This window comes from Mus caroli, unplaced genomic scaffold (assembly GCF_978045245.1).
Source record: "Mus caroli unplaced genomic scaffold, Mus_caroli_1 scaffold_11, whole genome shotgun sequence".
NCBI lineage: Eukaryota > Metazoa > Chordata > Mammalia > Rodentia > Muridae > Mus > Mus caroli.
Window position 1 is genome coordinate 93,325,489 of NW_028227266.1, and position 144,179 is coordinate 93,469,667.

The 144,179-nt window shown below is 41.0% G+C and overlaps 1 protein-coding gene, 1 long non-coding RNA gene and 1 pseudogene across 3 annotated transcripts; 2 read left to right on the forward strand and 1 right to left on the reverse strand.

Annotated features, from left to right (window-relative positions):
• Window positions 1–5,882: 5,882 nt before the first annotated feature.
• Window positions 5,883–25,070, reverse strand: Dipk2a (divergent protein kinase domain 2A). Its single transcript, XM_085827897.1, has 3 exons — window positions 24,187–25,070; window positions 11,475–11,778; window positions 5,883–8,196 (listed from the first exon to the last, which is right to left on the reverse strand). Exons 1-3 carry the CDS (start codon window positions 24,841–24,843, stop codon window positions 7,865–7,867), a joined length of 1,293 nt encoding a protein of 430 aa, XP_085684023.1. The 5' UTR covers window positions 24,844–25,070; the 3' UTR covers window positions 5,883–7,864.
• A 6,243-nt stretch (window positions 25,071–31,313) lies between these two features.
• Window positions 31,314–63,223, forward strand: LOC147002119 (uncharacterized). Of its 2 annotated transcripts, none has more exons than XR_015044553.1 (5): window positions 31,314–31,740; window positions 41,267–41,394; window positions 44,412–44,525; window positions 47,125–47,280; window positions 61,386–63,223. It is a non-coding gene; the product is annotated as an uncharacterized LOC147002119 (long non-coding RNA). The 2 variants fall into 2 exon arrangements; XR_015044554.1 differs by lacking the exon at window positions 61,386–63,223 and adding an exon at window positions 47,827–49,586.
• A 70,625-nt stretch (window positions 63,224–133,848) lies between these two features.
• LOC115031986 (U6 spliceosomal RNA) lies at window positions 133,849–133,944 on the forward strand (annotated as a pseudogene).
• The last annotated feature ends 10,235 nt before the right edge of the window (window positions 133,945–144,179 follow it).

The following is a 144,179-nucleotide window of genomic DNA, read 5'->3' on the forward strand; positions in this document are numbered from 1 at the left end:
CCTTTCTCTGTGATAACTCCAGCTGTGTCAAGTTGACAGAAAACTAGCCAGTACAATTGACCCCTTGTCAACTTGACACACAAACACATCTCTAGTAAGCCTCAACCCTTACATTCTTATTCATCCCCAAGATCTAAATAACTTTAAACGGTCCACAGTCTTTACATATTCTTAAATTTTCAATCTCTTTAAAATATACATCTCCTTTAAAATCCAAAGTCTTTTTACAATTAAAAGTTTCTTAACTGTGGGCTCCACTAAATAGCTTCTTCCTTCAAGAGGGAAAATATCAGGGCACAGTCACAATCAAAAGCAAAAATCAATCTCCAACCATCCAATGTCTGGGATCCAACTCACGATCTTCTGGGCTCCTCCAAGGGTTTGGGTCACTTCTCCAGCCATGCCCTTTGTAGCACAGGAGTAATCCTCTAGGCTCCAGATGCCTGTACTCCACTGCTGCTGCTCTTGGTGATCATCTCATGGTACTGGCATCTCCAAAACACTGCATGACCCCTTCAGTCCTGGGCCATCAATTGCAACTGAGGCTGCACCTTCACCAATGGCCTTCCATGGCCTCTCACAGTGCCGAGCCATAGCTACTCTGCATGACCCCTTCAATGCCTTCAAAACCAGTACCACCTGTGTGGCCCTTACACATTACCAAGTCCTGCTGCAGCAGGAGTACAACCTTGGCTATCTCTGGAACACTTCCCAGAAGATGTCACCTCAATGATGCTGGTCCCTTCTTTTTTGTTTTTTATTTTTTAATTTTTTATTAGGTATTTTCCTCATTTACATTTCCAATGCTATCCAAAAAGTCCCCCATACCCTCCCCACCCCACCCCCCTACCCACCCACTCCCACTTTTTGGCCCTGGTGTTCCCCTGTACTGGGGCATATAAAGTTTGCATGTCCAATGAACCTCTCTTTCCAGTGATGGCCGACTAGGCCATCTTCTGATTCATATGCAGCTAGAGTCAAGAGCTCCAGGGTACTGGTTAGTTCATAATGTTGTTCCACCTATAGGGTTGCAGATCCCTTTAGCTCCTTGGGTACTTTCTCTAGCTCCTCCATTGGGGGCCCTGTGATCCATCCAATAGCTGACTGTGAGCATCCACTTATGTGTTTACTAGGCCCCGGCATAGTCTCACAAGAGACAGCTGTATCAGGGTCCTTTCAGCAAAATCTTGCTAGTGTATGCAATGGTGTCAGTGTTTGGCAGCTGATTATGGGATGGATCCCTGGATATGGCAGTCTCTAGATGGTCCATCCTTTTGTCTCAGCTCCAAACTTTGTTTCTGTAACTCCTTCCATGGGTGTTTTGTTCCCAATTCTAAGAAGGGGCAAAGTTTCCACACTTTGGTCTTTGTTCTTCTTCAGTTTCATGTGTTAATAACCGCTAATTTCTTAGCTCCAGCTAACCAGCATCAATAGTCCCAGTAATGCAAAGTTTTTGCTTTAGTAGTTCTTGTATCTTGTTAATCACAGCTGATTCTTTAGCCCCAGCTAACCAGAACTACAGAATCTCCACAATCAAAACAGCAATGGCCCTGAAAAGAGTCTTTAATTTTCCCTCTGAAATTTTACAAGCCAGACCTCCATCTTCTGCACTGTTCTCAACATTATCTTCCAAGCTCCTACACAACATCTGACAGAGCTCTTAAAAATGAATGGATCTTTAAGCGCAAAGTCCCAAAGTCCTTCTATAGTCCTCCCCCAAAACATGGTCAGGTTGTCACAGGAATACCCCACTATGCTGGTACCAATTTGTCTTAGGGTTTCTATTCCTGCACAAACATCATGACCAAGAAGCAAGTTGGGGAGGAAAGGGTTTATTTGGCTTACACTTCCATGCTGCTGTTCATCACCAAGAAAGTCAGGACTGGAACTCAAGCAGGTCAGGAAGCAGGAGCTGATGCAGAGGCTATGGAGGGATGTTCCTTACTGGCTTGCTTCTCCTGGCTTGCTCAGCCTACTCTCTTATAGAACCAAGACTACCAGCCCAGAGATGGTCCCATCCACCAGGGGCCTTTCCCCCTTGATCACTAATTGAGAAAATGCCTTACAGTTGGATCTCATGGAGGCATTTCCTCAACTGAAGCTCCTTTCTCTGTGATAACTCCAGCTGTGACAAGTTGACACAAAACTAGCCAGTACAGATATTATCTTTAAAAGTTGTCTTTTCTCCAATGGCAGAGAAGTATCTTTCCCTTGGGAGCAAATGGCTATCAAGTGCTTGTGATTTCTATTTATAGTTTTAACAACAGGAAAAGATTGGGGGGGGGGGGAATTGAGGAATGTGTGTGGAGACCACAAGGCTGATCTTGGGTGTCATTCCTAACTCTGGGGTGTCATTCTACTCTCTGGTGCTCTATTTTTTTCAGACTGGGTCCCTCACTGATCTGGAATTTGCTCATAAGCTAGGCTGCCTGTCCAGGGAGCCCCCAGGAATCCACCCAACTGTGCCTCCCCGGCACTGGGAACACGGACCTGCCACCATGCCTGGCTTTTTGACACATGGGATCAAACTTTGATTCTGATGCTTGTTTGTCAACTTCTTTACCAACAGAACTCTCTCCCCTGTCCTGATCCCTGTGGCTTTTTCAATGATGTCTCTTGTTTCCTAAGACAAAGCTGCCTACAACTTCTGATCCTAACTTTATTCAACTTCTCAAAATATTTGAAAATACCTGAAAAAAATAACCATACAAGGGCCACAATGTTTCCTAGTTAATAATGGGGAAATCAAAGAAACCCAAATCTGCTATATTAGTAGAAAAACATAAGCACTTTTTAAAATTCTAAAAGGTATCCTTCAAGGATTGGTACTGAGACAATGGGAAACATACATTATAGGCCAAATCTTAGGAAATAAACTATTGTGAGTGTGTACTTTCATTGTTTTTCACTCCCTATCCACCCATGATTACTAAGTCATTCTTCCCAAATGGAAAGATAACCCAAATCCACAGGACTCTGAGTATAATCACCTAGTTACAATAGCCTGACAGTCTATGGGTGGAGCTAAGAGCACTTGTTGCTCTGCAGAGGGCCTACGTTCAGTTCCTAGCAGCCCACAATCATTTAGAACACCAGTTCCAGAGAATCTAACCCCCCTTTCTGGAATGCATGTGGCACCCATGAGCACATGTTAAGCAAAAAATCCATTAAAAAAACCCCATAAAATACAATTTAAAAATATGGGGAAAAAAAGCCCTAAAAATATATATATAGGTTAAGGCATGTTATAAGAAACTACACCTAATAACAGTGCCTTGGATACAAAGACATTAGCACACTCCTTAGTGATATTGCAGTTGCCATTAATTTTGTTCCTTTTATAATCCTAAAATGCACAAAGACTGATTGATTGACTATGTAGAATTTGCAACGTATTCCCTAAAGGGCAGCCTTTCTTAAGTCTATACTGTTTAGACTGTTGTCAAAACTAAGCCTACAGTTGCAACATATGAAAGGAAAATCATTCTAGAGATAGGCTTCTGGTAAACACTTGAGCAAACACCTACTTAGAAATCTGAGATACTCCAAGTTTGGAGGTCAAAGGGAACAAAACCCCACCCACTCTTTCAGAATTGACGGCTCTCCTTTTCCATCTTCTCCCTTCACTTTTCCCGGAGTCTTTTGTTACCTTGTCTGAAGGGACCCTTCTTCTTCTACTTGTCCTAATAAATGTTCCCTTCCTCAAATTTATAATTGGGAAAATGCACACAATTTGTCCTTTTCTGATGATTTTTTCATTATGCTACATGCTTCTTGTAAGTTGCAGAGTATGGAAAGATAGGAAGAAAAAAAATGTATTCAGGCCAATCATTCAGAGGTCAGCCAGAAAACTGGGTCTGGCTCTTCTCCTACCTATTTTTATAACCTAGGTAAGTGATCTTAGGAAAGGAAAATATCCTTGTTTAAATCTCGGACTGACTGACAGTTTAGCACTATATATTAGTAATTTATAGCTTGCTTAGCATAAATTACCATAGTGGGTATTTTTGGGCTCTTCCATGTGTTCAAGTGGGAAAGTGAAGTTGCTGAGGTTACTCAGGTCGTCCACTGGTTCACATTTCCAATTTTTAAAGAAAGCGACTTTCTTAACCTGCAGAGGTGATGTTTCCTTCACCAAACTTTCTTCCGATGCTGTTGCTTTGCCCTGCAGCTTGTGAAAGAAAACCACGTATGAGACTCAGAATCTGAATTTTGACCATAGCTAATGCTATGCTTTAGGAAGTTTCCTCTCTTCTGTGTACTTTCCACTAATAGATTACAGGTGTGACAGCCATATTACTGGTTGGTTTGTGGCAAGACATTTCGTAGGTGGTACTGGGGACTTCCTTCTCGTCCAGATGACCAGATCTGTCAGCCTGAGGCTGACTGCAGCTCTGGTTGCCATCCTGATCCATGAATATGTCCCTGTCAGCTTTTCAATGAACAGCTTCGCTGTGACCACTACTTAGAATTGTTACTGCATCAGGAATTGCAACCTTGTGCTAACACTTCTATATTTATTAATTAAAATACTAGGTGTTCTGTAATTGTTCCTGGTATCATTTAAATTTTCCAGAGATAAAGCAGGGTGCTTCATTTTATTCTACCAGTTTTCCCAGTAAGTCTTTAATATCCTCCCAAAGGTGGCATAACTCATGTGCTGGCTTGGCTGCTGATCTCAGTGTCACGTGAATTCAGAGATTTACATGTAGAGCGTGTCTCCATCCACTCTGGTTACCATCCTGCTTGGTTATGAAGTTGTTCCATCGCCGCGCAGTGGTGGCGCACACCTTTAATCCCAGAACTTGGGAGGCAGAAGCAGGCAGATTTCTGAGTTCGAGGCCAGCCTAGTCTACAGAGTGAGTTCCAGGACAGCCAGGGCTCCACAGAGAAACCCTATCCCGGGGTGGGGGGTGGGGGTGTGGGGGGAGTTGCTCCACCTAGTCACCCTGTGGTTCAGAATGCTTGAAGTTGGAAGGTTTATGAGAAGCTTTCTGCTTTGGCCATTACTATTCATTTTTGACTAGTTACACTGTAGGTTTTGTTGGAAGAGAACACACCTAATGTATACTCCTGAATCAAATGACACAGTTAACTATGTAAGGTAAGCTGAGGAAAGCAGATATTACAGCTTAAACATGCTTGGTAACTCTGGAAGGTACTGCAATAGCTGTGAACATCATATAATTCTTTTATATATATTTGAAATTTCCTAAGCTCTTTTTAACAGTTATTAGTAAATTTAAAAAATCACTATCACAGCAAAACAAAACATATTCCTTAAACTCAGCTTATATCCAACTGAAACAATTTCCAAAAACTGTAACAAAAGTGAAATAAATAATAATAATAATTATTTTTTTTTTGAGTCAAGAAAAACTTGCATGGTTGAAGACAGAGTAGCCAAAGTATGGTTCTTAAAGTATTCTTTATTAAGATCATTAAAAGTTGCAGAAACAACTTTATATTATAAAGGCACAGGGAGACAGTTCTGATAAAATATTCAAATTAAACAGTAACATACAGTACAAAAGACAATTTAAATGCACATACAAACCCCAAATGTTTTGATTCAAAAATATTTTACTGCGTCTATTAATGGGCAATGATTAAAAATATAAATTGCTGCTGTATAATAAATATCTGAGTGTGAACATCTTGATAGCAAAGAGAACAAAATATTTATTGCTTTTCACATACATATTTTTCCCTGTAATTTTAAATTCCTAATTCTTTGACTATCTTCTCAAAACTTCCCCAAAGATAAAAGAAATCCCACATCATCTCTAATGGTAGTTATACCTGAAATAGCCATCACTGCCTGGAGGGCTTCTTGACTTCTTGCTCTGTAACCACAACCACAGTCACTCACCAAAAATATGATGATGTTTGTGGAACCACAGACGGCTCTCCTGTGAGTTCCAACCTCCATGTTATGAGTAGGTGGAAAATAGAATGCTGTTCTGTTTTGAAATTCTATACTTTAGTGTTAGCTCTAAGGATGCAAAAGACTTGGATGACTTTTTTCCTACTCCCTTCAAAATTTGTTGGAATTTGTAAAAAGTTAGCTTAGCAAGCTCTTCAATGTTTCATTGAGAACTATGCAATGTACGGATGTATAAGAAGAAATACAATGTAATAATCTGTTTTATAATAGACATCCCTTACCCTCCGTCTTCCCAGTTTTAAACTTGCATTAACTTTATTGCTGTCTTCCTCCACTTTGGATTAACAAACTAATTTAAGATGGTACAAAGAGAATTCCCATCACAATAATCAAACAACATGAAATTTTATCCTAAATAATGGCATTTCAACTTAAGAAGTACCTATGCTAACATATTCGATACGTTTCTTGACCATGTCATGTTCAGATGGTGTATAGCAGCTACAAGTGCACCTGGCTTGAGGAACAATAAATAGTTGCTAAATGAATGAGAAGGACAAGCTTGGCTTTGGTTGTGCATGTTTTAATCGCTTTCTGATTTCAGTAAGTCAGGCTGGAACCCACTACCCCAAACTTTACTGCAAACAAAAGAAACAACTTCAAACAGAAAAATATTACCTGTGCTAGTTAGAGCCAACTTTTACAAAGAACAGTTTTTAAATAGACAAAAATTTTACACGTTATTTGTTAATTTTTCTACTCACACATTTAAATTTGATGTTCTGATATTTAGCAACTGAGTAAAGAAGATCACAATGGGCACACAAGCTTTACAGTAAAAATTATTAGTGTATCAGTCAGTAAAAGGTTCTGATGCCTAATTGAATTCCAACAATGGTTACCATGTTCATTTTGGAGAAACTACCAATGAATAAAAGGTAGAAGGTCTTTACGATATACAGTTTTTTAATAAGCAGTAGCTCAACTGTCAGCATTAAAGGGACAGGTAGATCTTAATTTACGAGTGACAGCTAAAATACTGAAGTGGGATACGAAGGTGACCAATTCTATTTTCAGTTCTAAACATAGAAATGTGTCTAATATTTCTTTGGCATATGCATTACTATCTTGGACTAGTTAGCATTTAGAAACCTTGACTTTTATTGTTTCTTCAATCAAAGTGATCAAAGTGTAGACTGCTAGTGTATTATTCTCGAAGCCTTTTAGCAAAGGATGCAGTGACGTCTTGTAGCATATGCTGAACATCATGTTCAGTGTATACTTGTAATTACTGGCATTGAGGGAGTTAACTCTTAAATAACCTGAAATGATGTTATCATGCAGTGGTAAAGCATAGAAGGTTGGGGAGAGGTAAATTATTTACATAATGAAATACTAAGATCTCTGTAAAAACAGTAAACCTGGGAGTCCTGCCCTAACAGTTAAGTATGTACCGCATAGCACGGAATGAAAACTACTTATATTAAAATTTAAATGAACACCTATAGTAACCTGGGTACGTAAAACTTTTAAAAAATGGAAAATGATTTTACACATCAGAAGGAAAATGTGGCCTATAAAACAGGCCAATCTAATTTGACATTCAAAGTAAATGCAAGAGATTCACAAAATCATGGTAGAAATGCAAACTAAGTACCAAGTACCCTTTGATACACAAGCCATGTAACTATCAGACTCCTTTCCAATAGCTTAACAATGCCATCCACTCGGGTATGGGAAGGGGAAAGCAGTCAATGGTATCTCAATCTCCAAAGTGAAGAACAGACTTGCAGAAGCATCGTGAGAACGCTGATGTACAGTAATGTCTGATTTGATGGGTGTTAACGTAAGATCTATCAGAAGAAGTTCACCATTCTCGAGGCCATACTTCCACACTTTGTTTATTCTAGGCAGTTTTTTGGTGGTTTAGTTTTGCCAGTGCTTTTTCAGCAAAGAAAAGTTAAAGATCACTGCTGACTACCTCACGTTGTGACTTAACTGTGCCAGATAGCCACGCAGTTCTTTCGCGGCCTGGAACCGGCCATAGCGCTTCTTGGGGTTGGTGCACTCATCCAGCAAGGCCTCCAGTCGGCCATCTTTGGCAATTTCACTTGGTGGATCATGGAGGAGTCCTCCAGAAGTGCCACGCCAGGTGGCATGTCTGGATAAGAGGTTTTGACAAACGGCATAGTAATTGTGGTCCACAGTGACACGAGCACAGAGGATTTCTTTTGAAAATGATAAGCAAGCTTCCTTGTCACAATCGTCAAACTTGCTTTCATACCATACGTCCCAATTCTCAGGCTTATCTGTGAAAGAAAAATCAGAAATGTTTATTTGAAAAACAACTTCCTAAGGTTCTCATACAGAGCAATCCATTAATTAACAAACCTTTGTTTTCTACTCTTATGTATAAAACATACACGGTAAAACTTAAGTGTTTCAATATACTAATTCACAAAAACATCATTTATCGGGATCTCAGGTAAAAGGGTCAAACGAGGCCCAGTTTTTCAGGTTCATCTAGGATTTCCCCTACCATAGGGAGGATCCTAAAGCATCCTCACACCTAATGCTACAGGACTGGAGAGATCTAGGTTTCTCCCTGGAGTGTCAGGCAGCTACCTGCGAACAACTTATTTTAGATCTTAAAAGATAGCAAGTCAGGGCTGGAGAGATGGCTCAGTGGTTAAGAACACGGACTGCTCTTCTGAAGGTCCTGAGTTCAGTTCTCAGCAACCACATGGTGCCTCACAACCATCCGTAATGAGATCTGACGCCCTCTTCTGGTGCATCTGAAAACAGCTACAGTGTACTTAGATATAATAATAAATACATCTTTAAAAAAAAAAGATAGCAAGTCAAGAAATAAGAGAAACCAGCATTGTCGCCCATAAGACAGTATCCTCAAAAGGATGCACACAGGGACACTGGTCCACCCAGCTGAGGAAATAGAGTGTGAGACACATACCAAGGAATAGGAACAAGTGAAGCTAAAACAAAACAACACATAACATAACAACAACAAATTGTAACTTGCATGGAGCATTTACTGCTTAGAAAGGTAGCTTTGGGTTACAGCCAGGAGGGGGCAGGATGATGATGGCAGGCCCGTGAGATGGCTTAGCAGATAAAGCTGAGCCTGATGACCCACATGGTGGAGGATGACACAAGAGTCTCCTAAGTTATCCTCTGGCTCCACACATACACCTGCATACCCACATCCACATACATATACCCGCAAACACACAAATAAATAGAACTTAAAAAAAGTTACCTCAGCAACTAGAGAAGGTCAAGAAAGGAAAGCCAAATCAAAGAAACATTTGAAACAAAAGCAAAATTTAAGGTGTAACTGGATGGCAAGGCAGGAAATATTAACATAATATCGAGAATATTTTATAAAAAAAATAGCTATAAGACATTTAGGTGGGCCAGTCATATATGTGAACAGAATTAGATTTGAAGTCCTAAGTTTAAAATCAGAAGACTAACACCCATATTGAGAACACCAAAGCCTATACACATGTGCTTGACGGAGTCAAGGCTTTATGAGCAAGTATAGTGTGCACAAAACAGATGAGACAGACCCCTTATGCAGAGAAAAAATACACTCGGGAAAGCCCAGAAGCACAAGAATCGTCCAGGAAAACAAAAGACCATTATTCCTGAGGCATCAAGGATAATGGATGGACGGATACTGAAAATAAAGCAGAATAAGTCAAGTCACACACACACTGTACCCAGTAAGAAATCTGGATTCTACCAGAACAATGAGAGGTCATCAGAACCGTTTAAGCAAGGGAAACTGTTGGCATTAGCTAAGAGAAAGAAAGCTGCAACTTTTAAGATGGGAAGCATGACATATAATCCTACAATAGCCACCAATATACAGGAAGGAAGAAGGGAGCAGACCCTCAAGCAGTACCCTCCCTGTGGGAGGATCTATAACAAATCAAGAAATCAGAAAAGTGCTTGGTGGGCACAGGATCTGAACACAGTGTTAAGAAAAAATAAGCAAAATTGTAATGATCATAGATAGAGAATGCAGTGACTATATGTCGACCACGTGGACCAGACACAATTTGGAAATGCTTGAAGGTAAGCTAAAATTGCTCCTATCCCTTATGTCCGGGGGTGAGGTAAGCAAGGAGCAACAATTCTTAGGTTTATTTGGTTTACCAGATAAGTCTTATAGCACAGCCCAGGCTGGCCTCTAACTCAACATGTACTCTAAACTGGCTTAAAACTCATGCTGCTCCTGTGTTACCTGCTTGAGTGTTGAGATTCGGGTGAGAGCGTGGTTTCCCTAACATTTCTTTTTCTAGCCAAATTACTTCTAGAATATAGCTTATTTATCCTTGACACTTTGAAGTTCCTATGATACTTGAGTTTCAAAACATTTCCCATACTTGCCTACCAATCATGCAGAGAGCTCACAAATAAACAGACAGCAAAGTCTGGATGAAGATATAATCATTACTGCTAAGCTAAAGTCAGATCTGCAGTACTAGAAATCATCCAAATTAAAATAAGATAAAAAACCACCACAATGGGGACCCCAGGAGAGAACAGAACACCCCTTAAAGACCCTGCAGAGAAATGAACCCTCCACAAGAGCAGCTCCACTTTGATGACCGGCAACAAACAGCATGAACTTCCTTTTTCATTAAGTTAAACAAGGGTGTCTCAACTTCTTCCATACACATCTTCCTTCTGCTCAAGAAAGGCTTCTATGACTCTGAATATATATATATATATATATATATATATATATATATATATATATATACATATATATATATGTATATATATATATGAATGAATATAAGTCAAATATTTGATAACAAGAAACCATAAAACAATTTAAAAACAATTTGATATATAGTTGCATCATTTATTAAAGAAAGGAAAAACTCATACCAAAGAGATGAACATGTATTTAATTTTATGCAAGAATTAACTCTCAGTTAAGTACCTAATAATACTGCAAGACAAAGAACATCTCTTCGTTTTTCAGAGCTGGATATTGTGAATTTGTAATAGTCAATGCTGAGAACGCTACTGTGTAGAGGTACCTACCAGATATTGGCAAAATTATCTTTAGAGCCATTTCAGAAATTACTAGTCAGCCTGTCCTAATCCCAAACAAAAAGTGATTTTTTTTTAAAAAAACTGAAAACTTAAGCCAGCAACTAAAATAGTAATTTTTAATATCAAATATTCTAACATAATACAATCTAAAACACCACTATTTGATATTTACATGCCAAGGAATGACTGTAAGAAAATATAAAACTTTCTATGGTCCAACATTTCTATAGCTTATATAAATTGTTTGCAATTCATGAGACACAGCAGTCTCCAATCTGTGTCAAGGTGATCCAGGGAATGGGTGGGCTGTATTCATTTAAACACAGATATTTTACTAAATATAGAGAAGATTCTAATTGCTGATCCTGGTCATACAAAATTTAAAAAAAAAAATACAAGGTTCTCATCTTTAAAAAGAGTGCAATTTTATTAGAAATATAACATTTAAACATAGAAAATATACAAAAGATAAATCTGAAAATTATATACTTACTTTGTCTAATTAATCTTTTGTCGGCAACTAAAACATTTTCGGCATCCACAATGATTACTTTCCCATCTCTTGGACCAACTGCAAAGTTGTCAAAGCTGACGTCCAGGAGGTAGAGTGCAAATTCAAAGTCATTGTTTGTAAGCTGCTCTGCTATCTCCATTAACTGCCAAGCAAGGTCAACTCTTTTCTCCCATGGTGCATTAAAATAACTCCACAGTTCTTCTCCAACATAATTTACAGCCACCATTCTTCCACAAGCTCCAAGATATTTTGCAAATGGCCAACCTTCATCAGATGGAAAACTCTACAAAAGAATTATCTTAATATTATAATACAGTCTGATGAAGTTACCTTGGGTGTCTCTCCCCCCAGAAGCTGGCAGGGGATTCCTCCTAGGTACAGTTCACTAGTATAAATTTCATCTTCCCTCCTCACTCAAACCATTACCATAGACCTGAAAGAATGTGAAAAACGTTGTATTTGAAATCTGTGACAAGTACTACTTTTCAATATCTCAGAAACAAACTTACCAATACAAGGCAAGAGTCACTGTCTCTGTACCAATTCGAAAAACATTTATACCTTTCTATATCTTTTTGACTTCTACACATACAAGCAATCAATGGTTTTCTTTGAATAAATAGTCTTGAAAAATACACCAACTAGTAATTATTTACCTGGTTAAGTACCTTGCTATGTAGGCAATAAAGATGAACTATAGAAGCTTTGTTTAGCTACAGGCTTTTATTTTAGAAGAACAGACACTGAACAAATCCTATGGTGTTAGTAACTACACTAAAGTTTGTACACTTCTAGAGCCCTAACCAATCCAGAAGCAGTCAAGACAATGCTGGGGAGGATTATTGGATGCTTAACAATATGCAGGCCTGGGGAGAACACTCTAGTCTCAACATGGCCTCCATTCTGAGCATCCATGGACTTCAGTTCATCTTCTTCAACCTTTTCCCCTTGCTCCAGCCTCAAAATTATTTTTTTTCACATTAGTGCAGTTTTCTAATGGACTTTTTAACCTACTAGGAAGATTCTAGTTCTAAATCAAAAGTAATGTCTTTAAAACCATAAACAAGTCATTTTAAACTTAATTATCACCTAGATCTGCCCGTGATCCCATGCTGGGAATCTAACTCAAGGCCCTGTGCATGCCAGGCTTTACAAATGAGCAATATCCCTGGCCCCATCAAAGATACTTTCTACCACTAAATATGCTGTAACCAAAATGAATACTGGAGAAAAACAAAAGATGGTTAGAAGTTAATTATTACTTTCATGTGTAAGGTTGCAAGGCCAGGTTTGTGTCAGTCTTGTTCTTAGCTGGAAAAAAAAATATATGAAATGATACTTAAACCAGCGTTAAAGGAGTGAGATAAACCAGGAAGTCAGCAAATGCGACCTTAAAGCCCTCCAGAGACCGAGCTTCCATTTTCAACTCTGGATAATCTACATACACCTGAGGAGCCAGAGGTATGGCCTTTCTTCTTTAAACAAACAAACAAACAAACAACAACAGCAAAACCCAAAAAGCAATGCTAATTTTGCCTCAACTTTTAATTGTAGAGATTATCTTTAAAGTCCTCATGCTAGAAGAGAAACATCTTTAGAACTACATTCTCGCTTTGTACCCCCTTTAAGTCTAAGTATGCACAACAACCATACTTTGCACATATAACTTTTACTTTTAAGTATTCTATGACAAAATACTACTTATATGAAAAGAGGTCATGGATCTTAAATATAGTAAATTAATAAATTCACTTTGGGGTCAGAGACAAGAGCTACTTAGTCTTTAGAAATTAGAGGTAAATGTGTTTTTAATCCTTAACAATATTTTTATTTCTCTTGGGAGCTGAGAAAAGTGACAGACAGATCACTCATGTGAAACGTGCGGTGCAAAAACTGTTCACAAACCACACAGTTTCAACTTTCCTCTCTATTTAAAATATCTCATGACCTTGACATTTTTTGTTAGACAAACGGCTACAACAGACTTGCCTATTTATAAGAAGTGTGAATGTATCCTGACATAAAAATGGAACACTATAAGTTTAATAAGCATGTGGGATCACATTATTTTATCATGTAAAAAGGAAAACAAAACCACCTCCATACAGCGTACTATTCACACGCCATACTGTAGAACAGACACAAGCACATCTTTGTGAAAATAAAATGGTCTTTGACAACAAGAGAAAGGGGATCCCTGCCAACATCTGCACATGTACAAATGCCTCCTTGTTTTTGGAGCCTTTCCAACTGGCAAAGGACAGTCAAATGTACACTTCATTACCCACCCCTCATAGAGGAGGGCAAAATAGATGAACAAATGTCATATTGAGCAACTTTTATATTAGCATTGTGGCTGCTCATGATTTCTAACTGACATCTTATGCCTCGCTTTAAGAGACAATTCTTTCATGTAGCTTGCTACCTACTCTTTTAGAAGAGCTTTCATCACTGAAGTTAGACCATTTGCTTATAAGACAGCACTATTTCACTATATAATCAAAGCACTATTCATTAATGAGAACTGATTTTTATTAAACACACTGTAGTACAAAAGAACAAAAAAATTTAAAAAAAATGGCTCAGGGTTGGAAGCCAAGTTTAAAACAACCCTGGCGTACAACCAAAATACCATAGCCAAGCAGAATTTGAAAGACATTTTGAATTCATTAGAGCTTGGATTTGTTAAATATAAAGTAATATTGAAAACAAGGGTTTTTTTTTTTTTCTGATTAGCAAACTCTTACAGATATAAAACACAGTAGCTTGGATTAAAAAGTTCCTTACTTAAAACAAAAATCTGAAGGCCAGATATTCAAATTATCTAAAACCAAAGAGTTTCATTTAATCTGAAATATGCAATTATTTAATTATTTACTATGTACAATTGAAAAATATGCAAGTGCTTCCCAAATGAAGGCAAATTTTCAGACTTAGAACAGTACGACAGATGTAGCAGGTCCTCTCAACTTTTTATAAATGTTTGTAAATTATTACATGTATAAAATATAGACTATCGATGTTATAAAAGTAAAGACTGCATAAAGGTACAAGATAGTTGTAAACCTATATATTTGTTTTTATATTAATGTACTTTAAAAATTAAATTAGTGACAGCACAAAGACAATGCTAGAATATTAATGTAAACATAAAAATTATTTGTATGTAGCATATGGTGCAATGATAGAACACTTATACATTATGTGTGAGGCCCTGGAAATGACTAAGATGCAGAATTTTACTAAGGTCATCCTCTATTATACAAAAACAAAATAAAACAAGAGGGAAAAAAAAACCATGGAGCTCATACATGATTCACACACAAAGATTATGGGAATTGGCTGTAATGCAGGTATGTAATACTTTCTATATATAACATACAGTCTTCAACAGAACTCCTACACTAAACGGAAAATATTACATAGCATATGAGAATAAGGAGTTTGAAATTATAAGGCAAGACTCAGATGCCCACCTCAATCTCTACCTCTCAATACCTGAACATAATTCTTCCCCCAACTCCATACTCCCAGTCAAGCTACTACTCCCATGCACTACAGTTTCATGGGCATTTGTTTTCACTAAAAAATACAGTTTCATACCTTAGCATACACCTGGAATGCTCTTACCACATTGACAGTCAGCCAGTCTAATAAACACACTTAGGGTTGGCTTAAATAGAGACCATGGAGGGGGTCTAACCCTACATTAGTCTGTATCATAACACCTGCTTGAGGAATGCTGCTATGTGTTAACAACACAGGTTATGCAGTTACCTTTATAAAATCAGAGAAAATTCTTAAACAGTGGAACACTGGATTGAAAATTGATAGCAGTATGCTTTGAATTTATCTTGACTATTGCAAAAGAACTATAGTTGGCCCGAGTTTGCCTTTTATTACCTCTGAACTTTCTGGCAATTAATACTATGCTAATAAGTTAGATTTATAATCCACATAACCAACTCAACATATTTGAATCCTTTTTTCTTTCTATTGAGCACAGTGATTTTGTTTTTGATTTCTGGTAGTAAGTGGTTAATGAAGCATTTGGAATTTTTTTGGTATGCATTACCACATTTTTTAAGTTTTGTATTATTGTACTTATGAATACATATACATTTTAATAACATACTTTAATTAGATCACATATTTTTAGGATAATTGCTAACAAACGCGCCCACTAGGAATTGAGAGCTCCTAGAGAACAGTGAATAAATTGAGTGATTCTTAATCATATTTCTTTCTATCAAGAAAATAAGTACATTTCTGGATGAGTATGTAGATTTGGAGAAGCAGATCTTTAAAAAGTTCATTAAGCTCACAGAGTGCATATAGGCTTTCCCTTTGGTTCTGGACCTGCCTGATGAAAACAATGGTATACATATCACTCCAGTTTTACAGAGGAAGAAAACAGATCTCAAAGGACTTACTATTCTCCTATATATGGCATATAACTAACAGATTTAAAATACAGCCAACTTATAAAGGCTAGTGCTCTGTCTTTTATTCCTATGTAACCAATATTAGTTTTATATACTAAAATTTAAGTACACAAATATTTTTCATAGAAGAATACTAGCATTCTATTGAAAAGTATAGAACTTCAATTCATGAGAAAATATCAAATAAACACATGAGAAATGTGTTACCATTTAGAATTGTTTTTCTTTTTTCAAGAAGGCAATTCCTAATAAACTAACTTCAAAAGGCTTATCAAAATATACAACCTAAAATGTCCATCAGTTTTTCTATACTAGCATTTCTGCACAAAAATACACAAACTTTGAACTTGAGAACATTTGAAGAAAGCAAGTGTTATAAGGAGTACAGAAATGTTTAAAGGTTTAATTTCAATCTTAGAATTATTTTAAAAGCCCCTATCTGAATGAAATCCCAGTGTGGCAATACATGTTGTAACAGCTGTTCATACAGATTAGTCAACTGTGTTGTACTGGTGACAGACTAATGTGTTCACAGTTTTGTGAACTGTCTAGAGGGGAATACAGGAAAGTTACTGGGAAGACTTAATAGTTACTTCATCTTTATTAGAATTTCTATGAGATCTTAGCTTCATTTAAATCGGGAAGTAGCTAGTGGCCAAAAATTTATCACAAATATAGCAGACACCTAAAAACTCAAGATATTTTAAGTCTCAGGATATGCCTCATTTATCATGAAATCATCTGAATGTCATTTCCACCCGCCTCAAATTCCAACATTAACCAATGCTTTGAAAATAGAAAGGTTGTGTTAACTGAACATCACGTCAAATGGCTGTATACAAAATTGGAAACCAATGTCACATACATTAATACAAACCTACCTAAATTAAATAGAAATAAGTCGTCTTGTAGAACAGCTTTTACACACACACAAATACACACACACACAGAGCGAGAGAGAGAGAGAGAGAGAGAGAGAGAGAGAGAGAGAGAGAGAGAGAGTGCCAAAACTCACTTGGCAAAGCTTTACACAAGGATGTACTAATCTCAACAGATCCTTTCTTACCTACTCTACAAACAGCAACTGTTACCCACATTTCTAACTTGGATGTGTAAGTACAAACATTTGTTACCAATTAAAAAAAACATTAAAAGAAACAAGAGCACACTCTTAGGACCTGATAACCTAAAAATGTTATCTTACTTTCTTCAGTCAACATAAGTTTCCTTGGTTCCAAACACCACCCTTCTTAAGAACAGTAAAACATCTGCCAACAGCAGGGTCGTCCACACCATTAAATAAATGCCAGTTACTGGCTTACAGAGATTAGTATTCTGATTGCCTTAAATTTAAGATGAAAAGAAACCCAACTTCCCCCACCCATTACTTGTGTGCTTTCTTACAATGGAGTCTAACAGTAGACTCTAAGATTTCTTTTACTTCTCCTTACATCTTAACCCAACAAGTCTTAGCAGTTAATTTCCTTAAATTCATTCTCCAAAATTTCCTTAAATTTAATTCTCCACTGCTTTGAAAATAAACTCTGAGCTCACCCAGTCTGAGTACTTCTATCTTATGCTCAACTACTAGCCTTCCCTACTCCCATGCAAGAGGCCTCCCACGGAGGCCCTCCCTGATTTTTTACCACCAGAGAGCTTCCTTGTCCTCTTCATTGAATGTTAAAACTCAAACTTAGCTTGTTCTGTGTGCCACCTAATCTTAAAGCTGAAGCTATGCAAACTGTGTCCTGAACGTCACCTCTGCTGGAACCCAAAGGTGGATACAACAGTGGCTGGCAGCATTCAGCAATGGCATCGTAACTCTGATGTCTCCTCTATTTTACATCATTCAGCAACGCCAATGTACTGAATAAAATTATAACTAATGATTTACCAAGAAAAATAAATATTTTTTGTATTTATAGTACTTATTCTATTTCATTTACTTCATATGGGACAAATGTCTAACCCCCTTTAAATGATTACCCCCAGTAAACTAAAACCTGAAGTAACAACTATGTAGATATGTAGGGTGTGTGCATGTGTTTGTACATGTGTCTGTGTGTGTGTGTGTAAAGGAGGTGGCATATGAATATCTGTCATGCAAAGTGTGGAGGAGAGACTGAAGGAATGACCATCCAGAGACTGACTCACCTAGGGTTCCATCCCATTTACAATCACCAAACCCAGACACTATTGTGGATGCCAACAAAGTGCTTGCTGACAGGAGCCTGATATAGCTGTCTCCTGAGAGGCTCTGCCAGTGCCTGACAAATACAGAGGTGGATGGTCACAGCCATCCACTGAACTAAGCATAGGGTCCCCAATGAAGGAGCTAGAGAAAAGACCTAAGGAGCTGAAGGGGTTTGCAGCCCCATAGGAGGAACAACAATATGAACTAACCAGTACCCCCCTGCCAAAGCTTCCTGGGACTAAACCACCAACCAAAGAGCACACTTGGTGGGACTCATGGCTCCAGCTGCATATGCAGCAGAGGATGGCCTAGTCAGACATCAATGGGAGGAGAGGCCCTTTGTCCTATGAAGACTCTATGCCTCCGTGTGGGGGAATGCCAGGGCCAGGAAGCAGGAGTGGGCAGGAGTGGGTGGACTGGTGAGCAGGGAGGGGGAGGGTGCTTTTTGGAGGGGAAACTAGGAAAGGGAATAATATTTGAAATGTAAATAAAGAAAATATCCAATAAAAAATGAATATCTGTCATGGTAAAACCTATGTATTCTGACATATATATCAGCATAATACACTAAAGGTAAAGAGTCTTGCAACCACTATTGCTATCTGAAAACTAAAAAGCTTACAAAGAATATTTGTAAAGATTTCTTGTTTATAAACCCGGATGCTTCATACACAATACTTGAGTATGTTCCATCTCCTCTCATCTTTAAAGCAATCCTGTTTGGTAAGCACTAACATCCTCATTCCATTCACGGAACCTGAGTGCTGAAACATTAGTGATTTGCCTACATGGCACTGAATAACTTCATGTTATTACAGAATGTAAATGGGCCCAATTTGAGGAAAGACCCCACCTTTATACCTCCAACCAGCAAAATCTCAGCCCTTCAGTACTCAATCCCCTTTGCTCGCCCCCAACCCTCAAATGAGACATCTAATGTGTGTAACTGCTGTGTGGATGTGTGTGTGTGTGTGTGTGTGTGTGTGGGCATGTGTGTCCTGTTTCCTGTTTCCTGTGGCCCAGGGTAGTCTCTGTAATATTTTAGTTCAAATGCCTTACAAGACAATTTGCCAAATGAACAAACAAAATTCATTTATTTTGACTGCAAGTCTAATAATAAGCTCTTTAGTATTTCATAGATAATTTTTTCTTTGCAACTTGTGAATTGGATGATTTTAATATATAATTTTTAAAACTTCTCAGAGGCTAGGCTTGGTGACACATGCCTGTAGCCCTGGGACTTGAGAAGTGAGGCAGAAAGATCAACAGTTCACAGACCAAACCAAAACTTTCCAGGCTTTATAATTAGGATGGATAATTACCCCCGGCTTAGACTCACTTCACAATGGTTCAACATTCACTGCACATATAAGAAATGTAAGTCTTTACATCCTCAGGGCCATTATTAGTTTTCTATAGTTGAATGGAAGGTCCAGGAATCAAAGTCAGAAATCTGTGGAAACTCAGTAGCAATCAATGACAGTAGTAGGCCAGAGCAGCCACAAGGTTTTAAAAAAAAAAAAAAATTGAACAAAAACCAATCTTACAATCTTCTGGATAACTAACTAGCCACTCAAGCCTAGCCCACAGGAAACAGAATAACCAGCAACAAAGACAAAAAGATCACTATTTCCAGCAACAAGTGTAAGGACCAAGTGTAAGGCAGGATAACTAACTACCCCCACAACCCCATGCAGTACAGATATGGAGGCATGCTTCTTTAAGGGTGTCTGTTTCACTGGTTTTCCCAAATAAATAAATAAATAAATAAATAAATAAATAAATAAATAAATAAAATGTCCCTTTATTTTTGGACCTGAGATATACAAAATTGTTTTTGTTATGTCCATTTGTATTTTTATGAGGTTTAGTCAAGTGTCAAACGTGTTCATGAAACCTCAAATGCAAACACACACACACAACATATGAATTTAAGATTACAAAGTGCTCTCCTCGGCACTGCAGGGAGTGGAATGCACAGCTGCAGCCCTAGCACTGGAGGCTGAAGCAGGAAGACGAGTGCTGAGCACCAAAAGAAAACAAAGCAACAACCTCTAGTGTGTTTTGAGCCTAAACACAGGAATGCAGTTATTAAATCAGCTGCCAGAGGGAGAAAAGGAAGGAGCCACAGCCCACTGCCTAAAACTTCCAAGGTGAAAACATCCATTCTGAAACTAATGCTAAACAAGATGCTTGGCCCCTTATTTTTCTCTTCCTTACAGGACTTTTGTTTTGAAGTCTGAGCACACATGTGTAAAATTTAGATATTAGAAAAGCTTGAAAGATTGTTTGATCTGGCCTCAAATTCACACCCCAGCAGAGACCTAGCACCCCAGTCTAGTTCTCTTTTAGAAGAGATTAATTAAATCCATTGGTTAAAGCTAAACTTAGAAAACAAAACACCAACAAAGAAAAACAGATTTCTCAAATCAAGAATTTGAGAGTCCCCCAATAGGGCTGAATCAAAGGAACGGATTCAATAGACCTATTTAGGAGAAAATAGTTACTTCATTAAACAAACAAACAAACAAAATGTTTGTCAACTTATCCCAACATTTCTCTCAATGGCCATAATCCTCTTTGTCTATTTCAAAAAGTTCTTTTTAGCAAGGCACCAAGAGGTACATCGTCCTGAACTCAGGCTGCTGCTAAGGGAAAGCTCTACTCTGTGCTCTCTGCGACCGACCTTCCAGTGGCTGTCAGAGCGGATGAGATCAGCAGAGCTGTGGTTCAGTTCAGCCTGTCAGCAGCCACACTCTGACCGAATATACCAGGTGATTACAGTCACCCTCTATCCCTACACTAGCATTTACTCTCTGCTGGTCACGCAAACCCCACACAAACGCCCTGTGTATAATATTTTGCCTTTTACAAGTACAAGGAAAGCTTAAAAGCCACAGCAAACAATGATAATTGCATACTATAAAAATTAAGTCTTATTAAATCTATGATTCGGAAAATGGAAGGCAAATATAGTTCAACCAATATATAATACAGTTAAACAAATTCTTGGCTCTTCCCCCTAAAACAACCAAGGGCTTTCTTGCCAGCGCTCCTTGGTCAGTCACAGATAGTGGCTGACATTCACAATCTCCAGACGCTCCCATTCTGACCTGTTTAGGAACAGGCAGCAAGGACAAACACCAGCAGAGAAGTTACCTGCCAATGTCTACCTTCCATTTTTAATGACCTAAGATTGTTATCACACACACACACAAACCAACAAACCCCACTCTGGGTACTCCTCCTTCCACAGGATGAGGGCCTGCTAGGCATGAGGAATACACCTCTTGATGAGTAAAACTGTAAAGGAAAAAGGTTTCTGACATGATAAAGGTTCTGAGAACTGTCTTGTCCCTTGCAGAACAACTTTTCCTAGAAGCCAGACACAGCCACGCTCCATAACTGTTAAGACCATTAAGTGCAACAGGAAGGGCTGCACTCTCTTTCAGTTTCACACTGCAACACTGACAGCACAACTGCAGTTTTACACAGGTGTGTGTGTGTAACAGACAGCACCTCCCACTTCCCTGTTCAGGCCATCACAGAGACTTCATTTTTTGCTGTTTCTTAACATCTAAGAGTTAATGAATTAAACTGATGTACATTTTCATCTGTTTTACCTTAGACAAAGGGGGATTTTTAAAAAGGAATTAATTACTTAAAAGCACCATTACTCTGTTACTTTTGTGAAGAGCTGTTTGATAATGCAAGTTCTCAGGGGGTTTCCCCCCTAAAATTTTAGACAATAGAAAATGTAAAAATCTAGTTTGTCATCATCCAGCATCCAAAAATTCATTAGGTGGCTCCCTCTCCTGGAAAAACGTGAAAGGTGAGTTCAGCTTTAAGTTGTAAAGCACTGGCTCCTTAAAAACACTTTAAAACAATATGAAGCAAAAGTAAAGAAGCAAATGTGAGTGGCTTTTCTATTAGTGCCAAGACAGCCGGCTTTATAGAAACTGTACCACTAAATGTACAGTTTGCATAGCTAACAAGTAGCGTACATGATGATCTGATTTACCATACAAAAAACGGTATTCTTGGTTACAAATCTGGATATACTTTTAACTTACTGATTCACAATCACACCACACATACTTTCAAAATCACTACCAAAGATCAAGTGTTTTTGTAAGGGAAGCATCTACTCAGGAGAATTTTAGGTTAAGCTCCACCTCCTCGGGTTAAAAAAAAAAGAAAGGCACTGTTCCACTGGTAGTAAAAACTCCAAAGTGTGTCTTTAACAAGTACGAAGCATAATGAAGCATCAGGACTACCCCTGGGAACTAAACTACTGATGCAGTTTATGAATGCCACAATCTAGTAGACATTTTCTCACATTTATCCTGTACTCTACGCAATCATCCACTCAGAGAAATTTAGGCATTAGGCTTCAAATAAAGTGAGAAAAATGTAAAGTCACAAACACATTTGACTATCTCAACTGCACAACAGGCTGAAAACGCCAAGAATGTGAAGACATAAAAACTCCCAGTAAGAGACAGCTTTGCGGTGTGGAAATGACATACCAGTTTCTCAAGTTCAGATGCCTATGTTTTTAAAGAAGCAAACACAATGTTTAATCTTAATATTAGTTGTTCCTAATGCATCCATACCTAGAATCAACCCTATAAAAATCGGTCAATAGGCACTCAGTATTTAAAATGCAAAAACTGTATATACCTTAAGTTCAGTGCTAAATTTTGGGACCTCAGAGATTTTGACTATCGACTACAGTCAATTGCACTACTAAGTGCTGTCAGTACCTGCTAACATAAATACAGCTTGCAGAGGTGGGGGCTTGTGTGGGGGGTCATACTTAGAGACTCGCTAATCTAAACTAATGCAAAGAATAATCCTCCAAAGTATGCTTCCCTGAATTTACACTGATCAGAGATAAAACAGTACTTATTAAACCATCTGAACGTTAAAATTAACCTATCACATACATCTTAACAGCAACTTGAAATTTTATTAAGGCTCACATTAGAACTTCAGCTGATCAAATATTCGTGTTAAGGATGCTTGGCTGAACTAATCAAGACTGATTTCTCTGGACTAAGAAGCAGAAAACTTGAAAGAAAAAAAAAAAGCCACCAATAGAGTACATTCCTATTCATACTTTAATCAACAACAGAAACAAGGCTCAAACCCTGTAGCCATTAGTGACATTCTTAGCGGAGAAAGGGCGTGAACTATACAATCAATTACTTGTGGTTAATTTAAAATCACTTTCCCTAGCACTTGACGTTTAGAACTGGTAACTTTTCTTGTAGCCAAGAGAGATCACACACCTACTGGACAATGGCTGCCCAAGGGCATAGCACTTTAGCAGGAGGGGAGGAGGGGGGGTGGAGTGTAGAAACAAATTACTCCAAAAATAAACCGGATTCCTTTCTCTTATCTATTTTCTTCTTGCTGCCACCAGTAAAACGATTCCATTCTATCCTCCTAAAAGGCACGTTTATTTTCGAAATGAAGTCAAGAAAGAGCAAATAAGTCAGTTGGGCTAGAGGCCAAAACCCTTTTCCTTAGATCCTAGCTCCAACCTAAAAAAAAAAAAAAAACACTTTAATTCCTTCCTTAACCGGATTACCATATGACTAGGGCAGGTCACAGGATCAGGATGCAAAAGTCCATCTTGGCCTTTAGCCTTCCCAGCCCAAGTCTAACTCTTTCCCCCATTTCCTAGCTTCTAATTCCACGCAAAGCACGAGTCACGAATTAGCTCCCTACACTTACCACCACCCCACTCTCTGATCTCATCTTTCCCACCTGGTCCCAGAACTAGCTGATTGACTAACAGGGAGATGATCTAAGAAATAAAACAAAGACAGACTCGGGGAAGTTAGGCTAGCCAGGCGGGACAGCAAAGGACGTGTGCCCAGGGTGCCCATGCCCTCGGAAAGAGGTACAAGGGCTCGCTATCGCACTGACACCGGCATCCAGACTGGGACGAGCGGGAGGGCGGAAGGAAACTCGCGAAGAGGCATTTTGGGAGAGTTGGGGACGCACTCCCTCTGGCGTCGAAGAGCCCCGAGCCCGCGCCTACCTGTAGCACCAGCGGCTCGGGGTTGAAGGCCAGGGTGAGCAGCAGCTGCATGCGCTCCGAGTCCTTGAGGTTACGCAGCAGGAAACTGCCCGAGTCCTTGGTCTCGGCGTAGCGGCGCACCAGGCGGTCCAGCAGGCGCTGCGAGGGGCAGTGCACCAGGTCCGACCAACCCTCCACCGCCTCCGGCGTGAGCAGCCGCACGTCGCCGTTGAGACGCGCGAACTCGGTGCGGGGCATGGCCTGGAGCAGGTCGCAGCGCGGCCGGCCGGTGGCCCGCTTGCAGATGCTCTGGTCCAGCTGCGCCAGCTCGCGCTGCGAACCCAGGCGCTTGAGCACCACGCGCCGGCGGCCGCCCTCGCGGGGCTCGCCGTACTGCGCGAAGTACACGTTCTTCACGTTGAGGAAGTCCAGCAGGCGCAGGCGGCCCCACGTCTCGAAGCCCACCTGGCCGTTGAGGAAACGGCGGCACCAGCTCGTGCCGAAGCACGCCGGGCACTTATTGAGCTGCAGGAAGCGCCGGTCGGCGAGCTCGTTGCGCTGCCAGGAGGCGAGCAGCGACGGCGAGTGCAGCAGCATCAGCACCAACAGGCTGCCGAGCGCCGCCAGCTTCAGTGCACGGGACAGGCGGCCCAGCTTCAGGGGCACCAGGCGCCACATCCCGCCCGCGCGCGGCAGCGGCCGGGGCCGGGGCGGGCGAGCGCACCCCGCCGGGCCGCCCCACGGCGCCGAGGCCCGCGGCGCAGACGGAGGGCGGCAGCGAAGGAACCCGAGGACGGGCTGCGCCGGCCGAGCGCGGCGACTTCCCGATCGGCTGTCTCCACAACTCCCGGTGCCCTCCTCGGAGCTCCCCGCCCTCCGACTCCGCGGGCGCCGCCTCCTTGCCCGCCAAGTTATAGAGGCGCGGGGAGGGGAGGGGAGGAGGGAGAGCGGGAGCCGCGGTCGCGCGCACGCGCACTCCCGCCCGGGACGCTGGAGCTGCGCCTTGCTGGGTCCCGGGCGAGCAGCGCGCGCGGGGGCGAGTGAGGAGTCCCGGACGCCTCACACTCGAGAAGCTACGGTGCGAGGAGGGGAGGAGAGGATGCGGCGGGGCCCCCCCACGCGCGGGCACGCCCGAGAGCGAGGGGCGGGGCCGGGGGCGGGGCGAGCGCGCCCCCGGGAAGCGTCAGCGCGAGCTCGCGGGGAGGCGGTGGAGAGAGTGGGTGGAGGGCGCGCCCGGGAGGGCGGAGCTCGCCAGCTCCGCCACCAGGGACCTTCAGTAACGGCTACTCTGGGGTGACCGTCGGGCTACACGGGCGCCCCAGAGGCCTTTGTGGGAAGGTCATCCGAAGGGAGAGGGCGGAGGAAAGCGGGAGCAGAGCGGCCCATCCTGGGAGCGGGAGGAGGTGGGGCCGAAGCCTGGGGGCGGGGCTGGAGTGGGGCCGGGCCTGGCCCTGGGGGCGGGGCCGGGCCACCGGCTCCGGGCCTTATATGGTGTGGCGCGCGCTTGTTCTTTTGACTGGCGGGACCTCCAGGTCGCGCGCTTTGTGCCGCTGTAGGGCCTGCGGGCAGACGTGGGCCAGCGGTTAGGGACCCGGAATGCCGCTGCAGGGCTGGCGTTGTATCTGCGGAGGCTGAGTTACGGTTTCGCTGAGTGAGCACTGGCGGGATGAGGTCCTTCCTCACCGGCGCCGCCCGGCGGGTCCCCGAGGAGCCCGGTTCCCCCATGCTTCACAGGCTGGGCCCAGGCCTGCCTTGCGGCCAGGACGCGTTGCTGTGGCGATGACCCCAGGGAGCCAGGCCGTCAGGTGCCGCACCTGTGCGGTCTAGACAGCTCCTTCTGACAGCAGACTGCGGAAATAACCTGACCTAAGGCGCGTGGGTTTAAGTTTTAGAAGGGCTGGGATCCTCAGCAGTAACTTCAAAATATGTTCTATTAGAATACTTTTTTTTCTTTAACTTTTAGCACTCCTGTGATTGTTGGTCTAGTGGATAGCTAGCTAATTCCTGGTCGCTGTTAAATATACTTTTACTGCGTTGATTTTTAGAGGTCAAACAGGAAAATCATAGTAACTAGTAACGGGTATGCAAAGAATAACTACTGAGACAATGAGACTTATCTATACGAGATTGTGAATCACTTTCCCGAATTTTTTGTATTTGATTGTAGCATGAGGACTCGCTTCTGGAAGAATACTGGTAAGGTCAACGTTTTGTGTTTGGTGATGTAGGAGTTCAGACTTTGGAAGAAATTTTCAACGTGGTGGTGATTTTTACAGGCTACTACAGAATACGAATTTTAAGATGTTAGCCTTCAAAGGCTTATACAAAGTGGCTGAGAAATTTGGCTGATAGAAAGAGAGCATCCCATGTTTCCTTTGGCAGAAATTTGATTTAACTTGCTCATCAAGCATCCCCCAAATCCATACAATCAGGTTATGTAAGCAAAGGCTCAAATGAAGTTCCCTCTGAAGTGTCTGGAGCGACTGGAGACTAGAACTGCATGGTTCATTTGTGCTGCTGAGGCAGAGTTGTAAACGAAGCGAATAATTACTAACCTGTGTGCTGTCTTCAACACCCCCGTCTACATGCTAGACAATGTGTGGAATCACTTTAAAAACAAAATCAAAATATTCTATCTGCATTTTATCACTGTAAACAAACAAGTTTATTTTACTCAATACAAATTGCTTTGCTTAAAACTAGTTTATATTTTAACAGCTCTGAATTTAGGGAGTCAGTGGCCTTTCTACCTTAGTCCCTCTCCTAAGAGTGAAGTGAGGATTTAGATACATGACACATCAAACTCAGTTGTTGCAATTAAAACTTCTAGATATTAAGATAGTCTTTAAGAATTTAATAGCTTTTGCAAAAGAAAAAAGTTTTGGAGACACATAAGATAAACTCGGAGATTGGAAAAGATCAGTAAGTATTAATGTATTTTTCTCCACTTTCCAGTAAACCACAGGATGCTTTTAGCTAATGGATCGTAAACTGCAAGCCGAAGTTCTTGATCATTATTTTAAATAAGAACAGTGTAATTTCCAGTGTGATTGCCATTATTACAAATGTATCTAGTACAATTAAAGACCACAGTGGTTTAAATAATTTTTTCATTTATGTATGTGTGCTCACACACACACACACAGGGGTGTTAGTCAGTTGAGGTAGAGGTCAGAAGACGATTTACAGATATCTGCTTTCTCCCTCTACAGTGTGGGTTCATGGCTACTAGGAATTTAGATCGCAAGGCTTGGCTGCAAAAACTTGCTGAGTCATCGCACCAGTCCAAAGCCACAGTGCTTTGATAGCAGTCGTCTAATTTGAAAATATTTAATACTATGCGTGTGTGTATGCATGTCAGTGGATGTATATGAACCACGTGTGATCTGGAAGATCAGAAGAGTCATCAGAGCTCCCTGCAACTGAAGTTACAGAACTTTATGAGAGCACCCACGGGGTGCTTAGAACCAAGCCCTAGTCCTTTGCCAAGGAGGAGCCTCAGCATGGAGGCGGGTTCTGAGAACAGGGGTGGGGGGTGGCGGGGGGACAAACAACTCGAAGTCAAATCATGAGTCCGAAGAACTGGTGGCCTATGCTCTGCTGGAGCCAGCTTTCCAGCCAGCTTTCTCTGTGATCTGCTTTCTCTGGAGATCTCCAATCAGTGCACAGCCCCCGCCCCCTCCTCTGTGTGTGTGTGTGTGTGTGTGTGTGTGTGTGTGTGTTTTGCTGGCTATTCTAAAAAATTTCTGAATAGCTCTACTCTTGCGGACCATGAGCCTAGTCTTTTATTTTACATATCAATCTAGTCATTTACTCCAGGTTCCCTTTTCATTATCCTATGAATCAGCATCCTGTGCTCCCCCCCCCCCCCCCAGCCCCTTAATTCTTAGGAGACTGCAAGCACACATTTTCTTTCAAAATTGCCAGAGAATTCAGAGATCCCCCTGCTTCTGTTTAGCACTGTTGATAAACTAGCTGGGTGGGACCTGATCCTGCAGTTACCATCTATCTCTACCATACCTGGGCCTAACTTTACTGACCTAGGCTAACCTTGAACTAAGGAATCAACCTGCCTTTGTATCTTTCTGAGAAGCTGGCTCTTTACTGCGGCTGCTGTTGTTTTTTGGATTCGTGAAGCCCCTCATATAACTCATATCGCATCCTTATTTTTTTTCATGTTGAGAAATTACATATTTTTGAACTCATGTTTTTAGAGTTCTTTTCCACAGCCCTAAGGGCTGACCTAAAGGGTCCAGTGTTTACCATTCTGCTAAAACACTAGCCACACCTTTGCCTCTCAGACTCTTATAGGCCCAGATTGTTGTGGAGTCATTAACATTAATGGGAAATACATTCCTCGGAGAAATGCAAAAAATAATTATTATATTACATTATTATACCAACAAGCCTTGTGCTGGCAGCAGCCAACTACACTCCTGGAGGCCCACTTCCACTGGCCCTGGCTCAGGCAGGAACCATGTCATTCTGTCCCCTCCAAGGCCATGCCGGACTAGCAGTTCTCCTCAAGAGCAGTAACAGCTCTGAACCGCAGCTCCACCTCCCAGTCATCTATCTTTGTGATCAGTGTTTTCTATTGCATTGTCTTGAGACATTTTTTGCTGTCACAATTGGCAGTTAAATGCTGTTGCTTTCTAGAAGGATAATGTATTACACAAAACTTTCCACCAGAGAATTAACCCACCCCAAAAGGAACTGGGCAGTTAAAAAGTACCTGCAGAGTTCTATTATGTAGTGTGGCTTTAAGCATGAACACTTGTAATTTATAATATCAATGGAGAAAGTATAAATTTAAATCTATTCATATCTTCTGGCTGTGATGTTCAAAATGTGAAGTAAATTTGGAGTAATATGGCTGCTTTACAATATAACTACCCAATTTGGAATACTAGAAATATATTATTGAATATATTTTCTTAATAAAATTGGGAAAATTCTTCCTTACCTAATAATCAGAATTATTTCCTCATTATTTTTCTATTAAGTGCCCTGGCATTTATATCTTAGGACAGTGTACCCATCATGATTCAATGTAGGTTAAGGATATTCCTGTTATAAAAACTATAAAGTCAATTTGTGTATTTGTACCCAGAACAGTAACTGATACAAGTAATTTTCCTGTTAGTGGTTGTTCAATGAGCAACTAAAGAAACCCTTTTTTAAAAAAATAATTATTTATTTATTTTATAAATATATGAGTGCACTGTAGCTGTGTCTTCAGACACACCAGAAAAGGGCATCGACTTCTATTACAGATGGTGGGAGCCACCATGTAGTTGCTGGGACTTGAACTTAGGACCTCTGGAAGAGCAGTCAGTGCTCTTACCTGCTGAGCCATCTCTCCAGCCCCCAGGAATAAACTCTTTAGAATAGAAATAATGTAATAGTTCAAGGTAGAAATGGTGCTAACAGTGAAGCTGAGATGTATAACCAGAATATGCCGGTTCTCTGAATGTGAAAGACAAACATCAGAGATTGTGTCTCTTAGTGATATCAGAAATTACTCCCAGTGAGTCACACTCACCAATGTGACTGCCCAAACCTGAGCTGAACAAGACCAATACCAATAGACATGGCAGAGTGGATGGGGAAGAGCCCACAAGGGCTCAACACTGTGATAGAGACAACTAAGGAAAGCTGAGAGCAGGCCAGGTGGTTTCCTCAGGGAAGAACACACCAACTGCTTGTCCAGTGCCAGATGATCAACCCTGAAAACATCCACCCAAGTAACATTATATAGACTGAAGAGATTACATTTTGAAATATGTCTGTACATATGCAATCAATAACAATTAGTAAGAAAATAGGCCATAAATTTGAGTGAGAATGGGGAAGGCTGTGTGGGAGGGTTTGAGGGAAGGGAGTAATATTGTAATTATAGTTTAAACTAAAAAAAAAAGGAAAGGAAAGAAAAGACAAGACAAGAAAGACAAGCATCAAGGGTACCTACATGGGAAGTAGTTTCTCTCATTGTGTCAGGATCACTAACAAAAGTGTCACAAACTAGGTGACTTCTAAATCAAATATATTTGTTAGAGTTCTGGAGGCTGGAGAGTCTGTTCTGAAAGTGCTTACAAGTTTGATATCTGGACTCTTTGGATCATGAATGTGTATATTCCATTACCCAAAATAATGCTTTTGTTATAACATTTACATACATACACACACACACACACACATACACACATTTCTGTCATATCTTGACATGGCTGAAAGTGAAGACGTTTTTCTGAAATCTCTAAAGACAACATTCACTCCCCCAAAATGCCTTCTACAGAGGCCATTACATTGGGGATTAGGCGTCAGAGTATGAATTCTGGGGACACATCAGGGCATAGTGTCAGTTAATGAGTTGGGGGACACCTTGATGAGGAAAGTACAAGTGTGACTGCATTTTCTTCAGCACTGTATTTCCATTCCTAAACGTGGCAGTTGAAACCTGTACTTACCAATCAAAATAAATTATACTATATTATTTTTAGTCTAAAAGATCTACACAGTCATTTTTATTAACAAAATAGCAAATGGTTCTCTTGTTTCTACCCAAGTACCTAAGATTCAAAACTTTTAACACTATAACTGTTCTACCAAGCATTATTAATTATATGATTTTTATCTATTAGACTTACCTTAAGAATGGGTTCTGTTGAAGTCTTTTAAGTTCAATATTTTAACAGAATTTTAAATACATTTTAAATTGACAACTACATACACAAATATTTTCTGGTACCCCACAGTTGACTGTTGGGTGTAAAGATAAGATTGCTGTGCTCATAACAAAACATTCATGAGTTGGCTTGAACTAACTGAGTCATATTGCTTTCCAGTCAAGTAAAAATAAAGCAAATGAGTTGAAATGCAAATGCACAGTTATAATCCACGCAATGTTACCTAATTCCACACTTTGACTAAGTTAATCCGGGGAGGCACACTACTTTTGCTGAGTGATTTTTAATTAGTTTTTCTAGTTTGTGTTGCAGAGAAAATAATGCGTGTAAAACTGGCATCTCACTGAGCAGTGGCTGATGCACCTACTTCTTAAGACCTTGTGAGAAGTTCCCCTAAAACATGCTTACCTGCATAAATTAACATCATTATCACTATCTGTTTTACAGGTTGGCATACATACTGAAAAGGCCCCTTACTTCAAACCAAGCAAAAGAATGTGAGGGTGTGGCTTCTCAGAGTCACAAAAGCAGTGAAAATATATATAAGCAAATATTAAATGAGCATAAGCCAATCATTTCTACAGTTACAGACACCTTTGTATCAGTAGGACTCCACGTACGAGAGAAGATGGTGTACACCAGGAAAATAGTGTTTCACACTCTCTGCCAGTTGTGTTTTCCTTTTAAGGCTCCTCCTAATTGTCCTACCTCTTGTTATTCTCTGGCTTGTAAGGGTGGCGTTCTTGCCATCTCTCTTGGGTGATAGCAAAAATAGACTACAGTGCTCCTTTGAGGAAGTATACCAGAAAGCTGGGAGAAGAGCTCCCTGCTGAGCAGCTGACACCTGTCTATGGTGTCTCTAGAAGGATCATGGAAACCACATGAGCAGGTAAGGGATATACTGTCTTCAACCTGATGTCAGCCAGTGTCGGAGATCAGCTACTGCTGGGGTAGCAAGGTGACTTTTCTACTTGAGTATCAAGTACCTATTTACTGCTCAAAAATACTCTGGAAATACCACACATAGACTCTCTCACACATGGAAGTACTTCTCAGAAATAAAGATTCCTTAGTAGCCAAGGTATCCTGAGTAATTAAGAATCTTTATGGAGAACAGCTAAAGATCTGAATAATGATAAGATTGTCATGTTCATGATAAGATGAGATGATGGTTCACAATAAGATATGCAATGTTTGAGGATTTTCACACTTAATAGTGTAAAGATGTCACACATAAAGATACTAGTTTAGAGTTAACCCCATCCAAATCTTAGGAAGGCTTTGACTAAGTTTACAAACTGAAAATGCAAACAGCCATACTAAGAGTCAAAAGCATCCAAGCCAATTCTGAAGGAAAAACAAAGCTAGAGGAGATAAAGTAATAAATTTGGAAATGTAATAAACATTAATTAAAACAGATATTTATACAAAGTAGGAAGATAAACCAGGGAAACAGAATAACCATAAAATCATCAAAATATATGGCCCCAATTATATCATAGCAGTACAGTGAGTAAGGCAATTTTTAAGGACTGATAACAGTCACATGGATGTCATATATAGATGTATGGTATGCATGGTGCTCTGATGGGAGTGGAATGTTAACAGACTATTGAGCAACTGATGTCATGTTTCACATTCTTTCCTTTCCAAAGACATTAAGTACAGAGAGTTATGGGAGTATGCTGTGAGTGTCAGGAGAAACTAGGTTTCACCCAAGAGCATATTGGTTAAAGCACTCTTGACAAAAGGAAAGTTTATTCCTAATTCTCCAGGAATTTAAAACACACAAGAACAAGATGAATGAGGGAACATAGGTGATTTGGGAGAAAATGACCTATATTGAAGATAAGATTTAATATAGAGGACTTTCTAAAAGGGAAATTTGGGAAATAGAATAAATATGTAAAACCAGACAAAAACACTCTGAAATGCACATTAAAAGTACACTGTAACCTGAGAATATCAACCTGAAGTAACTAAAACAAAATCTTGTAACTTTACTGAACTTAAAAAGTAGCTTTTGGGAATCCAGGAATAAAGAGCATATGCTTTAATGATGCCACCAGAATCTTCACAGAATGATCTACTTTCTTAAGAAACTTAGGGGAAGAAATGTAAGCTAAAGATTTTATACCCAGCAAAGCTAATCTCAAGTTTATAAAAGGCAGTTCCAAACTGTTATTAATACTTGTGTCATAAAATGAAATAAAACAAGTGAGTAATTATCTTGAGCTCTGACTGTAGTTTCCTGTGTCCTTGAGAGCTAAGATTCCTGATTCCTGTTTGTTGTTGTTGTTGTTGTTTGTTTGTTTGTTTGTTTTTGTTTTTTTAAGTGTAGAATAGAGTTTATTCAGGGAATGGGGAGGGAAGTTGAGGGAGTAGAGACAGAGAAAGGTAGAGAGAGTAGAGGAGTAGAGAGACTGGCCATGATGGGGGGGGGGGAGAAGAGAAGGGGAGCAGGAGCAAGAGGACAGGAAGAGCAAGAAAGCAAGAGTGAGAGCTAAGATTCTTAGTGTAGATGACAAAGATAGAGGTATTAAAAGAAGGTAAAGGACACTGTGGTTCTAAATTTCTAATATCTATCTTAAAATAAGCAGCTAGCCTCAAACAGTTACCATTTCTCCCAACACTGCAGTAAAAATATATCTTTGGGATGCGAGGAATGGATCCATGGATGAGAGGGCTTTCTGCTCTAGGAGAAGACTAGGGTTGGGTGCCAGAACCCATGTTAGCTCACAACTGCCTATAACTCTAGCTCTAAGATATCTGATACCTTTTTCTAGGCTCTGCAGGAATCCACACATCATATATATATATATATATATATATATATATATATATATATGAATGAATCTTTGTATTTAGCTCCAGTCTACATGTTAGAGGTAATGTACCCACACCTAGGCTTGCCTATAAAATGTCCCTTCTTGTTTCCCTACTTTTTTGTCAGGCTAAATACGAAGGACCAAAATACTGTAAAAGATGTCTTGAATTAATATATTTTCACAACACCAATATATCTATTTGGTAGCTTATATTTCTACATTTATAAGAAATGATATTTTCACTAGAAAATAGTGTGTTCAATGGCTATTTCCTGCATAGACTCAAATACCGCATATCAGAAACTTTTAAGCTTCAAGTGAAAAGTTCTCCTTTCAGTGGTGTCTCCTGGGTAGTGCAAAATAGAAATCATTTTTAGTCACCCCCGTCCCTCATTTACTTCAGATTCAATTCTTTCCAACCATTAATATTTTGGGGTCCACCCAGACATTTAGTGAGAATAATCATATTCTAATTATTTCTTTGGCACCCTCTGCCCCATCCCACATCTCTTGATATAACACTTCTGGTTCTGGTAACCCTAGCTAATCTCTGCCTGGTTACACTTTAGGTCCAAGCTTATTGCTACCTCCTGGAATCATTTCTACCATTTTTGTTACTAAATGTATCTTACTTGCAATTCTCTCTTGAAACCACTTTTCAAATAATTTCTTTAACCCAAATGACAAGTTGTAGGTTTCTTTCTTGTAGAATAGGATGGAAGTATTTGTTGTTTCCTCTCTTAAAGGTCTAAAGAATTTGTGATAATGGCATTCATAGATTTTTTTTTTTTTTTGGTGATAGTGACTATTGATAACCAAACTATATCAACGTACTATAATGTCATATCATTGCACTACAATGTCGTTGTGTCAGTGTACTACAATGATATTGAGTAGTAAAGTAACACATTTTGTATATCAAAGTTCAATTGAGCTGCTCTAAAAATCTCAGCCTTAACCAAATCACTGTTGACAAAATGATGGATGTTGTACTTCCCTAAGAGTTTCCTTATGGGATTATTTAAAATTTTCCCTCCCCCATCCATTTGGAGTGTCTCTACTGCCTTGGCCCAGATCAAATATTACTTTAGGCATTTGGACAACGTAATGACCTACCTTGTCTTTTAGGCTTTGGCTCTGGCAAAGTTTGAAGAGACCTTGTTAAATGTTAAGTCATCACCCATTATTATAACCCTGGCTCATATTCTCCAGGTCTTCTTGCCAGTTTGATTCCATATCCAGGCTCACTCAATCATTCCCTTACAAGGGAAAGAAAAATGTTTTCCTGGCGAAAGCATTTTTTTTTATCTTAAAGATTATACAACTTATCTGTGCCATATAACTCTTCTGTGTTTCCTTAACAGTTTGTGGGAAATGGAAGACACGGCCCCTTACAGTATAGAAAGCAGCACCTTTTCCTTAAATCCTCTGGCTTTTTATATGAGGAAAGTTAATCAAAATAGTGACTGAGGTTGTCTTAAGATGCCATACCACGAATTAAATGGCTTTAAAAATACCCTGAAATCTGTTGTCTCACAGTTCTAGAGCTTACAAGTCTAAAGTTAATGTGCTAACAGTTTCATCCCTCCCCGATTTGAAATCTGGGCAAATCATCCCTTGCATCTTTCAGCCTTCTGGTGTTGGCCAGCAATCTTTTTCACTCTTTGTAGATTGATTTTGTGACTCTTTGGCTTCACATGGTGTTCCCCTTATACCTGTTGAAAGCATTTCTCATTTTGAAAATCAGAACTCTAGACTAGTATACAGTAACAGCAAGGATTTCATTGTGTGCTCTCAATTACAGATACTGGCAATAGGACAATATTAAGAGAAGGGGCCTTTAAAGGAAAATTTGGATATAAATCCCCTTCTTTGTGAATGGGATTATGAGCTAACTGAAAACAACTGATAGGAAGAATCCATCCCTTGCTTTTCTGTGTCTTACTCTATGAAGAACTAGCATCTCTATCCCATGGCATAGAGCAAGGAACAAGCTTGACTGCTAAACCTGAGTGTGATTTGGCCTTACAGTCTCTAGCCTCCAGAATAGTGATGAAATTTGTTTCCATTGTTTATGAACTGCCCAGTGTGTGGTATGCTATGGAAGCACAGAAACATACTGGAAGAGATGGAAGCAAACCTTTACTAGTAGATCACTAGACTTACTAGTGAAAGATGTAATTCCCATGTTCTCTATAAAGTTGAGATTTAGATTACATATAAATCAATATACAATATATGGTTACGAGATTCATAGATCCAGGAAACAAAGAGTAGAGAGATAGAAATGGCAAGGAATCCTATTATGCTTAGTTATTTCTTTATCCTGAAGCTTGTCTAATCATACTGTTTTCCAACAAGTTAAAAGTAACTCTCCTGTATTACTTACCTATTGCTGTGAAGAGACACTAAGACCACAGCAACTCTTATAAAGGATAATATTTCATCGGGTTTGGCTTACAGTTCAGAGGCTCACTCCATCATCGTTATGGTAGGAAGCATGGTAGCACACAGGCAGACATGGTACTGGAGAGGTAGCTGAGAGTTCTGCATCTGAATCTACAGGCAACAGGAAGAGAGTGTGTCACTGGCAAGGTTAAGCATCCTATCTCCAGTGACACACTTTCTCCAACAAGGTCACACCTATTCCAACAAGGTCACACCTATTCCAACAAGGCACACCTCCTATGAACCTATGGGGTTCATTTTTATTCAGACTACTACATCTCCTTATACAATAAATATAAGGTGACCCAAGATGGGATGCAGGTGCAGTCTGCTAGGATCTCTGGGGAATAATCTTGGGAAATCTGTGTAATAGCTATTAGAAAAGCTAGAATTGTTCAATACTATTCTCAGGGAGCAAATGTTTACTCATACCAGATAGGGAATATATATATATATATATATATATAGTTGGAAAGGAGTTGCCCTATGTTATAGTCAGTTTTTTGTCAACTTGATTCAAGTTGGGAAGATACATCTGGGAAGAGGTAATCTCAATTGAGAAAATGCATCCATCATATTGTCCTGCAGGCAAGTGTGTGGGAGCATTTCCTTGATTGATGATTAAGATGTGGTACCACCAGCTCATTGTGGTGGTACCATCCCACATCATGAGTTTTATACAAAGGCAATCTGAGAGAGCCATGGAGAGCAAGCCTATAAGCAGCACTTTGTGGTTCTGCTTCAGTTCCTGCCTCCAAGTTCCATCCTGAGTTGCTGCCTTGGCTTCCCTAATGATGAACTGTGATTAGGATATGTGAGCCTAATAAACCTTTTCCTCTCCAAGTTTCCTCTAGTCATAAACTTTATCACAGTAACAGAAAACAAACTGAAATAGAAATTGATACCCGAATCCCTAGGTTATTGCTATAACCAACCTGACCATGTTGTGTGTTGGGGAGGATTGTAGAAGGGTTAGGAACTTTGGGGTGGAAAATTAGTGTTCAAAGCATAATGAGGTTTTCTGTGGGAGCTTGGAAGAAAAGAATGCTGAGAGCAATAGAGATTATGGAATCTTGACCTGGAATACCTCAGAAGAAAGTTTGAGACTTCCTCAAAGAAGCTACTGGGGATGTTTGTGTGCTATATTTAAATGACAAATTTGTGGTTTCTGGTCAGGGCAGAGAAATGAGCTGTGATTAAGAAGAAAACAGCATCACTGAGTTGAAATCTCCTGAGAACTATTTTCTCAAGATCAGTACAGAGAAGCTATGGTTCAGAGTGACACGATTCAGCATCTCATGTTGGCAGCCAAACTTGGTAATGTGTGAGAATCCCCCAGATGGCACTTGGTTGGGTAGCATGAGAGATGTAGGATTGAAATGGTAATGAGGAGAAGCTGAGGCTTGGCACTAGAAGAGGCCATTGGTGAATTGGGCAACCTTAGTTGCAGTGGAAACCCCCAGGATTGAAAAAGTCATGGAGAGAAGCCAAGGCTTGGCACCCTGTGGCAGGGTTATAGTCCCTGAAGAGAGGCCAGGAAGCCATTAGTGAATGTAAAGCCTGTGGGGACCTCAGCATATTGGAAATGCCAGGATTGTGATATGACCACCAAGGACAGTGGCAGGTGTGGCACAGAGCAGGCCTGAGCCTAGAGGACAAGCTGTTTGGTTACAGAGAGCAAAGTCAGAGAGATGGAGCTGCACCGGCCCTTTGGAGCTCAGAAGATTGAATGAATTCCAGATGCAGGACATTGAGCTGGAGGGCAACTTACACTGATGGGTTTGGGCTATGCCCATTTGATTATGACAGTGCCCTGGGTCTTGCCTCTCGGAATAAGACATATGTAACTTATTTTTTAATTTAAATAAGCCTACAGTTAAGGAGCTTCAAACTTTTAGATAAGAAACTTTTAAAGGCTGTGGGACCTTTAAAGTATACTGTGTTTTATTAATATGAAATCTTGGGTAGAAGCATGAAAAATAAAGTTGTGGAATAGTAATGTATCGGTGTATCGCGTTAATTGGCCAGATACCCTAGTTAGTATTTTGTCAACTAGATTCAAACAAAAGTTAATCAGGCCCATTGGACATGCAAACTTTATATGTCCCAGTACAGGGGAACGCCAGGGCCAAAAAAATGGGAATGGGTGGGTTGGGAAGTGGGGGGGAGGGTATGGGGGATTTTTGGGATAGCATTGGAAATGTAATTGAGGAAAATACGTAATAAAAAAATATTAAAAAAAAAAAGTTAATCAGGAAGGGGGAACCTCAGCTGAGAAAGTCCTTCATGGCATTGCATGTAAGCAAGTCTACTGGGCATTGTCTTATTAATAATTAACATGAGAGGTCACAGCCCACTGAGGAAAGGGCCATTCCCAAATAGGTGGTCCTGGGTAGTATTAGCAATCATACAGAGCAAGCTATGTACTCAAGCCACTAAGCAGTATTCCTCCATGGCCTCTGCTTTGGTTCCTGCCTCTGGGTTCTGCCTCCAAGTTCTTGCTTTGAGTTACTGCCCTGACTCCTCCTCATGATGGACTACATCTGTAAGCTGAAATAAACTGTTTCCTCACCAAGTCTCTTTTGGATATGATTTTTATCACAGCAGTAAAAAACAACTTAGAATAATCATGGTCTTCATCACAGCAACAAAAAGCAAACTAGAATACCCTATAGTGGAAGTACAGTGTCCTTACTGTATAGCACAGGCTAAAACAATTTGTAAAAGCCATTCCACAAAGAGGTTACCTCTTTGGGAGTTGTTAGCCAGTGATGTCTCAGAGACCCCCAAGCATTACAGACTCTTGCCAGTGTTCATACCCAGAACATGACTGTAAGATCCAGAACACAGACATTAAACAGGTATTAACTGGACTTTCATGTCTTCTGGCTAGCTTTCATACTGCTGGAAGAAGCCATGCACAAAAATGGAGGAGAAAAGGAACCATCAGAGAAAGGGAATAAACTGAAGCACACCGCCAGCTGCAGGAAGATATTACAGAGGAAACCAGGGAGAAAAGGCACCCTTAGACGTTAGGTTCTTTTGTGTAATATGCTTTTCCCACTAGTCTTCCATAGTGAAGTTGGCTCGTTGTGGTTTCCTTTGGGTCCTTGATTACTTGGGAGTAATCTTTGCTGATACAAAAGATCCTCAGACCTGTGATTCGCCTCTCATTCACAAATGAATGTATCACTCACCAAACACTTGTGCACATGTTATTTCTCACATCATAAAGACCTTGGAAGTAGATTTACCACCTTTACAAATAAGGTAACTGGGATTTGGGGGGGCTACATGATTTATTTTTAGTCACACAACTAATTTAATGAAAAATTTCAAAACCAAACTTCTGATACTACTCTACAGCCTTATAAACTAACTATAGTGACAACTAGTTCTTGTGTGACCAAATGAGTCTAATTAGATTGCTTAAAGGAACATCAGTAAAGGGTTATTTACAAGAACCTGGCCAAGTTACCAATGGATACCCAATGAAAAATTACTCTCCTTCCCCTAAGGACAAACCAGAAATTGCCTATAGATCCTCAGGATGGCCAGGGACTCATGAGCCTCTCCTCCTCAAACCAAAGTGTATTTTTATTTTATTCATTCTAAAGGAAATGCACTCATAGATAAATAAATCATTTTTAGTCATAACAAGCTTATTTGGGTAATGGTCTTAAGATGCCTTCTATATAAGGATGAGTCTCCTTTATAAGATGCTTCCTATATAGGATATATATCATCCTATATAATTTTCGCAATTACTTCTTCAGTACATCCCATAGACATTTTAAAATCATGAAGGGAACAGTTCCTCTTCTGTGTTTCTGTAGTGGAGAATTCTAAACTGTCAGGTGCTGGAGTAGTTTACAAGGTTACAAGTTGAACTCCAAGCAACTCACCTTGAAAAAAAAATGACTATCCTTACTTTATTTAAAAACAATCCAGTATGTTAAACTTTAGAGAGAGAGAGAGAGAGAGAGAGAGAGAGAGAGAGTCCTGCTGCAAATAGCTAATTAGCTCAATAGATTTCTGCAGCCCTGATTGCTTCTGTAAGCTCCAGGCTTACACATCAGCCACATTGACTTGTTTATAGGATGAATATTAGGCATTTCAAGGTTAGCGGGGCCCTGTTAGAACTCTGGTGACACCTCCCGGTCCCCATTAAGTTCCAAAGCACTCTTGTCTACTCTTTCCTTCTGTTAGCAAGTACTGCTGGGTTTGTTTTCTGAATCTATCTCTTAAAACCATGACAATTACCATCATAGTACAAAATCACCATATCACCTCTAGTAGTTTATGTTTGCCTAATTCTACTCCACCATTATAGTACCAATCTATTTGGAAACTGGAATCATACTTTTTATAATATAATAAACCAGCCCTGTGTACTGCCCTGCAGCCTAAAGCTTTTGAATGGTTAATTATACACACTTTGCATCTGGAATATGGACCAGTGTCTTTAGCTTGCTCTTCGTTTGTCACACCCTATGTTTGTCACGTGTAATATGACTGTCCCTCCAGCATTACCCTACCCATGTGATGCTTCCAGCTCTGAGTAAGAATGCACTGATCTTACTGCTTTAGCTCCAAAGACTTGCAATTTGCTCTCTGTTTTGGCTTCTTCTGGAGAGCATTGCACAGTTCTGAACTTCATTCAGGAATATGATCAGATGTGCCAAAGGAGGTCTCTGTGATTATGACACCTCAAACAAATGGCTCCCTACTATCTAATTCATTTTCAAGCCATTGACTTATTTCTTTATATCAACTGTTATCAATTGTCCATATTAATTGCCCCTTTTAGAGGACTAGGAGTTTTGTCTTTTCAGTGGGTCCATCCCTAGTGTCTGGTACAGTTTCCAGCAAAGGCAGAAATAAGCCTTTTTATAGTTATTCGATGAATGTATTTATTCATTTGATTAAATATTCACCATTCTAAAATTTAGCAAAACAGTTTAATATGTCTAATGCTAGCTTAATGAAGTTATTTTGCTTTGTAAAAAAAAATCAGTTGGCTATTATGCCAATTTAAGATCTGCTGAGAAAGTAATTAATAGGTTTGAAAGACATAAAACCTAAGAAAGCTGAATTCATTTTCATCTGTGCTGTGGTTTTCAACCTTGGCAACACTAGAATCACCTGGAGGAGTTATAAATGTCTGAACTACAGAACCTTTGGGGATTGAATTTGGAACTCAACATTATTTAAAATCTTTCCCTGCCAAATATGTCAGCAAAGGTTTGGATCTACTGAGCCATAAGGTAGGTGTTTTGTTTGTTTGTTTATTTGTTTGTTTGTATATGTGTGGGGGTGTTGTTTGTTTTAAAAAATAAACCACAATGCTAAACAGTTCAAAATGAAAATATTAGATGAACTAGTAGGTAAATGAATGAATGGGCATTGAGCCCATGGGTAGAGAGCTCACCTAACACTTGTAAGATCCTGAGTTCAATCCACAACACTGAATATAAAAGAGTGTACTAGTAGCAATTGAAAACTATTTGAAAATCATTTTAAAAGTGTAGTTTACTAATGAGGTTGCCAAATTTAGTGAATAAAATGACAGATTCCCAGCTAAACTTGAGATGTAGAAACACAGCATATTCAGTTAAAAAAGAGAAGTATCAAATATTGCATGGGACATAATTATACTAAAATATATTCATTTTCTGTGTTTAATTCAAATTTAACTAAGCGACCTGTATTTTATCTGGCATCACTAACTAGTGATGAGGGGGACTGTTAAGATTCCTTTATAAAAATCAGCATGTTATTAAATATGTTAAACAATTCACTGTGAAATGGTAATTTAATCTCTTCTATCTTCTGCTATGCAAAGCTACCATAAAACAGTCTATTATCCTTAGGAATGAAATTAATTTTTCCTTTTTAAGCTCTTAATAAAGGAATCATAAAAATGAAATGATTTCTTACCTGGTATAGGTGTTCCAAGTGAATATAGAATATTAAATCTTCAGTATCTGTTTTTTAGCCATCAAATTATATTCTCTAGGACAGTAGTTCTCAACTTGTTTGTCATGAACCCCCTTGGGTCATATCAGATATCCTCCATATCAGATATTTACATTCTAATTCATAACAGTAGCAAAATACCAGTTATAAAGCAGCAATGAAAATTATTTTGTGGTTGGGGGTCACCAAAACATGAGGGACTGTATTAAAGGGTCACAGCATTGGGAAGACTAGGAGCCATGGATGTAGAGTATGCTATATGGACAGATGTCAGACTGCCATTAAAGATGTATCTTTGTACCCATAGATTAATGCAGCCCACAGCCCTCTTTAGAGAAGCTTTTTGCAGTAGACAAATTAATACAGAGATTCCCAACTGGCTGGCATACACAGAATATCTGATTATGGTATGCTTAGCCTCCAAAGGAATATCTCTGTTACCCCAACATGACCATCAAGGCTTGGGCATCATCAAGGCTTAGGGACCATCAAGGAAGCAGGGGTGGAAATGGTACTAAACAGAGGTTGAGGAGGACTACAGTGAAAATGTCTTGTAGACATACCTAGGCTGATGCACTCATGACTCCCTGAAACTATTGTTGCTTGCACAATTACCACGTACGATTGAGCCTGTCAATAGTTACTGCGAAAGGGGGAAAGGGCTCATGAGTTCTCATCCTTCCCTGAAGGATTACTGACAGTTAATGGTCCCTGAGGGATAGAGTGTCACTTTCTTCAATAGTGTGGCTACAGATAAGCTGATCATGGTCCAATATATAAACTCCCAGCCATGCTCAGGCAAGCAACCTGCATTAAAAATTTGAAAGTAGAAAGGGGACTTGGTAAGAAGAAGGGGCTCAGTGGGAGAAGGTGGGGGTGGGGTGGGGGTGGGGGAATAGATGGCGATGAGAGGTAGAGAAAACTAAAATTCAGAATATGCATGTATGAAACTGTCAAAGAATGAAAAACCAACAACTATTTTGTAAAAGATTTAAAAACATTGTAATCCTGGCCTTTGGATCAGAAACTATATCTTTTGAATTCTCACTCCATCCCTAGGAAGTATGTGTGCAAAAGATTACAGACCTTCAGACTATGAGGCTTTCTTTCCCTTTAGCTATTTTCTACCCATATTGGCCAGATAAAACAAAATTTCTGTAGCTGTAATGAATATGCCCTATCATTAATGCCCAATAAAAATATTGAACAAGTCAGTCAGATAGCTGATTATGTGTCCTAATTGTCATTAACTGTCAAGTTGACACAGCCTAGAATCACATGAAAAGGCATGATGGACTGTATTCTTCAGTTTGAGCTGTGGGCATGTCTGTAAGGAGTTGTTGATGTAGGAAGGCCTAGCCCACTGTGGGTGGTACTATTGCCTGGGTAGATGGTCCTGGGCTATATAAGGAAGTTAGCTGAGGGAACCCAAAACTGCTCTCCCAAGCCCTTCCTCCAAGGTTCATATCTCCTAGATCCTGCTCTGACTTTGCTCAGTGATAAATTATGGCCTGCATTCATAAGCCAAGAAAAATATTTCCTCCTCAAGTCACTTTTCAGCAGGGTTTTTAATCACAGCAGCAGGGCAATACTGGAATAGCATGCAAGAGGAAGCTTTCTGGATCTGGACCCATACAAAGTGTTAAAGATCCCATACAAGTGTTCCTCACACCTTTGCAAACACCAAGCAAACATCCTTCCATAGCTAGGTGGGGAGTTTGTGTGTTCTGAAATTCAGCAGTGGGCAGGAGGGATCCAAGGATGAATCAATTATAGCTATTGCATAAAGAATGGAATATTCAAAATGCAAACCAGAGAAAACTAGTCATTGACTTCACATTTCTAATTTCTCAGTCTAATTTCTCAGACTAATCTGCCAAGTAAGGTTATTCTCAGATACTGGCTTATAGGAACAGTGTCTTCTGTCACTTAAAGATAATGGTTTTCTTCAAAACTTGTCTAAATATTGTAACAAAAAATTATTCTCTGCTAAGTAAGGTTATTCTCAGATACTGGCTTATAGGAACAGTGCCTTTTGTCACTTAAAGATAATGGTTTTCTTCAAAACATGTCTAAATAGTATAACAAAAAATTACTAAAGGTGTGTATATTTTTTTCTTGTTAAATGTATTTTTTGCAAGTTTTAGCCATGTCTAATTTTGATGATTGATAAGCAAGGAAAAAGAAGTCTAGTCAAATAGAGCTGTCTGATGTATCCCATTATACTGAAACTATCTGAGCAAAGGCATAGTTGCACAAACCATAGCGATAGGCTGACAGGGTCATTTTTTTTTTCTGACAAAAGGTTTATTTGGCACCACACTGTTTTATAAGCACTACATGTCCAGCATTGTCAGAGCCTGAGACGACACTTCGAGGCACTGAGAATTCTCAGTACACCATGACATCAGAGGCAACTGTGAGTATGACTATGGAATACAATTCATATTTTTTTCCTCTGGTGAGGGAGTGGTTTGTCTGCAGCACTTGACTCTCTTTGGACTGGCAGGAGCTATATTCATTTACTTTTAAGTTTAGAACAAGAGGGGACACCCTTGCGATTGGGCTTATGATTACTTGTACCCTAATTATAGGTCACGTTTAAAAGGTGTTTTTAGTGTATTCATCTTCTATTTTTATTAGTGCCCATAGTAGTTACACATATTCTTTGATAAGGCAGTATAGTAAATGTCACAGCATAGTAGAGGCAAAGGCTTTCAGGTTTGTCTTCCTGAATTCTGACCCTTAGCTTTGGCTCTTATTAGCTGCATAACACTTAGCAAACTCTTTAACCCTCTGCTTTAGTCCCCTTGTTTGTAAATAGGAAATAATATTTTCCTCCTGAAGCCATCATTCCAGTGTTGACATGTTCTAGGCCAGCAGCCTGGCATTTGCCCTACAACAGCCACAGCTGGCTGCTGAGAGGACCCTGGGCTAGGGGAACACTTTTCACCCCCTGCCTGCTTTCTTGCAGGAGAGAATGTTAATAGCCTACTTGAGGGCACTGCCTGCCTGCTCCTAGGACAAGCTCAGTCTTTTTTTTTTTTTTTTTTTTCTTGAACTATTTTATCGTTTTTGTCTTCTGTGATCTGTGGCATGGGCTTTAAAGCCTTTTAGAAGCTTGCTAGCATCACATTCAGCTTTCTCCTAATTTTCTCTCTGGGAACTTTAGCTCAGCGTAAATATTGTCACATATGCCTTCAAGTGGCTCAGATCTCCTTGACTGGTTTCTTACTCCCTCTTGATTGCATCAGCATGTCACAAACACAATCTACATGCCCTTCTAACCCATGTTGATTTACCAAAGCCTCTCCTGTCTCACACACATCATGTCCCACCACAGGGTTCAGCAAAACTGCCAAAGCCCCATTTCTTGTGGCATCTCCTTGATCAACTGTTTCCTTAAATCTTCTGTGAACATAAGCCTATGTGCCCAGTGAACTGGGTATCATATGCTATCTCTCAGGCCCACTTTCTTCTATTAATGTCTGTTCTTTCTCTCTTGTCTTCCAGACCCTTAAAAAGTACCTCAGCTACTGATGAGCAAGTGACCCCAATGGTCCCCATGAGTCATGCCATCAGGAGCTCTCTAACTTACCTTCTATCATTTTAGACTATGATCCCTTCATCTCAATGAGAGATAGGCAGTTAGATTACTCAGTTCTTCTGCTTTCATGGCACTCAGACTGATCATATCCACCCCTATGCCCCACCACTGCAGGAGCCAGGTTTTGAGAGGCTCCTCTGTTCCCTGTTTAAAATTCTTCCTCAGTTTGGGCAGGTAAGATGCAGAATATTTCTGGATTACCAGAGCTTCCTGTACAGGTCATTAGGAAGGGCTTTATCTGCATGCTGAATCATTGATTTCCCCTTCCTCTCTGTAAATGGTCAAACCTCATTTCTCTCACATTATTGCCACAGTTTCCACACTATCCAATCTTCTCATGAGTCCCAAGGGATCCTAAGAAAGGGCCCTTAGCAAGACCTAAGCTGCACTCTTTCTCTTGTATCCTGCCAGCTCTAGGAAACAGCAAGCCAACACTGCAATTTCATCTTCTTTACCCGAGTTTCCTGCCAAATCATAAAGTAGCCACAACAGAAAATCTAGCATCTGCATGTCTTCTTCTCATTGAAATTCCTGTTACGTTCTTTCTGGATAGCTAGTTGAGCTTCATTTACATGTCCTATTGACCACAACCATGGCACACCCTGAAGCCACAACCTGTTTATTATCATATCTTGCATGGCTGCTTCTAGAGATTTCAATACATTCTATAATCCATCAGCAGTGTGGGGAGTAGCTGCCTACCTGCATAGTAGGCAGCACTATTCCCCAGTGAGGTATGCCACTGGATGCCATAATTCAGTAAGATGCTCATCTTGGGATTCCTCTGAAATCCACTCTAGTCTCAGATCGTTTGGTCTTGGTTGCCTGTCATATCACCAATTGCAGGAGCATGTAATCATCACTATAGGAAATAGCTACACTATGAGGAAAAGTACCAATTTCTATATTGCTCCCATGGATACTCCACTCTCATATGAATATGCCTTAGTTGAATGTGTCAGCATCCACCATAGGAGCCATGCATCCACTCTTCCCAAACTTGTGGTAGGTTATCAGTCCATGTTTGTGTTATGTGGCTTTTCCTAGGTGTGAGGGAGACATTAACTGTGTATTCAACTCCAGATAGGGTACCAACAATAGACCAGAGTAATAATCCCACCCAAGTCTGTTAATGAACCAGTTAGTTTATTGTAGTTTCCTAGAGGAGTACAGATGAGTGGTTGCTTACAGGAGCATGGGTGATTCAAGGTAACTGCATCACAGAACACTTGGCCCTCAGTATCGTTGGTGAATCTAGAGAGCTGCATCCCTGGAGGTTGGTGTCCAATTGCAGGCCAATCAGTAGACTTGTCAAAGGCTTTCTCTCCCAAGGAGAAGCCCAAGATTACCCCGGGAGAAGAGACACATGAGTCTTTGTAACTTTCTCTACTTGGAAATTTTCTCATCTCAGGAGTCTAGGCTAGGATCCTTTATCTATGAAGAAATATCTACACAACAAAGAAGTCAATCTGGTAGCTACTCCCATGGAGATAAGTGACCACAAGTGCAACCTTGATGCTGGTAATGAACAGATTTGGGGTACATATTTCAAGCATCACCTCATCAGGTTAGTGGTATCTATTTATTTTGGATGGCATCGTAGCATTCTAGAGAAGGATCTATTCGGTATTACACTGCTCATGACATAGTAGTAATGATAAATTAGATTTCAAGAATGGTGGATCTATTTTCGTGTTGTCTTTATGACAAGAATACTACTACTTTGACTATCCGTGCCTTTGCAGAGAGTCTACTATTTCTGGAAGGACCCTTTGAAAACTCTTGGTGAGCGATTTGTGCTTTTTGGATTTCCAGAAATGTGCTTCTTGTAAAACTAACTCTAAAAGTCTCTAGAATCGCACTGGATATAGCATAGCCTGCTTGAAAACATGCCCCAAGGCACAGGAGTTGATTAAAATTTCTAAGAAGAGCTACAGCAAGTATTTTTAGGTCTCTTAACCATGAAATCTTACTCTGAACATGAATTAGCACCATTTATGGAGTACAATGTAGACTTTGGTCACCAGTAACATTGCTACTATTTCACATAGTTATCATTGACATCTATTTGTTGATTTGAAATTTTGCTGCTTAAAATTCTTGTCTTTACAAGTGTTTAGAAAGAAAAGAGTAATTGCAAGACATTTCCTAGCGTCTGTGTGCAGCTTTCATCTGACCCTACCTGTGAGACCAGCTGAAGGCAGATCTCTAATACCTTTGGGAATAAGTGCTTCTAGTCCTGACTGACACTAAACTCAACTTGTAGCAGCAATCCATTCTCTGGTTACTTCATCATCCCGTATGGATTTTTATAACCTCTGTGAATAATATTCAAAATCAGTTATTTACTTATCTAGTTTCCCTCCTACTTGTAAAATCCTAGAGAAGTGACACCATAGTTAATCGTCTTCTTGTTCCTAATATCTAATATCTGACTTTTAGTAGCAACTTGATAAAGAGGGTTCTTTCGTGAATTATACACAATTAAGTTGCACTCTCCCTAGGTATTCCAGCAGGGAAGTTCTGGAAGTTGTGAGCAGACACTCATAAGAATAGGTTGATTACATTTCAGGAATTGAAACCAGTTGATTTTGTCATAGTACTTGACATTGTGTTATGATGGAAATGTTTGCCCTAAGGAAATTGATGAGTGCTATAGTTGAGGCTACTTGATCCTAGAGAACCAGTTGTTAAACATCACCAACACAATACCAGATATGGTTAGAATGTATATGTATCTACCCACTCTACATGTGTGTATACATACACACACCTGTAATCTGGAAATCTCATATGGAGTACCTACTCTTCTTAGCATATATTAAATGGACAGATTAATGGGTTTCACTTGACACTGTTATACATGTGTATAACGTAATTTGATCTGTTCAACTCCATTACCTTTTAATAGGATGAAATAATTTTTAGATGTTTAAAATAATTTGTAAATGTTTGAAAATAATTTCTAAACGAGCAGTCTTATCTCCCCATTTAGATCGCAAAGTATATAGAAAGAGCAGGTTTTTCATTTACTGTCTGAGTGTCTCAAAATTTATAGGCACTCAGTAATTGCATGGGTGGTGGGGAAAAATCAATGCCCTAAACAGCCTGAGTCTTTTAAGCAGTGGACCTTAGAATGGGAGGTAGCCATTGAAAAGAAATGAATGAGAATTAGAGTAAAGGGTTTAACGATAAATCTAACAGTGAGTTTCGCATTCATAAATTTGATTAAATCAGTATTTTTGATTCTGATTTTGTATTCTCAAAATACAAATTTATAGAAAAAAAGTGCCATTCAAAACAAGGACATAATCACCGCTTAAAAATATATGATTTAGGGATATGCAACCTGGGAATCCTGGATGGCAAAAATAAACTTGCCCTGCTTCAAAACTGCAGGAAAGTGAGCTAGACTTGAGAAAGTCCACTACCTTCTCATTCTAAACATCTTACATTCAAAGTTATCCATTTTTAAGAGCACCGGTTGCCCTAAGCAGTCTACTGATCTATGAAATGTGAAGTGACTGCAGAATGTCAGTGAATGATGTTGTTGTTGCTTCCTTGCTTGCTTGCTTGCTTGTTTTGGACAAGGTTATCCTGTAGGTTTGCCCTTGAACTATGCACTGTTTGGCTGAGGATGACCTTGAACTTCAAGTCTGCGATTACAGATGTGTGCCCTTATACTCACTCTAGGGACTAAACCCTGGGCTCTGTGCATGCTGTACAAACCAAGCTCAGTCCCTCAATGCAAAATTTGACCACACATAAAATATTACCTGCAAGATGTTCCAAGCAGTCTGCTCCTATTGTTACAAACAAAATGAATTTTTGAAATCGAGTGCTAAAATCTAATACTGCTAGGTGTAATATAATGTTTATTTTAAATTATTTTCAATTAAGATACAGTACAATAAACAGAATTGAAGAGTATTGTTTCGAGGATTTTTTGTACATGTAAACTTCTATAAACAAACCTCTTTTCTGCCCTTCTTTCTCAGTCCTGTTCTCATTATCATGAGTCTTACACCTCCTACGTTTGATTAATTTGTTTGTAAAAGATATATTTTAGCCCACTTTAAAATGGTTCATTGACAAGCCTCTTCCGGTCAGAAAAGCACCGGGGTAGCTAGGGCACAGGGTCGGCTGACACTCACCAGCTACCCACAACACCGTCCACAGGATCTTAAGACTTCTGGTGAGTGGAACACAGCTTCTGCTCCAATCCAATTGCGCGCAGGACCTGAGACTGCATTACTTAGGGAAGCAGAAACCGGCCAGAGTAGGGCCACAGGCCTCATCCGGTCGGATCACCACCAGGGTAGCTAGAGCACAGGGTCGGCTGACACCCGCCAGCTACCCACGAACCCCGCCACAGGATTTTGAGACTGCTGGTGAGTGGAACACAGCTTCTGCTCCAGTCCAATCACGAGGGACCTGAGACTGCTTTGGTTGGGGAGGCAGAAATCCGGCCTACATAGGGCCACAAGCCTCTTCCGGTCAGAAAAGCACCAGGGTAGCTAGGGCGCAGTGTCGGCTGACACTCGCCAGCTACCCACAACACCCGCCACAGGATCTTAAGACTTCTGGTGAGTGGAACACAGCTTCTGCTCCAATCCAATTGCGCGCGGGACCTGAGACTGCATTAGTTAGGGAAGCAGAAAACCGGCCTGAGTAGGACCACAGGCCTCTTCCGGCTGGACCAGCACCGGGGTACCTCCAGCTACCCACGACCCCCGCCACAGGATTTTGAGACTGATGGTGAGTGGAACACAGCTTCTGCTCCAATCTTTAAACAGTGACAACGACAACAACTAACCCCAGAGATTACCAGATGGCGAAAGGTAAACGTAATAATCATACTAACAGAAACCAAGACCACTCACCATCATCAGAACCCAGCACCCCCACTTCGCCCAGTCCAGGGCACCCCAATACACCGGAAAAGCTAGACATGGATCTAAAAGCATATCTCCTGATGATGGTAGAGGACTTTAAGAAGGACTTTAATAACACACTTAAAGAAATACAAAGGAACACTGGTAAACAGGTAGAAGACACTAAAGAGGAAGCACAAAAATCCCTTAAAGAATTGCAGGAGAACACTGCTAAAGAGTTACAAATCCTTAAAGAAAAACAGGATAACCTAATCAAACAGGTAGAAGTCCTTAATGAAAAACAGGAAAACACATCCAAACAGATGATGGAAATGAACAAAACCATACTAGACCTAAAAAGGGAAGTAGACACAATAAAGAAAACCCAAAATGAGGCAACACTGGAGATAGAAACCCTAGGAAAGAAATCTGGAACCATAGATACCAGCATCAGCAACAGAATAAAAGAGATGGAAGAGAGAATTTCAGGTGCAGAAGATTCCATAGAGAACATCGGCACAACAATCAAGGAAAATGTAAAATGCAAAAAGATCCTAACTCAAAACATCCAAGAAATACAGGACACAATGAGAAGACCAAACCTACGGATAATAGGAGTGGATGAGAATGAAGATTTTCAACTCAAAGGACCAGCAAACATCTTCAACAAAATTATAGAAGAAAACTTCCCAAATCTAAAGAAAGAGATGCCCATGAACATACAAGAAGCCTACAGAACTCCAAATAGACTGGACCAGAAAAGAAATACCTCCCGACACATAATAATCAGAACAACAAATGCTCTAAATAAAGATAGAATACTAAAAGCAGTAAGAGAAAAAGGCCAAGTAACATATAAAGGCAAGCCTATCAGAATTACACCAGATTTTTCACCAGAGACTATGAAAGCCAGAAGATCCTGGACGGATGTTATACAGACACTAAAAGAACACAAATTCCAGCCCAGGCTACTATACCCAGCCAAACTCTCAATTAACATAGATGGAGAAACCAAAGTATTCCACGACAAAACCAAATTCACACATTATCTCTCCACGAATCCAGCCCTTCAAAGGATAATAACAGAAAAAAACCAATACAAGGACAGGAACCACGCCCTAGAAACAACAAGAAGGTAACCCCTCAACAAACCTAAAAGAAGACAGCCACAAGAACAGAATGCCAACTTTAACAACAAAAATAACAGGAAACAACAATTACTTTTCCTTAATATCTCTTAATATCAATGGACTCAACTCCCCGATAAAAAGACATAGACTAACAAACTGGCTACACAAACAAGACCCAACATTTTGCTGCTTACAGGAAACTCATCTCAGAGAAATGGATAGACACTACCTCAGAATGAAAGGCTGGAAAACAATTTTCCAAGCAAATGGTATGAAGAAACAAGCTGGAGTAGCCATTCTAATATCTGATAAGATTGACTTCCAACCCAAAGTCATTAAAAAAGACAGGGAGGGACACTTCATACTCATCAAAGGTAAAATCCTCCAAGAGGAACTATCAATCCTGAATATCTATGCTCCAAATACAAAGGCAGCCACATTCATTAAAGAAACTTTAGTAAATCTCAAAGCACACATTGCACCTCATACAATAATAGTGGGAGACTTCAACACACCACTTTCACCAATGGACAGATCATGGAAACAGAAACTAAACAGGGACACAGAGAAACTAAGAGAAATTATGAATCAAATGGATCTGGCAGATATCTACAGAACATTCTATCCTAAAACAAAAGGATATACCTTCTTCTCAGCACCTCATGGTACCTTCTCCAAAATTGACCACATAATTGGTCACAAAACAGGCCTCAACAGATACAAAAATATTGAAATTGTCCCATGCATCCTATCAGATCACCATGGACTAAGGCTGATATTCAATAACAAAATAAATAATAGAAAGCCAACCTTCACGTGGAAACTGAACAACACTCTTCTCAATGATACCTTGGTCAAGGAAGGAATAAAGAAAGAAATTAAGGACTTTTTAGAGTTCAATGAAAATGAAGCCACAACATACCCAAACTTATGGGACGCAATGAAAGCATTTCTAAGAGGAAAACTCATAGCTCTGAGTGCCTCCAAAAGGAAACTAGAGAGAGCACACATTAGCAGCTTGACAACATACCTAAAAGCACTAGAACAAAAGGAAGCAAATTCACCCAAGAGGAGTAGACGGCAGGAAATAATCAAACTCAGGGGCGAAATCAACCAAGTGGAAACAAGAAGAACTATTCAAAGAATCACCCAATCAAGGAGCTGGTTCTTTGAGAAAATCAACACGATAGATAAACCCTTAGCCAGACTCACTAGAGGGCACAGGGAAAGCATCCTAATTAACAAAATCAGAAATGAAAAAGGAGATATAACAACAGATCCTGAAGACATCCAAAACACCATCAGATCCTTCTACCAAAGGCTATACTCAACAAAACTGGAGAACCTGGATGAAATGGAGAAGTTCCTAGACAGATACCAGGTACCAAAGTTGAATCAAGATCAGGTTAATGATCTAAACAGCCATATATCCCCCAAAGAAATAGAAGCAGTCATTAATAGTCTCCCAACTAAAAAAAGCCCAGGACCAGATGGGTTTAGTGCAGAGTTCTATCAGACCTTCAAAGAAGATCTAATCCCAGTTCTTCACAAACTATTCCACAAAATAGAAACAGAAGGTACTCTACCCAACTCATTCTATGAAGCCACAATTACTCTGATACCTAAACCACAAAAAGACCCAACAAAGATAGAAAACTTCAGACCAATATCCCTTATGAATATTGATGCAAAAATCCTCAATAAAGTTCTTGCTAACCGAATCCAAGAACACATCAAAACAATCATCCATCCTGACCAAGTAGGTTTCATCCCAGGGATGCAGGGATGGTTCAATATACGGAAATCCATCAACGTAATACAGTATATAAACAAACTCAAAGACAAAAACCACATGGTCATCTCGTTAGATGCGGAAAAAGCATTTGACAAGATCCAATACCCATTCATGATAAAAGTCTTGGAAAGATCAGGAATTCAAGGCCCATACCTAAACATGATAAAAGCAATCTACAGCAAACCAGTAGCCAACATCAAAGTAAATGGTGAGAAGCTTGAAGCAATCCCTCTAAAATCAGGGACTAGACAAGGCTGTCCACTTTCTCCATACCTATTCAACATTGTACTTGAAGTCCTAGCCAGAGCAATTCGACAAGAAAAGGAGATCAAGGGGATACAAATTGGAAAAGATGAAGTCAAAATATCACTTTTTGCAGATGATATGATAGTATATATAAGTGACCCTAAAAATTCCACCAGAGAACTCCTAAGCCTGATAAACAGCTTCGGTGAAGTAGCTGGATATAAAATTAACTCAAACAAATCAATGGCCTTTCTCTACACAAAGAATAAACAGGCTGAGAAAGAAATTAGGGAAACAACACCCTTCTCAATAGTCACAAATAATATTAAATATCTTGGCGTGACTCTAACTAAGGAAGTGAAAGATCTGTATAATAAAAACTTCAAGTCTCTGAAGAAAGAAATTATAGAAGATCTCAGAAGATGGAAAGATCTCCCATGCTCATGGATTGGCAGGATCAACATTGTAAAAATGGCTATCTTGCGCAATCCCCATCAAAATTCCAACTCAATTCTTCAACGAATTAGAAAGTGCAATCTGCAAATTCATCTGGAATAACAAAAAACCTAGGATAGCAAAAACTCTTCTCAAGGATAAAAGAACCTCTGGTGGAATCACCATGCCGGACATAAAGCTCTACTACAGAGCAATTGTGATAAAAACTGCATGGTACTGGTATAGTGACAGACAAATAGACCAATGGAATAGAATTGAAGACCCAGAAATGAACCCACACACCTACGGTCACTTGATCTTCGACAAAGGAGCTAAAAACATCCAGTGGAACAAAGACAGCATTTTCAACAAATGGTGCTGGCACAACTGGTTGTTAACATGTAGAAGAATGCGAATCGATCCATTCCTATCTCCTTGTACTAAGGTCAAGTCTAAGTGGATCAAGGAACTTCACATAAAACCAGAGACACTGAAACTTATAGAGGAGAAAGTGGGGAAAAGCCTTGAAGATATGGGCACAGGGGGAAAATTCCTGAATAGAACAGTAATGGCTTGTGCTGTAAGATCGAGAATTGACAAGTGGGACCTCATGAAACTACAAAGCTTCTGCAAGGCTAAAGACACCATCAATAAGACAAAAAAACCACCAACAGATTGGGAAAGGATCTTCACCTATCCTAAATCAGATAAGGGACTAATATCCAATATATATAAAGAACTCAAGAAGGTGGACTCCAGAAAGTCAAATAACCCCATTAAAAAATGGGGCTCAGAACTGAACAAAGAATTCTCACCTGAGGAATACCGAATGGCAGAGAAGCACCTGAAAAAATGTTCAACATCCTTAATCATCAGGGAAATGCAAATCAAAACAACCCTGAGATTCCACCTCACACCAGTCAGAATAGCTAAGATCAAAAATTCAGGTGACAGCAGATGCTGGCGAGGATGTGGAGAAAGAGGAACACTCCTCCATTGTTGGTGGGATTGCAAGCTTGTACAACCACTCTGGAAATCAGTCTGGCGGTTCCTCAGATAATTGGACATAGTACTACCGGAGGATCCAGCAATACCTCTCCTGGGCATATATCCAGAAGATGTCCCAACCGGTAAAAAGGACACATGCTCCACTATGTTCATAGCAGCCCTATTTATAATAGCCAGAAGCTGGAAAGAACCCAGATGTCCCTCAACAGAGGAATGGATACAGAAATTATGGTACATTTACACAATGGAGTACTACTCAGCTATTAAAAAGAATGAATTTATGAAATTCCTAGCCAAATGGATGGACCTGGAGGGCATCATCTTGAGTGAAGTAACACAATCACAAAAGAACTCACACAATATGTATTCACTGATAAGTGGATATTAGCCCAAAACTTAGGATACCCAAGATATAAGATACAATTTGCTAAACGCATGAAACTCAAGAAGAATGAAGACCAAAGTGTGGACACTGTGCACCTTCTTAGAATTGGGAACAAAACACCCAGGGAAGGAGTTACAGAGACAAAGTTCGTAGCTGTGATGAAAGGATGGACCATTTAGAGACTGCCGTATCCAGGGATCCATCCCATAATCAGCTTCTAAACGCTGACACCATCGCATACACTAGCAAGATTTTGCTGAAAGGACCCAAATATAGCTGTCTCTTGTGAGAAGATGCCGGGGCCTAGCAAACACAGGAGTGGATGTTCACAGTCAGCTATTGGATGTATCACAGGTCTCCCAATGGAGAAGCTAGAGAAAGTACCCAAGGAGCTAAAGGGATCTGCAACCCTATTGTTGGAACAACATGATGTACTAACCAGAACCCCGGAGCTCTTGTCTCTAGCTGCATATGTATCGAAAGATGACCTAGTCGGCCATCAATGGAAAGAGAGGCCCATTGGACTTGCAAACTTTATATGCCCCAATATAGGGGAATGCCAGGGCCAAAAGAATGGGAATGTGTGGGTAGGGAAGTGGGGGGCGCTATGGGGGACTTTTGGGATAGCATTGGAAATGTAATTGAGGAAAATATGTAATAAAAATATTAAAAATTAAAAAAAAATAAAAAAATAAAATAAAATGGTTCATTAAAAAATGACCATGTTAATGGGGGTAATTCCAACACCTGTATACACTGTGTAATATTCAAACAGGTTGAACATGTCCGTCTTCTCAAACTTTTATTATTTTTTCATAGTAAAACTCCTCAGAAGCCCTGCTTTTAGCCTTTTAGAATGCATGGCTGTCATCCAGGGCCACACTAGTGTGCTCCAAACATGAGGACTTCCTGACTGCCTTCCCAGCAGCGGCTCAGTCCCACTCCACCTCCCACCTCTCTCCTGCATCTCGGCCTCCAGTAACCCTCATTCTTCTCAGCATCTAGGAGATCAACTTGTAAAGAATGGATTGTTGACAATGTGCCTTTTTTCCTTATTTAAAACAAACAAGATACAATTTCTATTCGGAGACTGAGATAAATATAAATTTATTTATATTATACTTAATTAAAATAACAGGTGTTTGTTTTTCAGCACCTGGCAATATATTCTAATCCTTAAGGGATAATCAGCAGCCATTTGACATTATTTACCCTTTACCTACAGTAAAGCTATAAATAAAACACTATTCTCTGGAGGCACTCACAGACTAAGAGCTATGGGGTACTGTGCCTTTCATCTTTCATACGGTGTGCTTTGCTGTGTATGCTTCGGTCCTGAACACAGTGTGGAAAGCCAGTCTACAATTAGAAAGTAGTACTTCATAACCCTTAAAACATCGTTAGCTCAACCTAGTTTAAAAAAAAAAAAAGTTTTCTTTCACCGTGGGCCATAAAGATGTAACCACAAAGCCAAATGTTTTGTTCAAATGGGACTTTGTAGGTTTTGAACAGAGGGTTTCTGGGAAAGACCTGAAAGGCTCTGTTTTTCTGCAGTATATCTGTGCAGATGAGATAGACTTCAGAGGCAGAAATGAGAGAGGTTCTCCTCTGACAGAATAGGGTGCTCTGGTTTCCAAAGTTGTTTTTCAGATAAGAAGGAAATTTTAATGAAATAAGCTCCCCAAGAGAGAACTCTCAGAGTGCTGCCTTCCAGGTTTACTCCCCAACTCTGTGAATGCCTCAGTCTGTAATGCATACAAGGGTTGCTACTAGTGAGCAACCTAGATACATAATGAAGAGTAGCAGCAAAGGGCAGACTGTAGGCTCACTTAGGAAGCAAGCACGATTTTCCATCTGGTAATTCAACATAACAAAATTCTAAACACAATCACAAACATAAATGTGAGCATTATGTGTAATGTGTATTCTATAAACACCCTGGTTTGGAGTGGATTAAGATTGTTTCTCTTGGCATTACTGGCTTTTCTTTTAGGCCATCAGTAAGAAAGCAAAACAATGTATGCCCTGCCAGCCACAGTTTCATGGAGGCCCAGGACGTGGTTAGGAATCAAGCACTCCATGTCAATGTAAGACATTGCCCAGTGTAAGAGAAGAGGAATGGGAAGAAGGCTTTGGAGAGCCTTTTTCCAGGCCTAAGGGACTTGAATTAATACAAATCAAACCAGAAACCAAAGCTTCAGCTTTCCACAGGGCTGTTTCTGGATGGCTTGTTGTCTAGTCTCCTTCCTTTTTTGCCTAACCTCTCTGCCTTGCCTAGCTTAATACCCAGCTACACCTGTCCGCTTGCTCCCTGCTTTCTTGTCCCAGCATAGATGACATCACACTGGTTCATGGTTTATGACATTTGAACTATAATCCTGTTGCCCCATACTGCATACTGTCTGGTCCTCTTGGCTGTCAACATCCCTTCCTGACCTCACTCTCCCTGTCCCTTAATGGAATGTACAAAACCTTCACAGATGAAAGCCTCAATGACTTCAGTATCTTATTCTTAATAATTTTGTTTAATAAATTACTCCATCCTCTTTAAAAAAAAAAAGGTTTTCTTTCAAAGACATTTTGTTCAATGCATTCCTCCCAAAATTCTAAGCTTAACATTGAAGTAAAAGTTTTACAGCTGAAAATTTGCATAAGTATGATCTTTCTTCTCTGCTGTTGTTTTGATATTTGGTTTAAATGAACTCAATTCAATGTTTTATGGTGCCCATGTGCCTGGAACACATCACAAAGAATAAGTGTCACCCAAAAAGGAGCTCACAGTCTACCATATGGAGGTTTCCCAAGAGTTACAAGTCACCAGGATGCAGTTTGCATTTTGTTTGCTATGGGGTAATTCAGGAACCATATGTATTGTTCTAGTTTGCTTTCCCTTGTGATAAATACCATGACCAAAAGCAGAATGGAGAGAACAGGACTTAATTTACTTTACACTTTCATATCAAAGTCATCACCGAAGGAAGCCAGTGTAAGAATTCAAACAAGAACCTGGAGGCAGGAACTGAAGCAGCAACCATAGAGGGAAGCTGCTTACTGGTGTACTTTCTGTGGTTTGTTCTGTTTGCTTTACCCAGTTTACCCAGGGCTGGCACCATCCACAGTGTGATGGGCCCTCCCACGTCATTCATCAATCAAGAAAATGAGCTCTCAGACATCCTCACAGGCCATTTTAATGGAGGTACCCTCTTCCCAGGTGACTCTAGCTTTTGTCAAATTGACAGAAACTAACCAGAATTATTGACCCCTTGTCAACATGACACACAAACATACTACTATTAAATTATAACCTTTCCTGTTTATCCAAGATCTCATGTTAACATCACAATATAAACTATAATATAACTTTAAAATACCAATCTTTAAAAACTTTGAATACTTTACAAGTTCAAAAGCTCTAAAATAGCCAAAGATTCTTAACACAGATACATGTAAAATAAAGACAAACAACAAAAACTGTGTTAAACATTGTCTTACTCTGAAAGGGGGAAAATGGGGCATAAAAAAAAAGTCACATTTAAGCCAAACCAAAATCTAGCACTGTAGCCCCAAACCTTGTAGCTCAGTGACTGGTGTCTGGGACTCTTTTCTGTGCTCCAAAGAGCTTGGGCAGCCCCACTTTTCTTACCTCTACCATTGCCAACATACACAGCCCAAAGTTCCAAATGCTTTACAATTCTACCCAAAATAGCATGATCGAGTCCATTATAGTAACGCTCACTCTCAGGTACCACCTTCGGTCCTAGTTTGATTTCTATTCCTACAGTGAAACAATAACCATTTGGAAAGGAATGAGTTTATTTTCGCTTACAAGTCACAGTCCATCAATGACCAAAAACACCTTGTAGAGAAACAGATTCATCTTACATTACACATAGTGCTTACATCACAGCGCTTGGAACCTGGAGGCAGGAACTGAAGCAGAAACCATGCCTGAATACTGCTTACTGGCTTGTTTCCATGGCTTTCTTAGCCTACTTTCTTATACACCCCAGGGACACCACCCCAGGGGTGGCACTGCCTGCAGTGGGCTAGACCTTCTCACATGAATCCTTAATCATGAAAGTGCCTCCACAGACATGCACCCAAGCCAATCTGATGATGCAGTTCCTCAACTGAGGTTCTCTCGTCCCAGATGACTTGAGTTTTTCTTGAGTTGACATAAACTATCCAGAATAATCTTCCTAACCTACAAAGTTACTTTCTATCCTGGAAAGTCATGCTGAAACCAACAGTCCTCTGTCTTGTTCCTCTGCTAGTACAGCAGTGTCTGTACCTCACCTACAGGAAATTGGGGAAGAGAGATGTGAGAAGAGATCATCCCAGTGTTTTCAGACCAATTGAGTGATGTAAGGCATTACGTTTATTTAGATGTCATTGGCTTAAATTTCCTCCTCCTCCTCCTCCTCCTCCTCCTCCTCCTCCTCCTCCTCCTCCTCTTCTTCTTCTTCTTCTTCTTCTTCTTCTTCTTCTTCTTCTTCTTCTTCTTCTTCTTCTTCTTCTTCTTCTTCTTCTTCTTCCTCTTCTCTATTACTCTGAGCATCAGATGCTGTTTGAAAGGGAGGCATTTATACTGGGGTACAGATGAACTCAGTAAATAAATAAATAAATAAATAAATAAATAGAATTTTAGAACCATTAAATAAGAGGAGATATCCACACTAACATTTGTATGTAATAACAGTGAAAGAGTGAGGCATTTCCCCCTGACACACTTACTTCAAGAGTTGAACATGCATCTCAGAACACTACTTCATCATTGGTAGGCATCTCTGAGCCATTCACAGGGTCCTGAGGATGCTAGTAGCTTCCTTTCACCCATTATCACCCCTTGAACTCTACCTACTATCTAATTTTCATTCCATTTCCTGCTCTTCTCCAAGGGATGCCCCCCAAATGGTCTTTTATTGAATATGTTGAATCATTAATTTTCACAGCACATGCAGAACTAAAACATATCCCAGTTAATGTTTACTTGAACTTGTTCAAATAAGGGTGCCGGAGCAGGCAGTGGCATTTACAGAAAAGGCCCTCAAACAACCAACACTTGGTCAATATTTATTATGCTCACTGGGTGATCTAGCTGTAAGTAGCTCATTTTAGCCATATGGTTCCTGTGCAAACTTACAATGATGAAATGTTTTAGTTAAAACCTGAGAAAGCACTCTTAAAATTTTAAGATAAAACTATTCATTACATATGTTTTATGTAAATATTTAGAGCTCAAATTCATTGCCAATAAGAAAACCAAATAGTATAGGTATGGACAGGCCATTCCCTGAACCTAACTGTCTCATCTTGCAAACTCCCAACCCAGGACAGACAGACATGAAACACTGGATTGATCGAAAAAATATTCCGATACAGTTCAAACACAGGAAAAACAAGCAAGTGTTCTATGGCCCTAGCTGTTCTAAGTAAGCTCTCTGTCCTGAGAATTCTTGATCCTCCAAGTAATTAAACATCTGTATGATAGATTCATCTGCAGAAATGCCTGTGTTCTTACTTATTAAATCTGAGAATAAGACCCTGGAAAGAGCATGTTTATCAGAGGCCTAGGAAGGTCTATGCTACTGTCCCCAGTATGAATTCATGAGAAATGCTTCAGTTGACAGAAACCTAGTTCAGATCACCATCATCCATGCCTAGCACTGCTGTGTGTGCTCTAATATACCTAAGCACAAATCCCAGGACAATACAGCCACAGAGACCTCAAGAATGAGTGAGACAGCTGCTACCCAATGCCCTGTGACTCATCCTTTGTCTTTGTGCCTGTCCTCATAGAATGCCCAGCTGCTGAGGAAGTCCCATATCACACATCTCAGCATCAATCAGAAGGACACCCTAATGTGGTCAGGAAGACACGGTTATCTTGGAACATAGAAGCATTTGTCAGAACTATAGGACTAACTGATGGATGAGGAGCAGTTATTCGAAGTTGCTCGAAGAGAGCGGCAGCTGACTTGGTACAGACAGCCACAGGTGCTCACGACAACTGCATATAAAAATTGACTTTTAGCCAACTCTTCCAAATTTATTGTGTCCACAAGCCACTAACAGCCCACACAGTCACTTTCAAACATCACCCTCAAGTCTAAAACAAAGCATTTCTAGAAATGGAAATATATTATCAGATTAAATAAAAAAATAAAAAATAAATAAATAAAAAGCCAAGGACAGACAGTATGATAGGCAACACTCACGGACAAAGGCAGAGACTCTAGTTGCCAAGCAACAATTGGTTCTCCAACTTCTGATTCTATTGTGATTTACACTGCCTGAAGTCCTTTCATAAAAACATGCTGTGGCTAGGACAGCAGGGTGGAAAAGGGAAGGAACCAAAACGGTATTCTGAATTTGCTCATCTATCAAGTGGCTAACTGCACACATAGAAAGTATCAGGGATTTGGAACATGTCAGCCAGAGCTTGTCATTGAGACAGTCTGGACCAGGGATGGGTCCATAACAGAACTTTAACTTCTTAGACTTGGTTAGTTTTCTTTGGTTCAATCCCTCCAGAAGCAAAGGACAGTCTTTTTCTTCATCGAAGTTTTTTCTTCATCTGTGATTGAGGGCCAGTCAACAGGGTGCATCCTTCCCTGGGGAGGTTGGTGGTTGAAGTGGGGAAACAGGAAGGGATAGTGGAGGGAAGGAAGACAGAGACAGAGTCTAGTGGGGGATTAAAAAAAAGTTTTCTGGTTGGTAATGATACAAATAGCTTGCTGGAAAAGCTTCATAGAAATGTCAACCCCTTCTGATTGGGACCATGATCATATACATAAGCATCAAAGAGCCGCCCCTTTATAGCATTTCTCTTCCTTCATAAAAATGAGACCAGCACTCTCATTAAGAGATCTCAAATATAGCCAGCAATCTCTCTGTTTAAAATATAGTCCAGCTGATGATTTTTGCTTGGGATAATTTCCTCTTTTCTGTTTAAAATATTCTTGTTCTGCATAAGATCTAAAGTGCAGCCTTTGAAGGCTCTGGGGAGTGACACCAGAAGTTCCTCAAGTAGCTGCTGTCTCTTCTAGCTCAAATGTTTTCTATCCATCATTAAAGATTTGTTCTCCTACTTGGGGACTGTGCAGCCTGACTCCTGTTTCCAAACCTTGAGGTTTGCAGTTACAAGCATATACACAACATACGTATTTATTTACGAATATACAATTCTTGAGTCCTTAAAATGTTGGATCATTTCCTTTAATCCAGTACTCCTTTAGCAACCATGTCTGCTATTGATACCTTCTTATTTGCTGTCCAGAAGGCTTTTTGTAAAGAGCTATTATTTTGTCAATAAGATGGATTGTAACAATAAACAACAATGCTTCCTTCATTAAAAAAAAAAAGTAATCACAGTCATTTGATGTTCTTCCATGTGGGCAACAGACACTATTTAATGACACACACCCTATCACTAAGTTATATTGATTCGTACAAAGGAAAAGATCTAGAAGTAGTAGCTAAATTGTTTATATCCTCTATTAGAATTCCAAGTATATGTACGAATTGCATACTATATATTATTTAACTTACCAATAATGTAATAACTGTATTGCTGGGTAGTTGTGGAAGTTTATGTATGTGCATAAACACATAAACACAGCACACACACACACACACACACACACACACACACACACCCTCTAAGTTGTTTTTATACATTGACAAGGAATTCCTAAATTAGGATACACTTTGAAAAAAAAATTGTTCATCAGCAAAGTAGATCAATGAACACTTCCAACTTTGAATTTACTGTTTAAATACTGTTAATTGCATTAAACTTTGGCCAACAGGCTCAGCAGCCGTTGGTGTCTGTGCAATTGGAGCCAGTGGAGTGTGAGAAGAAAATATGAGAATCTTTTAAGCCTATTAACTTCATACACTTCTGTTCATTTGAAATGACTGTCTTTGTAAACTCCTATAGCATATAAGGTGATAGTATAGGAATACCATGTACTGATTTTATAAATAAACCTATTTCTTGGGTGTTCTGGTGCATATTTTCATTTTCTGTAGCATCGCATAATTTGCAATGTTTATGAGCTGTGATGACGATTTTGAAGTTCCCCTATGCTCATTTACATTAGAGTTGCACTGCTCTGATTTACATTCCTACCAGCAGTGTGCAAGGACCCCTTTCACCTGACACTTGTTTTCTTTTGTTTCTGACACTAGCCTTTCAGTATCATGAGGGTTTTCATTTGAATTCCCTGGTGGCTGGTAGGTTAGACACATTTTCAGACACATATCTATTAGCCACTTGAACACCTTTTAAAATGTCTTTTTAGGACCTTTGTCCATGTTTAATCTTCTCATTGGGCCCTTTTTGGTTTGCCTTGCTATTGAACTGCCGGAGTTCCTTGTGCATTTAGGATACAGATAGAACACCCCTGCCCCTTCTCTCTCCCTTTCCACCCCCTGTCCCTTTTCACTCTGTTGATTGCTTTGGGCAGTGGAAGATGATTTCCAGTTTGCTACAAGGCCACTCGTCTAATTTTTTTCTACATGTGTGTGCCTTTGTTTGCATGTGTGCCATCTCTCCACACATTCTCTTGCTGGACCTGGAGCTCACAGCTTGCTCCAGGGATCTGGTCTCTGCCTTCAGTATGCTAGGATTACACAGCCCCCAAACCCTTCTCTGGCTTGTATGTGGGTGCTGGGGATTAGAATACTTGTTCTTATGTTTTATCCAGTGTGGCATCTCCTCAGCAACCCACTTGTCTATTTTTGTTTTGTAGTTTGTTTATGGTGTCAGAGCTGAAAAAGAAAGTCATTGCAGAGACTAATCCTTCAGTCTTCTATATTATTTTAGGTCTTACATCTAAATTTTTAATTGGTTTTGAAATGAGTTTATATAGGGTGAGAAACCAATGTTTTAAACATTTGGATATTTAGATTTCCTGGAGCCATTTAGAAGACACACTGTCCTTTCTAATTATGTATTCTTGTCACCCGTATCAAAGATTAGTTCATCTGAACTTCTGACTTTATATTTGAGTTCTTTTGTATTATACTGAACTTTCTTTCTCTCTGTCTCTCTCTGTCTCTCTCTGTCTCTCTGTCTCTGTCTCTGCCCCCACCCCGAGTGTGTGTGTTTGTGTGTGTGTGTGTATGTAGTATGTGTGTGTTTATGTAGGTATGTGTGTATGTGTGTTTATGTAGGTATGTGTGTGTTTAAATAGCATGTGTGTGTATTTATGTAGGCATGTGTGTATGTGTGTGTGTGTTTATGTAGCCATGTGTATATATGTACATTTATGTAGCTGTGTGTGTGTGTGTGTGTATGTGTGTGCAGATGTGGATGTGAGTATACATGGAAGACAGAAGTTGACATTGGGCATGTTCCTTAATCATTCTCCACCTAATTTTAAATTATTTATTTACTCACTTTACATCCTGGTTATAGCCCCCTCTCTCCTCTCCTCCCAGTCCTACTCTTTACAAATTCCTCCCCCATTACTTTCTCCCCTCTCCTCAGAGAAGGGGAAGCATCACCCCCCTTTGGGTACTACTGGCTCCTTTGTCTGGCTACCTCTCCACCTGCCTTCCCCAGGCCTGCAGGACCAGGAACATACAGGTTAGACCCTCCTTATTTCCCTTCCTGACTAGTTCCCTGGGGAACACTCAGCTGCCCTGAGTGGCATGGTATCCCTCCAAGAACATACAGGTGATATCCCTCCCCTCTCCTCATTCCTCTGCCTGCTGATTCCCCAGGACAAGTCCAACTTCCTCCATTGTCCAACCCAAGGCTGTCCACAGGAAGCCTGCTGCACCAGAAACATTCAGGGACAAACAGATGGCTAAAGGCCAGCAAAGGAACACAATCAACAAAAGCAGGGACAATTATGGCACCTTCAGTACACAGCTATCCTACTACAGCAAGCCCTGGATATCCTAACACAAATGAAGCACAAGAAAATGAGCTTAAATCCAATCTTATAACATGATAGAGGCCTTTAAAGAGGAAATGAATACATCCTTAAAAGAAATACAGGATACCATAGAAATAACAACAGTATCAACTAACCCAGACCCCTCAGAGCTACCAGAGACTAATCCAACAACCAAAGAGCATACATGGGCTGCTCCATGGCCCCTGGCACATATGTAGAAGAGGAATGCCTTGTCTGGACTCAGTGGGAGAGGGTATGCCTAATCCTGTAGAGACTTTATGCCCTAGAGAAGGGGGATGCCAGGGTGAGGGAGCACCTTCTCAGAGGCAAAAGGGAGGTGGGATTTGTGAAGAACTCTGGGAGTTGTGGCCAGGAAGGGTGACAACATTTGGAATGTAAATGAATAAAATAATTTAATAATAATAAACAAGAAATACAGGGAAAATACAATTAAACAGGTGAAGAAAATGAATAAAATTCTTCAAGAACTGAAAATGAAAATAGGAGGAAAAAAAAAAACTGAGACAATCCTGTAGATGGAAATCCTAGGGAAGAGAACAAGTACAGCAGATGCACGCAAACAGAATACAAGAAATGGAAGAGAGAATCTCAGCCATATGATACAATAGAAGGAATTGATACGTCAGTCAAAGAAAATAGTAAATCTAAAGATTTCTGACACAAAACATGCAGAAAAGCTGGGATTCTATGAAAAAGACTAACCTAAGAATAATAGGAATAGAAGAGGGTTAAGTGACCCAGCTCCAAGAACAAGAAAATATTTTCAACAAAATCACAGAAGAAAATTTTCCCAACCTAAAGAAAGAGATGCTTATAAATGTTTATAAGAAGCTTAGAGAACACCAATTAGATTGGAATAGGAAAGAAAATCCTCCTGCCACATAATAATCAAAACACTAATTCTACTGAATGAAGAAAGAATATTAAAAACTACAAGGGGAAACGGCCAAGTAACATACAAAGGCAGAACTATCAGAATTACACACAACTTCTCAACTGAAAGTCTTAAAGGTAGAAGGCCCTGGACAAATGTCTTGCAGCCTCTAAGAAACCACAGTAGTATACCTAGACTATTATACTAAGCAAAACTTGCAATCACAATATATGGAGAAAGCAAGATAATCCAGGAAAAAAAAACCCTAAATTTAAACAATATGCATCCACAAATCCAGCCCTACAAAAACACTAAACAGAAATCTCCAACCCAAGGAGGTTAACTATACCCAATAAATTACAGGAAATAAATAATTCCATACCAGCAAAAATAAAATAAGGGAAGCACACACATACTCACACCACCAGCATCAGAAAAATAGGAATTAACAATCATTGGTCATTAATATCTCTCAACATCAATGATCTCAATTCCCCAATCAACAGACACAGGCCAACAGAATGGACATGAAAACAGGATCCATCATTCTGCTGCATATAAGAAACACACCTCAACAACAAAGATAAACATTATCTCATAGTAAAGGGCTGGAAAAACAAACAGTCCCAAGAGACAAGCTGGAATGCCCATTCTAATATCCAATAAAAGACATTCAGTGAAAATTAATCAAAAGGGATGGGAGAGGATACTTCATACTTAACAAAGGTAAAATCCACCAAGTAGTTTTTTTTCACTTATTTTGATGTTAACTGGGTGCTGTGTAAGTCATATATCTTTCATTAACAGTCTGTTTCTGAATGGATGCTACATTTTGGTAAAAGTTGCATCCCCTGGGTCCTCCTCTCCTTCTGGCTTACTTGGGCACCACATCCACTGATAAGCATATTTTGAACCATCCTGACCTACTGGAGATAAATTGTTCTTGACCATGGGGTATCATTTTTTGATGCGCTCTCAATTTCAGTTTTGTTAGCGTTATATTGGTTCTTTATATCTGTGTCACTGGAGATGCTCTGTTTCCTGTGATGTCACTGCTATCTTGGAAACATTGCTTTCACAGAGTACACTAATATCCTTCTGCCTTCCATTTTCCAAAGGAGTTGGTGATTTTAGTAAAGATTGATACTGTTTCTTCCTTAAATATTTGGTAAAATTCCGTTCGGTTCTGAAAGTTCTTTTATTGCAAATGTTGAAGGCTGTTTGCTTGTTTTGGGAAAATATCTTATTAACTAGCCCACACTGCCTTCAAACTCATAATTCTTCCACACCAACTTCCCAAGTACTGGGGCTGTGGGCATGTGCCCTATTCCCAGACTTAAAAGGAGCTTTGTGATTATTGATCCAATCTCTTTATTTATTATTGGTCTGTTTGGGATATCTCTTTATCTTTTGTGAGAAGCTGTATACTTCTAGAAATTTAATCAATTTCTTTGCATTGTAAGTTTGTTTACTTCTTAAGTCTTTTAATCAGGTGAGAGAATACACATTAGTGGTATATGTTCATGTATGAGAGAGGGTGCATGTACCCATGCATGGTCATGGAAACCAGGGGAGGGGGGCTGGTGTTCTATCATTTTCCTCATTATTGCCATGAGACGGGGCCTCTTCCTGAGCATGGAGCTAGGTTGGACTCCAGGAAGCCCCAGCAGCCCTCCTGTCTCTATCAATCATAGTTCTGAGGTTACAGCCACACCTTGCTTTTTACCTGGGTTCTAGGGATTTGAATTCATGTTTGAGCAGCAAGGACTCTTAGCCACTGAGACATCTCTCCAACCTTTAATTATTCAGTTCTTAGGTTACTCAAACTGTTAGCATGTAAATGTTCAAGTAGTTCTTACAATCCTCTTAAAAGTTTACCTCAAATTTTATTTATGTTTATTAATTTGTAATTAATATTTAAGCTAGCATAGACAATGATGAATTGCATTATGTATTTTATACATAGGCCCTTGTATTCTGTTCCTCTTTACCTCTCTCCTGTACTTCCTCCTCCAACCTATGTATCAACTTTAGTATTGTTTTCTGAGCAATTAGACTTCCTCTCTAGTCCTTGTCTGCATCTTGGTGTATCTTGCCTATGTTTCCAGTCTTACTTTAAAGTCTTCCATCTATTTTGAATTGACATTTTGAGTGGCATGAGAGACAGATAGAACCCTTTGCTAATCCTGAGGTATGTGCTGTCTTGTCTCCTCTTTCATGCCTGTATTTATTCGCCTCTCCTCTCTATTTTTAGTTAAGCCAGCTAAATTGTGTTACCAGTATTTGAAGCAGGAGAGTTGTTATTCTGCCTGACTGATGGTCACTTACCGATGTACCCATCTATCCATTCACCACATTGTGTGCCTCAGTACAGCTGGGAAATTAAAGCAATAGCAAGGCTTATTAGAATTTATAGAAACTTTTGGAAGCAATGTAGCAGCTTGGGGAGAATTAACATCTTCTCATTAATGATAAGCATCTCTTCTGTTTCTATGTTTTTAAGTGATTTATTTTTTAAGAGAGTGGGTTGTGGGACAAACACATGTGCCACCATGTGCATTCAGAGGTCAGAGAAAAAATTATAGAAGTTTTCTCCTCTACCAGAGGATCAAACAGACTGGGGTGGTCTGCCTGGGGCCAAGTGTCCTTATCCACTCGGCCATCTCACTACTACCATCTCTCTATCTTTAAATAAAGATTGATATTTTTTTCTTCAAAAAAGTTACACACGTTTAGACTGTCCATTTACTTCACCTTGGCTTACAGCTTCCTGTCTTTTCCTTGAGGGCATGGATTGTTTATTTCTCTCAAACAGCATTTTAGTTACTGCTCAGCACCTCATAAACACTAATGAATCCTTTGCTGTAGAAATTCAAAGAAACAAGGTTCTGGCATTGACCAGGAAGTGATGAACTATTTATTTATAGAAAATAATTGGTAACTATTATAAGACATAAAATAATATGTTTAAAAGTATGAACAATAGTTTATTCCTTTACCTTCTGACTACAGTAACCTTGATTATCATGTCAAGAAAAACATTTGTAGACCTATAGTCACAAGCTCTAACTACAAACTTCATTGTTCTCTCTGTATGGCTGTTCCTGTGACAGTGTTTGACACTGAGTAGAGATGCTCAGTAAAATTTCTGGATGAAAATTTAATGAGAATGGATGGAGAAGGGCTTATGCATTATTTAGATCCTGGGATGCTGGAGAAATGGGCCCAGTTCACAAGTAGGCAGAGTAAGTGATTCCTGGGACTCCTTTTCTGCTGAGTTTTGTTTTGTTTCTCTCAGGCCCCGGGCTTCATGGTTTAGTGACTTTTGGGGCTCTGACCTTTCCAAGGAAGCACAGAGTTTTCTGAAATACATCCCTCAATTAAATTCATCTGTGTATTGCTTTGCTTCAATGCAAACTGTAAAACAACAAACTGAAAATGTATAAAGTTATATGTGACAGCAAATGCCTATAATCACAATGTGATGTCATAACTTTGAGGCTAGCCTGGGCTACACAGTTTCAAAAAGCCAAAGATGGGAGAAAGTAACCGTGCTAGAGCATTTGCTAAGCAGGTACAACGTAAAATGAATAAGCATAAAGCAGAGGTAAGGGATACTTGGGGTTCCATAAACTAGCTGGAAAGAAGAGACTAGAGAGGAAAATTCCCTACTAGTCAATCATGTTGGCATACACAGGGCGCTAACAAGAATGCTCCTCAAAATTCAACACAGAATTTTAAACAATTTTACAAAAAAAATTACAAACTATTTATATATTACATTTATTCAGAATTTTTTTGTAAAGATTTTCAAATTAGGTCATAATAATAACGAGGTTTACGGAAGAATTTAACCAGTTTTAAACATTTTTAATTATGTGTATGTATGTATGTATGTCTCGTGTGACTTTATGTATGTCATTTGCATGCAAGAGCCCACAGAAGGTGGGAGAGAGTGCCCCATCCAGTCACACTGGAGGTATAAGTGGATGTCAGTTTTCTGATGTAGATGCTGAGGACTGAACCCTTGACTCCTGCAAGGGTAGTAAGGATATTAAACAGCTGAGTCATCTCCGGGGCCAGAATTATTATTACTATTATTATTATCATTATTATTATTTTAAGAGTAAATGATTATATGAATTCTTTTATAGAAATTATAGCTATTTTGGAGTATAGGATTCTTTCTAAGGAACCTTTAATGTGAGTCTTACCAAGTTGTAAGAAATAATATTCCTGTTATAACCAAGTTGCAGATCAGAGACAAAGGTCTAAAGTTGCAGATCAGAGACAAAGGTCTACTTATGGGTCAGCAAAGTCACTGGGGAGAATGTCATCTGATAGCGTTCTGACTGATTGACTGACTGACTGACTGACTGACTGACTGACTGACTGACTGACTGAATCAGCCCCTTGCTGAGTCTGGCCACAGAAGAACCCTGCTTCCCCTCTGGTGACAACCACTAGACTGGGCTTTGCCACTGCCGCCATTATCGTTTGTTGCTATGTAAGATTAGATTGCCACAGAGCTGCCACCTCTGATGAATCATCTGGACTTAGGAAGTTTTGTTTAGTTAAATAATTAATTTAATTAAATCAATGCTACCACAACCCAGAAGTTCAGTTAAGCTTTCTGCTGAGAAGTCTTCTGATGATTTTTTTTTTCAAAGCAGCAATTGGATCATTTATTACCAAGCTCAAGGGTTTAGATACTTATTTCTCACAGTGTGTATGTAATGTCTTACATTTTTAAGGATTTGGGCTTATGCTAAAACAAGAAAAGCCCTATCTGACATTGGATTATTTTCACACTAAAAATGATGTATCATTAAGTTAAATAAGAAGCTGTCTGATCTGGTCTCATGTGAACTCATCTACAGCACAATCTAAACCCACTAGACAGCCCACACTGGCCTTGAAGTTATAGAAAGCCTCCTGCCTCAGCCTCCAAGAGCCTGGGTTCCTAGTATCCCAGACCTCCTTAGCTACCAGTGGCCTCTTACAGCATCTGGACCCTGATCAGGTTCAGCTCAGCTGTGGCATTGCAAAGCCTAAGACAGAGTTCTTGTTACATCTGAACAAGCTGGCATTTTGGTAACTTTCTCCCTGCAGCTCAGATTTATTTTAGGATCCAAGCACCAAGCTACATCTTACCACTCATGAATGAAGTACAAAGCAAAGTCATGATCATTTTTTTTCCAAGGTTAAAATCTGGCCTAAATCCAAGATCTTGCTGCAGTTCGGGGAACTCCAGCCTACTTCCATTTAAAGATCTTAGTTCTAAGCCTATCCCCTCTGTACTGTTTTACTCCAAAAGAGACATTTACATAAAGCATGAATTCTTAAAGGACACCGTGAAGGTTGTTACGTTTTCCTAAGGGGACAGCACAGCCATTTGGAGCTGTGTATGACCGAGCTAAGCTCCCCACCTCTCCATTAGCCTCTCCCTTTGAGTTTTCATTCCCAGAGCAGCTGGTCTAAACCAGTCTCTCATATGAGCCAGGCTCTTAAGTGTCCTCCCAATCGATCTCTAGCTCAAACACCCCCCACCACAGCCACCCCACGCCTCCAACCCCAACCTGGATCAAGTGTCTCTGAGTGGTCACTTGCTGACTAGTCCTCAAGGTTCTGGAAAATAAAATCTTCTTTCTTCTAGAAGCAATGGGAACAAAAACTGCCTTGTTAAGACAGCCTTTGAGAGGATACATCATTTTTATTCTGAAAATAAGCCAGTGTCAAATGGGCTGTTTCTTATTTTTAGCATAAGCACAAATCCTTTTAAAATGTAAAAAATTACGTACTGTCAGAAAATGAGTATCTGAACCCCTGAGCTTGGTAATAAATGACCGTCTCACAGGTAAAAGGGGAAGGGCTTTCAGCTGGTGATGTAAGGAAAGGATGTGACAAGAATTTCAAGAGATTTCGTTTGAACTGACCTTTGCTGACGAAAGCATGTTTAGAGCTGTGTTGTTAATACTATCAAGCCAAGTGTTAAAATTACCCTCCCCCTAGTTTCTGTCCTGGTCTACACTAATGTGTTTGACTGAATTATAGCTTAAGGAAAATCTCTTGGCTTAACTTGACCAGTTTTCTTACCTGTTGGTGATCTGATGCTAAGAAAACTTATTTCATTTCTTGGAACTTCAGTTTTTATCTGTAACCTAGGATTAATATTTGTAATAAAGATTAAGTGATGTAGACTCATCACTCAGTACTCATGGAGACTGGTTTCAGAATACCCATAGATGCCTGGTTCCTTTCATAAAACAGCTTAGTATTTGCATACAACCAGTACACCACTCTATAAATCACTAGATTAATTATAATAGCAAATACGACTTAAGTAGATGGTAGATAAAACATATTTCTTTTTTTGCTTGAATCTCATAAAATCATTTAAGAACAATGACCCAAAAATGTATTTTCAGTGAGGTTTTTGGTTTTTTGTTTGTTTGTGTTTTAGGATCATTTTAGTGATGAAAACCTCAAAGTCTCTGGGCCATGCTCTAAACTCTGTGAAGCTTGGCAAGAATCATAGTTACACACCTTGCCACCAAGCAGTGGTTCTTTCAGTGAGAGCAAAAGTTCTCTAGATGTTTCTGCATAATTTTATACTGTGTGCCCCCTGCCTTAGAAGGTTGGGTTGGAGGATTGTTTTGTTTGTTTGTTTTTTAAGACAGAGTCTCTCTCTACATAGCCCTGGCTGTCCTGGAATATACTATGTAAACTGGGCTGGACATCCACCTGCCTCTGCCTCTGTCTCCCAAATGCTGGGATTGAAGGTGTGTGCTGCCACATCTGGATCCATGGAAATATTTCCTGAAAAAACACTGAGGTGCAGAGGTAAAGGGACTAGTGAGGGTCAGTGCCTTTTTTTCCTTAAATATTTTTGATCCTTAGTTATTTGAACCTGAGGACACACAGATCTAGATGTAAATTATAGATGTGTAATAAGACTGTTAACCTCCATAGTCTTTCTAGGGAGAAAGCTAAGTGACACTCACCTGTGTAAGAAAATATAAAGCAAGAGCTTGTTTTTTCTCCAGTTATTATAGCAGCTTTCAATTCAACTGTCACATGGTAAGACTTTTTTTTTTTTTTTTTAGTAGCTTCATGTTGGGAAACAGAAAATTGTTTGGGAACGATTCCTAAGGAAACCCTAAACAATGCTAATCTTGGCTGTGTATAAAAGGCACTCAAAAGAATTAGACATTAAAAAAAATGGAGAGAAAGGGATTTATCCCAGCTGTAGTCTTCATTCCCCAGTATAAACTCAAAATTGCAACAGTTGAATGCCATCATAAATAAGGCTTAGTTCACTATAAAATTAGTGAACTTAATGGGTGTCGAACAGAGAACAAATAACAAATGTTTGCGTGCTCTGGAATAAAATATTGATAAAAATAGCCTGATTGGTTTAAAAATGCTATGCCCCAAGTAAGTTACAAAGGAAGGATGGGAGGAAAACAATGCCCTTGAGTAACAATCACCATGGTTACCTGTATACTGCAATGTAAGCCCCTCGCAGGTCTTCCATCTGCAAAGCTCCATAGAAGATTTGCTGGAAGAGATGATATGCATCTTAGACATTAAAAATGAGGCAGAAATTAAAAAAAAAAGGCAGAAAGATGTGAGACACCAAAATGGCATTAGCAATGTAGTATTTTCCCATCCACTCTGTTCATGTGGAAAATTAGAGAATAGCTTGTAGCTTTCACAAAGCACAGTCCTGGCCAGTCTCTCCCAAATTCCTCTAGGAAGGGATGAGATGATCAGTGGGCAGACAGGGTGGGAATTGCTGAGCACTCAGAGAAACTAGGATACTTCTACTCTTTCTCTAATAATTTGGCGATCCATCTAGTATAAGTTCCATGGTGCATTCTGTATCTATCTCTATTCTATGACATTTAAAAGTTTGTTTTTGATCCCTGTGTATTTGTGACTCAGATTAATCCATGTGTAATTGTAGATTACACATCTATAATTTACATCTAGATCTGTTTGTCCTCAGGTTCAAATAACTAAGGATCAAAAATATTTAAGGAAAAAAGGCCCTTTACCTCTGCATCTCAGTGTTCTTTCAGGAAATACTTCCATGGATCCAGATGTGGCAGCACACACCTTCAATCCCAGCATTTGGGAGGCAGAGGCAGAGGCAGAGGCAGAGGCAGAGGCAGAGGCAGAGGCAGAGGCAGAGGCAGAGGCAGAGGCAGAGGCAGAGGCAGAGGCAGAGGCAGAGGCAGAGGCAGAGGCAGAGGCAGAGGCAGAGGCAGAGGCAGAGGCAGAGGCAGAGGCAGAGGCAGAGGCAGGTGGATATAAATCCATGGGATATAGATAGTCCCTTGAGCTCTATTTCCTTTTTAAAATTTTTATTTATTGTATGTACATGAGTACACTATAGCTGTTCTCAAACGCACCTGAAGATCCCATTACAGAGAGTTGTGAGCCACCATGTGGTTGCTGGGAATTGAACTCAGGACCTCTGGTAGAGCAGTCAGTGCTCTTAACCATTGAGCCATCTCTCCAGCCTAGAGCTCTCTTTTCACAAGAAGATGTGTGAATAACTAACTGGTTGCTGCTTTGGAAATGAGCGCTTTGTAAAACTAAGATATGCAGCCGTATTTTGATTAAAAACAAACTTTTCCCTGATTTTACAGTGAGTTTGCATCTATCTTGTGTGCTTCTCACAGGGACAACAAATGCTTTGCTGAAGACACAGTTACTTGGTTATCTGTGTACCACCGATAATGTAGTCATGCCCCACCCTTTACAAAAAGCCATACCAAAAAAAAAAAATGTAACTGAATTGTGTGTTTAATCAGCGAGCCTTTCTCTGCAATATGAACACAGAAATGGAGGACACCTGGCTCCTAGACTCGGTCAAAGGAGAATCAGGTGAAATCTTTAAGAAAATCATTTTCGAAGTTAATGGAGGGGGCACTGACTTTAGGACATCGTATTTTCTTAAAAACCACAGAATAGTAGAGCATTTTCTGATTTCATTTTTTAAATAGCATCTTTTATTTACTTACGGTGTCCAAGACAAAATGTGTTCATCATTTTTGGTAAATGGTGCTCACATTCTAAGTTTTAGGCAAGACAGGCAACTCTAAGAAGTATGTATTTGCATTGATTAGTCAGCAAGTATCATGTGGTCCTTTCTTTGTTTTAAAATTTTTTTAACATGTGTATGCTCTGAAGGAATGCATCTAGTTTACATGGGAATGGATGAGAAAGAAGAAAAATTATACAATACTTTGCAGTTTGCTGTCCCGGGCAGTAAGGGTTTAATTTGAGAGAGTTTAGCAGTGGAGGACTGGAGGAGGGCACAGTGCCACTTCCTTAGTCACAAAGGATTCTTGCTGAGATCCTTATGTCTCTTGTTATCTTGGATCTATTCCTGTAAAGCTTGTAGTAATTTTCTAAAAAAAGAATGTGAGGGCCTAACTGCTGACACATAATTACTGCGGTATGATGACGGCTCGTGCTATAATCCACTATAATCAAGGCTGGATTCTCTCTGATTATATGTCCAGTTGTTCTCGGCCTTGAAACAGTTGTTAGCAACGTTCTCGAGAAGCAATTTCCCCTTGTCCTCAGCCCTTTGTGAAATGGGTTTCAGCTCTTATTGTAAAATCTGGAGGCCTTTACCCCTCGGACACTCTTTACCCTCTATGTGAAGTGTCACACATAAGTCATTTATTTTAGAACTTAGGCGTGAGACTTTAACTTTCCATGTCAACAGAGAAAAATGAGAACCTGGAGGGAAATGACAAGAGAATTGACATAAAAAAAATAATTCTAAGGGAAAAGAAGTGTCATCAACCTGCTTGATTTGTAAATCTGTTCTGCATAGCTGAGTGTTCTCTCTCTCTCTCTCTCTCTCTCTCTCTCTCTCTCTCTCTCTCTCTCTCTCTCTCTGTTTGTTTTGTTTTTCAAGACAGGGTTTCTCTGTGTAGCTCTGGCTGTCCTAGAATTCACTTTGTAGACCAGGCTGGCCTCGAATTCAGAAATCCGCCTGCTTCTGCCTCCCAAGTGCTGGGATTAAAGGCGTGCGCCACCATGCCCGGCTGGGTGCTCTCTTTACACACAAGGCCTCTATGTGATGATGCGGTTTTAGTCTTGGAATTGAGAAGAATTGGCAACACAGACTGGCACACACCACCCCTGTGTTACCCATTTCCTGTGCCTATGGAGGACGTTGCTAATTGGTCCAGTCAGTCTGGGTGTGACACTGCATAAATTGCCTTCCCTTTACTGTGCTTTTGATGAAATGACTCCTTTAGTGTATTCTTTGATCTGCAGCTTAGTCTAGTAATTCGCATGCTGACCCTTCGTACATATCCGGTAATGCACCCCTGGAAGCAGCCTTCCTTTTACATTTCATTGGATAACCAAGACAAGGAAATGTTTATCCGTCTGTTACTTTAGTCTGGTTATATCACTATGGCCAAACAGCACAGAGCATGGCTTATTTTATCATGGTTCTAAGACTAGAATGTCTAAGATAGGATCCGGCAGAGGACGACCCTCTCACTGTGTCCCCCACTTGATGGAAAATGACAAAACAACTCAGTCTCCAAAGGAAGTCACATATGGTTAGAGATTAATCCTAAATATACTGGGGTGGAGGGGCACAGCTAGTTCAAAACATCTTGAGCCCTGTGGTCCAGGAAGGACTGGCAGTCATTCTAGAAAATTTCAACCTGAACACAGCAGAACAGCATGTTCTTATTGTGCCAGCTGATCCAAAGAATTCCAGGCTGGGGAGGACCAGGTCAGACCAGTGAGATCTGACACTACCGAGAGGACCCAGAGCAGATTCTGAGCCATGGAATGCCAGAAGAATGATGTTCAGTTAAACGTGCAAAGAAAGATGAGGAACCCAGTTTTAAAAGCTGGCTAAGGACAAATGAGGACTTTTCCTTGACTCACTTCTTCAGGAGGGCCTCTTGGGAATCCTACAGTGGAAGTCCATGAATCCTGGAGAGCCCTTGGTCCTGGAGAGCCCTTGGTCCTGGAGAGCCCTTAGCCCTGGAGAGCCCTTTCCTGGTGACATTAAAGCCTCAGAATGCAGCCTCCAAACTCTAAGGAAGGACTGGCTCTGGCTAATGCTTCTGTCTCATAATTCTCTGCCCAGATTGGTTGTATAGCACATCTGCCTTCACATGCAACTGTAGTTCAGTCCATCTCCCCCCAACCCCCGCACACCCTCCTCTGTTTTCCTTGCTTTCTTACTACTGCCTTCCCAGTTTCCTCTCCTTCTTCATGAATCACTTAGGAAAATACTTTGCCAAGGATTAAGAGAGGGGTAGAGAGATGTTTCAGTGGGTAAAGTGCTAGATGCACAAGTATGGCCTGAATTTAGATTCCTGATGCCCACAGAAAAAGCCAGGCTTGGTAGCATGTTCCTCTAATCTCGATACTGGTCCGTAGAGGCAGGAGGACCCCAGAGCTTCCTGCACAGCCAGTGTGGCTGAATTGACATGTGCCAAATTCAGTGAGAGACAGTTTCTCAACTAACAATGTGGAGAATGACCTAACACAAACCTCTTCACCTTTTCAAGGGCACACACAGAGGGGAGGTAGAGAGAGAAAGATAGGTAGACACACACAGATAAAAAGAGAGACAGACACACACAGAGAGAAACAGAGAGAGACACACACACAGAGATAGACAGACAGACAAACACACACAGAGAGACAAGAGAGACAGACACACAGAGAGAAACACACAGAGAGATAGACAGACAGACGGACAGACACACACACACAAAGAGAAACAAGAGAGACAAACAGAGAAAAACAGAGAAAGAGACACACACAGAGAGATATAAAAAGAGACAGAGATGCATAGAAAGAGAGTGAGAGAGAGAAACAGACAGAAACACACACACTCACATGCATGTGTGATTAAGGGGCACCTCTATGTATTCCAGTTTTCCTTGATGGGGTTTATGTAAACTAGTCCATAGGCCTAGACTCAGCTTAGATGTCAAAGTACATGGGAGAAGTGGACCCAAGGCATAGCACAAACTGTACAGGCTGCTGCTACTCTCTGCTCTATAGGAGTCACCAAGTGTCTTTGAATAGGAAAGACCAGCATATTCTGAAAGTCAGACCTCATCTAGGATCTCGGGGGAGATCAGATGAAAGAAGAGAATGGTGAGTTTGGGATGGGATGAGGCTTTGGTGGTAAGAGGTGAAATTTGAGGGTTCTGGGCTTGGGAAATGCACTCGTAATAAAATCACTGAGTCCTCTCCTAAATGGGGTAGTAAACAAGAAAGCCCCTATGCTATAGCACTGATTTCAACACATGGTCAAAAGCAAGAGAAAGAGAAATAGAAAACCTTGCTCAGAGCTGTGTAAAATAAAGTAGGTTCTTTTGCAGAGCAAAAAATCTTCCTGACATTATCAGCACTGAAGGAGTGGTGGATCCCTTGTAGCAACAGAGCAGAACACTTTCTCTTATCCAGCCTTGCCCAGATCACACTGGGCTGTTTATCATTACTGGAATACTGCAGATTCTCTGATTCTGTATAGCATCATTGCAGGCACAGATACCAAAAACAGAGAATTAATTGAGGAAAACCAGTGTTGAAATGCAGAGTCTATGAATTTATGAGGTCTGACTATAGGTGCCGGGTCTGAGCATAGCAACTTCATCCCCGAAGGCAAAGGCTGCCTGCCTCCTTGTCAGTGAGGGTGACCTCAGCTTTCCAGCATTAGCATCTTGGGTCCGACTAATTTGGGTATGAGTGGTATTAGCCAGGATGAAAAGATAATTCTTAGGAGAAATGACTGCAGAAAGGAGCATTTGTCAAAGAGAACAGATGATAGGTTGGTCCAATGCGCTTCTACTGTAGGGTTCACGTGTTTGTTTTGTTTTATTAACATCTACCTGTTGTTCAGAATGATGGATTTCATTTTGGCAATGTTATAACATAATTTGTGTACTTTTCTTATTTTGCCCCCCCCATCCATCCCTATCTCTCTCCCTCTCTCTTCTTCTCTCTTTCTCTATCTCTCCCACTCCCTCTCTGCCTCTCTTCCATTTTATTGTTAAGTTCTTATGCTTAAGTGTTAAGACTGGCCAGAAACTATAGATCCCATTTGACTCTAACAAAATGACTTGACGTCACAGGAGAAAAGATTCACATCCGGAAGATGACCAAGGGATGCGTTCAGCATCTCGCCGGCAAAGGGGAGAGAACACTCCCATGTGGAAGGTAAGCGATGGCTTCTCACCTAGAGAAGCAAGTGTCTCTGAGGAATTCACATGCACATGTGTGAATGGGGCACAGTATAAATAAGACAGCTCGTCGTGGGATCACTGTAACAAGTAGGAGAGTGAGAAGAGGCTCCTTTGGTTGATCTCTGTTATCTCAATGCTGTGTGTTTATATTGTTCATTCTTCATCTCACAGCTCTCAGCAGTTTTGAGATCATAAGGTCAATATTACTGTGATGTCCCTCCAAAGTCCATTATTCCTGGTTGGCCTCTTTGAGCAAGGAAGGGCTGCTCAGATGCTCTATCTGCCAAGGCACACTGCTTGCCCCATTCAGAGAGATACTGAGGCCTCCACTGAGATTTTCTGAGTCCTCTTGTGTCCAATGATTACTCCAGAAGGACAGAATGAAGTGTTTGGTGCTTTCCAAACACATTTCCTTGCCAGGAATGAGACAGAGTTGGGTAGAGTGGGGTTGGGTTTATTTTTAGGTTCAACAGTTAACAAGCTCTGGCATCTTTATGCTCTGAATGCTAAAGCCTGCCTTGACACCAAATCCTGGCCTGAGGACATTCTCAAGTTTTTTATGAAGTACTCAAGTTCTCTGAAGGAACAGATCTTTCCAAACTGCCCTGTGAGCTGTGCAGCAAAGGCCCCTGCTCTGACAGCTTGGCTTGAAGAACCTGCCTATCACATATATCAAGTTTCAAAAATTCATATATTTGCTAACTCATAGAGCAAGTGAGAGTTATATGAGGGTCTTATGAGCTAAGATGGGACTCTGCCCAAGCCAGAGGGGATGCAGAGCTGAGAACTCTGGCCTTCAAAAATGGTGGTGTTGGAGGACAGGAAGATAGGTGAAGAAAAATAACCACTTCCTTCCTTTGTTTTAGAAGCATTGGGCATTTGGAGAGGGGGAAGATGCTCCCTTCAATATGACCAATGGCTCAATGCAACTTTTCACCTGGAGTGCCTCTCCTACAGAAGAGAGTGTTCACACCAGGAAGATGACCAAAAAGCAGATGCACCTCTAAACAAGAGTACCTCTCCCACAGGAGAGACAGTGTGTTCACATGTGGAATGGAGCTTATCCAGGTCACTGAGCTAAAGCCTGGTTCATCCTCTTCCTCTTGCCGTGCCAGCAGATCTGCACAGGTCAGAGGGGGCTGACCCTTTAACCATCATGTCTCTGGGAGAATGTGTCCCAGAGTGGTCAGGAGGAGTACATTGAAACAAGGTGCAAGCTCACCTGTGCATTTTCCAGTTCTCACACTACAATGTGGAGAAGGTTAGTTCCTTACTCTGAGACTCCAGCCATGGCCTGAGGCCTTATGCCAGCAAACTGCCCACCTAGAATTGTGTGACTACTCACCCTACCCACCCTTCTGGATCTGATCTCTGTAATTTGTTTTTTAAGGCTTCCCTGGCAAAGTACCACAGCCTGGCTGTCATACCAACATCAATTGCTTTTTCACAATTCTGGAACTAGGAATCCAAGATCAATATATTTGAGGGTTAGTTTTTTCCCCCAGGCCTCATTTCCCAGCTTGTAGATGACTGCCTTAGCCCTTACATGGTCTCTCTCCAGGCACACAGATCCTTAGACTCTTTCTTTTCTTATGAGGACACCTGTTGTATCAGGTTAGGATACTTAAAATTACCATTATCTCCAAACACATTTACCACTCGAGGGGCTAGGGTTGCAGTGTCAGTATATAAATTCTGAGGGAATATAGTTTAGCTCCTAATAGTCACTTATTGACTATATGACTGGCAGAAGTTAAACTTTCTGAGCCTCCATTTTTACAATTATGAAATGGAAAGAGAAATACCTACCCTACGAGGCTAGTGAGGCCATTTCAACTTATACTGCTTATAAATAAGCCAAAAATCCTTGAGTCCTCAGATCACAGCTTGACTCTTGCAAGGTTGCTGAGCATGCATATCAAGTGTAGCTGGGTTACTCAGCCATTCTACTGAGTCTGTGTGGATAGACAGATGCAGGGTAACATTAAACAACAACAAGAAAGAAAAGAACATGGCATTTTAAGTAATAGTTTATGCATATTCCTTTTCAGAGAATCTATATGTGGAATTTCAGTCTGTGGGAAGTACTCTATACAAATCCAAAAACGAAAGTTATAATAAGTTCAGGTATTAGAAATTGAGACAAGGCTGATTTTCATTTTGCTGCAGTATTTTTTTTCCTTTCAACACTTTAATTTTAGAGTGAAGCGATTCAAATTATGTTCCCTAATGGTCTTTGGTGTGCATTTTACAAATTGAAGGAAGAACAAAACAGAAGAGAGAAGCCATTGCTATAATGGGTTTCATTTTTCTTCTTTCTTTTTTAATCTAATGTTTTGAAGTGCTTTCTCATGGGAATAGAAGTTCCTTCACGAAAGCTGAAATGAAAGGGAAGAATTCTCCACACAGAGAGGCTCACAAACACATTTCCAATCTCATCTCCATGAACAGAATAGGTTTTTGCTGACCTGCCATAGGTCTTGAGCCTCGTGATGAAGGTTATCTCAAAGGGAAGATTTCATCTCAGGGAAATAGAGGAAGTCTGCTCAGAAAGAACTCGCTCTTCCTTCTTGCTCCTCGACTGGCAGAGCTGATGATTCTGTTCTTCCCAGAGGCCTATCCGGGGACAGGGTTGAGCGTAGTAGCTGCTGAGGCTACACTGGAAGCAGATGTTTGCCCAGAAAGATGTGTCCTGGGATGAGCGGGAACATATCACAAAGGTGGGAAGGGAGTCTGTGGGCGACAGTCTCAGGGATATTTTTTCTGATCAGTTGTAGGACATTTTGAGGACTTCTCACCTGTGTTTGGAGATTGCTTTTCTTCCTCTTGAGGTTATTCTGCTGTTCTTCAGCTAACTTCAAGAGTTAGCTTGCTACTCTACCTGCTGAGGCTGAGGCCAAGGTCTGGCCCTGGAAGATGTTAGCACTTATTCACGGTTCTCCTCAGTTTTGCTCAAATCCAGATAATGTTTCAGATCCTTTCTAAACCACACGGAGTTTGACAGATACAGTACAGGAGCCCAGCTGAATTTAAAGCTTAGATTAATGGTAATGTCTTAGAGTATGTGATCATTTTTATCACCCCTGCCACTGAATGCTTGACGCTACTAGCAAAGATCAAAGGTTCATTTTGCTCATGGGTTTAGAGGCTTCATTTCATCAGGGCAAGCAGCACGGCAGAGCATCCTGCATCCTGACAGGCAAGAAGCAAAGCAGTAGTCTGACCAGGGCAAGATACAGCCCCTCAAGGAAGGTTTCCTCAAGGAAGATCAACCTGCCACAGTTCCAATATTTCCTCGTAGTCAGTTCAAACTTTAAATGCATCAATGGATATTTGTATGTTTTCAGTCTGTCTAATAAAGGCCCTAAATATTATGGCCCAACTTTGTCTTTTGAGTTTTTTGTGTGGTTTTGTTGTTGTTGTTTCTTTGTTCTTGTTTTGTTATTGTTGTTATTGTTTGTTTGTTGTGGTTTTGCTAAGTTTTCTTTCCTGTTTGCTTCCCCCCAAGTAGGCTACTAACCCTGGATTCCCCGCAGCAGGCTTTGCAATATGAACCCTAGTCCAAGAAATTTAATTTGTCTTCTTTGAATGCATTGGTAAAGAAAGAGGAAGTTCAGCATTGCCAGTAGTGGGTGGCTAAAGCTGGGTTCTGTGGGAGAAATTCTGAGAAACAAAACCCATTTGTCCAGACTGGGCAGAAACAGCTGGGCTGTTTACATACCAACTGTGCCAGTTACTAGCTGAGGGCTATTTGGAGTGTTAATCCTTTCATGTCATGTTCACAGGGAGGAGGCATGATCATCTGGGCATCTAAAGGAAAGATCTCAGGTAGAGAGCAGATTTAGGCAGGTAAGAGCATCCTGGCAATATAATATCACCATGCCCAGGGAACAGGGACAGGGGTAGCTGCTTCAGACACTTTTTCTCCTTTTTAGGGCCCTTCTCTTTGCTACTGTCAGACTTTTGCCATCTTTATCCTCGCTGCCCTTTGTTCTACTCAGACTGTAACTTAAACTGGGAATCAAGACCTCTCGGGGGGTCATAATTGAACATGGGATCATGGAAGGCTGGCACAATATAAAAGATTTATGAACGGACAGCTGCCCCAAATTAATTCAACATCAGTAGTGCATAGTGAATCCAAGGTGTTTCCGCTGGCGCTCACCTGTGTTACATCACCTGACATCCCTGCAGCCTTGGTGCGGAACACAGAGCATGCGCACTTCACATTGCACCTGCCCACACAGCAAGCAACTCGAACAAAGGCGATCAGCCTGAACCACATCTCTCCAGCTCGAGAGTATTATATGATGTGTGTTGCAGTATTTTCACTATTAACACAAAGTCTCCAGCTCTTATAATAATTCAATAATTTAATTAAGGAAAACAAAACCATTTTTATTGCCATTCACCAATGTGTAAGCATGAAATTGTTATATCACTGAATTGGGTTAAGGGGTCAGAACATTATGATTTTAAAAATTGCTGTTTGTGGAGCTGGAGTGTTTGCTAGTTAGGAGTGTTTACTGGTCATCTGAGCCCTGGCATTAGACATCCAGTAAGCTCATATCATGATTCACAACCAAGTGTAACTCCAGCTTCAGGGGATATGATGCCCTCTTCTTGATTCTGAGGGTACCTGTACTCACATGTAAACACATCTGCACATAGATACACACATGTACACATAACTTTAAGGATAAAAATAAATCTTTTAAAATGTCTGTTATTGACTAATGTTTTATGTAAAAAGATCATTCCATGGACTTGGCTGGGAATGTCAGACGTGGCCCTAAAGACTTGTGCCTTCTGCACTATGTATTTATGATAAATAGTGTTCTCAGCATTGATGACCAATAAATTCAAGTATCAGTCAGCTCTGAACAATGCAGAAAATGCTCTTTGTCCTGGAGCATCAAATACTCAACCAAGATTTAGTTCTTTAAGTAAAAATTAATAAGCATATCCAAATATTAGTAATTTCAAATTGCCATACTTAAGACAGATTTCCTGCCAATTTTATTATGTATTAATATTGTATTAAGCTTTGCCCTAAGGAGCAGGCCTGTGAGAGAAGGGGTCAATCTAGAGTCTTCTTTGACAGGAGGTGGAAGGAATGGTCTTTGATGCCCTTCTTCTCATCACCTTGTCCCTCACCACCTATGGCAGGCAGGAGAGCTGGCCCTGAGGTCACGAGAACAGAACTGGCCTCTTCCCTCACCAGCTGCAACACTAGGGAGAGTGGACCCTGCGCCTCACCTGGGCAGCACAGCAGAGCTGGCCCTGGAGGTAGGAGAACAGGAGAGTTGTCCTGGCCCCTTGCTGGCTGAAGCATTGGATGAGCTAGCTAGGGCAGTGCTGGAGAGCTCTCCTTGGTGACATGGGGAGTGCAGGAGAGCTGGCAGGCCCAGGTCCAGGGCTGTGAGTTGGCCCACACCAACATCTACCTCATTGATAAACTGCTGGCTCATGTGAGCAGGCTGTTTATTGGGGAGGAGTCCCAGTGAGGAGCCAATACTAGCAGAAGCCAGAGGCCTTGAACCAGACCAGTGAGCCATTGCAATGAACATTAGCAAGCAAAGACTTATGGACAAAAAGATATTCTGTGGGACACACTGTGACACATTAAATCTTCCACAATGAAAAATTTTTCACCCTTGTTTTTGGGAGGAGGTTGCAAGGTGGAGGGCAGGTAGGAGGGGGCAGAGAGATGATTGCCATTGGGGTGCAAGATGTAAAATTCACAAAGAACCAATAAAAAGTTTAAAATAACAAAAAGAGAGAATGGGGTTTTCTCCTTCGAGTGGCCTGAAGTGACCAGCCTGATGCTCTCTTGACTCAGAGAACCTCACAAACATGCAAATCATGTGTTCTTAGTGGTAACACTTGTAAAATTCCCAGGGCTTTTGGGATTCTGCACATCTGAAAGTCTACATGAACATATCACTTTAAAGAAGTAATATATGCCAATCCAGTGGTACAACAGCAGACTTGGTCGGTGTGTCCAGGCCAAATTGGGGGGGGGGGGAGCACGAATGGACAAAATGTTAGTGAACCAAAAAAATGTGAATTTTTGCTACATAGGCTTGAAAATGGAAGGAGGAACTGAAGGCTTTAGACAGATGCTCTGGTCACTGAACACATCAAAGTGAACAAAGCTCTCAGGGTACATCACCAAACCTATGGAGCTCAAGATCATACTGACCCACGCAAGACCTATCCTCTGCCACACTAAGATGATCCTCTGAGAAGGAAGACAGAAGGAAGGGAGCCTGCATCCAAAAACGAGAACCATGGGAAACTGGCGGAGCAAGGTGAATGGTACAGTAACCAGCTCAGCATGAGTGAAACCACATACATACATACACAATACATACATGCATACATACATACATACTCATACAAACATACATACAAAATATATACATACATACATACAAGCGTGTATACACATATACATACATAGATACAAACATGCATATACACATACATGCATATGTACTGATTTTAAAATAAAATAATATCTTTTTAAAAAGTAAGAATCTGGTCAAACTAAAAACTCAATAACTTCTTTTATTTTTCAGAGAAATGAGGTCCCAGGGCAGATTGCAGCTCCCTGAATTGAAAGATATACAATCAATCAGACTGTAAGAATTCCATCCTACTGGAGTGAAAGCTCAAGCAGAAACCTCCCTGAGATAGGCTGTACCTGAACTTGGAAAAACTGAAATTGGTAAATGACTGGGGACTCAGCAGGGACACGTTGTTGAAGAAACATAAGTCACAAACCAAGGTCAGTCGTCAGGCACCCTGCTCTTTGTGAGTTTTATTTCCAGATTCCCCAGAGCATTGTCACAGTAAATACTGAAGAAAAACCACTCCATGCTTTGGTGGAAGGAGGGGAGACAGAACTCTTGATGTTTGCCAGAGCTGTCTGCTCTTGCCAAGATCAGCATTTAGGAGAATCGATTTTCCCAGAAGCTAAACGGATGGGTTTTATCAGACTGTAACCTATCTTAGGGAAGGAAAAAAGGACACACCCCCCCATCCCATCTCCTCTAGCCATCCTACCTCACCTCACATGAAGAGAGCCTGAGAAGGACTGGTAGGGTTCATAATCCAGGGAAAAACACTCCCAGAAAGGATATAATATAACCACAGGAATACAGAAGATGCCTTGTCCTGCACCATCTCACTGACTTGCTGCTAAAGGTCTGCTTACCAGTTCAGTTCCTCTTCCCTAACATAAGAGTAGCAATCAAACACCACAGTGGTATCTGGAATTATCAGATCAGCAATGTTTCTTGTAACATTTTAACAGAAACAGTGTAGTTTTGTATATTTATGGGTGCAGTGTGATGCATTTCAACTCAAGTATACAAATTAGTAGACTAAGGTAATTGGTGTTTGCATCACCTCAAGAATTTATCAAATCCCTCTAGAGTTGAAGCGTTTTGACGATTACCCTGAGAGAGCTGGGGAAAGTATAGAAAACCCAAGAGTCGATGAATACTGTGAGCAGAGGGACTCAGGCAGGAGTTCTACTACAGACTCTAACTGAGGGGCCAGAGATCAAACCACTGATAGAAATGACAGACAAAGACCATCTTTACTAGGCTCATTAGTAACTTAGACATGGTGAAGGAAGACTCCCTAAGCTTAAATGTACAAAATCAGTAAATTCCCAAAATGAAGAAACAGAGAAAATGTCTGAAAAACGAAAGTAGCTGTACAACTACCAAAGTCATGAAATGCATGTGATGAGATCTCAGGAGAGAGAACAGGAGGTGGAGAAGCCACTTTGAAATAGTGGCTAAAGACATTCCAGCCTAGAAGCCATCCTTCCAGAAATCCCACAGAAAATGAATCAGTGAAACCAAAGAAAGAGAGCGAGAGTTGGGCACTCCGACACACATATGTAACCCTAGCACTCAGGAAGTTGACGAGAGGGATTGCAAAGTTGAAGGATGCTATACTTCTCAATCGCAAAATACCCTCCTGAAATACAGAGTGAGTTCCTAAACAAAAACAACAACCCCACCCAAAAAATCAATAAACTATACCTCGTTTTACGTACTAGTTAGCTTCCTGTTAGTGTAACAAGAGACCTAAGGTAATCAATCGAAAAAGAGGAGGCTGATTTTACCTCACAGTTGGAAGTTTCTACTCTATGGCTTTGGAGCATATGAAGCAATCCGTCATAGATGGAGCAGGTATCCAAGGAAGTGTGTGACTCTCAGGCAGGCATGAGGTAAAGACAGAAAGGAAGAGACCAAAGTCCCTTAAAAGCTGTCCCCCGAAGACTAGAAGGCTTGTTATAAGATTCCCATCTCTTAAAATTTCCACTCACTCCCAATCGCACCAGGCTGAAGACTAAGCCTTTAACACCATGGCACCTGGGGGAAAGCCCAGACAGTATAACAGTGCAGCATTCAAATTCAAGAAAGTCAAAGCTAAATAAGTATCCTGGAAAAGGTCAGTGGGGGAAAACACACCTGTGCTGGTTTGAATGAGGTGACTCCCATAGTCTAGGGCATCTGAATGTCTGGTCTTTAGTGGGTGCTGCTCTTTGGGTTAGTTTAGGAAGTAGAGCTTTGCTGGAAGAACTGCATCACTGGAGGTGAGCTTTGAAAGTTTAGTGACTCCTATCACTTCAAGTCTATTCTCTGCCTCATGCTTAAGGCTAGGGGTGTGAGCCTTGAGCTGCAGCTGCAGCCACCGTGCCTGCTGCCAGCCTGCTCCACTCTACCATCATTAAGTCTAACCCTTGAGAACTATGAGCCCTAATAAACCCTTTCTTCTCTAAGTCTCCTTGGTCACAGTGCTTTATCCCAGCAGTGGAAAAGTAATGAGTGTCCCTTCCCTACAGAGGACAGGAGGGAGCAGCTGTATTGACTTCTCGAGCCCATGTAAACAAAACCAGATAGCCATGACTAGTGTGAAAAAAATAGGGACATCAACAGAGTCCCCACCTGAGAGATGCTCCCACAAAAGTGAAGAAGAAATAAAGCCTTCTTAAAAAAAAAAACAAAAATTGAAGGGATTTGTTGTATTTAGGTATAACTTGAAAAAAGGCAGTAAAGCTAGTTCTTCAGAGAGAAGGAAAATAGTAATGGCCAGAAACTCAAATCTAAAGGCAGAAGAGCACAGGAGACAGAACAAGGAGGAACAGGTTAAAATAAATGTGTGTGATTCTTAAATGATCTAAAGAGATAGAAGTGTTAGCAATGCGTTCAATTATGTGTGATGTGTATCACCGAGATGAATGGTCGCAACACTGGAGGAGATAAGAGGGAGAAACCAGGAATACTCTGTAATTATGAGGAACTTGTGCTGACGGAAGCACTGCCTGTTATTTGAAAGTGGGTATCTTAAAGATAAATCACAAACCATAGAGTAATCACTAAAATTGATTGCTAATGAGATTTCTAAGTTGAAATACTAACAAAGAATAAAGTTTGAAATCCTATAGTACTTAATAGGGACCATGAAAGGGAAAGACTGGAGAAGAAAAGTAGGAACAAAAACAAGGGGAACTAGTAGAAAACAGTAAAACGAAATATATCAAACTGCATCAATAGTCACCTTAAATACCACTGATCTAAATACACCAAGAAAAAAAGTTTATCAAGGTGAATGAAGAATATAACAACTATATGCTCTCTATAGGAATTCCATTTTAAATATGAAAATGTTCATTAATTATAATTAAAAGGGTGAGATAATATGCCAAGTGAACATGACAGTGCTGACTTGAGGCATTAGGGGTAATGGTGGCATTATGTATCAAGGCTGCAAGAAGACAGTCCATCTTTAATGTGGTTGGGGAAATAACTGTATCAAGATTCATGCAGCAAAAACTAACAGATCTGCAAGGACAAAACAGATGAAGCCACTATTATAGATGGAGACCAGTGGCTGGCTCTCTATCAGATAGGGACACCTCCTGGGCTGGCAAGATGGCTTAATGGGGAAAAGTGCCTGTTGCCAAGTATGTGATCTAAGTTGGATTGCAGTGATTCATGTGCTGGAAAAAGAGAATCAACTCTGGTAAGTTGTTCTCTGACCTCTACATACATGCTACGGCACACACAAATATAAAGATAGATAGATAGATAGATAGATAGATAGATAGATAGATAGATGATAGATAGGTAGATAGATAGGTAGATAGAGGATTGATCCTTCAGGCAAAATGTTAATATGGACATGGTTGAGCAGAACAACAGCATATGTCAACTAGATACGATTGATATTATTTAGAGTTCCTCCTCAAAAAGAAAATTACATGCTCTTCTCAACTTTACATGGAACTTTCTCCCAAATAGACCACACTGTGACCCATAAACATCCTTAGTAAAAGTAAAGGAATAGAAATCATATAATGTTGGCTCTTAGCAGTGAAATTAAACTGAAAATCAATAACAGAATACTATATAGAATAGTATAAAAGTATACAAAAAATAAGTAATCCATAAATGAACAGCAAATTTAAATTCTCTTGACCTAAATGAAAATGAACCTTATTAAAGTTCATGGGGTAACTGGGAAGACATTGTCAGTGAACCTCGGTCTTAACATGAGAACCAAAACTTTAAATGTGTGTGTTAAAGAAGAAGAAAAATCTAAAACCAGTCATCTAAGTTTCTACATTAGGAAACTAGAAAAAGATGAGTTTAAAAAAGTAAATAAACCCAAAGTAAGAGCATAAAGAGAAGAAATAAACATTACAGCAAACATTAGTGAAATCTTGAAAGAGATATCAATAGATACTGTCAGCAAAACAAAGCACTGACTTATTAAAATTTTCAATACAATCAATAAGCATGCAGACAAGATAAGTAAAAAAAAGAAAAGACACACATCCCAAAACCAGAGTGAAAGGATATTTCACCACAAACCTCCTTAACGGTAAAATGACAAACAACTCCATAAATACAAACTTGACAACTCAGAGAAGCAGACCAGTCCTTAAAAGATGAATGTGCCAGAGGACACAAGAAGGAACAGGTAAGTAAGCAGACTAGCATCCAGTACACAGAGCCAGTACTCAACAACCTTCCAAACAGGAAGCACCTGACTAAGGTAATTTTATGGGAATTTCTAAAACATGTAGGCATTCCACCAATTTCCTACAGTCTCTTCAGACCATAGAAGCAAATGGAAACGTGTTTCATAATTTTATCTGATGATTTTATATCAAATATTAAATAAGGCATTATCAGCAAACTGCAATCAAATGACTTTCATGAACAGAAGTGAAAAAAATCCTCATCAAATTTTTAGTAAACATTATGCAAAATAAATATGAAGAATTACATGTGGTAACTAAGTAGGCTTACTCAGGTTACAAGTTTGGTTCGGAATTTAAGAATGACTAAAAATGCATCCACCACATGAACAGTGTAAGGAAGAGAAGGTACATGCCAGTAGCAATAGATACAGAAAGAGCATTTGACCTATGCAAAAACTAGCATCAAGTCAGAAAAAGGAACTTTCTCTGCTTGCTAACAGAAGTCAAAACAACAAACAAACAAACAAACTGCATAATAATGAGAAAGCTGCAACTTTCCTGACAAAAATCAGGACCATGGCAAGACTATTTTCTTTTTCACAGTATTTTTACATTAATTATATTTAAGTCCTAGCTAATTCAGCAAGATTAAAGAAGAAGTGGAGGAGGAGGAAGAAGACAATGGGAGAAAAGGAAGGAAAAAAGGAAAGGAAAGGTAAAAAAAGAATAAAGTTTGAGAGGGAGAAAAAAATATTCATTTTCAAGTGATAAGATTGTCTAAATATAGCAGAATCATAGAAAGAAAATTGGAACTAATTAGCAATTATAGTAAGATTGTAGGGCATAATTTTAACATAAATTAATTGTTTTCCTATATATCATCAAAGAACAAGTAGAATTTAAAATTAAAAACACATTTCCATTTACATTAATTTCCTAAGGAACTTCCACTTAGATTTAAATCCAACAAAGTAATAAAAGACTTATGAGAAAATTTGCAAAACTCTGAAGATGTTGTATTAGTTAATTTTCTATTCTTGTGGTAAAGCACCATGACTAAGGCAGGTGCATATGAGAAGAGGGATGCTGGGGTCAGGGAGCATATGAGAGCAGAGGATGCTAGAACAGAAACTGTAGGAGAGGAGGGGATATGGGACAGGAAGTAGCAGAAAGGACTGGATGTGGGACAGGAAGTAGCAGAGAGGAGGGGATATGGGACAGGAAGTAGCTGAGAGGAGGGGATGTGTGACAGGAAGTAGCTGAGAGAAGGGGATGTGGGACAGGAAGTAGCTGAGAGGAGGGGATGTGGGACAGAAGTAGCTGAAAGGATGGGATGTGGGATAGGGAGTGTATAAAAGTGAGGAATGCTGGGACAGGGCATGTATGAGGAAGAGGATGCTGAAACAGGGAGTGTATGAAAGTGAGGGATGCTGGGACAGGGCGTGTATGAGGAAGGGATGCTGAAATCCGGAATGTACAGAAGCTCTAGGTTTGCTGTTCAATCTTCTATAAATTTAAACTGCATTGAAAATGAAATGTATTAACTGAAAATATTTCAGTAGCAAATATTTTGTCTGCTTCCATAGCCTTCCCCGAGGGCAGTTAACTCCTGAGGTGATGATAGCAAGAGAGGTCTTTTACAACAACAAACTGAAAGAGATACCAAAAAAAAAAGTCACAGTCAAATCATGGCTATCTTTCAGTCACCTCACATTGGGTCAGATGATCTTCCATCAAGAGTCCTGTGTAATTCTGCCAAACTTATAGATCAGTGCCTTGCTCAGCCATCATCAGAGAAGCAGTCTCCTGCAGCAGAAGGGAATAAACACAGAGGACACAGCCAGACATTGCACAGGGAATGAGAGACTAGAGCCTACGTGGGATGTCTCTATCAAATCCCTCCTCTTGAGGTTCAGGGAACCCTGCAGAAGAGAAGGTGGAAAGAGCCAGAGGGGATGGAAGACACCAGAAAACAAGTTTCTCTAAATCAACAGGATTGCTGGGCAGATGAACTCACAGAGACTGAGGCAGCATGCATGGGGCATGCATGGGTCTGTACCAGATGGGGTTTTGTAACTGAAAGGAGGATTAGATACAAGCCTCCATCCCTAACCCAGAAGCCATCTGCAGTTGAAATGAAATTGAGTTTTCTCCAAGGGAGTCTCACTGGAGAAATAAACTACTCTTAACGATAGGCTGTATGCCCAGCAGTAGATGGCCAACAGGAAATGAACTCAACAGCATCATTGAAGGTTCCTTGTGTTATAAGGTCTTGTCAGGGCTTCTTAAAAGTTAAATATATATACATACACATATCTATACAGTTTATTATTTTTATGGGATTCCTGAATATATGAATGAGTGAGTGTGTGCATCTAAATCTCTTTCTCCTGCTTTTTCTTGGGGTCTTCTGTTTGCTTGTTTGTTTTGTCCTATTAGTTTTTATTTTTTCTTACCATATTTATTTTACTATTATCCCTTAGAAGCTTGTTTTCAATGAGAGACTGAAAGAGAATTGATCTTGAAGGGAGGGGAGTGAAGGTGAGAAGGAACTGAGGTGAGTTGAGGGAAGGGAAACTTCAATCAGGATATATCATGTGTAAAAACAAATGAACAAAGCTTATTATCATAAAAGGAAAGAAATCATCAAAAGATTCCTGCCTAGCAAAGGGCAGCCTAGCACTGGAGACTAAGCCCGAGGTAGAAGAGAGAGCAAAACCTGCACTCTAGGGTTCTGTTTACATACAGTATACAGAAATGGTGAACTTAGAAAATGGGCAGAGCTTATAAGTCAGTGGTTGGCATGAGGACTGCAAGAAAGAAGTTAACCAACAATGACAGGCTGAGGATGTGTAGGGTTTAGGGGAATGGAGCTAATAAAAACTTTCTAAAATTAGGATGATAGGGGCACAAATTTGAATATATTAACATCTTAGGCGGTACTCTAAGGTAGGCATAGTAGCTCATGCTCATAAGCAAAGCCCTCGGGAGGACTGAATGAGTTCAAGGTCAATCTGTGTTACATAGAGAATCCAAGGTAGGCCTAGGCTACATTGTAAGGCTTCCTTTCAGTAACACCAAGAAGAAGGAAAAGAAGAGGATGATGAGGGTGGGGGTGGCAGAGAAGAAGAGAGGTGGGACAAGGAGTGGTGAAAAATACATGGCCTAATGTCAGTTCAACTTTCCACCACCGAAAAAAATCATACTTTAATAAAATTGCTTACAAAAGGGAAGTTGAGAAAAGGCAAGGACAAAATGGTCACATGATCAAATGACTGCAGGGAAGAAGGGGAATGGGAAGAAAAGAATCAAAGGGGAAAGGAAGGTCTCTTGGCCAACCTCCAGCCTCTAAGGAGGGACTACATCAGCATGTCTCCATGGTTCCAAATGTTTGCTTCATATTTTCAAGAAATTACAATGAATAAGAGTCAAGAAGCCACCTGTTTACCCTCAGTTCCACTGTGAAGTGTTTGGGGTTGAGAATACTCCATCTGAACCAAAGGAAGAAACATTTAATAATATACCAGCACCCAGGCTCCTGGGTCAGTGGGTGTCAGTGGGACAGGTCAGGTGTTTGCCACCAACCTCTTCACTATGAATGGACTTCTGTCCACTAAGTAAGAAGTCACCCGTGTCGGGATCTTGCTTGGTGTTTCCAGTGCTAATATACATTCAAACATGATCATCAAAGAACTTTGCCCCCCCAATGATAACAACTTTGGTTCACATAGATAGGCTCTGCTTCATTGTTCTGAAGTTTGTTCCTTCAGAAAAGGGAAACAACCATTGAAACTCATCATGATGATAGAAGGACTAGTATACCCATCACCTTGGCTACATTACAAACACCTGAAGTTACTTTCAAACTCGCAGATGCCAAACAGCTGAACTGTAACACTGGGTTTGAGGTGTGAGACTATTCCTTAACATGGAACTCTGTGGGAACAGGACGTCTTCTGTTGGCCATCCCAGATGAAAATCAGCATCACACATCATAAAGTCCTGCTCTAAAAGAAACTATGTGAAAGACCTCTGTCACCTTTGCCCTGGGAGAAACTGTCCAAAGAAAATCCCACATCTTCCAACCACCACCCAGAACACAGTAAGTTCTGTACTTGATCATCTGGGAAGGTCAGAACTATTTTCCCTTAACTCCATACTTCAAAAAGCTATTTTGATGTGCTTTCTCTATTCAATACCAGTTCATATGCTCTTTACAAAGGGGCTCAAGTAAGTTAATAAGTAAGAGCTTTCATAGTTTAAAATTGTGGTATCCAGGACCCAGGAAACCAGGACCCAGTATTCTGTTGCCCCCCCTCCTTGTCTGCAGAGAGGCTCCTAGGTGATAGCTCTCATTTCATTGCCAATAATATTAACTACAGAGCCATTGTCATTATATCTGAAATGCCTCTCAAGTTTTAGGAACAACAGAAACCTAGAAACATTATGTAATTGTCTCAAAGGTATTCTGAGAATGAAAAGGATGGCTAAGAAGCAGGTCCTTTGATTGTTCAATCAGGGCTTTTGAACCATGCCACACTGACCCTGCTTGCCTCTTGGCTCACTTCTAGGGGCCATTCGAGGTAGTCATTACTTCTCCTACCCAGTTACAGTCCAGAAAATGGCCTGAGGGGTATGCTGTACAAGAGCCAACATTTAACTAGAAAAATCCCCAGTTTCCAATCTAACACACTTCCTGGGTTAGCTCATAAATGTAGTTCTGAGCAGAGAGGCCATAAAATGTCTAGGTGTGAAAGAGCTGGGCAAGCTACTGGCCTTTGTCTCTCTGCCCACTGGGTCAGCCCCGCCCTCTTCCATGCTGTGTGAAAATTTCCTGTTTCTCCTGTCCTTTCATGGATAGTCTCTTAGAAATATGAGAATTCTCACATTTCTGTGGAGAATCTCAGTGTGATACAAACATTTCAAAGAGAAGATAGTTATTTGAAGCACATTTTATTGATGGAATTTTTTCCACATCAGGAACATAAAAGGCTTATTGTGAGAGCCCAGGTATTAGACAGGATTGCTTCTACTTTGGGATTCCCAGAAAGCAAAGTTTGTGAGAAATCACACACCCTCGAGGCAATTTATTTATAATCATGTATCAATTAGCAATACGTAGATGTCCTAAAACTGGTGATAGCTATATACTGCAACAATTTCTTTTCTAATCATGACTCACAAACTGACTAATGAAGTTTTAAAAAACAGCCAACAGGCTTCTTCGTGGGCCAGCCTGTTCTCAGACAGGCTTATTTGCTCATTTCTCCTCCCACGTCACACGTAGGCACACACGCACACACACACACAAGCACACACACACACATATACACAAAGACTCCTTTTCAACAACTTAGTCACTAAAACCTGGAGGAGGCTGAAGATCAAAGTTTCTTTATTTTTACAAATTACAACTTTTCTTAGATGAGTAAACCTAGCCTGAAGCTTCTTACCCTTTTAGAAATCTCATTTTCTTTTTTAAGCCATAGTCTCCTGACTCACTAGAGGGAGGTGGTGAGGACAGGACTTTGGTTAATGTCTTACTGGTGTTACAGGGAACCCACCTGAGAAGAACACACAGATATGGTCTATATGATCCAATCGAGAGTCTTTTTTTCCAGCCAGCTGGGATGACACTCAGATATTTAAGACCCATGTGTAACACCACGTGTTTAGGCTAAGAGATTTCTTTAAAAGGCAAAAACCACATCCTGGTATCTCATTCTGTAGCTGCAGGGGGGCGGGGGTGGGGGTTGCACAAGCAAGCAGTTTAATAGAAGCTAAAATAAACAGTTAATTGGAGGGGGAACAGGCAGTTTAATGGTAGCTAAGATAAGTTGGCTCGGGCATCCTGACTTGCTGATCTGGAATAGAGTTGGGTAATTTTCCACAGGAGTCTCCATCAAGGAACTATCAAATTCTAGTTAAACCTAAAATGGCCACCTGGCCTCAGCAAGAATATAAGATGTAGGAGTCTCTGCACTCTCTTGCCCTGTCACACTGGCACAAAGAATAAACTAACAAGCCAAAGGGAGGTTCAAGTGTATCAGCAGCTGTTCAAAGACTTTCACTCAGTTGTGACTCTGGAATGTAAGCAACTGTCTTCCAGGCCAGCCCAACAGGTTTTGGCCTGTTCCTTTGGTTGACAATGGTTTGGGGTGGAGTAGCAGAGTATATTCTCAGAGCTGTGTGAAAAATACTGGGAATGTAAATCTTACCTCTCCACACACGTCATCAGATCTACCAGTCTATGGTTGACAATTGTAAATTGTAGATTTGACTTGTGTTGTAGAAATTTTTAATAACAATCCGGGCTTTCTACCCCACTTTTGACCATTTAGTTCCCGGATAAAAGACACATATAACCTTTATATTTACAATAAGCCTTAAACAACACAAGAGCTGGGCAGTATCTACTGTTAGCATTTTGTCTAAACTCTGCCCCACAGTTACCTGGCAATAGCCAGGTGTGCCTGACTCACTATAAAAGGGACTACTTGCCCCTTCTGCTCTCTCTTGCTTTTGTCTTCTTGTTCCTGCTTTGTCCCCTTGCCCTTTGCCCCTCTCTCCCCATTCCCCTCCCCTCTCTCTCCATGTGCTCATGGCCAACCTCTTCTCTTCTCTTCTCTTCTCTTCTCTTCTCTTCTCTTCTCTTCTCTTCTCTTCTCTTCTCTCCTCTCCTCTCCTCTCCCCTCCCCTCCCCTCCCCTCCCCTCCCCTCCCCTCCCCTCCCCTCCCCTCCCCTCCCCTCCCCTCCCCTCCCCTCCCCTCCTCTTCTCTTCTCTTCTCTTCTCTTCTCTTCTCTTCTCTTCTCTTCTCTTTTCTCCTCTTCCTGCCTCTCTCTCTCTCTCTCTCTCTCTCTCTCTCTCTCTCTCTCTCTCTCGCTTTCTTCCTTTATCAGGGTCCCTCAAGGGGAAGGGATGCCTCAGCATGGGCTCACAGAGGCATCCCCTTCACCCATAACTGACTGCACCTCCACCAAAGCATATTTCTTCTCTTCTTATCTTTTTATCTATGCTATTAGAATCTACTTTCCTATTGATAACCCTGAATTATTACTTACTTTGTTTCATTAGGCTGCTCTTAACTCCGATTGGCCAGCCCTCAGAGCTACGTTTTTATGACTCACCTAACTCATGGCAAATTCTCTCTCCTCCTCCTTTCTTCTCTCTTGAGGTTCTCCTCCAACCTTCAGACTAGGAATCCTAAAACCCACCTATGTATCTTCTGCCCAACTATTGGCTGATGAGATCTTTATTTACCAATCAGAAATAACCTGGGAGCAAGGTTACACAGCATCACTTGAGTCTACATGCGGATTCTCTCTTCTCTGGGGCGACTAGGTGTCAGAGGGCCCACACTTAGAATTACAATACACAGTAAAAATCCAAACCTCAACAGACTTGCTTATTAGCATTGTGCCTGGCACACATAGAAAGTTATTACCGTTGTCACTAATGGAAAAAACAACACAGGGCTTCTTTTCTACTGTGATAATTAGAAAAATCAGGTTATTGAAACAAAATTGGAACAATTGTAATAAATAACAGAAACTACTTTCCAAGTCAGCATAAATGTAGCATAGTTTTTCTTGAGATCCCTGGGGAACTTTCAATTTCAGAATATTTATGCTATGACTTCCACAGACATTATGTACTGACAATATAGAATACTGATACTGGCTTTCATATCCTTCTGGTGCTCAAATAATGCTATTTTGATTGGCACCATTGGTGGAAACAAATATAGAAGCCAAGAATGACCCAATCTATAAATTTTTCATTAGCAAAACTCTGCATTTTGGTATCTTTTACAAGCACACTTTGAGATGTAATAAACTTTCTTCCCTCGTTGTCAGTTACTGGCCTTCATCTGGCTTTTTGTACATAGAACATGTGTCACCAAGAGGTACTTTTGTCATTAGTCCTGAGTAAGCTTTGATGTTATGGGTGCTCCTTCCTTTTCCCAGTCCTTATAGAGGGGAAGTGGATAGCTGTAAGTCACCATACTTTATAATCTTAGCAGATGACACAGCAATGATGACATCATCACCACCACCATCATCATCATTTTCAACAACAACAACAAAGTTCTATGCTAAAAGTATTAACAACAAAGTCCTATACTAAAGGTATTACTTAATAGTCTCTCTAGACTAAGCAAGCTGTAACAACAACTCACAACATGTAATGTGTGGTATCACACTGTCCCTCCTGGTCTATCTAGCATTCAGAGACAAACAATGTACAAGTGTAATACTGTGATTTTTATTTGGCTATATCTCTAGAAATTGACATCTTTAAAATCAAAAGGATCTAGCAGAAGTTATGAATGTTAAGTAGTATTGAGATTTATGGTAAATGCCTTGTGCTATTATAACAAACACCACAGTCCAAGTGGCTTAAATGAGGCAAGTTAATTTTCTTGCAGCTCTGGAGGAACGGAAGTATATGATTAAGGTGCCAAATGGTGCGATTCCTGGTGAAGGCATTCTTCCTCCTGGCTTACCTTCTTGCTCTGTCATCTTAAAATGTTTTTATTGGCATATAGGTTAATTATACAAAATAATAAGTTTTGCTCTGCAGTTTTAACAGATGTGTATAATGTACGTTAAATTGTCCCCTCCTTTCAGAACCCTCCCTTGATCTCTGCTTCCACTGTTCCCCTTCTTCTTGCTATGCCCTCTTATAAGGACACTAATCCTATAAGATTAGGGCCTCACACTCACAAGCTCATTCACTGTGACTACACTTCAAAAACATTATTTCCAGAAGCAGCCAGTCATGTTTCGGATTGGGATTTTGATATATAAATTTGAAGATGAGTTATACCTATAACAGCTCTCTTTCTTAAATTATATTTCTTAAATTATATTTCTATCAAAGATTTTTAAGTAGGAAGAAAGACCAGACAAAAGCCTAGACAAAGGGAGCAATTCTTTTCAAGATGTGAAACATAAGCATTAGTATCATAATGTTTTAATCCAGGAAAAATGAGTTGCCCTTATTTGTGCACTCTCTTTTTTTGTGTGTGCGCTATGAACAACCATTAAATATGAAGCCTCTCCCAGCAAACTGCCTCTCACAGAGGTGTGAACTAGCATCTTTGTCACAAGTTCCCACAGATTTCTCTACTGACTGGTATTGTTATAGCAACCAGAGTGCCACGGGAAGTTGTCATGGGCATGATAATCATGAAACATCACTATGGCAACAGAAACCTCTGGAAAGTAAAAGAAAAAAAAAAAAACAAACTTAGACTGTCAATTGGTATCAAAGAGGGTTACCCAGGGAAAAAATAGGTGGAGGCGGAAATAAAGGGTCAGAGCAAAAAGGAATGATTATATAGAAACTGAGCAAGCAAGGGAGAAAGAAAACAGTAACCAAACAGAGGGTGAAGCTATGGTTCACACAGGAAAGCGGGAGGCAGGAGGGAGCACATGAGCCCCAGCAGTGGGCATGCTCCCAGAAGCAGTGCGCATGCTCTGCATGCAATGCAGAACCCGGGGGTAGACATGACTGGATGCCAAGGTCTGGACTGGAATTGACCAGGTGCTGATTTTCATATTGGAGGAAGATTTTGAATGAGCCACAATTTAGTGAGACAGCCTAAATCAATTTGTGGAGTGCTTTTGGCAAGACATCCTGCTGACTAGGAATTCTTATAATATCTGGTGTTCAGAGGCACCACATTTGAATATGGCTTTTCTTTATTGGACATTGAGATTGCTTCAGACAAAGGCACAGTGCCATTTGCTCCATTATAAATATATATTTCCTTCATTACAGAAACTTAATGGCCTTTTTTTTTCACCATGAGGGAATTAAGGTAATTCTTTAATACTCTTAAAGAGTAAGTGGCAATGTCACTTGGAATAAAGCATTTTCACTTAATATTTTCTGCGTTCTATTATCAATCAGGATTGAAGTTTTTATGGCCCAATATTAACTTTTTGTGAAGGGAATATATATATATGAAATCATATATATATGAAATACATGTATATATGTGAAATACACACACAGACACACACACACACACACACACACACACATATATATATATATATATATATATATATATATATATATATATATATATATGAAATCAAAAGGGGCCAGTAAGATGTTTAAATTTTTTCTAGAATTAAATGATGTTTCAAACATAACAGAATAAAGGCTGAAAAATGGAAGCAGAAAAGGGGATACATAATGGTGGATATCTTAAAGAAGCAAAGCAAAAGAATAACAAAAGCTTGATATGAAAGTACAGAAATCAAACCAGCAGTCCGTGTACTTGCAGAAGTATGGTCCTAGGAATTTTAACAGAACATTTGTTTTTTTATTTATTTTCCCCTTAATTTATTAATTATTAACTTTACATCACTATTGCAACCCCATCTCCCTCCTCTCCTCCCAGTTCTACACCTTCACACCTCCTTCTCACCATTACCACAGCTCCACTTCTCCTTTGTGAAGGAAAAGTCCCCATGGGTACCAATCCTTCCTGGCTCATGAAGTCACAGTAGGACTCGGCACTTCTTCTCCTACTGAGGCCAGAGAAGGCAGTCTGGCTAGGAGGAAAGGGATCCAAAGGGAGGCAATAGAGTCAGTCAGTCCCCTTTCCAACTTGAACATCGTTTAATTTGTAAATGATGTCTGTTTCACCTGGGCAGTACATTTTAGTTGATAGCATTCTAAGGGGATGACCTTATACTTACTACATGGCTAGAGATGACCTTGATCTTTGGTCTTTAGAGGTCGAGTTAATCAGTTGACAGCAAGAATAAAGAGGAAGGCAAACCTGGTTTTGGCCCCGAGGTTCTGCCCACTGTGACCAGCAGGATTATAGGTCATCCATCCCCCTTCAGGATCCCTCTCAGGAGCATGAACACCCATCAAATCACTACTCTTTCTTCAAGCTCAGAAACAAAAGGCAGTGCAAAGGTTCTTAGTGCCTAACCTTCACTTCAAACAAGGCAAGGCTTCTGTTGGACAGTGCAACAAGGTTCCAACTCTGCCTGTTTACTGCACACACACACACACACACACACACACACACACACACCAAGCATTAGTTGGCTTGGTGGTGATTTGAATAAGAATGGCCCTTATAGGTTCATATATTTGAATATGTGGTCCAAGGTTGGTGGGACTGCTTGGGAAGGATGATGAGGTGTGACATGGTTGGAGAAGGTATGTCACTGGGGACTTTGAGATTTCAAACGGACTCCCACCGTTACCAGAACGGATGCTCTACCTCATCCTTGTTATTGTTGTCATTCAAGACAGTAGCTCTCAGTTGTTCCTTTGTTCCATTGCCATAGACTCTAATTCTCTGAAACCTTAAGCCAAATTAAATACTTTCTTTTTATTTTTTTTTATTTTTTTTCCACTGTTTTTTTTTTATTACATATTTTCCTCAATTACATTTCCAATGCTATCCCAAAAGTCCCCCATACCGCCCCCCACTTCCCTACCCTCCCATTCCCATTCTTTTGGCCCTGGCATTCCCCTATATTGGGGCATGTAAAGTTTGCAAGTCCAATGGGCCTTTCTTTCCAGTGATGGCCGACTAGGCCATCTTTCGATACATATGCAGCTAGAGACAAGAGCTCCGGGGTACTGGTTAGTTCATCATGTTGTTCCAACTATAGGGTTGCAGATCCCTTTAGCTCCTTGGGTACTTTCTCTAGCTTTTCCATTGGGAGCCCTGTGATCCATCCAATAGCTGACTGTGAGCATCCACTCCTGTGTTTGCTAGGCCCCTGCATAGTCTCACAAGAGACAGCTATATTTGGGTCCTTTCAGCAAAATCTTGCTAGTGTATGCAATGGTGTCAGCGTTTAGAAGTTGATTATGGGATGGATCCCTGGATACGGCAGTCTCTAGATGGTCCATCCTTTCATCACATCTCCAAACTTTGTCTCTGTAACTCCTTCAATGGGTGTTTTGTTCCCAATTCAAAAAGGGGCACAGTGTCCACATTTTGGTCTTCATTCTTCTTGAGTTTCATGCGTTTAGCAAATTGTATCTTATATCTTGGGTATCCTAAGTTTTGGGCTAATATCCACTTATCAGTGAATACATATTGTGTGAGTTCCTTTGTGATTATGTTACCTCACTCAAGATGATGCCCTCCAGGTCCATCCATTTGGCTAGGAATTTCATAAATTCATTCTTTTTAATAGCTGAGTAGTACTCCATTGTGTAAATGTACCATAATTTCTGTATCCATTCCTCTGTTGAGGGACATCTGGGTTCTTTCCAGCTTCTGGCTATTATAAATAGGGCTGCTATGAACATAGTGGAGCATGTGTCCTTCTTACCGGTTGGGACATCTTCTGGATATATGCCCAGAAGAGGTATTGCTGGATCCTCCGGTAGTACTATGTCCAATTTTCTGAGGAACCGCCAGACTGATTTCCAGAGTGGTTGTACAAGCTTGCAATCCCACCAACAATGGAGGAGTGTTCCTCTTTCTCCACATCCTCGCCAGCATCTGCTGTCACCTGAATTTTTGATCTTAGCCATTCTGACTGGTGTGAGGTGGAATCTCAGGGTTGTTTTGATTTGCATTTCCCTGATGATTAAGGATGTTGAACATTTTTTCAGGTGCTTCTCTGCCATTCGGTATTCCTCAGGTGAGAATTCTTTGTTCAGTTCTGAGCCCCATTTTTTAATGGGGTTATTTGACTTTCTGGAGTCCACCTTCTTGAGTTCTTTATATATATTGGATATTAGTCCCTTGTCTGATTTAGGATAGGTGAAGATCCTTTCCCAATCTGTTGGTGGTTTTTTTGTCTTATTGATGGTGTCTTTAGCCTTGCAGAAGCTTTGTAGTTTCATGAGGTCCCATTTGTCAATTCTCGATCTTACAGCACAAGCCATTACTGTTCTATTCAGGAATTTTTCCCCTGTGCCCATATCTTCAAGGCTTTTCCCCACTTTCTCCTCTATAAGTTTCAGTGTCTCTGGTTTTAGGTGAAGTTCCTTGATCCACTTAGATTTGACCTTAGTACAAGGAGATAGAAATGGATCAATTCGCATTCTTCTACATATTAACAACCAGTTGTGCCAGCACCATTTGTTGAAAATGCTGTCTTTCTTCCACTGGATGTTTTTAGCTCCCTTGTCGAAGATCAAGTGACCGTAGGTGTGTGGGTTCATTTCTGGGTCTTCAATTCTATTCCATTGGTCTATTTGTCTGTCACTATACCAGTACCATGCAGTTTTTATCACAATTGCTCTGTAGTAGAGCTTTAGGTCCGGCATGGTGATTCCACCAGAGGTTCTTTTATCCTTGAGAAGAGTTTTTGCTATCCTAGGTTTTTTGTTATTCCAGATGAATTTGCAGATTGCACTTTCTAATTCGTTGAAGAATTGATTTGGAATTTTGATGGGGATTGCATTGAATCTGTAGATTGCTTTTGGCAAGATAGCCATTTTTACAATGTTGATCCTGCCAATCCATGAGCATGGGAGATCTTTCCATCTTCTGAGATCTTCTATAATTTCTTTCTTCAGAGACTTGAAGTTTTTATTATACAGATCTTTCACTTCCTTAGTTAGAGTCACGCCAAGATATTTTATATTATTTGTGACTATTGAGAAGGGTGTTGTTTCCCTAATTTCTTTCTCAGCCTGTTTATTCTTTGTGTAGAGAAAGGCCATTGATTTGTTTGAGTTAATTTTATATCCAGCTACTTCACCGAAGCTGTTTATCAGGCTTAGGAGTTCTCTGGTGGAATTTTTAGGGTCACTTATATATACTATCATATCATCTGCAAAGAGTGATATTTTGACTTCATCTTTTCCAATTTGTATCCCTTTGATCTCCTTTTGTTGTCGAATTGCTCTGGCTAGGACTTCAAGTACAATGTTGAATAGGTATGGAGAAAGTGGACAGCCTTGTCTAGTCCCTGATTTTAGAGGGATTGCTTCAAGCTTCTCACCATTTACTTTGATGTTGGCTACTGGTTTGCTGTAGATTGCTTTTATCATGTTTAGGTATGGGCCTTGAATTCCTGATCTTTCCAAGACTTTTATCATGAATGGGTGTTGGATCTTGTCAAATGCTTTTTCTGCATCTAACGAGATGACCATGTGGTTTTTGTCTTTGAGTTTGTTTATATACTGGATTACGTTGATGGATTTCCGTATATTGAACCATCCCTGCATCCCTGGGATGAAACCTACTTGGTCAGGATGGATGATTGTTTTGATGTGTTCTTGGATTCGGTTAGCAAGAACTTTATTGAGGATTTTTGCATCAATATTCATAAGGCATATTGGTCTGAAGTTTTCTATCTTTGTTGGGTCTTTTTGTGGTTTAGGTATCAGAGTAATTGTGGCTTCATAGAATGAGTTGGGTAGAGTACCTTCTGTTTCTATTTTGTGGAATAGTTTGTGAAGAACTGGGATTAGATCTTCTTTGAAGGTCTGATAGAACTCTGCACTAAACCCATCTGGTCCTGGGCTTTTTTTAGTTGGGAGACTATTAATGACTGCTTCTATTTCTTTGGGGGATATAGGGTTGTTTAGATCATTAACCTGATCTTGGTTCAACTTTGGTACCTGGTATCTGTCTAGGAACTTCTCCATTTCATCCAGGTTCTCCAGTTTTGTTGAGTATAGCCTTTGGTAGAAGGATCTGATGGTGTTTTGGATGTCTTCGGGATCTGTTGTTATGTCTCCTTTTTCATTTCTGATTTTGTTAATTAGAATACTTTCCCTGTGCCCTCTAGTTAGTCTGGCTAAGGGTTTATCTATCTTGTTGATTTTCTCAAAGAACCAGCTCCTTGATTGGTTGATTCTTTGAATAGTTCTTCTTGTTTCCACTTGATTGATTTCACCCCTGAGTTTGATTATTTCCTGCCGTCTACTCCTCTTGGGTGAATTGCTTCCTTTTGTTCTAGTGCTTTTAGGTATGTTGTCAAGCTGCTAATGTGTGCTCTTTCTAGTTTCTTTTTGGAGGCACTCAGAGCTATGAGTTTTCCTCTTAGAAATGCTTTCATTGCGTCCCATAAGTTTGGGTATGTTGTGGCTTCATTTTCATTGAACTCTAAAAAGTCCTTAATTTCTTTCTTTATTCCTTCCTTGACCAAGGTATCATTGAGAAGAGTGTTGTTCAGTTTCCACGTGAAGGTTGGCTTTCTATTATTTATTTTGTTATTGATGATCAGCCTTAGTCCATGGTGATCTGATAGGATGCATGGGACAATTTCAATGTTTTTGTATCTGTTGAGTCCTGTTTTGTGCCCAATTACGTGGTCAATTTTGGAGAAGGTACCATGAGGTGCTGAGAAGAAGGTGTATCCTTTTGTCTTAGGGTAAAATGTTCTGTAGATATCTGCCAGATCCATTTGATCCATAACTTCTGTTAGTTTCACTGTGTCCCTGTTTAGTTTCTGTTTCCATGATCTGTCCATTGGTGAAAGTGGTGTGTTGAAGTCTCCCACTATTATTGTATGAGGTGCAATGTGTGCTTTGAGATTTACTAAAGTTTCTTTAATGAATGAGGCTGCCTTTGTATTTGGAGCATAGATATTCAGGATTGATAGTTCCTCTTGGAGGATTTTACCTTTGATGAGTATGAAGTGCCCCTCCCTGTCTTTTTTGATGACTTTGGGTTGGAAGTCAATCTTATCTGATATTAGAATGGCTACTCCAGCTTGTTTCTTCAGACCATTTGCTTGGAAAATTGTTTTCCAGCCTTTCATTCTGAGGTAGTGTCTATCTTTTTCTCTGAGATGAGTTTCTTGTAAGCAGCAAAATGTTGGGTCTTGATTGTGTAGCCAGTTTGTTAGTCTATGTCTTTTTATCGGGGAGTTGAGTCCATTGATATTAAGAGATATTAAGGAAAAGTAATTGTTGTTTCCTGTTATTTTTGTTGTTAAAGTTGGCATTCTGTTCTTGTGGCTGTCTTCTTTTCGGTTTGTTGAGGGATTACTTTCTTGTTGTTTCTAGGGCGTGGTTCCTGTCCTTGTATTGGTTTTTTTCTGTTATTATCCTTTGAAGGGCTGGATTCCTGGAGAGATAATGTGTGAATTTGGTTTTGTCGTGGAATACTTTGGTTTCTCCATCTATGTTAATTGAGAGTTTGGCTGGGTATAGTAGCCTGGGCTGGAATTTGTGTTCTTTTAGTGTCTGTATAACATCTGTCCAGGATCTTCTGGCTTTCATAGTCTCTGGTGAAAAATCTGGTGTAATTCTGATAGGCTTGCCTTTATATGTTACTTGGCCTTTTTCTCTTACTGCTTTTAGTATTCTATCTTTATTTAGTGCATTTGTTGTTCTGATTATTATGTGTCGGGAGGTATTTCTTTTCTGGTCCAGTCTATTTGGAGTTCTGTAGGCTTCTTGTATGTTCATGGGCATCTCTTTCTTTAGATTTGGGAAGTTTTCTTCTATAATTTTGTTGAAGATGTTTGCTGGTCCTTTGAGTTGAAAATCTTCATTTTCATCCACTCCTATTATCCGTAGGTTTGGTCTTCTCATTGTGTCCTGTATTTCTTGGATGTTTTGAGTTAGGATCTTTTTGCATTTTCCATTTTCCTTGATTGTTGTGCCGATGTTCTCTATGGAATCTTCTGCACCTGAGATTCTCTCTTCCATCTCTTGTATTCTGTTGCTGATGCTTGCATCTATGGTTCCAGATTTCTTTCCTAGGGTTTCTATCTCCAGTTTTGCCTCATTTTGGGTTTTCTTTATTGTGTCTACTTCCCTTTTTAGGTCTAGTATGGTTTTGTTCATTTCCATCATCTGATTGGATGTGTTTTCCTGTTTCTCTTTAAGGACTTCTACCAGTTTGGTTGTGTTTTCCTGTTTTTCTTTAAGGACTTGTAACTCTTTAGCCATGTTCTCCTGTAGTTCTTTAAAGTCCTTCTTGATGTCCTCTACCATCATCATGAGATATGCTTTTAAATCCAGGTCTAGTTTTTCAGGTGTGTTGGGGTGCCCTGGACTGGGCGAAGTGGGAGTGCTGGGTCCTGATGATGGTGAGTGGTCTTGGTTTCTGTTAGTAAGATTCTTACCTTTACCTCTCGCCATCTGGTAATCTCTGGAGTTGTTATAGTTGTCTCTGTTCAGAGGTTGTTCTTCTGGTGATTCTGAGTATCCTCTGTCAGCAGACCTGGGAGACAGGCTCTCTCCTCTGAGTTTCAGTGGTTAGAGCACTCCCTGCTGACAAGCTTTCCTCTTAAAGGGAAGGTGTACAGATATCTGGCGTTTGGACCTCCTCCTGGCCAAAGAAGAAGGCGGAAAACAGGACCTTTCCCAGATGCTGTGTTGCTTTGGCAGGTCACAGAAGCTGTAGGCTTCTGTTGTGCACACTCTCAGCTGTGCAGACTAAGTTCCTAAGTTCAGTGGAATCCTGGATCCAAGATGTGCTCCCTGCTCCTGAGGCAGAGGGCTCCTGTGCAGGGCAGACCACTGTCTTCCAGCTAGGAGGGTGCCGGATGTCTGTGGCCCCAAAAGGGTGCTGCCTCAGTGGCTCTGTGGCTCCCGCCTGTCCCAGAAGCTGTCTGCCTCTGTGGTCCTCACTCTGACCTGTACAGACTAAGTTCGGCGGATGGCGCTCCCTGCAGGGCAGGTCACTGTCCTCCAGCTGGGAGGGTGCCGGATGTCTGCGGCCCCAAATGGGTGCTGCCTCAGCGGCTCTGTGTCTCCCGCCTGTCCCAGAAGCTGTCTGCCTCTGTGGTCCTCACTCTAACCTGTACAGACTAAGTTCGGCGGAGTCCCGGAGCCAAGATGGCGCTCTCTGCAGGGCAGGTCACTGTCCTCCGGCTGGGAGGGTGCCGGATGTCTGCGGCCCCAAAAGGGTGCTGCCTCAGCAGCTCTGTGGCTCCCGCCTGTCCCAGGAGCTGTCTGCCTCTGTGGTCCTCACTCTAACCTGTACAGACTAAGTTCGGCGGAGTCCCGGAGCCAAGATGGCGCTCTCTGCAGGGCAGGTCACTGTCCTCTGGCTGGGAGGGTGCCGGAAGTCTGCGGCCCCAAAAGGGTGCTGCCTCAGCGGCTCTGTGGCTCCCGCCTGTCCCAGAAGCTGTCTGCCTCTGTGGTCCTCACTCTGACCTGTCAATACTTTCTTTTTAAAGTTGCATTTGTCATGGGGTTGGATCACAGCGATAGAAAATTAGCTGAAGCAGTTGGAAAACACATATTAAAGTCTATGAAAGAAGCTAGGCATGGTGATACATGCCAGCAATCCCAGCATTTATGAAGGAGAATTGGGAGTTCAGGGTCATCCTCACCTAAATGGCCATATTGAGCTACATTAGACCCTATCACAAGATGAAATAAAATAAAATAAAATAGTATAACATAAAATAAAAATAAAAAATATCCAGGCATATTGCTTCATGCCTATTGTCCTAGCACTTGTAGGTAGAGACAAGAGAATCAACAGTTCAAGGTCAGCTTGATATTTATAGTAAAACTCTGTCTCAAAATAATAATGATGATAATAATAGTAATATTTAATGAAATACATACCCATCTGCCAGAATATCCAATATCCCAGGTAAATAAAGGAAGTAAACAAAGGAAATTAAAGAATCATGTTTAGAAGTCAAGACAGGTGTTAAACTCACCGTGTAAAGACAGAAAAGTGTGGATTCTAAGCGTCTTACTTGATGAATAGCACACAGTGAACAAACATGCTTATCAGCTGGATCGTGAGTGTGATGTTGCACTCTATCTTTTCTGTGGCTTTCTAATTCTATAAGAAAAGAAGGTTGACATCTTTTGCTCAGGCATCCATTTACATGGCACTGAGGATAAGAGAGATGGAGAGAATGCAGATGTCAGGCATGCTTGGTACCATGTGCAGAGAGAGACCCCTGCTGGAACATCTTTATCTCTGTAATTGAGAAAGTCTAAATCAACCCCAGGAGACTGTAGGATAAAAGAGATAGCCATGACTCTGCAGGTTTTAAATCTGAACATTTTTTTTTTTGTCCCATGATAGAAAATATTTAACTTCACACACACACACACACACACCTTTAACAAGGCAGGACTTAAGAGATTTCAGTTTTGGGTTTTCATTTCCTTTTTGATCTCCCCGCTTGAGAAACAAAACAAAAGGATCTGACTTTAACTTCCCAGCCCGAGCTTCTATTTCTCTGCTCCTCAAGAGTTAATCCCTTCAGCTCCAGAAGCATCAGCCAGGTGGGATGCCACAGCCCCTCCCCTCATTTCCTAAGCACTGTTGTCAAGCTTGGCTATTCTTCAGCACTGTGTGGGAGTATGCCACTGGAGGTAGCTATGGACTCCATTGTGGACTGGTGTCACTTAGCCTCGTTTGCCATGGTGAGATCGGATAAATTCTAATGGTCTGTATCCTACAACTGACCTTACTAGGATCCTCTGAGTGATACTGTTGGGATTTGGAGTTATACATTATGAGAGCTGAGTTTCCAGGCAGGCAGGTCCTGGAATAAAGAGCTCCTTACCAAAACACTGACCCAAGAGTCCCTACTAGAGTTAGTGATAGATATAGAGTATGTTATCCAGCATGCAGTGGAAAGTGATGCTAAACCAGTTCCTGCTCGGGCTCTCCAGCTTTGGTAAAGTGTTTGCCAAGGATTCCTTAGGCAGAAGACATGCACATTAAGATACATGCACAGCATATTGGAATGTAATTTGACTTGCCTCTATCCCTGTACTTTCTGTTTCCCAAGTAAAATGCTATTAAAAAAAAAAAGTCCTCTTTTCCCTTACCCAGAATGCTACATGTTCACATTCCTTCCTCCTTCGCTTGGACCACACTTAAATCACTAGGTTCTACTAATGACTGGTTCTGTTTTTATATACTTGCGATTTCTTCATTTGCTTGCTTATATTTTATTGATATATAGCAAATCTGCATATATGAGAGAGATATATGAGAGATATAGTGTGATATTTTGATGCATGCATTCAAGCTATAATGACAGGTATAATCATATTTCTATCACTTTGAACACTTATTATTTCTCTGTGCTGTCATCATCCAGAGTCCTCTTTTCTAGCTACTTTAAAAGTTGTACTATATTTACCCTACTATGCAATAGGACACTAGAATTCTCTCTCCCTTCTGTACTTGGGTACTCATTATCCACCCTATCTCCATCCCTCACTCTGTCCTCACTTTGTGATATGCTGTGTGTTCTTTCTTCCTAGCTTCTGGAGTATGCAGGGGTGACCAGTGATGCCTGCCAAAACTTTCCACTGGACAACTGCACTTATCTAAGGATTGCCATATCTAGCATGAAAATATTCCGTCTCCGTTGTTGGTGCATTTGAGGCTGAAATTCCAAAAATAGCATGGAAGGCCCTTCCTCATATTCTAAATACTTCTTGGCTTTCTAGTTCCCTCTCGTGGTAACCGTTTCTTTACTTTCTGTTGCCCTGATCTTCACAGCTGTTGAGGTTGTTTGTCGATTTCCACGGGAATACACATCGCCTGATCCTGACAACAGTTGTAACTCCTTCTTTTTGGTCTCTTTTTCTAATCCTGCCCATCCAACCCCAAATGAAAAGAAAGCACCATGCTCTTTTTGACATTATAGCTCTACCTAGCACATGCTTTTATGACCATCAATTTGTACTTTTAGGATGCCTTGTTGTTTACTTTCCACCTTCTCCAGGCTGAAAAGTCTATGTTAATTCTCCTCTCAGTAATATGCATAGTACTGCTTAGCCTGGGACTTAACTTCCATCAATTGGACCTTAAATAGTTGCTAAATATGTGGTCAGGGCCTTTAAGACTGAACCCTAATGACTCAGAAAAAGCAATTATTGGCAATGTAGATACCCTGCTGTCTCAGGTACAAGCCAAATTGAATTGATTTTATAAAAACTGTATCAGTGCACCAACTGTTTTTGCAAAGGTGAAGGTTAGTACAGTTCCATCATGGTGAAGCTGGGTCCCACAGAACCAAACTGAGCTGAGCTTCTATACACAATAGGTGGTCTGAATTTCAGGCGGAGTCGTGATGTTTACAGAGATTATCTCAGCGTCCAAGAGGCACTGGGTTGGAGGTAGATTGAGCTAAGGAATTAGAGGTCTGTTCCTTCACCATGGTCAGAGGTACTTAGCTGGAGCAACAGAGTCACCTCCGTGATATGACTCATCCAGGAAAGTAGATAATCCTGATGCATCGAAGACCTTTCCTTTTCTCTTTCTATGCTGCAATCTAGGCCCCATGATGTGAGAGATCTGGGCATGTTTTTTTGTTTGTTGTTTTGTTTTTTAATTAATATATAAGAACTCCAAGGCTAGAGAAATGGCTCATCAGTTAAGAGCCCTACTGCTCTTGTACAGGACCTGAGCTCAGTTCTCAGCACCCATGACAGGTGGCTCACAGCTGACTGGAACTCCAGCTTCAAGGGAATTCAATGTCTTGGGCCTCTGAGGGTTCCTGAACTCATGTGCACACATCCCTCTCCAACACACACACACACACACACACACACACACACACACACACACACATATGGGCACATACATACATCTAATACAAACTTGAAAGCATAGTTCTACATATCCATGGGGTTTCTTTTGCTTATTTTTGTTGTTGTTTTTTGGGGTGTTTGTTTGTTTGTTTTGGTTTCTCTGTGTAGCCCTGGCTGTCCTGGAACTCACTCTTTAGACCAGGCTGGCCTCGAACTCAGAAATCTGCCTGCCTCTGCCTCCCAAGTGCTAGGATTAAAGCATGATCTTTTGACACACACAACATATAACCATCGTGTCAAGATAATTAGCTTTCCCACCATTTATCTGGGCATACGTGAGCAACAGACAGAGCTGCCATTAGATCTTACAGCGTCTCTGTACAAACAGACTTGTCCATTCTCCAGTATCCTTCACTCGCATTTGCGAGGAAACTGACTGACTAAACTGAGTTTTTAAACACAAGACCCTTCACTCTGACTGGTCAGAAAAGTTGTGACAGTAAATAGAATGGTTTTCTCTTACATGATAAAAACCTACATAGCTGTACTGGACCTCCAGATTGGGGAGAGACCAGATGCCATGGGAATCCCACAATGTTTGAGTAAGAACTGCCTAATGTGGGTGGTGGTGGTGGTGGTGGTGGTGGTGGTGGTGGTGGTGGTGCAGGAAGCATTATCATTTCTGCTTTCATAAAAGATGTTACCCAACAATTTATACATTGCGCACATAGTCAGCAGAAAAATGCTACAAAACTCTATCTAGTTATAGTCCTCTTTGAGGCCAGCCTAAGACTTTCCCCAGACACTGCATTAAAAGGGTGGAAGCCCCATTACCTGACTGTTGCATAGCATCACATCCTAGCGATGTCTGAATGACGTAGGATAGCCAGTGTTCACTGTTTGTATTGGAAACTAGTTTCTTCAACTTTGGAGGCAGCAAAAAACTGGAATGTTAATGACGGACAAGTGTGAGAACTGCCTGTTGACCTGTGGACAGAAATACATAGGAGGATTGAACTCTGTCAGGACTGGGAGGATAGGAAGGATGAGTCAGCCTGGGGCATCTGGCCTAATAGGGTAAACAGGAAACAAATGTATCAGAAACAAATGCTAACACGGACAGAATCCCTGAGACTGGCTGCACAGAGGGTAGCCACCCATGTGGAGGAATTCATGAGTAGGAAGGGGACTATAAGGGCTAAGCAAGGTCACATGTCACCTTGCATTCAGAATCCAAACGCTTTCTATTCAGAGTTCATTCTATAGAAGAGACTCTGCTCTTACCCCACTATCACAAGGGAGACAGATGTTGATTTTCCCACCTCCCTGGCAGCAAGGACATGGCACGGATCCCAGGATCAGCCAGCTGTTTCAGCTCCAAAATTTAAAATTTAAGGGTTGTAACGCTAACTTCACACACATTTCCCAGAGAGACAGAGAAGAGGAGATAGATCATCACGGCTCTATGGGGGCAATAAGAGCCTGAGGAAAAGGGCTAAGTGGGACAGTGGAAGTGAGAGGATGGGGTGATGTATTTCTGAGCTGGCCACAGGTCCTCGAGTAGACACACAGTGAGTGCACTTTATCAATGGCAAACACAGGAACAGGGTCAGGCAGCTTGTGAGCAGGCGCTACTGTGTACACAGTCTACACTAGCTTGGAGATTCTTAGGCTCACAGTGGCAAGACATTAGCTATATTAATTATTTTTCTTATTGCTGTGATAAAATACCTGGTAAGAAATGACTAAGGAAGGGTGCGGAGACATGAACAAACATATATTCACCCCAGATACAGAACTGACAACAGACCAAGGAACGCATACCACCAAAGTCCAACTTGGTGAACCAGTGAGTTTTATTGGGGTTCCTTACAGGAACAGAAATAACTCAAAGACACCTGCATCACCACGAGCTCATCACCACAAGCTCACCACAGCTCAGGAAAGCTGGGAACCTGGAGTTCACTGCACAACCTGCAGGCGGCTTGACAGACTGGAGGGCCTCCTTTCCTTTCCATATAACTCAATTGGACTGAGCCTCTGAATTCAGGCAGCTCTGCTTGTCTCTGATTCTTCCAGGCAGCTCAGCTGGTATGAAAATCTAAGACAACTATGTCTGAGCATATCTCTTAGCATTTCTTACTGCATATATATATATATATATATATATATATATATATATATATATGCACATACATACATACATATATATATATGAGAGAAATGCAGTAAATATATATACATACATATATATGTATATATATGCCTGGGGAGGAAGAGTTCCAGTCTGGTTTGTTATAGGGACTTCCTGAGGTCTCTGAGTTGTTTACTTCTGGGCTTAAAGAGCTTCCCTGTCTGATGGAATGTTTCACTTCCCCTCAAAAGGTTCTGTTGTTTCGCCTCCCTTTTAACATCCATGTATGTCCTCATGAGCTCCCCCCACCCTCTTAGAATAACGAGCTTCTGTTCAAGATGGAAGGTTACATCTTGGGATAAAATGCTACACTACAGAGCTTCCATGTTAAGGTAATACATCAGGGTGGGGAAGAACAGTGGCAGGAGCAGGGGACTGCTGACCACACTGCATCACGGTCACAAAGTGACTTGCTCCCTTCAAGAAGGCACACAACCTTCTCAACAAGTGCCACCAGCTTGGTGAACACGTTTTCTACCAGGAGCCTCCAGCAATGACTGACTTTTAAACCACAATACCCATCATGCAAAGCCCAACCAACCCCATTCCAGTGAGCTCCGATAAAGTGAATAAGCTTACGTCATAAAGTAGGAGGTAATTACAGTAGGTGAGGTGATGAGGTTTGCAGCAGAATTTAAGTTGCCATAAAGTCACAGAACCATCCACAGGCCTGTGTCTAGGAAGCCACTTTGTAAGTGGCCCAGGTCTGAGAGCATAGGACCCACAGTTTTGAGGTGCTATGAAAACTGGGTCTTGGACCAGTAAGTCGTAAAGGAGACCAGGAGAATTACTCAAAGACAATTCTTAGTGTTCGGGTTGGTTCTGCCAGCAGTGACAGGGTAATAATTGTCCCCTTAGCTAGGGAAACACAATGAGCAATTGTTTCTTTAGCCCTCAGTGGATGATGTAAGCCATTGGATTATCTTTCAGTATGAAAGTCTTAAATTACTAGGAAGGAATTTTCTTGCCTGCACCTGACACCCCTGATGTCTATCATGATCCATTATTGGTTGCGTTACAAACTGTGGCATTCTTCATTTGCTCCAGGTGAGGGAGTGTGCAAATACACAGATACACAAAGGCACTTGAGCAAAAATATTTGTTGTGACCCCAGAATAAATCAAAGGGGAAAGGGATTTACGAGAGTGGCTTACAGGCTGTGGTCCTGGTAGTCCAGCAATGGCTGCCTACCAACGGCAGGTCTGAGAATCCAGTGGTTGTGCCGTCCATGGAGGTGGATGTCTCAGCTGGTCTTCAGTATAGACCAGAATCCCAAAGAAGTATTGCCAGGGAAGGAATGGAGCTGCCAGCCAGAGTGAGGGCAAGCAGGCAAAGACAACAAGCTTCCTTCTTCCATGTCATTTATAGGAACTGCCAGCAGAAGGTGAGGCCTGGATTAGAGTTGGCTCTTCCCACTTTAAAGATCTGGGTTAAACGTGGGTCTCCCCACTTCAAGTGACTTAACTAAGACAACGGATTCTTCACAGGTGGACCCAACTGCTTGGGTTTTAGTTAATTCCAGATGTGGTCAAATTGACAATCCAAAACAAGCATCATGCACAGCCTTTCAAACTTTTAGAATACGATATTATAGAGTAGAAGATAAGAACCTGGTAGTGTTTGCTGGAACTCACTGACTGCGGGCACAATTTGGTTTTGTTCTTTCACTTTAAACCCAAATCAAGTGTGATTGAAAAGGCTGCTCAGAAACTCAAAACATGACCAAGGCGATGATTCATTGAAGTCTCGAGGAAATCTAAACATCTGTTTTTGTAGCATCCCCCCCTCCTGTATCTTTATGTATTATATTCTGTTATCTATGCATCCCTCCTTGTATTTAATGCAGCACTTCACAGAGTGAGAAATGATGTTGGATATGTTCAGCAAATGTAGTTGATGTCTTGCCATTTGTTACAAAGAGAAAAAAAAAAAGCCTGCCTAATTAAGCAGCTACTTTGCATTCACTCTGCACATTGTAGCAATGGATTTTCATTTTCTTCTGGACCTTTACAGCATAGCAATCTTGATGTCTCATCAAACTTGTTAAAAGAAGAAATTACCTGTCTGCACAGCCCGTGCATGTATAAGTCTTTTGTTTTGGAAAATGACAGCGACCGTGATTACTATCTGCAAATCACTCAAGTGGCGGCATATAATTAACTGTCATTTCTACACGGCACCCACAAAGGTTCCCACCTAAGCTTAACCGCTTGTTACCGTTTGTCTGTGGTTTGTTCCTCTCCTCATCATTTGTAACCTGCCATTTAGAGAGGTTTGCTCAGACTGTGTTTTATGCGCCAGCCAGGAGACCTCACGCCTTGACAGCTCTTAGTGATGTGTGCTCACAGATGTATCGAGCCTTACCATATTCCAAGCAATGTCGGGCTTAGGAGTCAACTGGGAATCGGCCAATTAGAAGAACTGCCTTGACTTTTCACATGAGTTTGTGTTATGTATATGAAAATCTGCATTATTGTAACGAAGACCAAGCCCATGGAGTTTGTGTTATGTATATGAAAATCTGCATTATTGTAACGAAGACCAAGCCCGTGGAGTTTGTGTTATGTATATGAAAATCTGCATTATTGTAACGAAGACCAAGCCCGTGGAGTTTGTATTATGTATATGAAAATCTGCATTATTGTAACGAAGACCAAGAAAGATTATTTCTCTTGTCTCATGGTCCAGAACAGAGAGATGAGCTTTTCTGCTTCTGCTTCGCATGGCCATTCATAGACTCAACTTCTCTCCTCTGGCTTGTGCTCTGTCCTGGCTCCTGACCTTCACTAGGTTACTGACATGATTGTCCTGCTTTTATTCATGGAGCTGAGGACATGTGGGGATGGGGTGGGAGGGGGAGGCAAAGAGGAGACTGATGGAACTTTAAGAACTGAACTTCTGTTCAAAATTCACTGGTTGCACCCAGATGCAGCAGACTTAAGGAGTGGTATTCTCTAACTACAAATGCCCAGGCACAACCTCATTTTTTAGGGAAAAGGGAAGAGTGGACATTAATAAAAACAAACAAACAAACAAACAAACAACAAATCTGTCCTAGTTAGGATTCAGTTGCTGGGATAGGACATTGATGTAAATGGGGGATGATTCAGTTTATAGGTTATGCTCCATCACCAAATGTCTTAATTGGGGTTTTACTGCTGTCAACAGACACCATGACCAAGGCAACTCTTTTAAGAACAGTATTTAGTTGGGGTTGGCTTACAGGTTCAGAGGTTTAATCCATTATCATGGCGGCATCCAGGCAGGCATGGTGCAGAAGGAGCTGAGAGTTCTACATCTTCATCTGAAGGCTGCTAGCAGAATACTCACTTCCAGGCAGCTAGAATGAGGGTCTGAAAGCCCACACCCACAGTGACACACTTACTCCAATAAGACTGCACTCCCTGGGCCAAGCACAGACAAACCATCACATCAAGGGAAGCCAAGGCAGAAGCTCAAAGCCGGAACCTGGAGGCAGAAACGGAAGCACAGACCCCAAGATTACAGAGGAAAGCCAGGAAGCACCTGCTTTGCATTATATATAAGTCAAGAGCATGATACTGGAAGGGAAGCAACAGATAAAAGACTTAGGGGAAATTCCATTTGGTTATGAATGGCTTTGTCTGATTCAGGGATTCGGCCAGAAAAGTTTTTTTTTTTTACCCTAGCTGTGGTTGTTCACATCAGTAATCTCAGAACCTGGTAGGCAGAGGCAAGAATGCTACTGTGAGTTCAAGGCCACTGTGAGTATGAGCTACATACAGAATGAACCCCAGGCTGGCCTGAGTACAGATTTTTAAAGACACTGTCTCAGAGAAACAAACAGAGGAACAATTTCCCTCAAAAGTGCATTTCTCTTTTGTAGAAAATAGAATGGCTCAAATGAAGGTCAGGACAAAGAACTCAAAACTGCCAGGGCAGACTTCAGTCTCTTTCTGCTGTGCTTATCAAGGAAGGATCCACCTCTTGTCCTTGGAAGCTGATCTTCTTCAAGCCTGAAATGTCAGGTTTTATCACTGAAACTCAAGTACATTTTGCTGGTGATGGAAGACAGTTACTCCACATGACCACTTTCAAATCTCTTTCTTTAGAATGTATATATGGCTTCTACCACCCAGCACAGGACTATATACTAGGAGCTACCCCGATTAGAGGAGAGAGACAGAGACAGAGACAGAGACAGACAGAGACATAGAGAGAGGCTTTATCATTTCTGCTGGGGACCCTGAGCACATAGTGAATGTTATAAAATGTGCCTCACATGGGGCTGCTCATTATAAGGAACCAGATTTGTTTAAAAAAAAAAAAAGAAGGATTTTGAGTAAGAATCTGTTTAAATGGTATCTCAGATAAAGAGTTTTAATTTTAAAAAGTAATCAAATGTGTAAATAAAACTACCCATTAGGGATTGGTATTGATTTACATTTATAATTACAAAATAAATGAGTAAAAAAATATATAACTGTTTCTGCAGTAATAAAAAGCACCATTGGATGCAAGTTTTGTGCAGAAGAGACATTCCAAGCTAGCTGATAGGTAACCCCCACCCACAATGCTTCCAAGGTCTGTCTTATTCCTTAAAATGAAAAAGGAATACATCTTTGTCTCCTATAATGACTCCTCAGTGCTAAACAGTTAGTATTGTCGCCTTGATTTTATACACAGAGGCTCACAGAGTTTCTCCTATGGAGCAGGGCTCATAAAATATACTGTTCTGCCTCTAGGTTCTCTCATTCCTATATGGCCACACCTCCTTTATAGTGTCATCTTTAGGTCAACTCCTGAATGGGTAAAGTCAGTATCACCTAATTCCCGAGCCTGGGCAGATGTGTGTGCAGACAGAAATGATTCCAGCAAGTGCCTTCCTCTTTTGGTCACTCAGGCCCATCTCTTTTATTCTGTAGCCCTTCCTCCAGGCTGTTGGTAGATGGTAGGGAAGTATCTTCACTGAGCAGAAGTATCTTTGTGTGACCCTGGCCTTGCCAAGCCCCCAATTCTCACTCTTGACTCAGATCTTTGACCTGTCAAAGATTTTCACTCCCAACTAGACATAATTATCAAGTGTCTTCTGAGCTTTCAGGACCATGTTGTGGTTTTTGTTCTCCCAGTATTGGCAAGATAGAATATAAACAGAATAGTGTGTGTGTGTGTGTGTGTGTGTGTGTGTGTGTATAATATTATTCTATTCTATACTATATATTATAATATAGATGCATTTGACTGCACATCACATTATGGTACAAGCTTTAAAGGGTCAAATTTGTATGGTTGCCAAGTTGATCAACAAATACTTTTATCTTTTCTCCAATTATTACAGTCTGAAGATTTGGGCTTCACCACAAGTTCATATGTTAGAAACCAGGGTGTTGTAGCAGATGATAAAGTGATGATGGTATAACTCCTTTGCACACCAGGCCTGAGAGGGCTGCTTTGCCCTTCCATCACATGAGGACACAGCTAACAGGTACCATCTATAAGCCAGGAAACAAGCCCTTGCTAGAAAACAAACTTGTTGAGACATCAATCTTAGACTTCCTAAACTCAAAAACTGTGGGGAAGACATTTCTACTGTTTATAAACTATCCAAGATTGCTGCTTGCTACAGTGGACAAAATGAACTAAGACCATGACATATGGAAGAAGGCCATCCAATAGGGTGTTTCTGTCCCCCAGGGGTCTTTGACAGTATCTGAGGACACATTTAGTTGTTACAGTCAGGACAGGAGATGTCACTTATATCAAGTGAGGACAGGCTGAGAATGCTACAGAACATCAAACAGTGCATGGAAACAGCCCTCCAAACCCAGATGACCTCATCTAAAACACCAAGGTTGACAAGATGAATGCTAAATCTTTATCTATCAAACCTAATCAAGGCCTATCTGACTGTGACTTGGGCTATCCTTTGATTAGATTTTAGATGTTAACTTGTAGAGGGCTGATAAGCAGCAAATGGCTTCTGGCTACCATAAAAGTTTTATTATCTGTATCAGTGGTTGTCAACTTGGGGGTGGTGACCCTTTGGGAATCAAAAGACTCCTTCACAAGGGTTGCCTGAGATCATCAGAAAATATAGATTTTACTTTAGGATTCACAACAGTAGCAAAATTAGGGTTATGAAGTAACAATGAAAATTCTTTTATGGTGAGGGGAGAGGGTATCACCACAGCATAAGGAACTGTATTAAAGGGTCTCAGGCCGAGGGAGGTTGAGAGATACTGAACAAACACCTCCATCTTCCTCATTCACTTGAGAATGTTCCTCACAGTCATACGTACTCGTGAACATACACACACACGGTCAACACACCCGGCCCTCTCGTGGTAGTTTGAAGAGCTCCCACAGAAAGAGGAGGTTCCTATCTCTGCTCGTTGGCCTGTTCCCATCCTCAGGCTATGAGCAAATGTCTTTTGGTAGTCTATTTAGCATCGTGTTCTCATATTTTGTGTATTTTTCTTTGGTTGTTTAATTTGCTCAAAATGACTCCTCAGAATGACTTTGGAGAGCTAGCTCATGGTCCTAAGGCTATGCTGTGCTTTATGACAATCATATATTTGTTTAAAAAGCTTTACTCAGCCATGAGTTATAGCGTTGTTGGCCATAAGTCCAATGTCAGTAAATCAACAGGATAAGCAAAATATGGTGTGTTTAAAAGAAAACACACATAAAACAAGGCTATATATTGATCAGCTGACAAGACATTAAACCAGAAGTATGCAAGAACCTATTTCTATTTTCTGTAAAAGAAATAATTTTTTTTAAATTTACTTCTTTTTAAACGTATTCACTTTACATCCTGCTCACTGTACCCTCCTGGTCCCCCCTCCACAATCTTTCCCCCTCCCCTTCTCCTCTGGGTGGATGGGGGAGCCCTAGGTATACCTCCACCTCCACCTAGGCAGTTCAAGGCTCTGCCTGCAATGCTAGGTGCTTCCTCTCCCACTGAAGGAAGGGGCAGCACAGCTAATAGGATATATCCCAAGTTCAGGCAACAGCTTTTGGGACAGCCCTCATTTCAGTTATTCAGGACCCACATGAAGACCAAACTATACATCTGCTACATATGAGCATGGAGTCCTAGGTACAGCCCATGCTCTTTGATTGGTAGTTCATACTCTGAAAGCCCCAAGGGTCCAGCTTAGTTGACTCTGCTAATCTTTCTGTGAAGTCCCTATCCACTTTGGGCCCCCAATCCTATTATCCCTCCTATTTTCTCATAAGATTCCCCAAGCTCCATCCACTGTTTGGCTGTGGGTGTCTGTATCTGTCTGAGTGAGTCAGCTGCTGGGTGGAGCTCCTCAGAGAACATGCCCCTGTCTGTATAGTTCAGGAGTCTGATGGAGGTGGTGGAGAGGCAGCAGGAGAATCACAAGAAATAATTTAACATTGGTCAAGTAAGCATTCTTTATTGTGTGCATTTATATAACATAACTGTCTAGAATAGTGAGTGTCAGCTAACGCATTATTTTTTCAGAAAATGAAAAATTCTTGAAATTGAAAAACTGGACAGATAATGGTCAGTTACCACATAGATCAGTGGTTCTCACCCTTCCTAATGTGACCCTTTACTACGGTTCCTCATGGTGTGATAACCCCCCCCCACCATAAAATTATTCTGTTGCTACTTGATAACTACAATTTTGCTACTGTTGTAAATCATAATATAGACATCTAATATGCAGGATATCTGATATATGACTCCTGTGAAAGGGTCATTAGACCCCAAAGGGGTCACGACCCACAGGTTGAAAACAATTGCTATTGGCTCTAACCTCTTCCAGGCAACTAGCCAGTCTGGTCTAGCAGAGTTTTCTTTGCAGCTTGGGTCACCTGAGAAGGAGTCTCAGCTTTTATCGTTTACCCTGGCATGGAGGCGTCTAGTGAATCTGCTCAGTTTCAGGGACTTCCTGAAGCTATCTTTTGAGTTTTCATCTCCCTACTTAGGAGCTTCAGGCAGGATGGAATGTTTCAGTCTCAAGAAACACAATACATCACAGGCATGGAAACCTGACAACTTACCCAGCCCTTTTGTTTTTTTTTAACTGGTTTCATCTGATTTGTTCCTTCTGTACTAAGTCAGATAAACATCAGATACATGATCAGTATATTTGAAAGCGATGGCTATGTTTTTAACTTTTGAACAATCAATATAGAAAATGCTTCTCAGGCATTATTATTATTACCCTTTGTGACTCAGACAGGCAAGCGTCCCATGGCTCACAGTGTTGGCAGGCAATTTCTCTTCCAGGTTTATATTAGTGGCCTGATTCCCTTTATAGGCGCTAGGCCTGGAGTACCTGCTTACTATACTCAGGGCTGTCCCTCCCATAGGCGGTGCCCAAACCTGTTTGTCTGCGTCTGTTTCCCTCGTGGACCTTCTCAGGCCAAAGAACTCCTGAGCCTACCCAACCCGTAGCTTCCAGAAATACAAGATTTTTCTGACTCCTAGCCAGAACCCAAGCTGGGATACCAAGAGCCGGGTAAGAAGGCAGTCCTCGGTGTCAGAGGTGAGTCAGAAAATGTTGAACAAGACTAAACCAAGAACTCCCAGGGAATTTAAAATGGAGAAGGCATGAAGGTGGAGAGGGACCATGTGAGAAGATGTCTGGGGAGAGTGGGAGTTGGAGGTGGATAGGATACACTCTATATATGTATGAGACTGGCAAAGAATTAGTTATATATACACACACACACACACAAAGGACTCTTTTGATTATGATTTTTTTTTCTTTTGGTTTTTGGTTTTTGATTTTTCAAGACAGGGTTTCTCTGTGTAGCCCTGGCTGTCCTAGAACTCACTCTGTAGACCAGGCTGACCTCAAACTCAGAAATCTGCCTGCCTCTGCCTCCCAAGTGCTAGGATTAAAGGTGTATGCCACAACTGCCCAACTTAAACAAAGGACTCTTAGAGCAAAGGGTCCCTCATGGTGAACCTTCTGCCCTCTTTCAGAACAGAGCATTCTAGAATCTAAACAAACGAGGTCTACGACCTGTAATGACCTGTAACATACCTAATATATACCTCCTCAGAATACCACTGAGAGTTTGTCAGAAAATTCACAGGCTTTAAATAAATAAATAAATAAATAAATAAATAAATAAATAAATAAAATTAAAAGAAGCTGTTGCATTTCATGATGGGCTGCTTCAAGAAGACAGATATCATACGAATCAAGTCCCCTTAGAGTCCCCTCACCCTGGGAACCTGGGGGTGTTTTATGATTGGTGGCATTCTGAGCTTTTTCCATTCGTGTTTAAAATCAAAAGTGGTATCTTTAAAAATTCAGACAACCTGTTCTGTCAACTTTCCCTTTCCCCTGCCTTCTCTTCTGTTTTCTGCCCCTTGCCCTTCTCACCCACAGCAACCCAGGTCCTCAGCAGAGCCTGCTCCCCAGGAGATGGCAATGGCTGAAGTCATTCTTGCAAAGGGTTGGTGGCATCAGGTAGGAGAGGAATGTTACAAAAAACAAAACAAAACAAAACAAACAAACAACAACAAAAAAAAAACCCAACACCAGCAGTGCACGCCAAGGTTGCAATGTTCCCACTGTAACTGGACACCAGCACTCTCTCCTGAGAGTGGGTGTTAAGACTCCACAGCAACTAAGTCTCCAACCTATACTGCTGCACAAGGTCTGTGCAGCGGGTGAACACATGCCTATGACTACACTCTTGAGAAATTGTCATTGTAGACACTGACATTGGACGTGTACTTAGTTTTCATATAGAAAAACTATTGTTCATTTGATGATTTGAAAGATGTAAAACTATAAAAGCTTCCCTAGTCTAGAGAGGATAGAACTGTCAGTGGCCATGGTAGGTCTGAGGCTCCATCACATGAAAAGCATTGGGTCCCATCTGATGTCGAGGAAACACAGTGTTTTCATTTGGCAAAACTATTTATTCATTTTTTTGGGTTTTTTTCCACTTATAGCCTTTTAAAGTATGATTTGTACTTTGTGTGTTAAATACTAGTGATTCAGCTGAGCATTGTGGATAAAGAATGGACCTTTTATGTAAGCAATGATGTTATGTTCTGGTCATTAAAAAATGAATTTTTAATAACCGCTGGAGAAATAGCTCTTTTCTTTAAGTGTTTATGATATGCTTGTTTAATCTCAGGACGCTCTCTCTCACACACATTCTGAGCTTCTGTTGGCTCACACTGCTATATTTTTCAGAGTGAAGCAAGACCCAATTTTCTGTGGGGCTGAAATTTCACCAGGGGCAAGTTCATTCAGATCCTGGCTCATTTACATTTGAGGTCTGCAATTTGATCTGATTATCACCAGTTGGAAAGAAACTAAGAACTTTATTTTGTGGACTGAACTGGATAACCGAGCTCAGGGAGAAGAGTGTAATTGTGAGCTCAGAAAGCTGCTGCTTTCTTTTTAATTCTCAGAAGTGCCAAGAGATTGACGCGTGCCATTTTCTAAGGGACTGCTGAGAAAAGCTCATGCTTTTGCAAAGGAACCAAGAAGAGAGTGACACACATAGCCTCCCCCAGAGCTACCAAAGTGGAAAGGAGAGGCTAAGTGGAGGGGAGCAAAAGGGAACATGATGGGTAGGCTGAGCTAAGCCTGAGAGAGAGTAGGATGCCCTGTCACAATTCCAGTACTTTCTCCTTAGTGGTGGGAACAGGGCTCATCAACAGTTACAGAACCAGTAAGAAAATGGCTTGAATATGAATTCAATATGAAGGATACAAAAACCTCAATAATTTCTTTATGTTTATGTATTGGGAGATATGATAGATAAAGAAGCCAAAAGACCTTTTGCCCCATATCATCCAGGAATCATCCCATCGAGAAATGTCTGAACACACACGATGCAAAACACAGCACCAGAGAGCTGTAGGAAAAAGACTGAACAAAGGCAAGGCATGACATCCATCTACACTCTAATCAGTGAAGCAAAGCCACTGAGTGGCCCGAAGGACAGGAGACACTCAGGTGAGAAGTCAGTGTGATGCCCTTGTTTCTGCAGAGGGGCTGCCCTCATGTCAGCGAGTTTGCAAATGAAATGGTCCTGATGCAGAGGCCAGAGGGATCAACAAGTTTTCATCTCCAGCTTCAATGATGTGGATGGCCCACATGTTAAGCCCCCACTCTTCCTGGGGAACCCACCATGAGCTGATTAGTTTTTGTCAACTTGATACAAGCTGAAATCCTCTGGGAAGAAAGAGCCTCAATTGAGAAAAGGCCTCCATAAGATTGGCCGATAAGCAAGTCAGTGGGGGTGCTTTCTTGATTAATGTTTAGTGTTTGTGGGAGGACCTAGCCCACTCTGGAAGGGGTGCCAGTCCTAAATTATATACAGAAGCTAAAGAAGTGAGCAGTTGTGAGTAATCTGGTGACATTTCTCCTCCATGGCCTCTGCTTCGGTTCCTGCCAGAGTCCCTACTTTGGCTTCCCTCAATGATGGGGTCTGATAGGGCCTATAAATCCAAGTGATTATCTCTCTCCAAGTTGTCTTTGACTATGGTCTTTAACACACAGAGAAAACAAACTAGGAGAACATGAGTTGTTATGAGGGGTAAGAAAATGAGAAATGTTTCCCCATTGGCACGGGTGTTTGAACATTGGACCTCAGGTCCCTGGTACAATTGGGGGAGATTTAGAAGGTACAGCCTTGTTAGAGATCATAGGTCGTGGACTTGGAAAGTATATGCCCTGCCTTATTCCCAGTCTTCTTTCCCCACTGCAAATAGGAGCTCTCAGCTTCCTGCTCCAGTGACCAGGCCTGCTGCTGCTGCAATGCTTCCCCTACTAGACTCTTCTCCCCGAGAACCATGAGCCAGAATAAACTCTTCCTTCCATAAATTGCTTTTGGCCATGGTGTTTTATCACAGCAATAGAAAAGTAACAAATATTTACCCCTGGGCTTGGCCCCAACTCTGAAAATATGGGGGGAAAGATCCTGCTTGAACTAGAAATGCTGTGGCCCTGGCTCCTGCTCCATTTTTCCTTCTTAAAAGTCATGTACACAGTTCTCTTATGGCTGACCCAACCAGAATGATGAAGGAGGGGATTGTGTGTAGGAAGTGTGGTTCTAGCCTAACTAAGCTCACCCACATAAAGCAACCATACAGACCCTGTTAGGCTCGTCTGGGTGTTTTGCACTAACTAGCTCACTATAATTCTTGCAACAATGCTCTGAACAAGGTATTATTATTATTATTAGTCTTGTTTTATAAATGAGGAAATAACCCTCGGGTTACACAGCTTGCCTGTGATCACATGGGTTACAAACAGCAAAGCCATCCCGTAAACCCAGGCATTCTGGAAAGGTTTTAAAATGTCAGGCCTCCCCAGAATAATATATTGTAATATAATCACAATTAAAATCCTCATGGACTGAGTGTTAGGAATATTTAAAAACTTTCTAAAGGGCATATTGCTATAAAACTTCAGTAACTGAAATCTCTGCCTATAGGGATCAACAAAGCTTGCAAGACAGCCCTAAACAGAGCTGCAATGCACATCAAAGAGATTCAAACAGAACTCTACCAATAGCCTGTGGAAAATGGCTACAGGAGAGGAATCGGATGAGATCCTGTCCCTCAAGCATGACAGTGCGACTGTGACGTGGGCACTTGTTTGTGAGACGTTAACTTGTCTTATAGTTTGTCACAAGAAGTCCCATGACTTATCCATCCATTTCTTGATAGTAAAGTCACACGTAGTCTTGAAAGTAGGTGAGGAATTTCAGCAAAACAAAGGTCTAACTGGGGGCAAATGCTTCAGTGGGGGTCTTTATCATGCAGGAATGTGCGGGGAGGTAGACACAAAGAGTCCATTCAAAGGCCTCAACCACCACAAACCTCTTCAGACTCCTTGCTTTTTGGCTCAGCTTCTGGTTGTGTGTGACTTTCAGACAGAATGCAGGATGGGAAAACTCTCACACCTTGCCCTAGACTGGGGAGTAGAGGATGAGGTGGTCCATGATAGGACTTTCATTGCTGAAACTTAGACAATCCTGAGGAAATCTGAATTGTTGACCAACATAGTAGATGCCTTTAATCAGCACCAGTAGGACTTGCTCCCCATCGCTCCTGTTCTGTTCTAGGGGAGAGGGCTAAGCCAGAAGAACCAATGCCTCAGCATCACTTCCCTAACATCGTCCTGGGCTTCCTGAGGTCATTTCAGCTAAGCTAGCTCCAGAAACAGAATCGTTTAACATCCGTCTAGGGCAGTGGGTCTCAGCCTATGGATTGCAACACTTTTAGCAAACCTCTACCTCCAAGAGTATTTACATTACGATTCATAACTAGCAAAAATACGATTATGAAGTAGCAACAAAAATAATATTATGGTTGAGGGAATCACCACAATGTGAAGAACTGTATTAAAGGGCCACAGCATTAGGAAGGTTGAGAACTACTGGCCTAGGGGATCACTGAGATCTTTCTGTGGAACAAATAGTTGAATATTCAGGAATGACAGAAGACCCATCCACAGAAAAAGCAAAAGTAACCACTTTTATTAATGCCAAAGAATGATACCCCAGACTCACGTAGTATATAAATGCAAGCAAAGAGTGTTTTATTTTGGTGAAATCCAGCATGCTGGGGTCTACCATCTACAAAGAGGGAAACCCCGAAGTGAGCTCACAGGCCTAATTGAAAGCACATTAGGGGAATTCCAGGGAGGGGTAGGCGACCTCTATGCTAATCTGTTGGCTCTATATCTAGGGACATTCTAGAACCCTTGCTGGGGTGTAGGAGCTACTGTTGAGGAGGTTTGGAATCTGCTGCGGACCTGTTGTCCTCACCTCAGGCCCGGTGGTAGGGCAGTTTCTTAGGCCTGGACTTGCCTGGACCTGCCCAGTTCTTGGAAACAGAGATTTAGGCCTAGTCTCCTGATCTGCCCATTTGAAGCCTGTCATGGAGTCAGCCTGTCTCAAGGACTGGGCATGTTGTGGGGATCTGGGTTATTCCCCTTTTTCTCCGTTGCTCCTAGTTAGATACCTGCCCAAGTTCTTTCTTGTCACCTTTATTCCAAATTGTCTGTTTTCAGACCTTGAGACAAGGGATTGAGGCACATATTTTACATACGAAAGCAGACCTGGCCTCCAGCTTTGACCAGCATCCCTCAGTCCCTACCTGGCAAACCCTGCCCCCAACCTTGAACTTTCCAGCCCAGGGGCTGGGCTACCCTTCCCCCAGAGGCTCCTCCCTATATAATCCAGACATTTTGGTCTCTCTTCTTCTCCTTCTCCTCTCTCTGCACCATTCCTTGTCTCTCTTTCGTTTCTTTCCACAGAGACTTTCCTGGCTTCAATCCTTGGGGTCACTGAACTCACGGGACAACAGCTTCCCCCAAAACCCGCCTTTGATATAATCTAATCTGGCTTGAATTGGCTTATTCACCAGTGACAGAGAAATAACCAATCACAAATGTCTTACAGGAATAAGAAGCCACTTTCTAAGGAGCCCACTCTTGTCTGCCTTTTCTACCTGTGTCCCTATAACTCTGCCTTGGTAGGAGAACAGCTTAGATTAACTGCTGGTCCTCTATACCCACAATGGAATGAAACCATACACCAAACTCCTCCAGTGGCAGTTGAAAGTCCTCAAAAATGGGCTGAAGATGAAAGGTAGGGCCCCTCCCCCATTCCTTTTAGGGTTGGTATGGGATGGACCCCAACAACATTCAATCAGCTTTGTGTTTCCATGACAAGATTCCCGATAGGGTTTATGGCTTAAGTCCAAAATGGTCAGCAGCATTGCTTTGAGCCTCTAATAAGGATGGTGTTGGTGAGAATGAACACATTAATTTCCAGCCAGTAAGCAGTGCAAAAGACCAAGAGACCAGAGTCCTACAGCCTTTTCTAAGGGCACAGCCCCAGTGATCTAATACCCTCCCTCAGAGCCTCACCTCTCACATCAACCTCCCAACCTGAGCACCAGGCCTTTGCCCAAGGCTTGTGGGGGATGTTATCAGTAGCCCAGGTGGCTTTTCACCTTACACCTGTTTCTGTGGATTAGCCAGTGGTCACACTGGTGTTTGTGAATCAGTCATCAGAGTTATAAAGGCACACCATTGTGGAACGTGGGAGCACCTGCGTAGTACTGGCATCTCTGGACCTTAGAAAACAATCGGACAGAAACTTGGGGAATTAATGTCACTAACAACAATGACAAAAGACTATTTCAGAGTGTTAATGCCTTGTGTGACTTCAGAGAGTTACCTAACTAGGGCTTCAAGGGGGTGAAGAAAGGCCATACACGCAGACCGGTATGGTGTACACTTGGAGTCAGATAGAACGTGCTTCCTCTGATGGCGGGCACCGGACTGCGTCCAGCTCTTTGGCTTAGGTTGTCTTCGGATCTAAATCCAGGGGAAGCTTATTGTTTACCGTGGACTATGGAGGCAGCATTAGCTAATCCTGATAGGAGGTCTCTGTAGGGGAGCAGTCTCCGGCTGCAGTCATCCTGGAGGAGGAAGTTGTGTCTGATACTCAGAACACACACTGACAGTTGTTCTCAGACATGCATGTTTGGAGCAGAGGTACGCTTTGATACTTCGCTGAGCCTCTCCAGGGAAGGCTTTGTCACTGCCCGTGGGTCTGAGACTTTGGATTGTTTGACTTCATCCTCCCCTCACACATTTCCTTGGGCTTCTGTGTCCACAGCACACCACAGCAAGAGAAGGTTATAAAGCAAGAAAAGACTTGGTACTGAGAAAAGTTCATTTGGGTTTTTTTTTGTTTGTTTTTGTCTTAGGGTCTCACCAGACCACCTGACCTCAGACTAGCCCTGTAGTCCAGGCTGGCCTTGAAGTTACAATGATCATCCTGCTGGTTTCTGGGAATACAAACTTACCCCATCAGACCTATTGAAAAGTTACATCTTGATAACATCAAATATTGTGCTCTAATATAGAAGACAAATAATATTTAGAATGTACTTCCAATAAAATGACAAGAGACTAAAAAAAAAAGTTATATATTTTAAAACGTTTGCAAATAATAATAATAATTAATAATAATAATAATAAGAAGAAGAAGAAGAAGAAGAAGAAGGAATCTATTGCTCAGTGATTGCACCTGCGCCTCCTCTTGTCACCTATTATCAGGTTTCTGGCCTACAAGTATCAGTTGAGGCCAGTGGATGCCCCTCTTGGCCTGGCCCCTTTCACTCACCATCCATCAGTGACAAAGAGCTTTTAAATCTGTAAATAAGACCATGCCACCATCTCTCTGTCTCAACTTCTGTATGGCTTTACCTTGCATCTAGAACAAAACCAGTTTTTACATACAAGGTTGTGCCATCAGATGTTGGCTACATTTTTGTATGTTCTAGATTACTCTGCCTTTCCCAGAAAGTAGGGGGCTATCCAAATAGTTAAACCCCCTATGTCAAAGAGCGCCTGGCACTGAGAGAACACTCTCATTTTTGTTGAGTTAATTAATTAGTGAGGACTGGGGAGATTGTTCCATGAGTAAGAGCACTGAGGACCCGAGTTCAAATCCATGGCATCCATGTAAAATCACTAGCATTGAAGGGTAACACAGTGTATTCCCATAGGTCACTGGCCTGCCAGTCTGACCAAACGTTAAACTTCATGAGACTCTGGCTTAGGGCAAGAGCTAGAGAGGTGATTCACTGGTTAAGAGCACTGGCTGCTCTTTCAGAGATCCTGAGTTCAATCTCTGCAACGAATTATTGGCTCACAACCATGTGTAATGGGATCTGATGCCCCCTTCTGGCATGCAGGTGCATAGAGCCCTCACATACCAAAAGAAATCTTTTTTTAAAACAATCTTTCTTTTTCTTTCTTTCTTTCTTTCTTTCTTTCTTTCTTTCTTTCTTTCTTTCTTTCTTTCTTTCTTTCTTTCTTTCTCTCTTCCTTCCTTCCCCCCTCTCTTCCTTCCTTTCTCTCTCTCTCTCTCTCTCTCTCTCTCTCTCTCTCTCTCTCTCTCTCTCTCTCTCTCTCTCTTTTAAACTCCAGATTTTATTCCCCTCCTGGTCCACCCTCCTATTGTTCCACATCCCATACCTCCTCCCAGCCACTCTGTCTCCATGAGGATGTTCTGACCTCCCACACCATCAGATCAGACCTCTAAAATCCTTGGGGCCTCCAGCCTCTTGAGGGTAGGTACATCTTCTTTGACTAAACCCAGACCCAGAAGTCCTCTTCTGTATATGTGTTGGGGGCCTCATATCAGCTGGTGTATGCACCTGTTTGGTGGTTCAGTGTTTGAGAGATCTGGGGGTCCAGATTAACTGAGACTGCTGCTCCTTCTACAGGGCCACCTCTTCCTCAGCTTCTTCCAGCTTTTTCCTAATTCAGCCACAGGGCCTAAGAGCTTCTATCCATTGATTGGGTGCAAATATTTGCATTTGACTCTTTCAGCTGCTTGTTAGGTCTTTCGGAGGGCAGTCATGATAGGTCCCTTTTTGTGAGCACTCTATAGCCTCAGTAAGACTGGAGAGATGGCTCAGTGGTTAAGAGCACTGGCTGCCCTTCCAGAGGTCCTGAGTTCAATTCCCAGCAACCACATGACCGCTCACAACCATTTCATAATGAAATCTGATGCCCTCTTCTGGTATGCAGGTGTACATGCAGATAGACATTAAATAGATTAAAAAAAAATTAAGACTGTGTCAAGGGAATAAGGCAGAAAACAAGAGGTAGATACTTGCTTTTCTACTATGGCCTCTGCATAACCATGGACTGGGGCTCACACTTGTGCGCGCGTGTGCACACACACACATCATATACATGCAAAACTTTTAAACAGTGAAATATTAAATGAAATTTAAAAATGAATAGATGATTTAAGAAAATTAAATATTAAGCAATGTTTCTAAAGAAACATGTCAGCCACCCATAGCTATGTAAGGATCGTCTCATAAATTGCTTGATGAGCTCAAATCTATAATCCCAGCATTTGGAAGTAGAGGCAGCACAGTCAAGAGTTCAAGACCAGCTTCAGCTACATGAAAAATTCTAAGTCCATTTGGGCCTATCTCAAATGATTAAAAAAATACTTTTCAAACATTTACATTTAGACAGTAATTTTTGAGAAGCAGTTAGAAAATAATATAAAAAATGTGTGAAGGTGATATCTTTTTGAGATTTAATATTTGTTTTTGTTTGTTTGTTTGATTCTTTGGTTTTTGGTTTTTTTGAGACGGGGTTTCTCTGTGTAGCCCTGGCTGTCCTGGAACTCACTATGTAGACCAGGCTGGCCTCGAACTCAGAAATCTGCCTGCCTCTGCCTCCCAAGTGCTGGGACTAAAGGCGTGCGCCACCACTGCCCAGCTAGATTTAATATTTTTAATACTCAAAATACAGAATATGGCATGTCTGATGGTCCAAAGGAGAGGGGTTTATTACAGTTCATTTATCATAATGAGAAACAGAGCGATGGACCTGTCCACTGGCTGAGGAGCAGGAGAAGCATTTTAATAGGGAAAGGGTTTAATAAACCCTCTTTACTCACATGGTAGAATGTTATTTAAGCACTGAAATGTTTTGAAAACATATTTTTATTCCTAAGAGCATTTGCATGGCATAAGGGTTAATCCAAATACAATGGAAAACTCCAAACTTCAGTTATTAAAAGCTGTTTAAGTAGACATCCGTAACAATGTGAAATACATCCTTATGATGGTAGCCACGGTGAAAACTCTGACTCAGAGAGCAATCGTGTTTTTAATGTTCTTCTTTACCCTTTCAACAGAATCGCTACATTAAAATAAATATATAAATTTATATTAAAATCATCATATTTATAGAGAAATCACTGATCAGTTTATACTAGTGGTCATTGGCACATATGTCTTACAAAACAGTGATAGATACTAAGAGAGTTTGAAGTTCACTCTATGGTTCAGGCATGTGTAAAATGAATTTCCTTTATTTCATGAGCCATCCTATTTTACTCTCTCCTCTCCTGTTTCATTCATTTGTTTTTTTTGGGGGGGGTCTTTTTAAAAAATTATTTTTATTTTAAAAAATTATATGTATATGAGCATATCTGATTCCAGGTGCCCAAGGAGCCAGAGAGGGAGTCAGGTTCCATGGACCTAGAATTACAGGCATTTGTGAGCCACCAAATGTGGGTGTTGGAATGGAACTTGGTTCCTCTGAAGGAAAAGAATGTCTCTGACTCCTATTTTGGGTTTTAGAAACAAAGTTTTATGTAATCCAGGCTACCTCAAGAGTTCAAGGTAGCTGGTGACGACTTTGAGCTCCTGAAACTCCTGCTTCCAACTTGCAAGGACCAGACTTACATGTGCATGCTGCCAGAACCTGTCAGAAAAATTATATAAAAAGTATGTTGAATTTGGTAGAGCTGAAATGACTAGTTCAGGAACTATTCACGATTATACTTGTAAATTGCCCAGATGCCAGCTGAGACCAGACATACCCCTGTGCTTGACACAGCAGGAACACAGAGGCAAAGAGGCCTAGAGATATTAAAAAGGGTCAAATGATGTGAAATATTATAACCAGAATCAGGCAAACTATGAGTCACATGCCCCAGGGTTATGTCAATCATACTTTTAAAAAACTGGCATAAAAGTATGGCTTGTACTCTGTTGGATACCCTATCTACTAAAATTGGAAAGGTACAGAGATGTAGCATGGTCCCTGAGCAAGGATGAAATGCAAATTCACAAAGTGTGGTGTGTCCTAAGTATGATGGTCCATGCCTGTGTTCATAGTACTTGGGAGGCAGAGGCAGAGGCAGGGGGAAGAGAAGTTCAATTCTTCCTTGACTACCTAGTGAAATCAAGGCTATTGTGGCCTGTGGCCTTGACACCCTATTTCAAAAGGAAAAACAAAGTATTACCCTGCTCACAGCCTGCAAATGTCAAGGTAAGAATGTACCAGGATGTGAGCACTACCTTTTATTGTTAGGGCCCGCTACACTAATCCTTCTCATCTGACCCTTGGCTTTTCCTGAACCTTTCCTTTACAGGAATCATTGATGTTTCTCCACAGGCTGCAGGACCAGCCAGATCTCATACACATGGCCTTAGATGCTGCTGTGAGGCCCCTCAGCCAATGCTGTCTTTTATCCCCCAAGCTAGGTGGACAACAGGAATGAGGGCCTTGCAGGTTCTTCCCACGGAAAGAAGAGGGCTTGTCACAATGACTAGAACACTCCAGAACCTGTCCACTATAGACTGAATTCTTCTATCCTCCAATAATTATATGATGAGGTCCTAGCTCCAGTGTGACAGTATTTGGAGTGGAGCCTTTAGGAATTAAATATACCGAGATTTGATCTCATGGGCCCTGTGAGTTAAACTTCTTCCATGAAGAGAAAGGCAGACTTCTGTTTCATATGATACTCTTCTTTTAATGTCCTGTTTTGACTCCAAACTTTCAAACTTAGTGTAAGAAAACTCAGTTTGAGATTATTCTAAGAAGGTGTAAACAAATTATATGGCTAGGTGGGCAAATCTGGCTATGGGCTCAGGGGAAATGTCCAAACCATTCTTAATTTCCTGTGTTACACTTCACTGATTTTCTGGACTGGACATTATGGTGTAAAGTTAAAGAGGGTAAACAAAAAAAGAAAATTAAAGGTATGCATAACACAGAAACGACTCTGGCTAGCATTTCAGACCATGATTCTGACTGATTCACACTCTCTGACCATCCCACCTGCATCACCTCCTTCTAACCAAGATATTCCTCTCCCCATCCCTGCCATCACACTGGAACAGGAATGATTAGTATCCAAGTTCTGGTGTTCAAAGTTGGCATTTGGAAGGCTCTTCTCTTTCCATGGACTGAAAACAGTCAACTCCAGGCTGGTGGAAGGAAAGCCTGAAGCATGTAAGGGGGCCTGGGCTCTTAATAGCTGGTAGGTCACAAGTGAGAGAAAAAGCCAGAGAGGAAGCAACAAAAGCACGGAGGGAATCGTCATCCTGCCTGCATAGCCCTCTTCTTTCTAGTGATTGCTCTTATGGTATAAATGAGTGTTTGGTCACATGGTATACAGAAAGATGTTTGTATGTATCTATGAGAGTCAGGAGGCCGATAAAAGAGCCTTGGTTGATGTCTTCATTGATCACACACCTACTGATAATGTTTTCTCCAAAAGGCTCGTGTTAACTCTGTTCAACTTATAGAATCTCTAGTCTATGATTTCTGACTAGAGAGAGAGATCAACAGAGGCAGAGACAGAGAGACAAACAGAGAGACAGAGAGAGACAGAGAATATGAAATCTGTATTTTAAGTTTGACTACTCATTCCCCAAGCCATTTGGATCAGGAAGCTTAACATGGACAAACAAGAACAAATTCAGCCACTCTAGCCTGGTACTTATCTGGTTTCTTTTCCTGCCTTGTCACCCAGTATGTGGCAGAGGAGGGAAAGGAAGGGATCGGTTAGTCACTTGTACTATTTATAAGGTCTCTAAGAAAAGCCCGCGATAGTGGGAAAATGTCCATTTCTTTGTATTTTTTACATAATCATTTCCCTAGTCTACCCTACTGTCCCCGGTGTCACTGAAAAGCTCCCACGTCCAAAGCAACTGCATGGCTTTGGTTTTGTTCCATTCACCTTCCTTTTCTCTGTCTATGTTCAAGGCCACAGACACCAAGTGTCCCAATCTGTCACTGAAAAGGATTCCTGTGCCCAAGGTGGCTTTATCATTGGCAATCAGAGACCCAGAGAAGCCATCTCTAGCAACTTTCTGTGGTGGATAAAACTGAACCTGCAGGGGCCTGGAAGCCTGGCTCAGTGGTTAAGAGCACTGGCTGTTCTTCCAGAGGTCCACGGTTTGACTGCCATCACTGCAGCACATGAATATCCTTAAGCCCAGTTCCAGGTGCTCGCATACCCTCTTCTGGCCTTTGCAGGCATTAGGCATGTAAGAGTTGCACAGCCATATATGCAAGCAAAACTCACAATAAAACCCACACAGATGAAATAATTTAAATAATAAACAAAGAACCCTCAGAGTATGCGTATGCTAGAAAAAGCTTGAACCAGGAAAAAAAATTTTTTCACGCAGGTAGAATTATGAAAATGATTTTAATGAATAAGCTTTTCCCAAAAGTTGAATTAACATACAAACTGAAATTCTAGACAACCATTGCTTTGTTTTGCAGTGGTAAGTCTGAAAGGGATCACCCCTTTACTACACTGTGTCCTTTCCCCAAGGAGAAAATTCCAGAGGAGTGACACTCCTCTGAGCTAGCCTTCGACAGCCTTCTGCTCTTAACAAGATGTTCATGACACTTTCTTTGAATCTGAGTCTTGGGACTTTAGGAAAGGACTATGTTAATTCAAGGCTAAGTACTAAAGGACACTATGGCTGCCACTTGTCCTCTCCATCCAAGATTCTTGCCGAGGTCCCATGTTGTCAGGAAAGCAAGCCACACTACTGAAAGATTTTGGTGTCCCAGCTGACAGTCAGCATCACACCCAGACACACACACTTACACACAGACATACACACACGCATACACACACACATGCACCCAGACACACACACACACACACACCTTAGGCTGGCAAGTGAATAGGAATTAGAGACTTTGACATTCAGGCACCCTCAGTCTTCAAGCTACTCCAGCTAAACAGGACACCTGCCTTCTTCCAGCTGCCGAACTGCAGATTCATGAGAAAAATAAAGGATTATTTTAGGCCAATGAGTGTTGGGATGATTTATGAGTTCATAGTGGTAACCAGCCAGAACACAGGGACAGTGTCGGGCAGGTTTTTGAGAGGATTCCCGAAGGGCCAGCGACAGCGGCGCCTCCTGTGTAGCTCCTGTCTGGGTTGGTTTCCTCTCATGGTTTCTTGTTCCTCTGACAGCTTCTCTCTCCTAACCCTGGCGTTTTGAGATCAGGATACTGAAAAAAACAACTAACACATCTTTGACTTTGGAGGATTTCTTACAAAAGAAAAAGTTGCTTTTGATATGGATTGAAATCTCAAGGAGACTCTCGGGCAAAATGCCACTTTAAATCTGACGAAGATCAGTAGCAAATGGAGGGGGCAGAACAGAAGGTCCTTTAAGAGTGCCATCTTTAATTACTGCTGGAAGAGTGATCTAGTCCCAAATGCCTTCACTGCTTAGGAGATGAGCAGGAAACAGCAACTTAAAAGTAAAGGGACTACTACTGGTGGCCAGTTCCTCCAGCCCTGCACATCAGGCAAGCACTGCGCTCTAGCTGTGAGGAAACAAATTCAAGAGCCATGCTGTGAAACCTGGCTCTGCTCCTCCTGTCTTTCCTATATTGTGCAACCAACCTTTCTGCACCTCAGGTTTCTCAGCTCAATGCTGGCTCGGCAAACACTTCCTGCCACTTTAGGGTTGCTGTGAGATTCAAAGACAGACATGTACTAAAAGTAGAGCCTAGCACCAACAAGGTCCTTGGGGAACAGAGACTGTTAGTTTTATATTCCAGACACCAGATCTGCCGTCTGCGTGATTTATCCTAAATTAAGCCTTTGTCCATTGAATTTAGACATAGATGAAGTCCATTTAAGTCCGCACCTAAGGGAAACTTCTTTTGCTGTAAGAATCTTTCTTGCCTCTGCACATTTGGTAGCTATGGGTGTGGTAGACTGGGGCTCAATAGCAGCTTTAACAACCCTAGTAATAAGAATTTTGCAAGGAATGGGAACTAAACTCTGCCTTTTCCAAATTCTCAAATACCATACAAATTGTATGCATTTAAAGTCTTTGAGGCAGTGTTTCTCAACCTTCCTAATGCTGTGACCCTTTAATACAGTTCCTCTTGTTGTGGTGAGTCCCAACCATAAAATTATCTTGTTTCTACTTCATAACTGTAATTCTGCTGCTGCTATGAACCATAATGTAAATAACTGGTATGCAGGATACCTGATATGTGACCCCATAGGGGTCTTGACCCACAGGTTGAGAACTTCTGCTCTAAGAAGCTGTGTATGTGCCAGGCTCTGATTTTGCTGTGCATTCTCTTTCTACAGGCAAATGTGGCAGGGGTCTGTGGAGTTTTTCTGGAGACGTTCAATGTTGTCTCAGTGTGAGAGAGCCTTGGCTGCCACTCCTGTCCCTTGGCATGCCGCACTAACAGTGCCTTTCCTTAACCCAGTTGTCCCCATCCTCCCATAGAGTAAGTGCTCCTTTGATACATTGTACACTTCCAGCATTTTTTTTTCTAAAGAAACCCCAACAGGACCCACACATTTGTCCTCCCCACAGCGGTCTCTGTTAAGTGACTCATTCTTCTAACATATTCATCGTGACCTTACTGCACTTCTCTTGATAATTAGTAAAACAAGGAAAGCAAAAAGCAGTCAGAGGTTTTGGAAGACAGATTAAAGAAACACTAGCAAGCTGGGACTGTTGCATCTGCTAGGGAGAAATCCTATATCCTGTAGCATCACAAAATCTGTGGTACTCGAGCAAGTGAGACCGTTCGGGGTGGCTTTCATCCACCTTATAATACTAGTTAAGTTTATAAGCTATCATCACATATTTCCACAGCTCTTGAGAAACTGGTTTTGAATAGCTACCATTTGCCAAAAGGACTTTCTTCATCAAAGCACAGGGGGCATCCCCGAGACTCTCCACTGACCTTGGCCCCTTTTCCTTGTGGCTTCCCCCCAAGCAAGTCAGAAGGACGTACTTGGGAAGAAACAAAACCATAGCAACAATAAAATATCCACATTGCTGTCTGTGGTCGTTTGAATGAGATGTCTCCCACAGTCTCAAGCATTTGAACACCTGGTCCCTAATCGATGAAGCTGTTTGAGAGATTTGGGAGTCATTTAGGATTTGTTGGAGGAAATATGACAGGAGAGGTGGGATTTGAAAGTTTAAAGACTCTCACCATGTCTAGTTCACTTTCTGTTTGGTTTTTGAAATTCAAAAATGAGTTGTCTGCCTGCTGTTCCAGCCATTATGCCCGCCATGATTGGCTCCCATCTGCCATCCTAGATTCTAACCCTCTGAGACTGTAAGCCCAAATAAACTCTTCCCAAATAAAAGACAATAGAGTGCTTTGTCGTGGTGTTATCATAGCAACAGAAATGTAACTGATATACTTTCTAATTTTCTTACCTTATCAGTGGTTATTTGATTCAGGGCTAGACGAATGGTTTGTAAGGGAAATTTTGTTAAGAACAAACAAACAAACAAAACAAAACAAACAAAAAAGGAATAAATATTGTTAGATTCCTTCCTTTCCATCTCATATGTCTTGAGGAGCTGTAGCAACCATTTTGAGATTAGGAAGTGACACGCCAATTCATCAAGGATTATAAAGGAAAAATATACAGTGACATTGGATATTTGATGTTGCTATGGAATTAACATTTTCCCTTGGTGTCTTAACCCAGAATATTCCTTACATGAGGGTAATATTAATAAACACTTGTTTGTATAAATAAGAAGTATTTGTAGGGTATTCTTTTAGTCCCATTTCAAGAAAATACAGTTGTGCCTTGGAATCTTTCTGAATTGGTTCTAAAATCTTGCCCTGCCAGCCACCTAGATAGCAAAATCTTTGCATGCTCAAGACTCTTTGGTTAGACTGGATCATCTGATGGCACGATATAACTTGTGCTTATGCTCCTATGTACAAATCATCTCTGGATTGCAGATAGTAGCCAATTCAATGTAAAATGTCTGTGAGTGGTTAGGCTGAATCCTTGGGGCACAATGACAAAGAAAAAAGCCTATACATGTTCAGTGCAGATGCTTTTCTAAAAAAAGAATATCTCAATCTTAGAGTGCTTGAATCCACAGCCATGCAGCCCACACACTGGGAGTGCTGGCTGTGTATTATTTATACCACCCAGGGTTTTTTCTTGGGAACACAATAAGACAACTGCCACAAGAGAACATTGAGCATCATAAAATGAGAACTAATTTTAAAGTCTCTTTTTAAAGGAATCAGATGGTTTTCTGAGAAGCTTGGGTAGGAGACATTTCACAGGCATGCTCCATGATAAAATGGGATGTGTCACATGCTCCTTTCCCCAGCACATGAAAGCTGTTGTGTCCCTAAATCATTAATAACCAGTTAATGCTTTCAGAGCGCTTGGCCATCCTTCCATGCTTCCTCCTCAGGATCTCTGTAGCAGATTGTAAATCTCATCTAACAATGGAAGAACTGGGAGCAAGACTTTCAAAGGCTCTCTCAGGAATGGGCCGGTGGCAGACTCAGAACTAAAACTCAAAGAACTTAGCATACTCTTGTAGCTGGCTTTCTCTGGTAAGTCCAATCTGACACGGCCCAAGGAAGAGCCATAATTGAAAAATGTTTCATCTCCTATGTATATTTAAAATAAAGTTCATATACGTGTATGAAAATGTTATGATAAACCCATCATTATATATAAAATGACTGTACAAGATGGCAAAGGAAAGGGAAAAATGGCTTCTTAATACGCAGACAACTCTGCCAAAAATTGCCATGCTGGACATGATGTCATATTTCCTGCTTTCTGGATGCACCAAGCGATGAGAAATGAAGGGTGGATCTTTTGATATTACATTTTCTTAAAGTAGACAATGAAGAAAATAGCTCATTGTCAGAACAGAATGAAGGTTTTTCCTTGCTTTTAGACAAACAAACAACAAACTGCAGAATTAGTTCTCAGACCACACCTGAAGTCCCAACACGGTGGGGGAGTGGGGGGGAGCTGAGGAAAGAGAATCATTTGGTAAGACCCTCAAAGAGTTATTTTTGATTAAAAAATATGCATTCAGAAGTACAGAGCTCAGAATACACCCCTGTCTTCTGAAACCCAAGAAAATTTTCTGGAAGTTCAATAATGTTCTGATTGACGAAACAGAAACGTGGACTTTAATTATTCTAGTTTCAAGAATAAATTCATGCATTTCAAAGCTTCACATTAGTAAGATTTATGTGATATGAGTTCAAAAGGGGAAAATGGGGAGGGGGTTGCTCAGATGGAAACACAAAGAGCCCTAATTAAGCATGCCTTGTTGCTATCTTTGTTTCCAAATGGAAAGACCTGGAGGCAAGAACCCTGTGTCCCTGCTCTGCCACCTCCTTGGCATGAGAGTTTGAAGACGTCCTTCCTCTTCACATTCAATGACTGTCCTGGGCACAATGATGAGGCTCTTCCTGAGTGAGATTAAATGAGATAAACAGCAACAATAACATAAGTTATGCTCATTGCCCAAAAGGGTCTTAAAGCAATCACATAGGAAGGAAGGACCCACAGGAAGGAAGGACCCACAGGAAGAAAGTACACACAGGAAGGAAGGACTCACAGGAAGGAAGGACCCACAGGAAGGAAGGACACACAGGAAGGAAGGATCCACAGGAAGGAAGGACACATAGGAAGGAAGGACAAAACAGGAAAGAAGGACTCACAAGAAGGAAGGACACACAGGAAGGAAGGACACACAGGAAGGAAGGATCCACAGGAAGGAAGGAAGGACACACAGGAAGGAAGGATCCACAGGAAGGAAGGACACACAGGAAGGAAGGATCCACAGGAAGGAAGGAAGGACACACAGGAAGGAAGGACACACAGGAAGGAAGGACACACAGGAAGGAAGGACACACAGGAAGGAAGGACACACAGGAAGGAAGGACACACAGGGAGGAAGAACACACAGGAAGGAAGGACACACAGGAAGGAAGGACTCACTATACACCTGCTACAGAAGCTTTAGCTTAGCCTGCTCTAGGTGGCAGCAAAGGTGGGTTGACTCTTGGGATCACACTGTTCCATTCAAACCCACTGGGTTTAAACTGTTGTTTAGGCACTTCTTGGCTTGCTAGTGCCAGGCAGGGTCTGCCATGAGTACATTAAAACAAACAAACAAACATTAGGGACAGATCCTGGAGAAGAGAGGGAGACAGTTGGTTTAGCCTGTCATCGAGGGCAGTGATGGTCAGTGGACCTTGTATAGGTGGCACAGCTGGCAGAGTTTGGGGAATGAAGAGACTGGTGAGTAGCAAGCACAGAAAGAGTATCTCTGGGCAGAAATCTGCTAGCATGAGAAAATGATAGAGTGTGATGAAGAACTGCTATCTGCCACGGAGGCAGGCAGCTGACTGGAAGTGTGTCTTCCAGAAAGGAAATAGAACTCCACATTTCCTAACGGAACTTGTGGGAATAGCATACTCCTTGAGAGGATAGCAACTTTGTTAGATGTTTCAGTCTCCGAGGTCTGGCGGCATAATGATGTGTGTGTGTGTGTGTGTGTGTGTGTGTTCTAATCTCCTTTGAGTTAGATTTATACTAGTAAGAACAGATTGTGGGTACTGCTACAACCGGGCTCTAATTTTGCCTTCTAAAGAACTATTACTACCCAGAATGCTTAGCGGAGGGTTGGTTTTTTCCAGAGCCCAACATCCCTGCTAATACATCTGCCTCTCAGTGGCGCCTCAGGAGCCTAGCTTCTCTCCACTACAAGTAGATGAAAGAGAAATGAGAAGAGGGACAGATAAAGTAGAGACAATAGGGAACAAAGGCTATCTGTGGAAGAGAGCAAGAAACCAAGAGGAAGAGGCTGGCAAGAGGAGAGACCAGAGAAAACAGGAAGCCATGTGCTGTGAGGGGCAAGCGGAGAATCATAAAGACTCCACTCTGTGCCTGACTGTCTGTTGATCTAGAAATTCATGCAGAGGGAAGGAAAGGAGGTTGTCCCTTCAGCAGGAGTGGGACAGAGAAAGGAAAGTGTGCTATTTATTGTTCTAGATAGCTTGAGTAACTAATCGTCTCCATGTCAATTGTGTTAAAGCTTTCATAGTTCAGGAGTCAGAACCACACTGAATCGTACTCCAAGGCAGCGATGGCTTTAATTAAGGGAGAAAAGTATAAATGAGGAGGGAGAAAATCTGAGCCCAATGGGTGGGATGCTTCAGAGACCAACCCAACCAATGCATAATGTCAGAGACAGGAGAAGAAGAGAAGAGGGGGAGAGGAGGAGGAAGAAGAAGAGGAAGGGGAGGAGGATGAAGAGGAGAAGGTAGCAGCAGCCTGGTGTTTATTTATTATATATCATTTTATTTTTGGCAAGGGAGTGGAAGAATGGGAAGGAAAGAGAAGATGAAAGAGGAAGGAAATAAAGGAAGGAGGACATAAAGAGGAAGAGGATAAGAGAGGAAGGAGAAGGAAGCGGAAGGCAAGGAAGGAAGAGGAGGGGTTGTGGCACTGTACACCCAAACTCTTTTGAGAGAACTTACCAGGCTGTGCTGCCTAGTAACTGATGTCTTGAGGCCTCACAAGGCTGGCTGCCTGTGATTTCTGTGTATTGTTTCTTTGTCCCTTTTTCTAATGGGGAAATCATCAGACAGAGAAAACTTCAGCATCTAGGGGTTCCTACACATGCACACGGAAGCTGTCTCTATGTACACAGAATAATTTAATTTGATGCTAACCAAGCAGAAACCAACAGTCAACTAACTTCTTGCAACTTTACAGCTTAGACAATCAAGTACTTTCTGCTTCGCCTCTGCAAACACCCTAAAAAATGTTTCCCCTCTTGTGCCTCTTGGCAGTGCCTAAATTGTTTATCCTTTGGACCTGCCCAGCACTTGAACCCTTGTCAGATCAAAGAAATTCTTTAAAGTTCAGCAGAACTAAGTTTATCTCTTAACAGGACTAATTTTTGAATAAACTGACTTCTTGGTATTCGGGCTCCATTTACTGTGCGGTCCACACTGCTCTGTCACAGTAGCATCCATTCATCTTTATCAATATCTGTTACAACAGAACTTGTCCATCTTCACTCACATCAGAATCATCTCATGGGATTCCCACACCCCACCACATCACAAGAGCTCCTGATTTAGGACATCTGGGAAGTAAGAATCAGTCAATTAATCATACAACTCCCCTCCACTACTCCCTCTGTCTCCAAATAATATTTTTGATTGCTATTCCCAGGGGAGAAATTGTGTTCTTCTGTTTGGTCCCTGTCTGTGACAAA

Excerpts from the sequence above, each read along its gene's own strand:
- Dipk2a (XM_085827897.1), bottom strand. The coding sequence starts at position 24,843 with ATGTGGCGCCTGGTGCCCCTGAAGCTGGGCCGCCTGTCCCGTGCACTG. Across the intron at positions 11,779-24,186 it reads CCGAGCCGCTGGTGCTACAG|AGTTTTCCATCTGATGAAGG; the intron begins GTAGGCGCGGGC and ends ATTCTTTTGTAG. Across the intron at positions 8,197-11,474 it reads CAAAAGATTAATTAGACAAA|ATAAGCCTGAGAATTGGGAC; the intron begins GTAAGTATATAA and ends TTTCTTTCACAG.